The following is a 105,030-nucleotide window of genomic DNA, read 5'->3' on the forward strand; positions in this document are numbered from 1 at the left end:
TTGGTGAGCTTTCCCACCACTGGTTTGTGAAAGTAGCATCTAGGGACACTAAGATCTTGGTATTCCCATCTCTAATAACATGAACAATCTCATTAGGTCTTTCAAACCCAAAAGGGGAGGACTCCCACTCAGATATACCCAAAGTATGGAATATTGTCCCTGGCCCCCCTCCCTGTCTATCCCTTTGCGAGGCTGCCGAGGACTCCCCAAACTCATATGTTGAACCCTTGAACAAACCTGATTTTGTTTAGGCAGTGAGCTGATTGTATGCGCTGCCGAACCTCTCATAGCAATGGGTCTTATTGGGATTATGCCTTCTTGTCTTCTCTCAAGAGCCTCTTGACCCCCCCTAATTTCTGTTCCTCGCAAGGCATTGTAGTGTTCCTTCTAGCGTAGTCACCCCGAGTAGGGCTAATTTGCCTTTCATGGGTAAATTTAGCATAATGGTCGTCCCTCAATCCCAAGCGTCTTCCAGGTGATAGCCCAAGTTTCGGCCTCACCATCTCCTCCTCCACTTCTCCTAGTCCAGAATCATCCTTCGAGAACTCCTCCTCACCCGTATGAAACCCCTCACTATCTTCACTCACATGAGATGATAGGGACTCAACATATGGGTGGTATTCGTCAAAACCCATATTTTCCCCTTGCACTCTCTTGTACAAAGAGGGTTCTTCTCGTATTTCTTGAGGACGAAGATCCAAACCCGTATTGCGAAACCTATACGAGTCTGGCAAACCACGAATGAAGTTTGAATAAAATGGGTATTTAGCTGGTCCATATAGCACCCTTAAGCCATCTGCTTCCACCTCGTTCAGTCTTCTCCTTACTATCCCCCTTGCAACAGTAGCATGGAGAGAGCAACGAGATGTAGCATGCCCTGCGCACCCACAAGATTTACAAAATATATAGATACCTTTGTATCTCAAGTGAACCCATATCACTCTATTTCCTTCCAAGGGTATGAAGCACCCAAGAATCAGAGGAATGGACAAGTCAATTAGCATTAGGGCCCTGAGCTCAGCATGTACAGGGAGCTCATTCCCTTCCTGGTCTATCTCTTCAATATATCCCACGTGCCTTAGAATTTGTCTTGCCCAGCTCGTGGTAAGATAAGCCAAAGGGAGCCCATGAACTCTGACCCAGATGATTGCTAGTGTAAAGCTCATTTGGTCAGGCACAAGATCAACTTGATACCTCCTTATATTAATCACCCTACCATCAAATATTGTTGTGCCAGCCCGAATGAGGCCCTCTAGGTCTTGGCCATTTCTACATTCAAACAAAAAATACGGCCCTGATCTATGGACCCTAATCTCTCCCCTTCTGATCCATCGAGAATTGACAATATGTTGAACGAAATGCACTGAAGGGGGGTGAGGACCAGTGAACAGTCTAATAGCACTTGAGTTGTAGTTGATAGAGGCCTGATCAATACTAAAATCTGCAGGGGTGGGAATGAGGGGCCCCCCTTGCATATTTTGGCCATTATAAGTGTTTCGGGGTTTTCTGATGTCCTGCGGGAGAGTTACAATTCCGAGACTGGAACCGGACGCCTGTACCTGCAAAATAACGGAGACTCCTGTGAGCTCCGCCTCCAACGGTCAAGTTAGTACCTGATTAAGGAGTAATTAATGCGGAAATTAAAGTGATTTGGTCTCTCTAGGTGAGAGTGTTTAATGTAGGTAATCTGCTTTGTTAGCGAGATCAGCCGGTTATTACTGTGTGTAATTAATGTGTTTTTTCCGTAATGTTTCTGTTCTCATTTTTGTAATTCCCCTTAATGAGGATTAAGGGAGGTATTTATAACCTTGGGAAACGTGCCCATCTTAGGTTTAGGTAAACCTAGGGCCGATTGGGCTTCCCTCGGAAGTTGGGCATGGGTGGCCGGTTTCTCCATTAGGCATGGAGTATGCCACATGCCTTGACATAACAGGTCCAAGGTGGACGAATAAGCGCGTGCTACGTGGGAAGCCCTGACTGTTCCAACTGGGGGACACTTGGCAGGACCTGATTGGTCCACGTGGCGCATTCCGATTGGTGGGAGCAAAATCCCCTAATCATTTGCCCCTCACAGGTGGCACGTGATTGGTCACGTGTTACCTGTGACAGGTGTCGCACTGTAACAGGCGACGACCTGCTACAGGTGTCAGTCGGCGAAAGGACGAGAGATTTTCCCGCCCAAATTTTGAATTCTGAAAGTGACCCTTCGCCTTCTCACTTCGCCTATATAAGGGAGAGTTGTCTTGAGTCATTTTCACACTTTGAGAACTTTTTGAGAACATTCGGACCCCTGAACTTGCTCTGACATTTTGGACCTTTTCTGCCTACCGCCTGTTCTGACAAGCCGACTGCACCGGATTTCCAGAACTTCATCAACCGTCACTCGTTCAGGTAACTCAGTTCTCTTACTCTTAATTTTCTTTTTATTTTCTGAAATGGCACCACGGAAGCACACGACACGACCTAGGTTAGTGATCAGCCGGTCACCGGGGACGGCTGAATCTAGGACTAGGAGTGCCGCCTGCCCTTTTCCGGACCCATCTTTGCCCTTTATACAAAGTCCGACTGTATCTGTGTCTATGCAGAGCAGGATGGCCAGAACGAAAAAGACAGCTAGGATCTCAAATTCAGACGGCTCCTCCCACAGGGTGCCGCTTAGTGAAACATCTGACCAGGCGCCAGATGTGGAAGTGAAACAAGGCGGCCTGGATGCCGGCAATTCTGTGGGGGGAGTCATAGTGACCCCTTCCCATTTAACAGTTTACAAATCTGCTCCTTTTCAAAGAGAGGAGGCGGGCCCCTCCGGGAGAGGGGAGGAGTCGTCCTCTTCAGACTCGTCGGAGGACGATTCCGAGTCAAGCTCTTCTGGCCATGCTTCTTTGGGTACAGAAGAGAAAAACAGCCGCCTGCAAGAGGCGAGACTTTCTCACGCAGTTGAGAAGGGGGACAATTGGGCGGAACCATCCGCCTCTTACCGAGAGCTAAATACCCCCTACTACTGCACGGTACCTCGGGGCCGAATCACAGCCATGCAAGAGAAAGTGGAGAGCTTTATTGCAAACCACACCATGGGCCCCGACTTTCTAGTGTTTGTGCCGGATCCAGAAGACACAGTCGTCTGGCCGGCTGGTTCCAGTTATGAAAGCTCCTGCTTTGGCTGCTACGAGGCGGCCATCAAGGCAGGGCTTCGCTTCCCATTACATCCGGCTGTTCAGCGGATTTTGGATGGGTATGAGTTGGGGTTATGGAAGTTAGCCCCAAACTCCTGGGTCAACGTACTCGGCTATGTGGCCGGGTGCGAACTGCACGGGGTGGAGCCGAGCTTCGAGGCTTTCGCCCATATGAACTATCTCAGCCGGACCCCTAAGACAGGCGGTACCGGCTGGTATCAATTGACAAGCCACAGGGGCTACCTCATGACAAGAGGTAAAGCAAACAAGTGGAAGGACTGGCGGAGCACCTTCCTCATCATTGAGAGTTCAGACATTGAGCAGAACAAGTGCTTCAATAGGTGGAACAGGAATCCGCCCCTTCTTGCAGGCGGCCGTAGCATGCCGCCTGTTCCCCCCAAGGCTAAGAAAGAGATCCTTGATAAAGGACTCTTTAAAGTAGAGTCGAGGGTCGACTCTACTTCAGGGGTACGAGAGCAAGTACCCCTGCACTGCGTCCCGAGCTTCAAGTGGCTCTATGACGAGTACTTTTTGGCCGCCTGCGGCCTCAGCAGTCGGTGCTCAAGAGGTAGTCGGCCTGTCGAATACTCTGTTGTTCCATACATTTGTTGTTTATCTTTTATTAACTTTGTTGTTTGTTTTTGCAGCTGACGCCATGAGCAAAATCACCGCCTCAAGGACTGCGGCGGCCATGTTGCGGGCCTCTATTATGCAACAAGCTTCAACCGACTCCCCCAAGAAGGGGGCACCCTTGGTGAGCTCCGAACCTTTCACCCTCTTTTTGGAGTGTTTATGCATATACTGACTTTTTTCTTCTTTTTTTTAGACGGGTGCTCCAAGAGCTTCATCTTCCCAACAGCCGGACCCCAAGGCCCGGAAGACGACTGTTGGGAGCTCTCCTGGTTCTGCCAGGAAACAGGTGGCGGCTGAGAAACAGCCGGCCACTTCTTCTAAAACTCCAACTGGACCGCCTAGAGGTATGAAGTTGTCCTTGTAAATTTTAGACTTGCTCCCTTTGTTTATGCTTGATGCAGCCGGCCCCCAGGAGCCTGACTTGGTAGAGATGGCCAAGTCTATGATCAGGGCAGTTCCTCCAGCTGAAAGGGAGGCGGTCAGGGGTGTCGGCACCCTTGACCTTGACGGGATTGCAGGGGTTCTTGCTGAGGTATACTTAGCATATTTTTGAGTATTTGAATTTCTGGACGCCTGTTTTCTTTTTTGTTTGGAAACTGACGCCTGTTTTTTTGTACTTAGGCCCTGCTCCGAGTTAACGGCCTTCGCAAGCCGCTTGATCGGAAGAACAAAGAGGTAAAGGCTGCAAAAGCTATGGCCGCCTCTGACTGTGATAAGGCAATGTTTCAAATTGCCCAAAATGAAGTACTGACCATTGATATTCTTTATTATCAGGCGCAGGCTACCGCCGCTGTTCGGGCTCAGTTAGAGGCGGCCCAGAAGAAGAATGACGAGCTGGAGGCGACCATCACAAATCTCAAGGCCGAGCTGAAACCTCTTCGCCTGAAAATGTACTCTTACGAAGCCATGGAGAAATCCTTGGTCAGCGTAAAGGAACGCCTGGTGACCCAGGAGAAGAGTCTTACCCAAGAGCTCTCGGAAAAGGCCGAGCAAGAGAAGAAAGAGCTGGTCCGGGAGATGATGGAAGACTCCGCTCAAATCCAGCGCATGACCTGGGGCCGCCTCTTCCCCAGTGCCGACTTTGCCTCTTCGGAAAGAACGTACCGCCAGTGTTCGGATACATATAATCAAGAGATCATGGCGGCTGCTGAAGAAGAGGCGTTGGGGGAAGCGTTGGAGGAGGAGGAGCCGGTAGTGGCGCTTGTGCCGCTTGGGGGTAAGGCATCAAAAAAGGATGCAGCTGAAGCCGAGTCCAGCAAGAAGAGTGCTGACCAGGCGGCAGCTGCTAATACTGAACTGCCCCCTTCTTAAGCTTTATGTATTCTTTCCACGGCCTGCGTGCCGTTTGCTTTGTATTTACCCGGCCAGGGGGCCAGGGCTTTGAATATTTTGCTGGGCTTTAATGACCGGCTTATTTTTAATGAATTTTTGTTTTGCTTCAAATTTGTCTAAGTATTCCATATCTAATATCCAATTGTTCACTAGACCGACTGTTTTACATGGCCGAACGTTGCAGACAGGTACGGAGAGTTAGTACGCAGCCTATGCCCCTGGACGACTGGTTGTCTGTTTCCAGGATAGACGATCAGTCGGCCATTTATCCAATCAGTATTCGAACTATTTTGTCTGGATCCTTTTTAGGCAGGCGGTCCTGTCATTTATAAATTTAACCAAGTAAGAAAGTGGTCTGACCAAGTAAATAGAGTATTACCTAGTCGCCAAGGAACTGAGTAGTAGAGATAACAAGCGGCGGGTACCGGTTGTTTCCCTTTAATGCCAATGTTTGTTGGCTTTTAACTCATAATTTGTTAACCTAGCAAGAGTAGTGGTTGAGAGCCCCTGTTTGTTAAAAACAGGCGGACGACTCATACCCCTTGATTCGCCAATGTTTGTTGGCTATTAACTCAAGAGGTACCCCCTGCATTTATCCCAAGTAATACAGGCGGACATCTGACTCAGATGTCAACTGCTACCACTGGTTTGGTTAGTGATAGAGTTATCCTTGTCTCAAAAACGGCTACGTGGTTGCCCTTGGGGACAGTCGTATAGGTGCCGTGTAATTAGTTTATAGAACAATGTTCCACCCAAAAGGGAGCTGCTCTCTGCGACGAATTTCATCCGGAGGGATGCCGTCGGACGCCTGCTATGATGTTGGGACAGGTCGTATTAGTTTTGTAGATTTGATCAGTTGGCTTGGCGCCTGGTCTGATCATTCGGCCTGTGGCCTTGGTAAGTTCTTGGTGAACGTAGGTGCTAAGTAAAAGGAGGGTAGCCGCCTGTTAGGCACAGGGTCGGCCAGGCCCTAATCTTTTTAGCTAAGTATTAGGGGGGTGGCTATGTGTTTGGAACCAGTCAGCCATCTTCTTATGGAGAGTAGCCGACTATATGCCCAGACGACATGCCCCTATTGTGAGTGAAAAACTCAATGGAGAGTAGCCGACTGTAAAGGTACAAACGGCATGCCCCTCTGAAGATAGAGTGAAAAACTCAATGGAGAGTAGCCGACTGTAAAGGTACAGACGGCATGCCCCTCTGAAGATAGAGTGAAAAACTCAAGGGAGAGTAGCCGACTGTAAAGGTACAGACGGCATGCCCCTCGTAGTACAAAATTGAATAGTAATTGCAAACTTTTATTAAGTAGCTCTTGACTATTTACATCATTCAAAAGAAATATTTCTTAAGATTATCTACATTCCAAGTTCGAGGCAACGGTTGTCCGTCTGGTGTTTCCAGACGGTAGGTACCGTCCCTGACTTCCTCATAGATTCGGTAGGGTCCTTCCCAGTTGGGAGTTAGTTTGCCAGACTCATTAGCCCTACCAACTGCTTCCATTTTTCTAAGTACAAAGTCCCCTACTTTGAGTGGACGCCTGTGTACTTTTTTGTTGTATGATCTAGTCATTCTCAGGCGATAGATCTCATGGCGCAAGACAGCATTGCCCCTCTTTTCAGGAAGTGATTCTAATGCCAGGCGCATGGCTTCCCAGTTTGCCTCTTCGTCATATAGCATTACTCGAAGAGTCGGCTCGTAGTGTTCTATTGGAAGAACAGCTTCCGCACCGTAAGTTAGGAGGAATGGAGTTTCTCCAGTTGCCCCTTTTTCAGTCGTCCTAATGGCCCAGAGAACATGTGGTAGTTCATCCGCCCATAGGCCGCCTGCTCGTTCAATCTTTTTCTTGAGACCGTCTGAGATGATTTTATTAAAGGCTTCTACCTGGCCGTTTGCTTGTGGACGGCCGACAGATGCAAAGTAGTGTGCAATTCCTTGGTCTCCCAACCAGCTTTTGAGAACAGGCGTCTCAAATTGGGGACCATTATCAAAAACCATAGACATGGGAACACCGAACCGAGTGATGACGTTTTTCCAAATGAATGAAATTACATCTTTCGTCTTGATTCCCTTTACAGCCTCCGCCTCTACCCATTTAGTGAAGTAGTCCACGGCAACAAGTATATACCTTCTGCCGCCTGTAGCAGGCGTATATGGACCCAGAATGTCCATGCCCCACTTAGCAAACGGTAGTGGGCTGTGAATGGTAGTGAGGTCAGTAGCCGGACGGTGAATTAGTTTGCCAAACCTTTGGCACTTGTCACATTTTTTCACCATCTCCATTGCATCTGCTTCCAAAGTAGGCCAAAAGTAGCCCTGCCGCCTTGCCCGTTGAGCAAGCGTCCTTCCACCTATATGTGAAGCACAGTAACCAGAGTGGAGATCGTCTAGTATCTCTCGTCCCTTTTCAGGAGTAACACACTTTAAGAAGGGTTGTAGGTACCCCCTTTTGTGAAGTTCTCCCTTTATAATTTCAAAATTGGTGGCTCGTCTTTTCAGTGCTGCCGCCTGTTGAGGATCATCCGGCAGTGTACCGTTTGTCAGATATGCCCTGATTGAATCCATCCAGGTTGAGCTTCTGTCTAGGACTCCAATAGGGTTTTCCTCGATGCTTCTCTTCTCCATTACTTCCCAAAAAACAGTTCGAGGAGTATCGGAGGAGGCGGATGATGCTAATTTTGACAGTGCATCCGCCTGGTTGTTTTCTGATCTCGGCACTTGGATCAGATGGAAATCCTCAAGGGAGCCGACTGCTTGTCGGACCGCCTGTAAATACTTGATCATGGCCGGATGAGTTGCTTCGTATTCGCCATTGTACTGACTCACTATCAATTGTGAATCTGAACAGGCGTCTATTTTTCTTGCCCCTGCCGCCTTGCACATGCGGATCCCGGCTAGTAAAGCTTCATATTCTGCCTCATTGTTTGAAGCCTGAAAACTGAAGCGTAGAGCATACTCGTACCTGTCGCCCTCTGGAGACTGACATATGACGCCTGCTCCACAACCATTTGAAGTAGAGCTTCCGTCCACATATACCTTCCATACTTGGTCTGGAACTTGAGAGTCAGGAGGACGAGTCATCTCTACAATAAAATCAGCAAAGGCTTGCCCCTTCACTGCTTTTCTAGGCTCGAATGTAACTTCGAGGCTCTGTATTTCTATGGCCCATTTGATCATGCGGCCTGAAGACTCCATGATGGTAAGTGGCCGCTTGATAGGTTGGTCTGTATACACGACGACTGCATGTGCCAAAAAGTAGGGCTTCAATTTTTTAACAGCCATGAAGAGTGCAAGACCAAATTTCTCCACTAGGGGATACCTTAACTCGGCATTTTTCAGTACGTGACTGACAAAGTAGACCGGGAGCTGACAGCCGTCCCTTTCAGCAAGGAGAACAGCGCTTAACGCATGACCAGAGACGGCCAGGTACATGTAGAGAACCTCTTTGGGCAAAGGGCTGACCAGCCTCGGCAAGGAATGCAAGTGAACTTTTAATTTCTGGAAGGCGGCCTCAGCATCCGGCCCCCATTCAAACCTTGCCTTTTTCTTAATTGCCTGGAAAAAGTATAGGCATTTGTCGCCTGATCAGCTTAGAAATCTTCCCAAGGCCGCCAGACAACCTGTTAACTTCTGAACCTCTCGGATGGTACGAGGCGACTGCATGTCAATGACCGCCTGCACCTTCTCAGGGTTCGCCTCTATTCCTCTCTGATTGATAAGGAATCCGAGAAATTTCCCAGACTCAACTCCAAATACACATTTCTTGGGATTGAGCATGACATGGTGCCGCCTGAGTGTGGCGAAAGTTTCTCGGAGGTCCGACAGATGATCTTTCTGAAGTTTAGTCTTGACAATCATATCATCAATGTATGCCTCGACGTTTCTCCCAATCTGATCAAAGAACACAGTGTTTATCATTCGTTGGAAGGTAGTCGGGGCATTCTTAAGACCAAACGGCATGACCGTGTAACAGTATAACCCCTAATCAGTGACGAAAGCCGTCTTCTCCTGATCTTTCTTCCATAAAGGAATTTGATGGAAACCAGAATAGGCGTCCATAAAACTCATCAAGGCATGGCCGGCTGTTGAGTCGACCAGGTTATCAATTTTAAGCAGAGGGTAACTGTCTTTGGGGCACGCCTTGTTTAAGTCTGTGTAGTCTACACACATTCGCCAGGTGCCATTCGGCTTTTTAACAAGCACCACATTTGCAACCCAGTCTGGGAAGTAACATTGCCGAATGAACCCTGCATCAAGTAATTTTTTAACTTCGGCGGCTGCCGCCTGACTTCTTTCTTCGCCATGGTTCCGCTTCTTTTGCCGTACCGGCTTCTTTTTCGGATCCACGGCCAGTTTATGTACCGCCAGATCAGGACTAATGCCTGGCATTTCATGGACTTCGAATGCAAAGATGTCCTTGTATTCTTTCAATAGTTTGTGAAAGTTGTCACCAAGGTTTCTCAGAGCAGTCGTCCCAACTTTGACTGTTCGGTCAGGACGTGAGTCGTCTAAGATAAGGTCCGCATGCTCACCAGCCGGCTGAGGGCGGAACTCATCCGACCGCTCCTCTGCCAATGATTGCTATTTTCTTTCTTTTCTTGCGGCCCTTGTCTGGGATGCCTTTCTCTTTTTGCCGCCTGCTTCTTGAACAGGCGCACTCTCCTTGTCAAGGTCTGTTTTTTCACCGCTTGACCCAGTAGCCATAACAGTGGGCTTGACATCCGAGAGATAGCACTCTCGGGCCATCCTCTGATCTCCACTTAGGGAGCCGACTGTTCCATTATCCCTCTCAAACTTGAGCAACATAAGAGATGGGATTATAACAGCCTTGGAATTATTCAGGGTAGGTCGACCCAGAATCATGTTGTAGGCCGAGAGTTCCTCTACTACCAGGAACCGGACTACCATGTGTCGTCCTTCCCCTTTTTCGCCCAGGCGGATGGGTAAATCTACTCGTCCCAGTGGGTGGACGACTCCTCCTCCAAACCCTACTAAAGGGTGGGAGGCCGGATGTATGCAATCAGTCTGATATTTTAGTTTCGACAGACATTTGCTACTGATGAGATCTGAGGAGCTTCCGGTATCTATGAGGATTCGGCCAACTCTCTAGTTGGCCACTTTACATTCAATAACGAGAGGGTCGTCATGCGGCCCCCTTACCCCTCCTAGATCTTCTTCAGTGATGACAATCTCAGGAAATGAATATTTGGACGACCGTTCTTGGTGAACGGAATTTATATCTAACCGCCTGATATTGTCTTTGTTGCCCCTAATAGTGGGGCCGCCTCCTGAGAAGCCGCCTGCAATGGTGTAGACGACTGCATCATCTGTATCAGAGCTGTCGGCCTGCTGTTTCTTTTTGGCCGACTGCTTTTTTGAGGAAGTGTTCCCCGTAGATTTCTTGACATAAGTGTCAAGATCACCTTGCTCAGCCAGGCGGTCCAGATACCGCATGAGACTGATGCAGTCATTGGTGTGATGACCAACATCATCATGATAAGCACAGAATTTATCTTGGTTCCGGTTGTTTGCAGAACCCTTCATGGGGACCGGCTTCTCAATTGAGATCCGTCCCTTGATTTCTTTTAGGATAAACTGGTTATCCTTGTTAAACGCATACTTTGGGGAGTATGGTTTGAATTCTTTTTTCTTTTTCTGGGCCGGCTGTTTAGAGGAATCAGCCGCCCAGACCTCTTTTCTTTTCTCATCTTTGTTTGACGACTGTTTCTGTCGTCCTTCTCTTTTGTCGAACCTTTTCTCGTCCGACTGTTTTATCGTACAAAGATCAGTCGCCTGTATATAGGCTTCTGCTTCAATCAAGGCCTCTTGAAGAGTCGCCACCCTTTTTCGAACCAAATCAAATTTGAAGGTAGACCCGTCTTTGAGACCTCTGAAAAAGTCAGTATAAGCTACCTCATCCGGTAACCCTTGAATCTGTATTCTCATCAGGTTAAACCGCCTAATGTAAGAACGAAGCCCCTCCTTCTCGCCTTGCTGAATTGTTCCCAAATCAAGGGTCGTTTTCTTCGCAGGGATGTTCATGGCGAAGTTGGAGGCAAATAAGTAAGCAAGCGTCCTGAAGCTATTTACACAACCAGTCGGCAGGTTGCCGAACCATTGCTGTGCGATTCCTTTGAGAGTCGCTGGGAAACACTTGCACCAAGTGGGATCATCCAACCCTTGAAGGTACATCAGGTTGGTGAATGCCATCAGATGGTCTTCTGGGTTAGTAGTGCCGTCATAGGCGCCTACTAGTACATTTTTCACTTTGGCCGGCTGAGCGGCTTCAGTAATTTCCTTAGAGAAGGCCGACGGCTGTTCACCAAGTCTAAGCAACCGTAGCTGCCAGTCCATAGGTTGGACGTTTTTTGCTGCAGGTCCACCAAACGGAGGTGGCTGCAAAAAATGTTGTTGTTGCGGCACAAATGGTAAGTTTGGTACCGCCTGGTCGCTATGAAAGCCGGACTGACGGGAGGTGCCGCCTGACTGACTCTCATGATACGACTGAGTATGCCTCATCGAGGCATTTCGCAAACTGTCTTGAAAGTTTGAAGTAGAGGCCGACTCTGACAATCGGTCACTCTTCTTCTGCTCTAGCAGTAGCCGAGCATCTGTGAATGTTTGCTTCGACCCGTCCGCCTGAATATGACGAACAGGTTTCCTATTTCCTGTAGGATAACGGAATTTTGTGAAATCAAGGGCAGGTGGCTCCCGCTTCCTAGATTTAGGATGAGGAGTCGCCTCTCGCCCTTGAACTGGCTTCCTCTTCAGTGAAGTGGAGGGTTTCTTGGCCGACTGCTCCTTGACTGGAGCAGACGACTTCTTGTTGATCAACTCTTGAATCTCTCCCTTGAAGTCCCTCATGAAGGTCATGAGTTCGTTCCTTGTGATGGGAGCAGACCCATCAGTCGGTTGTTGCCGAACAGGCGGTGCGCCTGCTGGCTCGCTTCCTGTTTGAAGATGCTCCCGTTCCCTCCTTTCGGTATGACGGGTACGTCGGGCCCTTAGGGTCCCGTCTGAAGCTGTATGAGCTTCAACTTCGAATTCACTTTCGGTATCATGGTCCGACTGAACTTGAGGGTCGTCTAGGGGACGCCTCTCTTCAGGAGTCGGTACAGACTTGGATGCCATCTCAGAAGTACTCTCCCCACACACGGCGCCAAATGTTTCGGGGTTTTCTGATGTCCTGCGGGAGAGTTACAATTCCGAGACTGGAACCGGACGCCTGTACCTGCAAAATAACGGAGACTCCTGTGAGCTCCGCCTCCAACGGTCAAGTTAGTACCTGATTAAGGAGTAATTAATGCGGAAATTAAAGTGATTTGGTCTCTCTAGGTGAGAGTGTTTAATGTAGGTAATCTGCTTTGTTAGCGAGATCAGCCGGTTATTACTGTGTGTAATTAATGTGTTTTTTCCGTAATGTTTCTGTTCTCTTTTTTGTAATTCCCCTTAATGAGGATTAAGGGAGGTATTTATAACCTTGGGAAACGTGCCCATCCTAGGTTTAGGTAAACCTAGGGCCGATTGGGCTTCCCTCGGAAGTTGGGCCTGGGTGGCCGGTTTCTCCATTAGGCATGGAGTATGCCACATGCCTTGACATAACAGGTCCAAGGTGGACGAATAAGCGCGTGCCACGTGGGAAGCCCTGACTGTTCCAATTGGGGGACACTTGGCAGGACCTGATTGGTCCACGTGGCGCATTCCGATTGGTGGGAGCAAAATCCCCTAATCAATAAGCATTATGATATTCCCTATTATTGCTCATGATTTCAGATCAGAGAAAAATAGAATAAGACAGGGACTTTGTGACGAAAAAAGACAAGACTAACAACCTTTGAAAGAAGAGAAAAAGACAAGAGGGAGGATGAAGAGACGTTAAGACAGAGTTGGAATTAATACTGAAGTTGCAATCCAGAATTGAACTCTTGGCATTTATAGCCAAACTCAAGTTCTTGGAAAGTGAAACAATACACGCATGGGGAGCATGAATTGGATATGCAAACCCTAGACAAAACTAGCAATACTCACTTTAGTGAGAAAAGCTCTCAAAATCTTGAGAGAGAAAAAACGATTTCAACTTTTTTTTGTACTTGCTTTTTTAAACGGAGGTATCAAAAGTTATAATTTTTAACTTTGATAGGTAGCAAAATAAAATAAAATTTTAGATGGGTACCAAAAGTCAATAGAGGCCACTTTCATGGTACCAAAAGTCAAAATATCCAAATTTTTACCAAGGCCCTAAATCTCGAGTTGAATTGAATTTTTTTATTACTAATTAAGTAATTATCTATTATATTCATTCTTCAAATATACCGAAATTATTTAAATAAACTTTACTTATTTTTAAACTTAATTTATTTTTACTGAAATAAAAGTATTTTTACTTAATATTATTTATTTTAAGGTGAAGAAAGAAAGCCTAAGTGTTTGAAATGAGATCGCCCCAGTTTCTCATTTTGAGGAACAAAGTTCATTTATCAAAGGGTTAAAATTATAATATTACAAGAAAAAGTTGCAGTTTTGCCCCTACTTCAAGTAGGTTATACCGATAAACAGTGAAAAAATATATCTATTAACAACTTTGTCATTTGATAAACATACTTTACTTATCAATAAGAGAACCTTGAATTTTTAGTTTGAAATAATTGACTAATTATGTTATTAGGAAGATAAAAAGGTTATCCATTTCATTAGTCTACAATCTAATATATATATATATATATATATATATATATATATATATATATATATATATATATATATATATATATATATATATATATATAAAGGGGAATTTTTTTTTTCCCGAGTTTTTAGAGCGCCATGTAATATTTTAATTTTTAAAAATTATTAGAGCACCACTTAGGATTAATATTTTTAAAACGCCACAATCAGATTATGCCACGTTTTATTAAAGCGCTATGTAGGATTATAACAAAAAAAAAGCGCCGCGTAGGATTAATAATTTTAAAATGCTACAATAATTTATACCACGCAAGATTAATTTTAGAGCGTCACATAGGAAAATGTTATATTTTAGCCAATGAAAAAAAGAATTGCAATTTATTTTAGATCAAAAATTTTATATTAATTATTGTTTCAAAAAAAATTATATTAACATAAAAATAAAATCAACACGTTTTTTGTGTGACTGGTCATATCGTGTGGCGGCTGAGACACACCCAAACACTGACCGAGTAACCCCTGACTGTACGAGTAACCCCTGATCGATTGAGTAACCCTTGACCAACCAAGTAATTCCGACCACTCAGTGTGACCAGCCACATATGAATTTTTGTGAAATAAAATATTATCTTTTTATATTACGAATTTTATCTAAATATGAGAAACAAAGTTAATAATTCGTTTTATAATAAAAAAATTAAGTAGTAAGCAAGCGAATATCACAAAGTTTATTTTCATTTAGTAAAATAATTTATTTGAAAAATACAAAAATCCGTGCATCTCACGGGCTTCATCAAGTAATTTCTAATTTTGTTGGTTAAATGACTAAAATACCCTTATTATTTTGTAAATGAACATATTTTCGTTCAAATCCTCCTCGAGAATATTATGAATAAAAACTTAGGGAGAGTGATTACGCCCATTAAACTCAGATTAATAGTTGTATTAAACCTTTCGAAAAATTAAATGCCTCATTATAAAAATAATAATCGATCATATCAGTAGTATATCATATGAAAATGAGATGATGAGTTTTCATGTTTAGGGTGTTATTAAGTATTAATCACTTTATCCCTATTAGTTGATGTTATTTCCTTATAGAGTCATCCTTACCAGAGGCGGACCATCCAGGGGGGCCATTAGCTAGGGGCCTAGCCTCTGGTACAAGTCCAATAATAAATTATAAGTGTAGACCAGCCCATCAAAATAAATAATCCGTATGATACTAGCTAGCTGTCCAAACTTAGACATGGTAAAGCCCAACTTTACCACACCTCCCTTAACCTCATTCTTATAATTCGAATGTACCTTTGACTTTTGACATCCAACTAACAGCTTGTTTGGATACAATTTTAGGAAGGAAGGGAAGGGAAGGGAATGGAAGGGGTAAGGAGGGGAGGGAAAGAGGGGGAAGGGAGGGAGGAAGAAGTTCAGCTCCCTTGTTTAGATAAAGGAGGACAGAAAGGGGTGGGAGGGAAAACAACCGCCAGCAACATCATATCATGCTCCTTCATTACATTCAACAACCAAATTTCAATTCACAATCAAACCAAAAACCCTTGATTTTATTCTTCTTCTTAATCATCTTCCTTGATTAGCGCATGATTCCTTCATCTAGAATATGGGAGTGGGGCATTATTATTAATAGAACAAGTAAATTACAATAAGTCTAACTCAGCCAAAGCAAGTACACCTTGCAGAAAATCACACAAAAATAATTGTTCAACCCCATTCCAGGCAACAACCTAGCAATTAAATGAGCAAGCACATTAGCATTCCTTTCATGTGAAAGCAGGGAAAGGAAGAAAGAGAATCCCTAATTAAAGCAATATCCTCTATAATCAAATTGAAAGGTGATCTCCCATGCTTATCCTGCTGCAACGCATTAACAACAGCAAGAGCATCAAATTCAAGCTCAACCTTGTTGTAACCCAAATTTCTTGCCAACAGGACTCCCATTCTTGCAGCTAGAGCTTCAGCACACTTCACACTCCCACCACTAGCAACTCTATTAACCATAACAGTAATCAACTTCCCCTGACCATCTCGTAGAGCAACGCCTAAACCCACCCACTCCTCTGAGATCATCGCAGCATCTGAGTTTACTCGTACAACGTCATCAAAAGGCGGAGTCCACCTACTGCGCGAGCTAGCACCCTTCACAACCATGTTGTAGCAGGCAGAAGTAGTGTACTTCTTGAAATCTTCCACCAATCGCAAATAACCCATCGTACCAACAATATCACAACTACATAGGTTGTTGAAAACAACCTAATTTCAATACGACCAGGCTGCCCACGCAATTGTAGCAAAAGAAATTAATTCATCATTTCTTACCTTAGATGCAATCCACAAGAATAAATCTTTAAAATATGAACTAGGAGCATCCTGGAGCAACAAATAAAAGGAGGACATATCCCAAATTCGCTTCACATTCTGGTAGAAGAAAATGGCTTGACAGATTGTCTCGCTATGGCTTTGGCAGAGAGGGCACAAATCCACCTCACTCACATGTTTATCCTTCAATCGACCTAATGTAACCAGAGCACCCGAAGTAATTATTTCAGCTTATGCGGACCACCAAGATTCCAAATCATTCTCTAAAAATCTTCACTAATACCATACAGCAACTCTCACCCTCTAATGTGACCCAATCTTCCTAGCCAGTAGGCAGATTTTGTAGTAAAAATCCCGTCTTCAGCTGGCCACCAGAACCTCTCATCAACAGGGTAGCGCACACTTAAGGGAATGCTTACAGCCTTCAAAACATCATTTGGAGCAAGGTGAAGCTGCAACGCCTCCAAATTCCACTCAACCTTTTCTGGATCAATTAATGCCGACACCTTCAAATCAACTGGGCTCTCAACATTTGGCATAGGAACAATCGTAGAGTTACGCCCCGGCAACCATGCCTCATCCCACACTCTTAGGGGTGTGCATAAACTAACCCGAACCTGAAACCCGACCTGTATTGGACCTGTTTGGACCGGACTTGATCCGGACAGGTAAATTCAGGTCCGGTCCTGGTCCGTGGAAATGAGTGATTCCGGGTTTCAGTTCCGGTCCGGGTTAAAACCGGATTATTCAGGTTCGGACCTATAACCCAGATTTATTAATATTTTCTTAAAATTTTAGTCTTAAATAACACTAAAAACCTTATCTATCCCACATTTCCACATAGCCGCCTACCTTTCTAATTCTCTCACCTTCAAACTCTTCCTTCTCACCTTCACTTTTGGTCTCTTTCTACAATCCATGTAATTTGAGTTCTGGGAGCAGGGGGAAACCGTCCAACCACGGCAACTTTCTTTCATGTTCGGGCTCCAATTTGAAGGGGCTCCACCACCGTTACTCTAGCCACGAACAGATCGATCTAGCCGCTCCACCACCATCACTCTAGCTAAGCCCGGTCACCTATACGATCGTGGGGTTCTTGATTTGTTCACTCAGATACTTTTCTTTTGTGCCATGAGTTAAGCTAGGCATAGGATTATTTTGGATTCTAATTGTTGAATTTTGTAGCGTATATTTTTAGATTTTATTTTTGTAAATTACATGGAAAATTTTCTATTGTAATGTTTAATTACTACAGTACTCTTATTTGCGTGTTCATCAATTTCCTTCTTTCCTTTTTAGATGTATTATTAGTTTTCATGAACCGTAAAAGCTAAAACATATAACAAATTTTTTTTTTTTAAATCTTGAAAAAGGTTATCCGGTCTAAAACCGGAACCGGATCTGATAAATCAGGTCGAGACCGGAACCGGACCTGTTGATTCACGTTCGGTCCCCGGTCCTCCAAAAACTACGATTCTGGTTCCGAATCCGGTCCATTCCGGTTCAGGTCCGGTCTGGACTGGTTTTGGACCGGTGTACAGCCCTACACACGCTTATACTCTCTCCGCTCCCTCCCCACTCTAAACCTTCAAGCAGCAATACTTTTGCCCCCCAAATACTCCGCCAGACGTAGCTCGAATCAAAGCCCCTCCTAGCATCCACAAAATTGACATTCTTGGAATATCTTGCCTTTAGAACTTTGTAAACAAGGGAGGTGGGATTACACAAGAGTCTCCACCCTTGCTTAGCAAGTAAAGCTTGGTTGAAAACTTTTAATTCTCGAAAGCCCATTCCCCCGTGAGATTTAGGCAAGCATAATTTTTCCCAACTAATCCAGTGCATTTTCCTATTCACACCATTTGCCCCCCCCCCCCCCAAAACCGAGCAAGCAATGAGTGAATATCCTCCAACAAACCATCTGGAATTCTAAAGAAGCCCATCATATAAGTCGAGATCGTTTGAGCTACCGCTTTAATTAAAACTTCTCTACCGGCTTGAGAGCATCTTCCCCTTCCATCCTAACATTTTCTTCCAAATTCTCTCCTTTAGGCTACTAAAAATACTCCTCTTCGATCTTCTAATAATTGTCGGTAGCCCTAAATATTTTTCATGTTTCTCCACCTCTCTAACACCAAGAACCGCTACAATATCCCTCCTCCAATTGTGCTCCACATTTTTGCTAAACGACACTTCCAATTTTTCAAAATTAATTTTTTGACTGGACGCTCCCTCATAAATGCTAATAATATTAGCAATTTTAGATCATTCTTGGAGAGTGGCTCTAGAAAATAAAATTCTATCATCCACACTAAAGAGATGGGAAACCCTTGGAGCACACCAGCAAACCTGAGCACCATGGATCAAGTTCTCACTAGCTGCTTTCCGGTGAAGACTTGAGAAAGCCTCCGCACATAGTAGAAAGAGATAAGGTGAGATCGGGTCCCCTTTTCAGAGACCCCTAGAAGGAATCACCTCTCCATCCATAAAAGCCATTCCACTTAAAAGTATACCTCACAGTAAACAAACAAAACATAACTCTCCACACCCAATCATTACAAAATCCAAGCTTACACATTACCCCTTCCAGAAACGACCACTCAACACGATCATACGCCTTGCTCATATCCAACTTCATCACATTGTCCCCTTTTTTCCTTCACCCTTTCTTTTCATCGCATGGAAAATTTCAAACGCCACAATAGCATTGTCCGTTATCAACCACCTCGGAACAAAGACACTTTGATGATCAAAAATAATATTCGGAAGAATTTTTTTGAGCCGGTTAGCCAACATTTTCTAAATCAACTTATAGATGACATTACAAAGGCTAATAGGTCGAAACTTGCTCATTTTCTGGGGCTCTTGACATTAGGAGATAAGCACGATACAAGTTTTATTAATGTCAGAAATATCAATGTTATCATGCCACCATTTCAAAACATACGTAACAACATCAGGTCCCACAATACTCCAACATTTCTGATAAAAGAGGGCATGCATACCATCAACTCCCGGCGCCTTATTAGGGTGCATCTAAGACAAGGCCGAAAAAATTTCCTCCTTTGTCGGTTCACAAACAAGAGCTTGGTTCATCTCTTCCATCACCAGGGGTTCCATACTTGCAAGAGCCTCCTCAAAATTTGAAGGCAAAGAGCTAGTAAAAATTGTAGAAAAATAATTGATATAATATCTCCAATTTCATCCTCGTCCTCATGCACATTACCAAGTTCATCTTCTAATTTTGTAATCCGATTTCAGCTCCTTCTCATGCTCGCCTTATGATGGAAATAAGAAGTGTTCTTATCCCCATCTTTAAGCTCATTAACTCTAGCTCTAGCATGCCAAATCCTTCACAATATCTTTGCATTTGCTCAACACAGTCGCATTCGGAACTCTTTCCTGCCATTCTTTTAATTCACTTTCCTTCAAATTAATTTTATTCTTAATGACCCCAAACTCATTCTCTGCCCATTTAGTCAACTGGGAAGCATAACAAGCAATTTGACCCCACTGCCAAATTAGAGCTACCCACCCACGCCTCCTTCACCTTCGCTTGGCACTCCGATTTAGCTAGCCACATTGCCTCAAAATAAAACCACTTCCCTCTTCTTTTCTTTCTCCTATTAGCCACCTCACCAACTTTGAACAATATGGGATCATGGTCTGACAGATAGATGGGCATATTTTGAACATAATTTCGCGGGAACACAATACTCCGAATTTTTGAAAAAGTACTTTCTTAATTACTTTAATAATTTCTTCAATTATTTGAATTTGGAGCCAAGATATAAGTATTTAATTATTTGAACAATTAATTTCGGACTTCTAAATGATTAATATTTAAGTATCTTTTATTAAACGTTCCATATTATGTATTATGTTGTACGTATTATTGTAACACCCTACAAATTCTTTTCCTTTAAAATACTTGTTTTGCCCTTTTTTTTAAAATACGAAATAGGAAAATCTAAAACATTACCGCCACCGTGAAAATGATTAAGGCAAACATCAAAGACACACAGCGGAAGACTTTCTTTAAAATCATTCAAAACAAGTCAACTTAAATGTCAAACCAAACGAAAGTAAAATCAAACAAAGTCAACCTACAACTTGGAACCATTGTAGGCCCTTAAAACCAAGCAACACTAAAAACCTTTACGTTAGTCTCATGAGCATAATAAAATAAATAATATTCAAAGCAAATAAAACACATCATATTCCTATGAAAACTAAGCATGATTCGCTCTTCACTCATGCCCATCATGAAATGCTTCATCACCTGAAAACCTTCTCTCTACTTGTCCCCACTACTCGACATTAGAAATGGGTCGTCGTAGGGCCAAGATAACGACAAGGCCAAACAAACATACAACACACAATCAGCAATGCTGAGTACATAAGCGTAACTAAAACACACTATCATGCTTTCATCCTATCATCACACAACTTACCTTGTTGCACCTGTAAACAAGCATACAAGACATTCAACACTTAACTAGACAAATACCAATGTTCATTTAATTTGATTACGCATCAAACAGGTTTCCCCCTAACCTGCCCCAATAAAGGGGTACTAACATGGGAGCTAACTGTGCCAGTATAAAAGAACCACTCTAAGTGGCGGAATTCCTGCGCATAATATAAAGGAATATACAACGTCCTGCACTCTCAGTAGAAGTTATGGTCAAATATAAAGCCGCATAACTCCCCCATATGTTCATACTCAAGGTATATACTTTCCAAGAGTTTTGGTGCGTAATCTCTTTCACTTTACGTTACTTTACATATTTAGAGACTTGGTGATGACTCTTAAACCATAATACAATCAAACATTACAATTCATTCAAGCAATCAAACATACCAATTTAATTATTGAATAATTAGTGACCACATAAATTAAATGTTGAATCCTTTTTGAACTACCTCGGTGTTAAATAACACCTTAAGCGCATAAAGCACCACAAATCCTATCCCTCGGTGTATAGAACACCTTAAGTGCACTTAAGCACCAAAAATATAATTTAATCCTCGTGTACATAGACACTTAAAAAGCCCCTTCCTCATGCTTATAGCATCAATAAAAATTATATGAACCATAATAAAATTTCATTTTCATATTCCAAACCAAATTAAACATTTAGTTTAATTAAACATGCTCTCTATCATGCCAACAATAAAAGTGTGGTTCATAATCAACATACCAACATAATTAATTCCAATCACCAATTCATCATAAATAATTCATACATCACAAATCATTTACCAACATCAACCCAATCAACAAATTTCAACCAACACCTATCATGATACTACTTGGAATTAATTAAACAAAGCCTAGCATGCTTCTACATATTCAAATAATTACCACGTACGCGACGTACCTTGAATATGATCTCAAAATCGCCACGACTAAATAAAATCACTCACTTGAAAAACCTCCTACAAACCAAAATTATCAAGAGGCATTAATACCTATTCCACACAAATTTCCAGCAATATATACACTCTTTAAATCACTCATAAACCCTCTAAAACAAGCTAAAATTTAATTTAAAACCCTTACTTTTATTTCCAATTAATGGGTAATTAAAAATCCTTTCAAGAAACATAATTATAGCTTATATATAAAAATTTTAGCTTTATTAAATCATCTAAGATTGCTGTAATTGTGTTTTAAAACACTTATTTCAATAATTTAAATCACCCGTAAACAATTTCCATCAATATATATAAACTTAAAAATCTAGGGTTTATAATTTGGGGCTTTTTAATTCAAAACCAAATCTGAAAATTTTTATACAAAATACTTATTATCAAACATCATAAAAATCATCAAAAAACCCAAAAACAATAATTAGATCAAGGCCAGATTAGGATTAAAACCAAAAAGAAAGATTTTTTTTTTGTTCGACCACCAACAGCCACGACACACGGGTAGGCTACTGCCGCGCCCGCCGGTGTCGTCGCCGCTGCTGGCATGCTCGCTGGTGGTTGCGGTGACCGGCTGATGGTGGCTATGGTGGTGGCCGGCCGGTGGTGGTGTGTGTAGGTGGTGATGTAACAAAATAAAAATAAAGGGGAAGGGGAAAAATTAAGGGGAAAAGAAAATAAGAGGAGAGAGAGAAAATGAGTTTTCCTTTGGGTATTCTCTACCTTGGGCAAAGTTTGCTCATATGATGAGTATTTATACCCTCTCTCAATAACCCTCCTACTTAAAATTCCTTTACTACCCTTAATGATCCTTTTCCTATTCAAACTAGTATTTTGACTTTCCTTAAATACCAATGACTTTAAAAATTACCTTTATATAATATAATATGCCCCAAAGTTTCCAAATCATGAAATAAAATATTTTCAAGATTGTTAAATAATTAAAATAAACTTTGAATTAAAATAATTCTTTTTAAATTAATGAAACGCCATAAATAATACATTTCGAATTATTTAAATACTTTAAGAAATACTTATTTAAGTTACAATACGTATAAAAATACGGGGTATTACAATTATTTTCCGGATTCTTATTCAACAATTTTAATTATTTCAAGATAACACCTAACATATTTTATCTTGTGACTTACAACCGATTTTGGTTTTGAAATTATCAAATATATATTGTGTTTTACCAAGATAAACACGATTTAATAATTATTTCTTTTTTTTTCAAAAAAAAAATGGATATTGTTCTTGAAAACCTTGGTTGACATTTTAAAGGAGTAAACAACCAGACTTTTGATAGTTTGATTTTATAAAAAACTAGAAATGATATATCTAATGATTTTCGTAATTATTTTCTCATGCCTTTCACACTAAGATTCTATCTTTTAACCTTAAACTTAGACTTCCCAAATGTTATATTTACACCCCTTCATCATTCACAAAACCATACAAAAATAATTTTTTTTCCCCCTAATCACACGGTTTTCCTTACTCCCTCTTTTCCCCTCATTCTCTCTTTTACTTGTGAAACAACCAAGCCAAATCACCACTACCTAGCTGTTGTCACCATTACCGCCACCAACCGCGACCCTAACTATTGCTGCAGCCTATCACTTAGTGCTACTACCACCTACTGCTTACTACCTACTGCCCTCATATGTTGTTGCTACTACAAGGTGCACAACACCTTCCTCTCTACTTTCATCCTTGCGGCAAGATCAAAGAGAGAAAAAACACACACACACACTCCCCTTCATATTCTCCTAATATTGCTATTATGATTATTATTCCCTCCGTCCCTTAATTAGATGCCTACTTCTCTTTATTATGTGAGTAATAAATGCTAGAAATAGGCATATAATAAAGGGATGGAGGGAGTATTATTTTGATACTAATATTATTAATTTGATATTAACATAAAATATTGTTTAAAGAGAAATAAAGTTTTGATATTTTAGTAGTTCATGCACAAGTAGAGTATAGTTTATAGTTTTGGGGTTATTTGTTAACCTTATATTAATTAAGGTTATTTTAAATTGTAGGAGGATACTCTCGATCGTGATCAAGTGTAGTCGTACCTTTGTTTTCCGTGATCAAGGTACGTATAGGTGGCTAGGTCCTTGATATAAGTTTTGAATGCGTGTTTTGGTGAATGTTTATAATTTTTAAATATTGTGTATGGAAGATTTGATTAATGATTTTCTTGATGAGTTAAAAATATAATGTTACGACTTAAAGGTTTGAATTTTTTTTTTAAGTGTTAATTAATTTAATAAAAGTTTTTTATTGATCACTTGATTTCAAGTTGTTGAATTAAACAATTAATTTAAAATTTGTAGCTCATTATGGGCATGAGTATTTAATATTTATTGTCCCTTTATCCGGGACTGGTTAAGTAAGACCATGAACTTTGTATGATTTGGTCTTTCCTCGAGTATAGTTTAACTTGCTTGGGGGGGTGTGCACACTTAGGTGAGGAAAATCGGTTTAAGAAATAAGTCGAATTTTTGAAAAGTGTTGAATTTTGAGAAAGTCATATTTTGGCATGTTTAAATTTAAGAAATTATTTGGAAAGCATGTTTGCCTAATAAAAGTATTTACATGCCTTGCACTTATATATACTTAGCATTTTTGCTAATCCGTTTTCCTTTTTGTTTTGGTTCGCTCTGTTTATCATTATTGGTAAGCAGTTTTGATTTCAGGTGGAGTTGATCGTGCGCATACTTGAGTCGGGATTGGGATCACCTAGTTAGGAAATTACTCATTCATGAGTCAAACATGTTTTTATTTGGAGTATTACAAACTATATATTATGGTTATTATAATATTAATGAAGTCAACTATTTTCCGCTGCCATTTTTAGTAGTTAAGTATGGCAGTAATACGCCTAAGTCTATCTCTATGGTATATTATACGTATAAATATAGTATTTACGAGGGAGATTTGGGGGTGTTACAACACCTATCTCCAAGCATCACAAATTAAAACTCTATCAAGCCTCTCCATAACATCCGTACTCGGTCCAACCCCCTATGCCAAGTAAAGGTGCTCCCCTTATACCCTACATCCTCTAGAGAACAATCTTCCAAAGCATTCCTAAATAAATCCATCTCTCTATCACTCCTCAAAGCTCCCCCACACTTTTCCTCATTACATAAAATCTCATTGAAATCTCAAAAAAAAAAACGTCACAGGAACACTAATAGCTTCCTTCAAAGACATCATACGATCAAAAGTCATATATTTTCTTTCCCTCTCTGGCCACCCATAAACACCCACAGCCGCCCAAATAGGAGTATTATGAGCATTAAGGATCTCTACATCAATATGGTGCAGCGAAAACGACACTACATGAGCATTAACATCCCTCCACCAAAGACCAAGACCACCCAAACTACCATTACTACTAAGACATAACCCCTCTTCGAAACTGCACCTATTACAAAACCTCTAATCTATGAGCATCAATCATAGTTTCCATCACAAAAATCAACGACGGACGCTCTCTCCAACACCATGATCGGAGAGCACGAACTTTCCGAGAGCCGCCCAACCCTCAGCAGTTCCAACTTAAGGTTTCATTGTTTTTCGCGGGGTTGGTGTACTCCAACCTCTGCTACTTCATTATCAAAGTCAACCTTGCTCTTCTTTACAACCTCTACATTCCTCAATCGTGACTCATTCTCCTCATCCCCAGATAACTTCCTCTTCCCACCTAGCACAATTCCTAACTTATCCCTTTCCATGTGCATCCCATCATTCCCATGGAGCAGCTTAACCTTCTCGAGCTTCCTTTTTTCCTTCTCTGCCGAAAATAAAAGGACTCCATGTTGATCAGTAGCAATATAAGGAACACAAGCAAAAATCCAATCACCATTATCACATCAATCTCCCCCGTATTACCCAATTGAGACTCCGGACCCATAGCTTTCTCACCCTCCTTATTCACTACCAGCCCACACGCATCACTATCAGGGGTAGCAATGGATGTATTTTTTTAGTTGCGCTGCAACCTCCAACTCCTTCCCACTAATATCCTGCTCCTTAAATCTTGACTTCCTCACCACAAAAAGTTGTCTCACACACTTACCATCACCAACATTATCATTTTTATCCTTTGAATTCGAACTCTTCCAGGGAGAAGAAACTCGCAAAGAGTCATCAAATTTGCGATAAGATGCAACATCAGAGCCATGATCATCGCAATCCTTTTCCCCATGCCCCAATTTACCACATACATAGCAAAAGACAGGGAGTTTCTCATATTTCACAGTCACAAAAGATTTCTCACCACCTCTCATTTTCAAGCTCACTTTGTCTTTCAAGGGCAAACAAACATTAATGTTAACTCAGATACGAAGAGATTTATTAAACCCCCCACATCTTCCTGATCAAAAGCAATGAAGGATCCTAATTTATCCCCAATAGCCCTCACATTATTCATATTATTTCTACCCATGAATGGAAGGTCATAAACCCTAACCCAAAAAGGAATAAAAAAGAGCGGTATATCAGAAGGTTTGCAATTACCTTGTACATTGTTCAAAATCAAAGCATGTTTAAAATGCCATGGTTCCTCCATAACACACCATTTGTCACACCAATGGTGAAATTGAAAAAAGAACACGTTCTTATCAATGCAACTTGCCTCCATTCCGTACTTAGGATTCCAAATTCGCTTCATAGTAGTCATCAAAGCATTAGCATTAACATGTCGTTCAGTCCAGATTCGACCAACGACCCCTAACTCCACCTTGTCTTCCTCATTTTCTTCCCCGTCAACACTCCACTCCACCTCTTACTCTACAGCCTCATTTGAATTCCCACGATCATTATTGTTGCTAATCTCATTGCTTGAGCCTTCCATCCTCACAGCCTCGGAAAATCAAGAACAAACCTTCAGAAATGGAAAACCCTAGGAACACTAGAAGAAACCCTCCCAAGAGACTCGCCCGAGAAGGAAAATTTTGATTTTGGAAATTGGTTACTTAAAGGTTTAAGTAATCTTCATCTCCAGTTCAATCATGGTGAATTATGCAGTTCGTAAATTCTAGCAAAATTTCGACTATGGAACAAAAATTGAATGTGATCCGGAATTGATCCTTGACCAAGACCTTGTGCAACCTAATGAGTCTAATGGTTCAAAGAGTCCAAATACACGGTCTAAGGTCAAACAAAATCAAGTTCCTCTTGTCCATGGGCTGCTCCTACGAGGGTCCAAAGTGTTCAATGTTCCATGCATGGGTTTCAACATAGCTCCATCATTGTACAAGTCATGCGTAACTTGGATGCATGAGTAAGCAAGGTAGTTATTTTTGCCTTGGATTCTTGTCCGTATGAGCTTAACATAGAGCAGGAATATTCTCTTATTCCTAATCAGTCCACAAGCAATATTTGAAGACAAAAGACAAGGCATTGAAGCTAAGGGAGGTTACACGCATATTATGATGGTTCTTAATGGGAGAGTTACTCTCTTGTTGGGTGTTATTTTTAAGTGTAATTGCTTAGTAATTTGCCTTGTATTCCTTAGTTAAATAGCTGTTTTATTTTCAGTTTATAGTAGTAAATAGCTTAGCATTAAATTGCTGTAATAAAATGTCAACGGTTACAAGGGAGAAGTTGGGCGCAGCTACCGCGAGTTCCTCAAGGAACTGGTTAAGGAATTCATGAAGGAACAACAACAGTTATTAGTCTTCAATGTGTGACGGTTTGCATGGAACTGTTACAATGAGGGGCTGCTCATTGTGGAGACTTTTGAGTTTCCTTTTGTTGGTGACTTTTAAGTTCCTTTTTAATTACTTTAGTTAAGTAGATAATTAATGTAACTAGTTACTTCCTTAGCCTATAAAAGGAATTCTTATCTAGCTTATAATAGAGCAGACTTTGATGAATGAAAACTTTTACTTTTGAAATTTACTTTGAGTATTTTTCTTACTTTAAACTTGTGGACTCAAGTTTAGCTTGAACTCGTGGATTCGAGTTTGTGAGTTTAATCCGGAGTGTTCGGGATTAGCTTGTTTATGGCTAGTAGAGTGAGTGTTCAACTCTAACCATACTTATCCTTGATTAGTATTGCGAGTGTTCCTTGCTAATCAACCCCCGAGTTCCTCGTTGTCAGGAACTTCGTTCTTCCTTACCCAGTTCCCACAGAAACACCTAGCCTAAACACATAACCCATCACCCAAACACCTTAACCCATATCCGTTTCCGCATCAGAATGGGAATCAAGAGCCTAGTGAAAGAGGCGGAGAAAGAGTTTGCTCGAAAATTGGAAGCCATTGATTACGACAACAATAACAATGGTGAATTGGTGTAGAAAATTGAAATTAGGGTTAGGAAATTAGGGGAAATATGTGTAGAATTCCAGGTTTTCCACTTTCCCCCAATTTTAGGAGAGAAAATTTGGGGTTTTTTTTTAATAAAAAAGGGTAAAGTTGTCTTTTTATAAAAATTCAGTTTGTATAATTTATTTTCCATTTAATTCTATTTTGTATAATGTATTTTCCTTCCAAATCTTTTCAAATTTGGAATGATTTTATTTTTAGGCAATTATTGAAATATTCCCCCCCCCCCCCAAAATCCTTTCCTTCCATTTCCTTCCCCTCCATAATTTACTACCCAAACAAAGGATATTGCATCCCTCCCTTTTCCTTCTTTTCCTTTCCCCCCAAATACCTTTATCCAAACGATGTGTAAAATTCCTACAAAATTCACAGAGACCTACTAGATAAACTAGGTTCCCTTTTTTATTACTTGTATTTTTCCCCCAAGTTTTTATAAGCCTTACTTAGTAAGAACTTAGGAAGCTTTTATGGACTACGGAGTACGAGTAGCAATTTTTGCAAATCACTACTTTTTTTTTTTTTTTTGGGGGGGGGGGGGGTTGGTGTTGCAGCTAGTGGCTCACACGGTTGATGTACTACTTTCACTATCCCATAATAATTGACACGACCAAAAATATCACACATGTCAGTTCAATCGTTTAACCTTAAATATTGGCAAATAGTTTTAACATGTTACATGTTGATACATTAAACATTAAATTAATATCTATTTAAATACATATATCAAGATAAAATTTTGTTTTTAATACGATGCTAAGAACTATGGTTAGAGCTTGTATGTGAATAGTGCAAAAAATCTAATATGTCAATTATTTTGGGATAGATGAAGTATTTGATTTTTTATTAAATCGAAGCATAGTCAGGTAATAGTAATTTATTTCCTATTAAAATATTGAAACTCATATTATAAATTCGTTTTTCTTACTTATACATTTAGTTATGATCGGCCCCCAAAAGAAATTTTTTGAAGATCCGCCACTGATCCTTACTTAGTTGACACACTTCTATTTTTTTCTCTTAAAAGGATTGGTCTCATTAAATTTTTATATTTCCTGTCACTTGTTATGGGTTTTGTTTTTTTCCCAACTTCTACAAAACAAATTAAATTTTACTCCACACTCTCACCAACAAAAGTAATGGTCACACTTCACTAACTACAATTAAAAAGTACCCAAGTATCAACTTATACAAATAAAAGACGAAGTATTGAAGCCAACTAAATGTCTAAAACTCTGTGGCGGTCAAGCCGTGTCAATTAAATAAGGACGGAGGAAGTGAGTCATCCCTAGGAATGTCACACAACCTAGTGCTCAAGGGACAATAACCCAGGTTCATTAGCAAGTCCATTTTCAGTAATTAGGAAAAAATATATATATAAGTTTTATTGTAACAACAATACACAACTTTTTCAACAATTCCAATATCATTGGCTAACTTTTAACTTCCTCCATTAATACATATAACAACATATATTAGGAGGTGGTGAGGTTATATTACTTCAACTATGGAGGTGCTTTAACATCATATTTGCAAAAGAGAACACATTGCTAAGCAAGGAATTTGCATTTGACAAGAAAATCAATTTTATTGGAAAAAAAATAAAGCAAACTTAAGGCAATATCTTAGAGTAATCCATATATTTTCAGTAATACCATTAAGAAATATTTTTAAAAGCAATCACTAGTAGAAATTTTGAAATAGGCACCCCCCCTTTAGCACCGGTTCTTGAAAACCGATGCCAAAGGAAATGGGCGGGATTGGAAAATTTAGAATTGGCACCGGTTCCAACCAAAACTGGTGCCAACTAATCTAATTAGCACCGGTTCAAACCGATGCCAACCAAAACAAATAAAAAAAAATAAAAAAAAATCGAAGAAAGCAATAGAGTTGGCACCGGTTTGAACCGGTGCCATTAAAAAAAAAACCAGGCTTCTCGTATTTCTTCTTCTTTTCTTTCCCCCTGATTTTTCTACTTGTTTTTTCCCTCGTTCTCACCTTCTCTTCCAGGCCACCACCTCCGAATTCCCACCTTTTCCATTGAAGCCGTTTTTGAGCTCTCTCTCACTCCATTGAAGCAGTTGCATGCACCTCCTTCTCTGACCATATCTCTCCTCCATTGAACTCGTGCTCTCTATTCTCCATTGAAGCGCATTCTGAGTTTTCTCACCTCCATTGAAGCAGCTTCGAGGTAAGATTTGGGCCATTGTGGTCTTCTTAATCTACCGAATTTCTTCGCAACCTAGGGTTTGTCGTTGATTTGGTTTTCAATTTTGTAATTTTAGGGTTCTGGTTTTTCCTTTTTTTTCGTTTTTAAAAAAACATTGCTAACCCTAACCCTTAATTCCAAGGTGTGTTTTGGGGATGAAACTATAGTATTCCATAGAAGTTCATTATAACATCACATCTCGTTCAAAAAAAGTTTGTTATTTGGTTGTTATTTTGATTCCCTGTATTAGTTGTTGCTTGAGTTTGTTAGGCTTAATTGCCGTATTAAATAGTGCTAATGGGATAGGGGGAGAGTATCCAGAATTTGTTGTTGAAGTGAGTTGTGGAGAGAACCTTCCTCTCGAAAGAAGGCCCCTGTATTGTGATTACTCTGGTTGCAATACACTTATCCCTTAGCTGCTATCTTCAATTTCTTTGTTTTTGCTTGCATACCCTGTTTTCATATCCAAATCCTAGCATATTGCATGCTGTATGCTTGTTTTGATGCCCTTTAACGTTAAAGTGTTGAATAATCCTGCTGCTTTTGAGTGAAAAGGTTGTAGGGTGTAATGGATTGGATTTTTTGGGTTTCTAATTCTGATTTAATAATGCAAGTAAATAAAGATTACAGCTCGAATTTTGATCGATAACAGCTGAAAGGTTACAAAAGGATAGGTTAATAGCTTTATCCTATCACTCTCAAAATAGTGGCCTAGGCCATGACTCTCTAAGGTTTCCCTTCAACAATCCTCTCATGAGGGATTGAGGATGATGTAATGATTCAAACTCGGATGCTGATTTGTTGGGGTGGGGGTTTTAGATGACTGAAAAACTTAATATTATTGATGAATTTAGGCCTTTAAATAGGTTACAACTATGTGAGAAAAACGTATAAAACAAAGCTAAGAAATTGCATAAAACTTCAAGGAAAACAACCCTTGCTAGCAGAACATGCTTATCAGATTTTCCAGCTGTACCACTTGACAAAAATTGACTTAAAACCCTGTAAATTATTTTTAGTCAATTTTTCTGATATTTTTCCTTAACACTAGATATCCTATTCTAACTACTGCAACTAGAATCGCCTCAAAATTCGTATCCAATTGGTGCAGTTTATTCTTGCAATCTGACCCACCCTTGAACTCAAAAACTGAATTTTACATATATCCTTGTATATGAAGCCCCTGGAATTTACGGCTTATCTTTTGTTGTCTGGTATAATTTTATAGAACTCTTAAAAAGTGAACCTTATAGGGACCTAAGCAATATAATCTACTTCTAAGCTACACAATCTTACTAACTTCACTTATATATCTCATATGCAGCTGCATTTTTTTATGTATGTAGTTTCCTGTGGTCTAAAATTTTGTTCTCTGATTTGGTAAAACATATTGATCTGTAGCAATCTAGCATAGTTTTGTTCTTAGTATCCCTGCTAATGATTTTTGATATGTGAGTTGTAATATTACACCCTAATAAGCGTAGGCGGTTTGTTTAAGTTGTTTGAAAATAATGTGAAGATAAAGTATGAATTTTGATCTAAAATAAGGCTAGTCATAATGGCCTACAGCATAATACAAGTATTAAAGCAAGACAGCAAGGGGTAGGAAGCTTTGATTCTCGCTCATTGATCATCACTCACTAAAGAGCTTTATTTTGAAATTATAGCACTCTTCTAGCAAACACAAGCCTAGATAACACAAGCCTCATTCTAGCTTATTACAAACTCTTTCCCTTGTCAAATTATTGCCTACAAGCTCATCAACAACTCTCTTCCTTACCCTAACCCTTTCCTTTTTGCCTTTTTCGCCTAGTGGACCAACCTTAACAGTGGCTGAAAGTACAGGACGAGCAATAGTCGATGGGCAAGACCCAAGTGCCAACTGAGTGTACCCGTTTTCCAGGGCAACCTGCACAACAGCCATCAGATAGCCATCAAAGTGGAAAGTTCAACTAGAGCAATGTACTTTCTGTACATATACACTTTCTCATCAGATATCTGTCAAACCTGTTTCTGAAGGGATATTGGATTGTAGACACCTGTGGATCATTAAAGCTGTCATCAACTAAGCTCTAGCTCCATTTTTACATATTCACTGTCCTAATGCTGTTGGAACATGTATAATTTCTTTAGAAGGGTTTGCACCTGTTGATTTATTATTCACTGTCCTAATATTTAGGTTTGCACCTTTTGACCTGTCTTAAGAAGGGTTTGCACCTGTCCTAATGCTCCATTTTTTCTTTTTTTTTTTTTTTTTTGTCTTTGTTTCCTTTCACTTTCGATTTTGCTTCCCGCTTCTTTCATGTTAATTATTAGTGTAATGATCAAATTTAGGATGCATCAAAAACCATCTCTAATAGAACCTCTTAACAGATTATGTTTATGAAATTTTGTCTACCGTTTACCCAATTGTAGATAGTAGATATAGTCTCATAAGAGGAATCGCAGTGATGTTGTATTATGATATTATATGCATATATGGCTTTCTGTTGAGGTTGAGCATATGATATTAGGATCACTGTTCTAATGCTTTAGGTGATTCTAGTTGCTATGTTAATCATGCAGAAAAGTATACGCAACTTTTTGCTAAGCATTTTTAAGTTTGTGTTATGTTGTTATTGATTGACTGTTGTCTTATTTATGCGCCCTCTGCCATTGCTTGAGGCTCTTGGGAGAATAAGTTAAGTGGCCTAATATTGTAATGTCAGGTTCTTGCTGAAAAAGCTTATCTTGTGGGTGTGGAGCAAAAAGGTATTAAAGTGGATTCTTTTGGAATAGAAGAATCTCTGAAAGAATTGGCTCAACTAGCTGACACAGCAGGTCTTCAGGTTGTTGGCTCTACTTATCAAAAGTGAGTATGTCGTGGGTTTTTCTATTGCATAATGTGGTTACGCTATAAGTTGCAATGTGCATATACTTAAGACAGTACAATTAGCTAATTGGAGATTTATATTATCTGTGCATGCCCTAAATCTTCCAGTTAACATGTTATATATCTCTGTCACTCTGTGTGTGACTGTGAAAGTTGGGGAAGGGTTGGAGAATTGAATGGGGGAGTGTCGCTTAAAACGATAATGTAACTCTTTTAATTAGAGCTTAAGGGGTTTCAGTGAGTTGATTTTGTATCTGTTGTAATTCTTTGTAAGTGAAAAGCACTTGTAACTTAAGGCATGTTATGTGTCATCTGGGAACATGGCCTCCAAAGCAGCTACAATTCAATTAAAAGCTTTAGTACCTCCGTTTTAACTTGTTAAGATAGAGATTGTTAAACAAAACTCAGATTACTTTACCAAGTGTGTATTGACTTATGAGTTTTTGTCATATAGTTTACATATGTCTTCTATCAAATACATTTCTCCTTTATTTTTGCTTTGTGAGAACTGCTGGTCTACATGGTAAATAACTTCAACACCTGCTGTATGAATTAGGCTTGCTGCTCCAAATCCAAGAACATATATTGGCTCAGGCAAGGTTTCTGAGATCAAGAGTGCAATTCATGCATTTGATGTTGAAACAGTGATATTTGATGATGACCTCTCACCAGGGTTAGAATGAAACACTTTTTTTATTCAGAAACTGACAGTTGGTGTACATGCATTGTCTAGCTATCAACATTTCACTAGTAGAAAAATTGAAATAGGCACCCCCCCCCCCCTTTAGCACCGGTTCGTATCTGGTTATGAATCTAAATGTTGTATGATATACACATTGAGACTCATAAGTAAAGTTCATTGAAAAAAACATATTATTTAGTTACATGAATATACAAAAAAATATGGGAGACCATGTATGAACTCTATATCCTTTGAAAATGGGGTTGAGCAGAGTATCCACCAGTCTGAGATGGCATAGAAGATTGAAATTGCTTATAGCCTGGCAACAAGGAACATTATGTGATATAACAATTGGCATTGCTAATTTTAACTATTGATTGAATTAGCTCTGTGGGGTAAGTTGTTTGTGTTAGTTCAGAATTTCTCTTGATATTAAACATATGTCTTGCCTGCATCAATCATTTATTTCAGGTCCAGGCGGTTCTGGCAGCGAGTCACTAGTAAATAACCGCTTACAGTCTTGGGATTGCTCCAGCCCTTCGTGTATAGCACACACTCTTTTTGGAATGGATATATTTGAACAAATGAATTGCTATAGTTGTCATTTGGAGTCCAGGCATATGAAGTACACTTCTTTTTTTCATCACATTAATGCCAGTGCCCTGCGAACAATGAAGGTATGACTTTTAGAGCGATATATTAGACACTATCAATCATCTTCTCGTCTTATGCTTCATAAGTTCAATAGGGCTTTAACAAATTTTATCTGTCCCTAGGCATATCTTTGGCTTACTACTTGATTCCCTGTTATTTTCAGATAATCTTTTTTTAATTCACCTTCATTAAACAATGTCTTGACTTTTGAGGTTAATATACATGGCTTGATATTAATTAAACGTCTGACTTTGAAATAGGTCTTTCTGTTAAAATGGAAGTCCGCATAGTCTACTTTGATATCATGAGACCAGCAGAACAGCAGTAGCAGTGCAGAACCAGGACAACAGTACCAGTGCAGACAGAAGACACACAGCAGCCAGAAACCTTATATCATGACACTTCAAATTTTTTTTTGGACGAAAATTGTAATATTTTAGCCTTTTTTTAATGAAATAATGTAACTTTATATATATGTTAATGTTTCTATATCAATTTAAGTGAAAAAAATGCAATTTTTTTTTTTATTTTTTTATTTTTTTGGGGTATTTTTGGCACCGGTTTTGACCAGAACCGGTGCCAAAAGTTTTTTAAAATTTTTTTTGACACTTTTGGCACCGGTTCAAAGCAAGAACCGGTGCCAATAGTATTGAAAAAAAAAACGCGCCATATTAGTTGGCACCGGTTAACCGGTGCCAAATGCTTTAGTTGGCACCGGTTTTGAACCGGTGCCAAATTTTCATGGATTTGGCATCCCTCAAATACCCAACGGTTCAAAACCGGTGCCAAAGGGGGGGGGGTTTGAACCGGTGCCTTTTTATCTTTTTTCGTCTAGTGAATTCATTCATTAATTTTTCAATAAGAAATGTCATTTTACTATTTATGATACACATTATCCTGCTAGACATTTCTATAAACGTTATTGATGGAGTTGTTGATAAGGTTTTCATTAAAATTACAACATAAGCATTTCAACATCACATCTTGATCTTGCCACACAAAAACAAACAAGCAATAATCTATTCTTGTGTAGTTTAATGTAATTCTTAAAATGAAATTGTAACACCCTAGGTGAATATAAGCGTACTAGTACATATTGTCATCATTTGCAGACCAAAATGCATAAGGATTTGCTTTGGTGCAGGACAAAAGTCTTGCTCAAAAGGCCTCTACTAGGCTTGATGTATGCCTATGGCTCTCCTACATCCAAGAAGATCAAGGGGGAAAGATTCTGGTATTGTAGTTAACCATCAATCACACCAACATAGAACATCATTAATCATAGAAAAGAATAAAAAATTCCTCCTTAAGTCCTTATAATAGTTGTAGTAGACCTCTAATTAATGACTCACACAAATATGGTCTTATATGATGGTAAAACGTTCATACTCAAATGTTTCTCATCTTCTAAATCGACAATACGAGCTATTAAGGAAACAAATAAACGACAAGTTTAGTAAGGCCATGAGGGCATCAGCAATAGAAGGTTTTTTTTTATGGGTTTGTAGCAACTTTTTAGAGGTTTGTCAACAAACCTTTTATTGACAAACAAAGGTTCATGGGAAGATGTTTGTTTTACAAACCGGTTTGTAATGGCTTGCTGATGCTTTACAAGCTGCCAAGTGTCAAGTGTATTAGTTAAGCCCACTTGTTGAGTTCTCTTTATTTTTTGTTTTGATGAATTTAATGAATTTTATAGATCGTGGGTCCCATGCATAAATCTTTGAAAAGATTTATCTATTGTTGATAATAGGTTTGTTGGGTAAGGGGTTTGTATGATGATGATGTGGCAAGTGAACAAACCCCTTAGAGGTTTGCTCCATTGCTATTGCCCTGACAATGCAAACCAAATTTGTACTTGTTTATTTATTTTCCTTAATTCTATGTCATTTACTCATCTATATGTGATAAACTATTAAAAATAAGTGCAAGGCAATTTATCCATGGTTCAAATTTTCTCCCTCTATTTCATATTAAAACACTTGAATCGGAAATGCTTGTCAATATGTAACTTCGACAATTAATATATTTTATTTTTTATTAGTATATGTCATAAAATGTTCATATTATGAAAGTATACATTGAGCATTTGAGCTAATCCAACAATATTTCGCATGATAACATTTGCTTGCTACAATATGCATTAAAAAAAAAATCAAGTCAAATCCAAAAATAAGTAGTATAAAATACTTTATGAAATACTTCTTCTGTTCCCCTAATATTGCAACAATTACCTTTAAGAAAGTTTCACAAATGTTGCAACATTTTCATATATGCACATGTTATCTCTTTATCTCTCTCCTCATCACTTGAGTCCCTATCTTTATTTCTCTCCTTATCTTAAATGTTGTATCTTCCCCCATGTTACAATATTAGGGGAACAAAGGAAGTAAGTGTTTTTTAAAGTTAGAATTATGGATAAAGATATGAATTTGAGATAAACAAAAACAAAGCAAATCCAACAACAGGTTGTCTACAAAGTTTGTGGTGTACATTATTCTACAAAATAATATCCAAGAACAAAATCTTACAATCTTAGATGGCAGAAAAACAGCCTCTCTTATCACACAAAAAATCAGCATGAAAATCCTTACATTAAGATGATAGCCAATAGGAAGATGGTGATGTGTAAATTTCCTCATCCACATCATAAGCCACAAACCTCAATAGTATATATAATACAATCAGTTTATAGTAACCACCAACTCATAAAAACACAACACTAGCAAAGTAGAATAACAGATAAACTAACTATGGCTACCTCAACTATCCAACAATCTGCATTTGCTGGGCAGACCATCTTGAAGCAACAAAATGAGCTTGCTCGCAAGGTCGGTGGCAACGGAGGCCGGTTTTCTATGCGTCGTACCGTCAAGAGCGCCCCACAAAGCATATGGTAAGTAACTCTTAATCTTTCTTCCGAGCTACTCAGATTCAATAAATAAGCGACACACTTATTTAGAAACGGAGGGAATACTCTGTAAGATTTAAGAGAAAGCTAGTCATACTAAACTAGTCATGTTAACTTTCTCATTCAAAAGTAGAAATTAATTTTTCTATAATGTTTAAGGTTTTAATTGAATAGATGAACCAATACTAGCAATCACATATGTAATATCAAGTTATCAACTATAATCAAGACTTTAGATGACAATATAACTAAAATACAGTTTGCAACTAATTCTCTTATATTTTCTATTAATACTTGTCACTGATAAAGAGAGAAAAAAAATTAATGAGCTACATAATTTATTGAAACAGAACTATGTGATTGTTGTAAGCTTAATAACATCTGGAAATAAAATGCAGGTACGGTCCTGACCGTCCCAAGTATTTGGGCCCCTTTTCAGAGCAGACTCCATCATACTTAACTGGTGAATTCCCTGGTGACTACGGCTGGGACACTGCTGGACTCTCAGCAGACCCCGAAACCTTCGCCAGGAACCGTGAGCTCGAGGTGATCCACTCTAGGTGGGCTATGCTTGGTGCCCTGGGCTGTGTATTCCCTGAAATCCTGTCCAAGAACGGTGTCAAATTTGGTGAAGCCGTGTGGTTTAAGGCTGGATCCCAAATCTTCCAGGAAGGTGGACTCGACTACTTAGGAAACCCGAACTTGATCCATGCCCAAAGCATCCTCGCTATCTGGGCCAGCCAAGTTGTCCTCATGGGTTTGATCGAAGGCTACCGTGTTGGTGGTGGACCATTGGGTGAAGGGCTCGACAAGGTTTACCCAGGTGGAGCTTTTGACCCACTTGGTCTGGCAGACGATCCAGAGGCCTTTGCTGAGCTGAAGGTAAAGGAGCTCAAGAACGGGAGATTGGCTATGTTCTCCATGTTCGGGTTCTTCGTACAGGCTATTGTTACTGGAAAGGGTCCCATTGAGAACCTCTCTGACCACCTTGCTGACCCTGTCGCTAACAATGCTTGGGCTTTTGCCACCAACTTCGTTCCTGGAAAGTGAAAACTGATAGGATGTAGTAACTTAATGAGAAATAGTGTGAACAAATGTATGCTTTGCAGTGATGGGCAGTGAACTTTGAGCTATGAAGTTGATGCAACTTTGTATTTACTGAAGCCCTGAAATGTAAGGTGTAATTTACTAGATCATGAGTTATCAAAATTATTAACTACTTCGTAAGTGTGTGCATTTAATTTTTGTCAACAGACGAACAATAAAGCTTAAGTTTTCCAATAGCATAACATTTCGGCTGCATATAATAAGATTATGAAAACACAGCAACAAAGCCAACAATATCAATCACCAGTGTCTATAGGGTTTGGGAAATCCATATAATCATAGCCTCATCTTTGGACACGTACACAGGCACCGAGGCACGATACTAAAGACCAGAAACTTCTACAGTTTTCTTTAATCTTGCAAACATCTTTCATATGGTTAGCACAAAAATCTTCTAGTATAAAATTGCTTCAGCAGGACAATAGTATAAACTTTGTAGTCTACCAATTAAACCGCTTTCAGCATAATCCAATTAATGTTGACATGTATCTCAGTAGTATTAAGATTAGCTCATTCCCATTGAGAGTGAAAACTGTCTCCATTAAGCATAGACAGGTTTCAGTAATAGGCTTAGCTTCCAGTTGTAATCAGATATTCAGGATATAGACCCGGGGCAACGTACAATCTTAGCCTACTGTTCCATCACGTCAGACTATTGGAGTAACATAAGGAAATTCATAGTAACCATAATTCAAGATCCCATATAACAGAAACAGGTGGATCGTCATAGATTAAACCATGTAAGAGTCACAAAATCAGGCAAACCTGCAATGTCTATGTTATGACTTGTCAGCAAAAACTTTCAAATAGTAGAAGCAATAAAATATAATAGTCACTGCATCACCTTAAAGTTCTAAGTGGGACTAAAAATGCAAATAGACCTAAATAAATATGGCAATTATCAGCCTCTATGACGTTAGTCAAGTTACTGAAGGCCCCATAAATTTTCGATAAAAATTTGGTCCAAAGCAACGTAGGAGCTTACACAAAGTATTACATACTTTTGACAAATAAGACAAATTATTGAATATTGGCTACAGAATTCTTGACAGACTCAGCAATTATGCATCGACTTGGCAGCGCAACAGAGTAAAGGATCCCTAAGATAAGTGGAAATCCAAGTACATTCTTAGCTAAAATTGTAAAGAAAGGTCCTCTAAATATCTTAGATAAATCTGAAATTTTTTCTAAGGATATAAATGCCATAGTCCATAGATAAAATCTAAACTAATTGGAGAATTGGATATATCTGACATACTTCCAAAATTAGCTACTGAATTCAGTATTTATTTTGAGCTATAAACTTGAAGTTAGAAATTTTGAGTTACTGTCCTAGTTTGTCAAGTTCCTAAACTAAATGGATGAAATAGCAAACATGGAAAATATTCTATATAAAGATAATTCTTACCTGGTGCTGTTCTGAGCTGATTCTATACTCCGTGCTTCACAGTTCAGACATAATATGTGAGTACCATAGATAGTATCGGCTAAAGCTCCATTGGTTGTGCTCTGGAAGACACTCTGTTACCAAAATTGTCCAACTATTGCAGGGTACATGCTCTCCCAATGATCAAGAGTATAAATAAGAATATTTGCAACACATCAGGCATGTCTGTAAAGCTATAAATCTCAAGAATAAAATGATGAAATTATATCGTCATGACATCATCAATAAACCCTTCCCCTGACTCTGAAAATTATGTGAAGATGTCTGACTTCTAGACAAAATCTTGTTCCAACATGCTCAGACAAAACAATAAACACCAAATTTTTTGACATGAAAGTATAAAACAGCATTTGTATGCAGGGCATTGAAGTGTCATATTTAAAAAAATCTTTGAATACTTTAATAAACAAAATAGTAGTTGACACAAGAAAGAAGACACTGATACAGTGTTTCAGACAGTCAGAATACAAGTAGATGTCTCATTGGTACACGAAAATATTACAAAGATGAATTGTTTATACCAGTAACAGAAATTTTAAAAATACACTATGCTAAATTCCTCCTACATCTTTCTTATGAAGCTGAACAATTACATTTGCGACTCTCTTTATTAGAGATGGCACAACAGCTATAATATACCAGCCAAATGATAAAAGCAAAAGAAGACCTTATTGCGTTACATGAAGAATATGTTTATGACTACGAGACAATTTTCTGTTAGAATTCCGGGGATAACGTTCTCAGCACAACACCAAAACCTAATTTCTTAAGTTCAATGTAACAAGAAAAACCCAACAAAAGTATAAAACCTCTGGCCTCATTAAACCTCTACACGAGCAAGGGACATAATGAGATCAGCTACTTGTGTATGCCGACAACACAGCACAAACCAAACATTGTGTGAAGACTACTCGCAAATCAAGTAGTCAACATTAGTAAGCTTTGTAAGATAGATTGCCAATCTCCGGAATCTCTTGCGCCAAGAAACCATCGCATCAAGTAAGCAGTGAAGTCCAACTAAAAAGTAATTTTCCACCAAAGCACACATATAGCACTTTGGATACATTCTGGAGGAGCTACAGATCAAAAGGTCGCTTGACTAAATCCAGAATTTCAAAATTGTTAGCATAACAATGCAATGATGAAAGATATCAAGGTTTTATACCCAATAAATGTTGAAAAAATTTAGTGACATAGGGTATGAATGGGCACCTATTCATCAACTGTAGGAAGCCTCACTCAGTCGAAAATTCTTTCCCCAGTTGAAAAAATCACGAACACCACTGAACTTAAAATACACAGAAAACCAGGAATAACAAATACCAATCTCCAGCTTTCTGGGCTAGAGATATCATAATCAGCACCTTTAGCTGCTTCAAGAAGCTGGCCTGTAAGCTCAACACCAACAATACCAGCTAGTGTACCTGCTGTGTTAGAAACTCCCATAACAATTCCAGCATATCTTGGAGCTATATCCATGTGATTCACGGCAAACCCAGCTCTTCCAAGAGCCAAGAAGCCGAGTGCCACAGAAGAACAGAACACAGCCCCGCCAGCAGTTCTAAATACGGGCAGTGCCATCAGTGCCAGAGAAGCCACGATAAATCCTAGGGTATTCAAGAACTTCCTAGTCTTAGTTATAGACATAAGCTTCCTGGTGATAAGATGATCAGCCACCACCCCGCCAATATTTGAGAATAAAAACATGTTGAGGTACGGCATCATTTTAGAAGAACCCATATCTTGGAGACTAAGCTGTAGGCCTTGCTCAAAATATGTTGGTAGCCAATTCATAAGTACATACAAGGCATAATGAAAAGTAAAGTTGTTGACCACAATAGCCCAGACTGGTAAGCTGACAAAAATTCTCTTCCAAGGTATGTTTAAATTTTTAGCTGAGCTACCTCCATTCTCCACTTTAAACTTATGATTACCTTTAACAGGTAATAAATTTTCCCCAAAACCAGCAGCAGCAGCTTTGGGATGCTCAGATCGAGGAGGGTCAGATGCATATTTAAACCACAACACAGACCAAATGGCTCCTAGTGCTGCTTCAGCTACAAAGACAGATTGAGGACCCTTAAACTTCACCAGGCTTGGAAGCAGAAGCATTCCTGCAGCAGCACCTAGGTACATCCCAGATGTGGTAAGAGAAACAGATCTAGATCTTTCATGAGGAGGAACCCACTGTGCCAAAACCGTGTGAATCGAGGGAAAGATAAATCCTTGAGCTACACCAACAAGAAGGCGTGCAACAACCAACATGAAAACCCGGTTGGGATCCAGCGGGACTAAAGCACAGGTCAGTGACCATAACACAAATGAAAGCAGCAGCACACGTCTGCCACCAATTTTCTGGGCTGCCCACCCTCCTGGCACTTGTGATAAGGCATAACCATAGTAGAAAGTGGAAAGTATTGTGCCTTTACTTGATTGATTAACACCAGCAGCATCAGCAGCAATTGTATAAGCAATTGAGAAGCCCACCCGCTCAATGTAGCAGACAGACGTACATATGAATGTCAAAAGCACAATCAAATACCGCTTTGGAAACTTATTTTCTTGCATAATTCACACAACTATGAAAAATCTAAAATTACTTGCCAAGTCTTGTTACCTTCCAAACCAAACTTGCAACTACTACCCAGACTTATTGTGATTGAAATAACTCACGCTTACATTCGACGTATCCAGATCTCTCTCAACGATAATAACCAGTGACCCCCACATCCAAAGAAAGCCTATGCATTTTACAGCCTGGAACCAAAAATACAATGATCAATACTCTTGAATGGTTTTCACCTTCTTTTTAACCATAACAAAAACAAACACCTACATTTGATCAATCAGCCACAACACTATATACAAGTATAAAAGCATCTAACAGAACACTAAAAACAATTATCAGTTCAAAGAAGTAATTGTAATGATGTCACAATCAACTCACATTACACCAGACACTCAACTTAAAATGTTACTCAGACAGCTAAATAGATGAGATACAAAGAATGAAAACACAAGCTAACCATAATCACAAGATATAAAAAGTATCTAACGGCATTTCTTATTTTGGGAATATAAATTAAATACCTTGCCCCAAAAGAGCTTAACAATCATTAAAAAAAAAAAAATAAATAAAAAAAAAAAAGTTACAGGTTTCCATTTCAAGAAATTGCATTAGCAAGTAACAACCAATAATTAAATCAAACAATTAATACAATTCCATCCAACAGTTAAATCAATCACAATCAAGAAAATGTCAATTAATCAAGAAATCCTAGAGACACATTACAAGCCGTTATCAACACTCAGAAAGAAATATCAAAATACAGAAATCCAGAATAAAAATCATCAAATTTCAGAAAACCCAGAAGAAGAAAAAATTCATCAAAATTCACAAAACCCAGAACGAATACAAGCAAATTACCTAAAAAAAGTTCAACCCATTTGCTTCTTATGCACCAAATATCAACCCATTGTGAAGTTAACTTACCCCATGAAAGAATTACATTGAAGTGATGAAACCCCAAAATGACAATGTGAGATGGATCAAAATGGGACTAAGAAACACAAAAGTGATAAGATGGTAAAAGAATTAGATGAGAGAGAAAAAATTACAAAACAAAAGGGGTTAAGAGTCAACGAATTTGACAAGGTCGTCTTTCTGAGGAGGGTGAAAGTGCTTAAGAAGAAAAGGGGATTGGATCTTCAGTGTCTGAAAACTGAAAAACGTCAATCACAAAGCGGTTTTGCGGATTTTTTTTTTTTTTTTTTTTTTTTTGGTTGGGAGTTGCATAGCGTTTTCTATGTTAAAATTCTTAATAGTTCTATTTATCTGATTACAGTGATGCGTTCTATTTATCTGATTATTATTTATTGGAATTTAGGTGTGTTTTATTCACTTGATTTTCACTTACCTGAACTTATTTAAATTTATCTGAACTTATCTGAAATTATTAGACCTTATCAAAACTTATTTTAATTGTAATTTATACGCTAATCATTATTTGAACTTATTTTTCCAGAAGTGAACTTATCTGAACTTATTACACCTGAAATAAGTGAAAATAGGGTAAATAGAACAGACCCTTAGGCCCAGTTCTTTCACCTTATTTTTACAAAACTAGAATTAGTTTTATGAAATTATTTTTGTTAAACTGAAATGATTGTTACTGATTAAAAATTATTATTACTGACAACTTTTTTGGTGAAGATAACGAGCCTTATTAGACCTTATTAAAAATTATTTTAGTTGTTGCTAAACTTGGATAACCTGCATTAAAACTTATTTTTCTTGAATTTATCTTATATGAACTTAACTGAATTTGTTAGATCTAAAAGAAATGAATAAAGGTGATTACTACAGAGCATACTCTTAAACATATTTTGTTTGTAATTGTCTAACTTTTAATATTTTGGTGTAAAATTGCTAATATCATTAACCGCTAACATTACTAGTGTAGTAGTGTTTGTGATTTTACTTATCAATATTGCAAAATTATGTCATTTAATTAGAAGTTTGTCATTTAATAAATAACAATTGTTTATAAACTTATACTCTCCTCCATTTTCAAATATATATTACGGAGTACTATTTTGAAATAATTGACATGAAATACACAATGTATTCTTCTTTTGAGGAAACGTAAGATATGCATTTTATTATAAATCAGAATCTGTTAAAATTACAAGATTTTGCGGGCTCAAACCCATACAGACAAACTCTGAACAACCACGAGTATCCCATTTTGTCACAAGGTGGATTACCATGTTACCTATCCTCGGAACATGTGAAGAAATAAAAGCATAATAAACTATGATAATATGTTGATATCATCATAAAATTAATAACCCAATTGGCAATTGATGATCGACCTCTGGTGCCATTGTTGATTGCCTCACACACTGAAGAAGAGTCACCTTCCAACCATATTCGCGTCACACCTAGTCGCCTAGCCACTGAAAGCCCAAAACGTGCCGCAACTGCCTCAGCATACTCCACCTCCCATACACTCTCAACCCGTCTAACCGCCGCCCATACAAGCTCCCGCTGGTGGTTTCTCGAAAATGCTCCCAATCCCATATATGAACTAGTTAGATGAATGTCGACATTCACTTCATCTTGACTCACAAACTTCTACCACCCTCAAATGGCTAATTTGTATTTTCTAGTACAATGGTTAAATAAACTGGAGGTACAACCCTCTCTCAAAAACGAAAAATAGGGGGGTTTGGGAATTAATTTTTTAAATATAAATATAAATGTCACCATCCTAATTGGTTATGGGAATGATGTAGATGAGATTTGATCTCAAGTCTTGGGTAACACCCCAAAACTTTAACCAACTAATTTAGTTGACATTTACGTACTTAACAATATCGTAAAACTCTATTAGTTAACAATCAGTTATGAACACACCCACATTAGTAACTCTTACATTATTTCTCTTACTTTACTTTGACAATCCAAAAAAAAAAAATAGATGAGGTGGCATGTCAAAAAAAGGGTTGTCATAGTAGAATACGATCCGTGCTGAAGTGCCCGAATATATATATATATATATATATATATATATATATATATATATATATATATATATATATATATATATATATATATATATATATATGTATATGTATATGTACGTATATGTATATGTACGTATATATATATACATATATATATATATATATATATATAAATAAATCAATAAAAAAAAACTGAATATGGTTTTTTGACTAGTTCAAGACATACTGTCGCGTTGCGTTCGACACGAACACGCCTGTTCGTGAAGTGTCTGTGTATCCTAGTTTGTAACTAAGCAACCTCAAACAAACAAACACCTTAAGTAAAAAAAACTGTAGCGAATAAATACAAGTTAATTCGTATAGCTTATAATTGTCAACGAAAAGGTTTAGCCATTAATGTCACTGATTATCAATATTGAATTTAATAATAAAGTGGATAATTTTAAGATATACGGAAGTACTTGTGTATTGATACCAATTTATTAAGATTTCATATGATTCTACTTTTTTTTTTTTTTTTTTTTTTTTTTTTTTTTTTTTCCATTAGCTATAAATTACCATTACACCTTATATGTTACAATTAGTTTGACTTTCTAATTGTCTTCCAAAAAAAAAAAAAAAACGTTACTTTTTAATTGGAGGAAGTATTTTGATTATACGGAGTATTTGTCTTACACTTACTCCCTATGACTAAGGATAAAGGATAGTAGTTTGAGATGGTAATTAATTTGCAGATAATAGTTTGTGAAATTGTGATACTCCGTAGTAATTAATTTGCAGACAACAATTAGAGATGGACATGGCCAGGTTGGCATGAGGCCGATAAGCATGGCACGGAAATGGCTCGACTAGCCTAACACGATACGAGAGGAACACCGGTGGATCATGGGCCGTGCATGGACTTCTATGAACTCATCATAAGTCCACTAAGACTTCTTTCCACTACCATGCATCACCACTGGAAAAGGATATGAAGCCAACAAAAACAGCTTACAGCTATCACATATTCACAATCATGTAATGATCTCTTAACATTCGCTTCTTTTTCATTACCGTCCCGGAAATTTTATATACAAAATTTACAAGCTGTCACAATATGAAACAAGTGTCCTAAAAACTTGGTGTTATGCTAATCAGGTGCACGGCTCTCAGAATGCAGCAATTTCACAATCGTAGGCTACTGCATAGAGACCTTATGCCCAGGAATAATGAAGTTAAAAGTTAGAAGTCCAAGTTTGTACTGGAACCATGACAATTGCCAGTTTTCACTGCTAGACCAGCATGGGGCCACCGAGGTTCGAGGTCGAGCAAGCTGTTTGTTGGACACCACTGGTAATGGAATCTGTGGCATTTTCCCCATATGCTAGGGACCTGAGTAAAACCAGCATATTGGCAGGTTCACTTTGGGAACACCAGACTTCAATGAATATCAGCCTCGTCAGGGTTTCAGCTTACCAATGGCCATTGCCTCACATAATAGGAAGCAAAACGCGGCACAACTGGTTGGGATGGAGAGTTGATTTCCCATCAGAGCTTGATGTTGAGCAGGATAGAAAACATCAATTTCCTGCCGAAGTGTATGCATTGTAAGTTGTAATTAAGTCCAAGACTGATGAGTACTTCTCTATGAGCAAGTAAGGAGACAGCAAACTATTCCACAACTTTTGAGAAAGTTTGTCCTGCAGTTTATAGTAATGCTTATAATGATCCACCAGCATAGCATAATCATCTGCTCCAGTATATCCAACTGCATAATGAGCATCTATTTGATTGTTCATCGAGATAATCTCTTTGGTCAAAAAGCAAAATATGAACTATAGCTTAACTTTACAAAATAGGGTTAGAATCAAAAGTTCCAAGTTCTCAACGGATGCACGAAAAGCTAGCCAAATCAACACAAGTTTATAGTTCATCATTGACCAACTTTACACCAGAAAGCATGTATAACCATGTTTATTATTTTATTTTAGCGACCAAATCATTGCACTCAGCATGCTTAGCAGCTACCTTGTAGTATATCAGGGTTGAAGAATGAAATAGAGGCACTTTTTACAAGGGCAAGACCAATTTTTTTTCATCAAGCCAAGGAAGTTAACAAGAGCCACGTCAATGTGAACCAGAAGAATTGAAGAGTCAATACCAACAATTTTCAGGTTTGATGACATAGGGATAAAACAAAATTGGGGGAGAAAGGGAAAAATAGGATATGCATTGAGGAATTAGACGAATTACCTTCACTCTGATTTCTCTTGCAACTCTTCTTCTTTGGTTTCCTTGTTTTGATCATTCTCAAAGGGTAATACTGTCACTGGAGCCGCAGGCACAGTTTGCCAGCGATCTTTCAGAAGTTTTCTGAACCTTAATACCATTTCCTTCCGGAATTCAAGTTCACGAGTGAACAGATCAAATATAAAGAAGGAAAGAATGTATTTAAAAGGAACGATAAACAGGATCGTTGCAGACGATAACAAAACTAGTGCGACTTCATTGGTAATCTGGAAGGAAGGCATCAATGAACATTTATATAAAGATGGATGCTAAGCAATATCCAAAAGAAGCAATCGTGTCTACACAAAATAAATAAATAAATAAATAACTATCACATAGTAAACAAATCTATACAAAGGAATAATAAGCCTTCTCTCACTGAGCCCCTACGAAAAGAATCTTCTTTAATCCTTAATCTATTCATGATGAATCTATCGGCATAATATTCATGAAACCTCTGATTCACTCCCTAAGTTTAGCGATATTGAATTGTTGCAAAATTAATAAATTTTTTACTAGAAAAAGATCTCTTAGTGGCAGAGACAAGGATATGTGCCGTTGTACATAAAACTTAAAAGAGTCCCCTTCAGGTGGGAGGTTTGTACACTAAGCTACTGCTGTTATCTTTAAGCTCTCTGGTGCCACTAGAAATGCAAACAAGTACTGTGTTTCCTAAAAAAAGAGCGCAAGCAGCAGGTTATCAACAAATATGAAGTGAATAAGGGAGGGAGAATGGCAAGTACAGAAAGTTCACGACCACAAATATCACTCCCCAACCTCTTAGCTAAAAATACAAAGTTGAGCAGAGATAACAGGAAAAAAAAATAATAATAACCCAAACACAGATTTTGCAAAATATGCCATGTCCAATAGTCAATTAATGTGAATTGATATGAATACAAAGTTTAATGATTTGACCTTCATAATTATGTCATACTGAAAGATATAACCTTCATAATTATATTTCGTACTGAAAGATATAGCTAAAAAAAATGGAGAAAAACAAACCACAGACACATTTACTGAAAGTGCACTAAGCCATTTTGATTAGCATCAGATCTAATTTAAAAAGGTACATAGAGTTCAAATACATATTACATACCTGAGGCTGACCAGAAAGGAGAATAGTACGTATTTTTAGAAGTGTGACATTAACATTTTGAAGAAAGTTCTCCATATCACGCATGGCCTTCTTAAGCGCTATGATCTGCTGAACAGTGTTAGAATGTGGCTGGTCACGAATTGTAACATTCCCAAAGGATCTTCCAAGTCGACCTTGCTCCCTTAAGGCCTTCAATGACAGCATAATCCCAGCTGCTACCATCAATGTTGTAGGAAAAACATATGCTAGCAGATTTCTGACAAGGATTTTGTGGGAGAATTCAATAGACAAAATCTAGAACTGTAATACAACCATTGTAACCATTTATCAGTAATAAAAAAAAAAATTATATATTATACCTGAATATGATAGCATATGCCAGTCCAAGAACCGAGATTGTCAAGAATGGATTATCCCAGTGTCTTAGCTTTTCAAAATTTCTAGCCATAATAGTTAGAGGGAGAACAAGTTCCTGAAAACATATTGAACAACATTACTCTTCTCCGCATAAATAAGATCCTTTTTTTCTTCTACTGTAACAAATGTTGAGTGAAATATAGTAAAAGATGGTTCAGTAAAATATGAGATGAAATATAAGCAACTATTTAGCACATAAGAAAGTAGACTGACCTTAAAAAGGTCAATGTTACTTGGTATCCCTTCCAGGGTAGCAGCATCAATGGTGGCCTGCGTTTTTTCAATAACTTTACTTTTTTCCCTGCATATTCTCGCTGCCCTTTCTGTCAAGGAAGCACCTCCCACAATAATATTTTTGCTCAACACAACTCCCTGCTTAAGAGGTGCATTTCTCCAAAAGGAAATTGAATTATTAGAAGCCCAGGTTGGAGATTTCATCCACTGGCTCAAATACACACTTCCATCTACATCATATACATGGTCTTCATAAGCCTCATCCGGGGACCTAGACTTCTTACTATAGCTTCTTACCTTCCTAAATTTTGAAACCAGTGGTCCACCCCAATAGTTAAGAGCAAGAGTTTGGCAAACAACATCGCCATATGGAGCATACTGCAAATATGAGAACTGAAGAAGTTTCAAAGGCTCATCCAATAGCTTCCTGATAGACTGAAGAGATTGAAGTCTAGAGATACTTTTAACAGCCTCTATTTTAGCTCTTTCATTTCCCTTATCAGCACCATAAACATGAGAAACTGAATCCTGTTCTTGGGGTCCATATTCACGCACAAACTTGTGAAAAGCAATAACTTCATTTATAGATGCATGCCAAACATCTCGCCTCATTTCACCTCCAAGATCAATAAACTCCAACACCCACGGTTTATATCTAATTTCAGGAAGAAAAATAGAGCGCACATAATAAACAAAGCAGTTTTGTATCATTATGTGTAATGTGAACTAATAATAAACAAGTATGGCTAAGCTATAACACTGTGACACAAAAACAATGCAATGCCTCACTATCATACCTTATGTAAAAGATCCAGGATCACTATGCTAATAGGAATTTGAGCAATTGTACAAAAGCTTAATTATTTAAAAAGATATTCATCAAACACATCTTGTAAAGAGCTCATTGAATCATTGATAGGATGTACTCTAAAGTTATGATACCTACATATGACAAAAATGTCCTTATTGGTAAGGGTTCTGCTATCCCAAAAAAAGCTACTTTCCTTCTCTTTCATTTGTTTCCGCTCTTTCCCCTCCAATTTCCTCCATAATTTATCAGCCCCACTTTATTCATCAGGGAGAGAGAGAGAGGGGGGGGGGGATGAGGTCTAAAAGCAAAAGAGAAAGAAGGCAAAAAGGGACATAAATGAAATAATACGAGTAGCATTTTTATTTTTATTTTGCCTTTTGAGATGGTATTTATGAATAAAAATATAGGTGTAGGGACAAAGAGTTATTGGAGAAAAGTGCAAGAAATGATATTAATACAATTGGCATATATAAGACCTGGTTGTACACAAACATATCTCTTGTATCTTTACATACAAATGACCATGGCTCACTGTAACACTGGCTAGATTCTCAATGAGGTCTATAAACCCTCACATCCATTATCGCTTAAATTTGATTCTGGGGTTACACTGTGGTGTTCCTTAAGTCAGACTGGCAATATGAAAATAAAGATAACCAGTTCACACTTCACAGCTAAAATGAAGCAGATCATACTCAAAGTTCAAATAAAAACTAATATAGAAATAATGCAAAGCTACAGGGTAAAAGAAACATTGAGACACTTACTTCTTTTCACCAGAAGAAATAGAGACAGCTGAGTCAAAGAGCACCGATCCAAATAAACCAACTTTAGTCTGCTTCACCTCAGCCCCGTGTCCAGTAATATCCAATCTCTCAACTTTTTTGTTCTTAAAAAAGTCAATTGGCTGCCAAACAAATGCAAGCAGCTAATATTAATTTTGAATTTTCAAACAATACTGTTATATAGAGAAAGGTCTGGGAAACTTTTGTAAAAGGAAACTGATTTTTAATGAAACATAGACTAAGTTACTAATTTATCATAGATAAAAGCATGAAAAAAAAAGACTAAGGTACTGAAACTCATAAGAAAGGCTATAACTGTAACTTTCTTCCGCATTTAATAAACAGTGATTTAATACATTTTCCCTTGCCCCTTATAATTAGTTCTATAAGACTAGCTCTTCAGGTGAACTAGCTAAAAATAAGCCCCATTGCCTTAATTGGTGAAAGAGATGAACTAGTAAAGGGCTTCATTGACAATAAATTCTAATTTTCTTCATAAACTCACACCTTTCAGTAAACATTGTCATATGTTTTCTGTATAACATGTCCCAAACTTAGTACTTCTCAATCAAAGTAATGAATTTTTTAAAAAACCAATGTTCCCTTAAATATATTCTTATAGATATATTGCAACAGTTCTATAGAAGGAATACCAAATGGTTTTAAGACTTTTAAGGGTGAACTCTAAATTGTGCCAGGTTATGACATCGCTAAAAGTATTGCATATAGTTCCTACAGAAAACATAGTTACTCAAGTTAAATTACCTCAAAATAGAGGGCTCTTTCTGTCAAAGTCAGTTTTCCTGGCCATGCCATGTTATCTTCCCATTTCAGAATTGGCTGCTTCCTGCTAAAACCCACACACAAGACTTGTTCGGATGGAGTGTGGGGAAATTGAGGCTTATAGGAAGTCCTGTCTTTGTGTACTCTACAGCAAAAATAAGCACACACATACTTACTACGAACCATCAGATAACATCAGACTACATGAGATCAAATAGTGAAACTTTATACGAAGTAAGATTTAAAATAATCGAATTTGCATCATATTAGACAGAAGCCAATCATGAGACAAATCTCCAGTGACATGACAAATCATGAAAAGCCAAAATGAAAAGTAGGGACACTAAAGAAATAGAACTAATAATCAGGAATAAGCCTCAGTCCCACAAGACAGAGTATTGAAAATATTGATTAATTACCACAAAGGGAGTTTAGTTGTAAACCATGTAACTAATGATTGGCTGGTAAGGGAAATAGAGACAATGTCATTCATATCATGAAAGGGATACATGTACATGATAAAGAAACCAAAATAAAGACCACATTCTCCTATATCTCTTCCTTTTAGAGCAACAATGTCATTCATATCATAAAAGGGGTTATTAATTTCCTTTTTGGAGTGATGAATTCAGGATGAGAAACAGACTCTTATGATGTATAAAAGTTAATCTCTTTCCTCAAAACGTCCCGTCAGAACAACAACCACATTCAAGAGTTCAAATCAAAGTGCAAAAAAAAAAAAAAAAAAAAAAACGCTCACTTAAACAGCCCATTAATGTATGAGGACCAAACGCTGAAAGAAATTCCTCCTTTATCACCCGAAAGAGCCTTGTAGATATTATGCACAGTTGCTCGATCAGCGACGCCGGAGATAGCGGGTGCAATGCGAACAAAGGCTTCTTCTCTGACAAGCCTTGTCTACACAAGAAACAAGTCTTCCTTTAGCCAACCGTCCAATCTATAGATACACATTTGATTAGGGAAAAAAATACATGAAGATTATTATGAAAGCAACTGAACATGCAAAAACAAGCCATAAAGCGGCCAATCATGCTCTGGACTATATCAACAGGTCAATTCTCATGCGGTAGACAAACCAATGGATAAGTGTGAAAATCTACATACAAAACAAGTTCTAGGGCATTCGGAGATGAGAGAGGGAAAGAGATTTAAGTTTAGTGAGTGTTTGTTGTTTATTAAGTAATGAATTAGAGTTAATCTCATCATTCAGTGTGTAATGGATACCTTTTGCACTAATTCACGTTAATTTACTGAATGTATGGAATGAAGAAAAAAAAAAACTAATTTTATATCCTTGCAAATATTTACGCACTCATCACATGCATATAGGACTAGTACCCTAGAAGCAAGTAGCATAACAGTAGAAGAAGCAGAAACATGAAAGAGTAGGTAGACTAGGAGTAAATCAAAAATGAAACCTGTAAAGATGCTGCTTCAGAACCATCAGGATATGAATCATTTTCTAGTCTTTGAGGTTCTTCCCAAGCAAGCATAGTAATGAATATCAGCCTCCGGAAGGCAAGCTCCTGATCAAACCAATAATCAAATGCAAACTCACATTATATTCTCTTTTTTTTTTCTTTTCTTTTCTTTTTTTTTTAATTGTAGTTTAGAAATAAATAATATAATTCCAAGCAATTAGCAATTCATCCAAGGTTAAATACCCATTGAAACAACCCAAAAATCTCAATAATGTTAGATTGCCACATCTTCACAAAAGTGTATCTACTAGATTTTTAAGGACTTGAACTAATATATTGACAAAACAAGTCAACAACTTATTAATCAACAAAGATTTTGAAAGATCAGATAAGCTTAATAACAGATGGAATTGTTTTATGTCATCAAGTAATCAACAGAAGGATTGGCAAAAAATTACAGAGTTATATCAAATCCTTCAAATCACAGGGTAGGGGATGGGTGTCCCTGCTTTACACCAGCATTGTAGGCCAAGATATATCTGAGACAAAGAGACCACATGTCTCTGCTGATTAGACTGGAATATTTAGCTCAGTACAATGATCAGCTAACATATTAGATAAATACAAATCTCCCTTCACAAATGTGTGGATTTAACACTCCAGAACTTATGTGAATCACACATGCCAATTCACACACCTCATCAGGCAATAACACAGTCCCACACTCATGGAAATTCCCATTCCCAGATTACCCTCTAACAAAAGTCAGTAAGCTCAACTGCCACCCAAAGTTATAACCTGACATCAGCTAATATGTCCTCAGACTGCTGCAGCTTGTCCTCTGATGGCTGCTGTAGCCTGTAGCCATATTACTTACAGCATATAGTTCATTCAATCTTGGCGATCTTCAATGATTAATACGTTACTGCAGATGGAAATTCAACAGCTCTGACTTCAAATCCTCCTTAAAAAGGCTGCAACTTTAAATCTCCTACGATGAGTGCAGTAGCCAGATTCAACAAACAGTTCATTCGGTGTTGGCTCCATAGCAGAGGTTACACTTGAGAAAGGATTTTTGACAGTTAATATGTTACTGCATAGGTGTATATAAGTATTTAACAGCACCAACCCTATATTTTAAGCTGCAAGAGTGCAAGGAAGATGAAACCTCAAGGTTTACATGTCCTTACAAATTGTGGCCTTAGTGTCACGGTCCAGGAGTTAGATTCTAGCACTTGGCTACTTAACACATCACCAACCCTATGTTTTAAGCTGTAGGTAGGCATAATCCAAGAAAAGATAAACTGAATTTTACTGATTCACTAGTTATTTGTAAAAAAAAATTACAGCTAGAAGAGTGAGGACAAGATGTCCCCACAACGAAATAGGGTATCTAAGTTACACATTAGCCATTTGTTTTGTATCTCTCTTATTGTATAATTTGTGGGATAGACCTGCCACCTTAGCCCATAGAGACGCCAACAAAGTACCCTATCCCACAATAAGCATGATTTGCAGCAGCACCGCAAAAAATGCAACCAGTTTTCTCCAGCCAAATAATCCACATAAATTGCCAACACTACATTTCCTCAAAGCAGTTTCTTATCCTTCCCTATTTCCAACCCCAGATACCAAATCTGTAGCCATTCTTGAAAAATAGAAGGTTAAACTAAAGTCTCCTTCTACAACAAAAAGAGCCTTCTCTAAACATAGCTTGCTCACTCACAATGAATAAAAATAACGTAAGCAAGACTCAGTGCTAGCTCCGCGAAGCAAGCATGTGTGATAAGTCAGGTAGAATAGCCAGCCTCAGTCTCCTCTTTTATAGCATTTCATTCACGTTGATCCTACTCACAATGAGCATCCAATACGAAATCACTCAAGTGGATATGAAGCTTTCAGATGCAAACGCAGGGTACTTAGGGAGACAAGTCAAGCAATTAGAAAGGATTTGTGAGAAAACATTCCCATGGATATCCAAGAAACATTCACAAGAGTCACAACTGCACAAGAGTTATTTATTGAATGATGTCAACTTCTGTTGAAACAATTGAAGAAGCTGCCTTCTCATGGCCCCAGATGCTATTGTGAATAGGCCTTACAGATGATACTTGTTTCGGGGTTTTTTGATGTGTCCTGCGGGAGAGTTACAATTCCAAGAATGCCCTTCGACGCCTGTGCCTGCAAAATCACGAAGACTCCTGGGGGTAGGAGCTCCGCCTCCGACGATCAAGTTAGTAAAGATACGGGAGGTAGAATGCACGTAATGTAGAAGTTACTTCTCGCGTAATGGGAGAATTCTGCAATTAATATTGCTCGGGGTAAGTGTTTTTCTTTCTGAGGAGTATTCAATGTGAACAACAAATGTTCCAGCCTCCCATTAATGAGGGTCCTTCCACTATTTATAGTGGGGAAGGGATGGTTTCCCTTTTAGGGTTTAGAGGACACGTGTCAGCAGAGGATTGGAGCCCTGCTGACCAACGGCTGGATGCCACGTGTCACTAGGCCATTGGGCCACGTGTTTAGGGTATTTTTACCCCAAACATTTGCCCCTCGCTGGTGCTGACGTGGCAGGGTGCCACGTGGCGCCGGTGAAAGGTTTTTTTTTTTTTTTTTTTTTTTTTTTTTTTTTTACAACTCTTCAGATTCTTTTTGAAGGATGGAAAAGCAGAAGGCGAAGAGTCACGACTTTTCACCTTCTGGGACAAATTCTATAAATAGGAGAAGATGTCCCCCGAGCTCTCATTTACAAACTTTGCCAAATTTCTGAAAATTTGAGAGCAGCCGGCAATTTGAGAGTTGAGAGCATTCGGAGTTGAGATTCGTTGAGAGCAACCGGTCTACAGACCGTCTGGGTCGTTGCAAGCTAGCCAAAGGTTTTCGAGAGGGTAATCAGAGAAACCCAGCCGGATTTTGAACCGCCTGCGTCTTCGCAAGCATCCCAAAGAATTTCCAGATTTTCTTCTAGGTACCGTCTCTATTCTTTCTAGCTTTTTCATGTATTTCCGTTTGAGTCTTTTACTCGCAAATAAGTAGATGGACCCCTTATACCCATACCCGGAACCTAGCTGTGAACTCAGCCGGTTTATTAGTACGGCTGAGTCTAGAACTGGGTCTGCCGCCTCTGTTCTTTGGGACAACCCTTTTTCAACACCCATATCGACCGACTCTGTGTCTGTGCAGGACACAATGGCCAGAATCCGGTCTACTGCCAGAGATCCCAACTACAGAAGTGGGAGCTCAGGTGAGCAGCCGCCTGAGGTCCCAGCTTCAGGCGGTGAAGTAGAGCAAGGAGAGGTAGAGCAGAGAGGCTCACCCGGGGGCGCTCCTAGCACCCCGGGTGATAGCATTTTAAACGAAGAGACTGCTCCCCTCCAGGAGACCAGAGAGCAGGTAGGCTCTGATAAGGAGGTCTCCAACTCCCCAGCCGGCTCTGATGCCGGTCACGTTCAAAGTAGCAGTAGCAGCTACTTAAAGGATAGCGAGGAGGCGGAGAGACCTTCTTGGGATAATAGGAACGATCCTCTCATGATCGCCGTCTCCTCTAAGGACCGCGAGCTCATGCGGGCTGCGCTGCCAGATTTTATCAAACGGCGGCCGCTGGGGGGTGACTATACAATAAAAATCCCGGCTGCTCTGGGAACAATATGGTGGGAGGATGGACAACCGAACGCGAACGCTTGGTTCGGGTGCTACGAGGCGGCCTTCGTGGCCGGAGTCCGCTTCCCTCTCCACGACACAATAAAAGCCATACTTAGGGGGTATGGCCTAGGTCTCTGGCAATTAACCCCCAACTCATGGGTAAATATTTTAGGGTATATCGCCGCCTGCGAGATGCAGGGCCTCAACCCCGGCTGGGAGGCGTTTGCCCACATGCATTACTTGAGTAGGAGCCCAGGCGGCTGGAGAGCCTGGTATACCTTGACCACCCAGCCCAAATACCTTATGACCTTGGACAAGCCATCCAAATGGTCGGACTGGAAGCACCGGTTCTACTTGGTTAAGGCCCCAACTACGGCAGAGAACAGAGAATTCCGGATCTACAACCGGAAACCAGAACTCTTGGGGACCAAGTGCTGCCTGCCCCCTGTCCCGGAGGATGATAGAGAGACCATCCTTGACTCCGGGTTTTTTGAGTTAGTTCCTGACACCCTCTCATCCGGAGAGATAGTAAGGGTACCTAGAAACTGGGTGCCCAAACATGAATTTTTTAGGGACGAATGCTTCTTGTCCGCTTGTGGTCTAAGCAGCATGTTTAAAAAACGTATGTATTCGGAACTCAGCCGGTTTCTTTCGAACCGGATGCTTTTATTTCCTTGCTTATTTATTATTCTAACCGTGTGCCTTCCTCTGCAGAAGAAGCCAAGAAAATGCTGCCCACCGAGAAGACACCGGCTAGGTCGGCTGCCGACATCCGGAAAGCCAATCTCGAGAAAAAACTTGCTGCCTAGGCGGCGAGGAAGGTATAACCATCTGATCCTTCTCGTTTATTTCAATCCTTTTATCCCATAACTTATATTTTTCTCGTTTACAGGACGGGAAGCAGATGCCCCGGTCCCTTCAAAAACAGGTCAGGCCTCCGCCGACCCAACAAGAGTCTACATCCAAGGTGCAGAAGACAGCCGACCGGCAAACTACCGGCGGCAAATCAATAAAGGTCCCAGGCGGGCCTGGATCTGCGGATGTGCTTTCTGCCATCCCATTGAGGACCGCAACCGGTCCCTCTGAAGGCCGTTCGGGCCGCCAAGGTAACTTCGACCTTACACTGCTTGACCTGCCCATGCGGGTCAAGTCTTATTCACAGTCTCGATCGCACCCGGGGGATTCTCCAATCAGCCGGCAATCTATAGGCAGAGCATATGCGAGTTTCTCACCGTGTGCAGATAATTCTCCCCGCTGGCCGGACGGGGCACAATATGCCCGGGCCATGCTGAAAGCCGTCCCCAGGGACGAGAAGGAGGCGATCCCTGGGATCAACTCCTTTAATGCCGACCGGGTGCTGGTCGACCTGGCCGACGTATGCTCCAACAACCATGCGGTAATTTTCTCGACGTGCATTTTTAAATATGCAGTATTAACCGGCTGTATTTTTGCAGGCTATGCTGCGCGTAGAGGGGCTCAAACGAGCTTATACCCGCAAGTCTGAAGAGGTAAGGAGAAGCAAACGGGCTGTTGATGACGCCCATAATGTTGCTGACTACTCTTTGTACATGCATGGCTTAGAATCTAAATCTATACGCATGGAACAGGCGGAGAAGACCAAGGCCCTCCAACAGCAGATTGATCAGCTGAAAAACCAAGTTGACCAACTGCAGGCGTCCCTGGATGATGCCAATAAAAAGTTGGAGGAACAGAAAGAGCCCCTCCAACGGCTGAGCAAGGCGGAGACTGAAAATGGCCGCCTTGCCAAAGAGAATGAGCGCCTGCGCAAAGAGGCGGCTGCTGCCAATGAGAACTTCAAGGCCACCTTGGAGTCGGAGCAGGAGAGGCTCATTGAAGAGAATGAGCATGACTGTGCAAACCGGATGCAACGGGCGTTTTCCCTCATCCACCCGGAGGCGGACTTCACCGTCTGGGAACTCGCCTTCAAATATTCTGATCTTGCCATTCTGGCCGAGGAGGCGAATGAGCCGGGGCCCGGACCCTATGACGCTTGGGTTAGGGAGGAGATTGCGCGACGGCAGGCGGAGGCTGCTGAAGAGGAAGAAGTTGTTCCTGAAGCCGACGCAGCCGCTCACCCTGATCCAACCCAGAACCAACCGGAAGAGGACCGGTTCACTGTTCGCCTAGAGTAGCAACTACTTCCCGGCCTGCGTGCCTTGCATTATCTTGTAATAGCACCTGATGAGATGGGCTAAGCTGTAATAATTTTTATTTTGAATATTAACATTTTCACCGGCTGAGCCGACTTTTGAATGCTTTTTATGTTTCTGCACTTCAATACTAGAATTCTTGTTATTTTTTTATACATATTTCTGCGAGGATAACCAAAAGAACCCCGCCGGTAACACTACCGCTTGGGTCTTTGCAAACAGCAAAGAAATTTGCAAAGGTTGCCAAGAGGACCCCACCGGTAACACTGCCGTCTGGGTCTTCGCAAACTAGGCGAAGAAATTTGCAAGGGTTGCCAAGAAGACCCCACCGGTAACACTGCCGTCTGGGTCTTCGCAAACTAGGCGAAGAAATTTACTAGGGTTGCCAAGAAGACCCCACCGGGAACACTGCCGTCTGGGTCTTCGCAAACTAGGCGAAGAAATTTACTAGGGTTGCCAAGAAGACCCACCGGTAACACTGCCGTCTGGGTCTTCGCAAACTAGGCGAAGAAATTTACTAGGGTTGCCAAGAAGACCCCACCGGGAACACTGCCGTCTGGGTCTTCGCAAACTAGGCGAAGAAATTTACTAGGGTTGCCAAGAAGACCCCACCGGTAACACTGCCGTCTGGGTCTTCGCAAACTAGGCGAAGAAATTTACTAGGGTTGCCAAGAAGACCCCACCGGTAACACTGCCGTCTGGGTCTTCGCAAACTAGGCGAAGAAATTTCGACCCAAAACCAAACCGGATGGCGTCTGGGTAATTTCCCCTGGATAGCGGTCTGGGTCTTTGCAAGCCAGGCGACTATCCATATGATATAGCTCGAATATACACTAAGTGCCAACATTAGATTCGGGAGCCAGTCGGTTTATACTGAATTACCGGTCGGGACTTCGCAAAAGAATCACGCCAGATTAGGATGTCCATTCACCGGTTAGGCTTTTGCAAGCATACCCCTGAATGAATTATGGCCTAGACCAAATGTTTTTAGGCCTGCTCTTAGAGAGTCAGGCGGCGGTATTGAGTACCGGCTGTCCTTCCAAAAAGTGAGCCGGCTGCAAGTTTGGGGTTGCTAGCCTGCCCTTTTTTGGTGCGAAGGATCGTCAGGCGGATTTGTCCGCCTGTGTGATCGCTTAGAACAATTTACCACCCAAATGGGAGATGTTCTCTTCGATGAATTCACCCGTATGGGTGTCACCGGATGAAAAAATTAGTTACTGGTGCCGCTTGTGGTAGGCACAAGACATGGCGGCTGTATACAAAATTGAATGTAATTCTCATTAATCATTTGAAAATTTTCAAAAGATGTACAATACTTAGAAGTAGTATTTTTTGAGGTTATCTACATTCCAAGTTCTAGGCAACTTTCTTCCGTCTGGAGTTTCCAGGCGGTAAGTGTCGTCTCGTACTTCTTCAAAGATCCGGTAGGGTCCCTCCCAATTTGGGGTTAATTTGCCTTGTTCATTGGCCCTACCGGTTGCCTCCATTTTGCGAAGCACAAAATCTCCTTCTTTCAAAGGTCTTTTACGAACCCGCTTGTTGTAGGCTCTAGTCATACGCAGACGGTAGATCTCATGACGCAAGGCAGCATTCCCCCTTCGCTCTGGAAGAGCGTCTAATGCCAACCGCATGGCTTCCCAGTTAGCCTCCTCATCATATAACATAATGCGTAGAGTAGGCTCATAATGTTCAATGGGAAGAACTGCTTCAGTGCCGTATGTCATGAGAAATGGGGTCTCACCGGTTGCCCCCTTTTCGGTTGTCCGGATAGCCCAAAGGACATGAGGTAATTCCTCTGCCCATAGTCCACCGGCTCTTTCTACTTTCTTCTTTATCCCGTCTGAGATCAACTTGTTAAAAGCCTCAACTTGACCGTTTGCCTGAGGACGGCCAACGGATGCAAAACAATGGGAAATTCCTTGGTCTCCCAACCAGGTCTTCAGGACAGGCGTTTCGAACTGCGGTCCGTTGTCGAAAACCATGGACATTGGAACCCCGAACCGGGTGATGACGTTTCTCCAGATGAAAGAAATCACGTCTTTCGTTTTAATCCCTTTTACCGCCTCTGCCTCAACCCATTTGGTGAAGTAGTCTACTGCTACAAGAATGTAGCGGCGGCCGCCTGATGCAGGCGTATAAGGTCCCAAAATGTCCATGCCCCATTTAGCAAACGGAACCGGACTATGGATTGCCGTGAGTTCTGTTGCCGGTTGATGTATCAACTTAGCGAATTTTTGGCACTTGTCGCATCTCTTTACTAGATCCATGGCATCCGCTTCAAGAGTGGGCCAGAAGTACCCTTGCCGTCTGGTTCTTCTGGCCAGGGACCTGCCGCCAATATGCGAGGCACAAAACCCCGCGTGCAGATCTTCCAAAACTTCTCTCCCCCTATCCGGGGTTACACATTTCAAAAACGGCTGCAGGTATCCCTTCCGGAGGAGTTCCCCTTGATGCATAACAAAACTTGAAGCACGCTTCTTGAGCGCTGATGCTTCTGAAGGGTCATCCGGCAAGGTACCATCCGTCAAAAAGGACCGGATGGGATCCATCCAGGTAGCAGTTCTGTCCAAGACTCCAATGGGATCATTCTGAATACTTCGTTTTTCAATGACTTCCCAAAAGACCGTCCTAGGAGCATCACCGCAGGCTGATGATGCCAACTTTGAGAGGGCATCCGCCTGATTGTTTTCAGACCGGGGCACCTGTCGCAGATGAAATTCATCGAAGGACCCAGCCTCCTCTTTGACCGCCTGCAAATATTTGATCATAGCCGGATGGGTGGCTTCGTAGTCACCAAGGTATTGGCTAACGATCAGCTGTGAATCTGAGCAGGCGTCGACCTTTCTTGCACCGGCTGCCTTACACATGCGCAATCCGGCTAGCAGGCTTCATACTCTGCCTCATTGTTGGAGGCTTGGAACTTAAACCGTAGTGCATATTCAAACTTATCCCCTTCCGGGGAATGACAGATAACACCTGCACCACAGCCGTTCACCGTAGAGCTGCCGTCTACAAATAACTTCCAGACCTGATCAGGGTTTTCCGGGTGCACCGGCCTAGTCATCTCGACAATAAAGTCGGCAAACGCCTGACCTTTCACTGCCCGCCTGGGTTCAAAAGTTATCTCAAGGCCTTGTATTTCAACAGCCCACTTGATCATTCTACCGGATGACTCTATAGCAGTCATCGTACGCTTGAGCGGCTGATCTGTGTATACCACAACCGGATGTGCCAAAAAATAAGGCTTCAACCGCTTGACTGCTACGAATAAGGCCAACCCAAATTTTTCGATCATGGGGTACCGGAGCTCAGCATTTTTAAAGACATGGCTGATGAAGTACACCGGCAGCTGAATGCCGTCTCTCTCAGCGAGGAGAACGGCACTAAGGGCGTGATCAGAGACGGCTAGGTACATGTACAGAACCTCCCGGGGTAGGGGGCTCACTAGCCTTGGCAAAGAATGCAAGTGCTGCTTAAGCCTCTGGAATGCCGCCTCTGCTTCTTCACCCCATTCAAACCTTGACCTCTTCCTGATTGCCTGGAAGAAATAGAGGCACTTGTCACCTGACCGGCTGAGGAACCTCCCCAATGCCGCCAGACAACCGGTCAACTTCTGGACCTCTTTTACAGTGCGGGGAGACTTCATGTCAATTACCGCCTGTATTTTTTCCGGATTAGCTTCGATGCCTCTTTGGTCAATCAAGAATCCGAGAAACTTCCCAGACTCAACACCAAATACGCATTTCTTTGGGTTAAGCATGACCCGGTGCCGCCTTAGTGTGGTGAAGGTTTCTCGCAGGTCTGCTAGGTGATCCGTCTGTAGCTTGGATTTGACTATCATGTCATCGATATACGCCTCTACATTCCTGCCAATCTGGTTGATAAAAACGGTGTTTATCATGCGCTGGAATGTAGCCGGTGCATTCTTCAACCCAAACGGCATCACCGTATAGCAGAATAACCCCTGATCAGTGACAAAAGCCGTCTTCTCCTGATCTTTCTTCCAGAGAGGTATTTGATGGAAGCCGGAATAAGCATCCATAAAGCTCATTAACGCATGGCCGGCTGTTGAGTCGACTAGGCTGTCAATCTTTGGAAGCGGGTAGCTATCTTTTGGGCATGCTTTGTTCAGATCTGTGTAATCCACACACATCCGCCAAGTACCGTTCGGCTTCTTTACTAGAACGACATTTGCCACCCAATCCGGGTAGTAGCATTGCCTAATGAACCCAGCATCCAACAGCTTTTTGACCTCAGCCGCTGCCGCTTGAGATCTTTCTCCACCATGATCCCTCTTTTTCTGCCTAACCGGCTGCTTTTTGGGATCTACGGCTAGCTTGTGGACAGCAAGATCCGGGCTGACGCCTGGCATCTCTTCCACTTCAAAGGCAAAGATGTCTTTGAATTCCTTCAGCAGCTGGAGCAAGCCTTCTCCCAACCGTTCGAAGGCTACCGTCCCGACCTTGACTGTTCTTTCAGGACGGCTGTCATCTAGGATGACATCAAGGCAGTCACCAGCCTGAGGTCGTTGGTCATCTGACCTTTCCCCGGCTAGTGATTGCTATTTCTCCTTTTTGACGGGTGCCAGTTGGTCCGCCTTTCTTTTCATACCGGCTGCCCTTGGAGCCGGGACTGCTGGGTCGCAGTTATCAATATCTATGGGCTCGCCCTGGCCGGCTGCACCCATAGTTGTCTTGACGTCAGAGAGATAGCACTCTCTTGCCGTCTTCTGGTCCCCGCTTAGGGCACCGACTGTACCATCATCCTTTTGAAATTTGACCAACATGAGGACGGGATGATGACAGCCTTAGATGCGTTGAGGGTAGGACGGCCAAATATCATGTTGTAGGCGGACAGCTCCTCCACAACTAAAAACTTGACTATCATGTGGCGTCCTTGCCCCTTTTCACCCAGCCGGATCGGAAGATCTATGCTTCCGACCGGATGCACTACTCCACCCCTAAAAACCGACTAGTGGGTGAGGAGCCTGGTGCATGTTACCGGATGTGTACTTGAGCTTGGTCAAGCACTGATAACTGATTAGGTCAGACGAGCTCCCGGTGTCTATTAGGATTCGGCCAACCTTCTGGTTGGCAACCTTGCATTCGATGACGATGGGGTCATCATGAGGTCGCCTGACCTTGCCCCGGTCCTTTTCAGAAATAAGGACCTCAGGAAAGATGTCTTTCGACGCCTGGCCCTCATCCACTGAGTTGACCAGCTTCCTGATGTTGTCTTTGGTGCCCCGGATGGTAGGACCCCCTCCGGCAAAACCGCCTGCTATTGTGAAGATGGTCTCTTCATCCGTCTCGGAGTTTGCTGGGCCGGTTTTTGCCGCCTGCCCTTTCTTGGCCTGGGTATTACCCTTAGCCTTGGGTAGGTAGGATTTTAGGGCCCCCTCATGTGCCAGACGGTCCAATAGCCGCCTGAGGCTATAGCAGCCATCGGTGTCGTGGCCGACATCCTCGTGGTATTGGCAATACTTGCTCTTGTCCCGTTTATTCACGGGGCTTTTCATTTCAGCCGGTTTGTCGAGAGACATCCGGTCTTTGATTTCCAGGAGGATGGTGGAGCAATCTTTTGCGAACTCGTATTTGGGAGCATACGATTCTGACTTCCGCCTGATCTTCTGGGCCGGCTGTCCTGATCGGTCAGCTGCCCAGACCCTTTTCTCTTTTCTTCCTTTCTTGCCGGCTGATGTTGTTGCCGGCTCTCTTTTTTGTCAGACTTTTTATAATCTGACGGCTGCTTGACAGCACAAAGCTCCGTCGCCTGTATATAGGCTTCAGCTTCAATTAACGCCTCTTGGAGGGTAGCAACCCTCTTCCGGACGAGGTCAAACTTAAAGGTCGACCCATCCTTCAGACCTCGAAAGAAGTCTGTATAGGCCACTTCGTCTGATAGTCCTGGAATCTGAATTCTCATCAGATTGAACCGTCTGACGTATGACCGGAGGCCCTCCCGGTCGCCCTGCTGTATTGCCCCTAGGTCGAGGCTAGTCTTTTTGGCAGGAATATTCATTGAGAAATTTGACGTAAACAAGTACGCCAAAGTTCGAAAGCTGTTGATGCAACCGGCTGGTAGGTTACCAAACCACCGCTGGGCTATGCCCTTGAGGGTAGCCGGGAAGCATCGACACCAGACGGCATCATCTAACCCCTGGAGGTACATGAGGTTAGAGTAGGCCATTAGATGGTCTTCTGGGTTGGTGGTGCCGTCATAGGCCCCCACCAAAACATTCTTGATCTTAGGCGGCTGTGCCGCCTGGGTTATCTCTGGTGAGAACGCCGTTGGCTGTTCCCCCAAATTTAGCAGGCGCAGCTGCCAGTCCATGGGTTGGAACGGCTGCTGCGCTTGCCCACCGAAAAGACCCGGTGACATAAAAGGGGATCCACCCAACCCATTCGGTGTGCCGAATAGGCCAGGCTGGATCACTTTGGGTCCAGACCGGGCAGAAGCTTCGCCCATCTGGCTCCCAAGGTTCGTTCCCGTACGCCTGTGTGAGACGTCATGGAAACTATCCGGGAAGGTCGACGTTGAGGCCGACGCAGACGCCTGACCTCGCTTCTCTTGGAGAAATGTGCGGGCGTCTGAGAATGTTTTCTTGGAGCCATCCGGCTGTACATGCCGGATGGCCTTTCGCAGCTCCCCTTGAGGAAAACGGAGTCTGCTTGGATCAAACCTTAAGCCCTCCCCCTCCTTTGGCTTGGGATGAGGGTAGGAACTCGTTCTTTGACCGCCTTCTTTCCAGAAGGCTTCTTGGCCGGCTGACCCTTCTTTGGAGTAGCTGACCGGATGAGGCTCTTGATCTCACCCTTGAAACTATTCATGAAAGACATGAGTTCGTTTCTTGTAACGGGGGCTGAGCCCTCCACTGTTTGGGCAATTCCAGCCGGTTGCCCGGCTGGGTGGCTGGGAGCAGCTTGGCTGATTTCCCGTTCTCTTCTATCTTTAGCACGAGGGTGCTTCGTTCTGAAAGACCCATCCGGGGCCACATATGTTTCAATTTCGTCTCCACTTTCATGGTCCGTCTGGACCTCAGGCTCGACCACAGGCCGTTTGCCCTGATTCGGTGACACAGTATCAGAAGTCATCTTAGAAGTACTCTCCCCACAGACGGCGCCAAATGTTTCGGGGTTTTTTGATGTGTCCTGCGGGAGAGTTACAATTCCAAGAATGCCCTTCGACGCCTGTGCCTGCAAAATCACGAAGACTCCTGGGGGTAGGAGCTCCGCCTCCGACGATCAAGTTAGTAAAGATACGGGAGGTAGAATGCACGTAATGTAGAAGTTACTTCTCGCGTAATGGGAGAATTCTGCAATTAATATTGCTCGGGGTAAGTGTTTTTTCTTTCTGAGGAGTATTCAATGTGAACAACAAATGTTCCAGCCTCCCATTAATGAGGGTCCTTCCACTATTTATAGTGGGGAAGGGATGGTTTCCCTTTTAGGGTTTAGAGGACAACGTGTCAGCAGAGGATTGGAGCCCTGCTGACCAACGGCTGGATGCACGTGTCACTAGGCCATTGGACCACGTGTTTAGGGTATTTTTACCCCAAACAATACTTATGTTTAGTTTTGTAGTTGCTGCTGGAATGTAAGATTGAACTTATTCAGAAGCATATTGACAGTTTTAGTCACAAGTTATCCAGCCACCACAAAAATAATGAGTGACCGGAAAACAACAATTACTTAAGCTATACAATATTTCCCAATATGACACTTTTAAGTAATGTCAGGAAGCAGATATATCTACACCTTAACTTGGTTTCTCACACCATGAAAAAAACATAGAAATGCACAAACAACAAGGATCAGAGTTTGGAAACTTGTTTAAGACTTCTAAGAAGCTTCCAAGTCTGATTTACAGATTTACTAGAAACATCTCCAATTGAGGTTTGCGAATTGAGCGCATTAGGTGTGCGGGTCATCGATTTCAAAAAAGGAAATACTCATAAAAACATCAGAACAGTGCCATACATGTGGACAAGATTGCACTTCCTCAATGGGAAACCAAGACAAAGTAGGAATCTTAAACTATAATAATTTGCATTAGAACAATGCAAGGCTACACCAACTTCAACATTAAAAGCGATTAAACCCCACCCCCTACAGTGATCAGCATTTTGATCTATCAACAGACTTGGAATTTCTCCAAACCAGCAAGCACACATAGCCATCGACTACAATTGCATAAGCTAACATTAGCATTAGCAAAACCACAATGCCCTCAAAGGTGGGGCGACGGAGGAATGAAGCTGTTTCCGTTAGGCCTAGATATGAAGCACATCAACCATCTATTCTTCAATCTTTGCAATAGATAAGTAGAGAAAATGAATTTACAAGCCAAATTGCATGGGACCATTACAATTTACAATCCAAAGCCAGAGAACACAGCTGTCCAAACAAAATCATTGAGCTTCCGAGCAATTTGTGAAAGTTCAATCAAACTTGATACTGCTATGAAAAAACCTACAGCGGTTATAGAAGGATTATACATATATAAACCAGCAGAATCACTACATGAATCAGATCCTTAAATATGATCTAGAAAACACAAAGATAAATGACCTCATCTAACTTGCAAAAGGAGCTGCTCTAAAATATAATTTCAAGAAAATTTGTTTCGATATTCGAAGATAGAGACAGGGCATTTAAAGGATGTCCCCTGCCAATTATCACCAAAAAAAATATCACATGGTACAAAACCAAGCTTCCCTCCTCTGCCTACAGTATGCAACCAAAACCAATATCACTCTCAACTGTGAATCTGCAATCCTCTCTTCAACATGAGCATCAAAATACTATTCTCCAAATTCTCACCAGTCAACAACTCCAACAAGTAGCAACAAAGATATAAGGGGAAAAAAAAGCATTCATAAGACAAGTCCAATGGAGGTGCTCGAAACCTTAATCAAAGGGAAGTGTAAACAATGGGAATTAAAAGGAGAGATGAGAGAGAAGCTAAGACTCAACATGTATAAACAAGGGATACTCCTCAAGACCTTTCTAGCCAATAAAATTTCTGATAAGGGTGCCAAGAAAATAAAACTCATGTCAAGAGTTGGAAGTAATTAGAAGCATCATCTACAGTTGACATATGATACAAAACTCATGAGGAAAACCAAGGTATCCTCCCAGGATCCCAAAAGCTTATTGAGTAATCAGAAATCATGGATTTAAATAAAAAAATTTGACAATATGCGCAACATCAAACAAGAGCAGAGAGAGAGACAGAGAGAGATGAAAACCTAGCCCCACTAACCTGAAGGCAAGGATGAATATCAGAATTATCCCTCGACAAAAACCTAAAGCAGCAATACTCGACCAAATTACGGGCATCCTTGTGCACAGATTTGGGCACAAGAGCTTCAAATAACTTTTGCATTTTCTTCCCAGTCAATCCATTCATCCTGCGTGATGCATGTCCATGCTTAGCCAATAAATTAAAAAAAATTACCAATAGGAGATGTCTTAAAGGCTTAAAGCTAACTTAAGAAAATCCTTTATGTACACTTCTTAGGATTAGGACCGCAAGAAATTCAAATTATCTTTTACTTCACATTATAAATTCCCTGTATTATCTTTGATGTATCTAATACAATTTAAGGGATTGTAACCATGTGAAGGAACTAAATGAAATCTACGTTGTGCATTGGTGATAGTAAGAATAAAAAAAATATCCCTAGAGATAAACTTAATTAACAGCTTAACCTGACTCAAACCAGCTCAATATAGGCTCAAACTCAACTCAAAACCTTGATGAACTTAATTGAACTCTAATCAGCTTGAGTACTTGATCAAGAAACTTGCAAGCTTTTTTTTATTTCTTGTTGCTAATTAATATTTTGGAAAATTAAGGAAACTTTTAATATAAATTATACTTCCTCCGTTCCAAATTGGATGACATGTATTCCTTTATGGAATTTTCTTTTTAGATGGCACGTTTCTATTCTGGGTAAGTTTTTTATGGTAAATTGTCTTTCTCTCCTCTCTCCTCCTTGACCCCCCTTTCTATTCTTTGTTACAGCCACCACCATGGCTCATTTTCTCTCTCCCCCATCAGCCACCACCACCATATTCTCAGTCCTCCCTTGCTGCCGACTTTCCCCCCTCATCGCCAAGATTAGACTATTTCCTACCCGTCATATTTGAAGAAGCAATTTCCTGTGGATGTGGAGAAAGAGATGAAAGGTGGGGCAAGATTTGAATCAAGGAGCTGAGACTTACGAAAAGCAACTTTTTTTCCCCAAACACAAAATCAAAGCAAGTCTCTATCATCACCACCAACATCGATGTCTCTTTTGCTGCTTCCATCCACAATGAAAAAGAAAATTCATCAAAGATTTTAGCATCAAACATAAAAAATAAACCCACGTCTATTTTTTTGAAATTAGAGGAGAAATTTTTGATATTTACTGCTAGTATTCGTCTAGAAAATGTATACCCACATCAATTTTTGAAAGTTAAGGTGGGATTTGATTTGTAGGGAGGAAGATGATGGGGTTTTGGGTTTAAATGCGGAGTGAATTGGTGTTGGGTTGCTAAGACAAAGATGAGTGAGAATCGAAGGAGAGATGATGGTATTGGGGGGAGCAACTTGACTGAGGTGATGAAAGGGGGAGAGAAAAAGGTGGGTTTGCCGCTTAGAGGTGGCTAAGTAGTTGAAGGTGGCAGTGATAGTGATGGTGGGGTTTAGGTCAACTAAAATGGTTGGCCTCATTTGGTAAGGGTGTTTATGTCTTTTGTCATTCTATCTCCCTTCTTAATATCTGTGCCAAATAGCATGTCATCTATTTTGGAACAGAGGAAGTATGTATCTCCTACTTACATTCTTTATTAAAATAATAATTATAAATAGTAGAATAATAAAAAATAGAGTTATACACTTATGCTTCCTCCGTTCTTTAATTATTACAACATGTAGGGGAGTAAGAAATATAAGGAACCCATATAAAAAGGAGAGAGATAGAAAAGAGTAAATAGAGAGACCCATAAGATGAAGAGAGAGAGAGAGAGAGAGAGAAATCATATGCAAATAACTAAAACTTCCATAAATTGCAACATTAACCGATAAGAAAGAGGGAAAGAAAGTATATTTTCTTAGGGAGTTGAGACAAAAGTAGCAAGATCCAAGGGGTTTAGATGATAAGAGAAAGTTGAATTAGCAAGGGATGACAGTGCTCTTCTGTCCTCAAGTTAACAAAGCTGGCAGCATGCTTAATGGTTTTACAGGTTGAACACTATGCCACTACGACTAAAGTGCAGGGAACCCAAGGGCCTATGGATATTTTGTTCCCAGACTAAAGAATAATTTGTAAATTGTACCCAACCACAGGTACCCATAAGGCCAAAAAGTATACCCTAAAATGCTTAGTTCTACATTATTCCTTCATCGGCACGTTATGCACATCTTACTGTATAGGATTAGCATAAAATTGACTCCATCGAGTATAGTATTCTTTCTCTCCCCAATAATGTTCCCATTTTCCCTTCACACATAAATTTAGGAGACCCTTGGTCCCTAGGTTGTGGGGCACTGTTAATTTAAGATGAATAAAAACAAAGTATGAAATTTGTTTATTAGTACTGGTTAGGTGAAATAAAGTGGGGGTTATATATTAAGTAGGTCCCAAGGGGAAAATAGGTAGTTTATTTGGGACAAGCATATAGAGAGAATTGGAAATTTATGTGGAAGCAGAGTGAATAAGATGCAAAGAGTACAAGGTTGAGAGTGTTTTACCGACTGAATTGTTCAATTGAAACAACAGCAGCTAAAGAAAGATTTCCATCAAGCATTTCACTCTGAAGAGTCATTTCTCCCACGAGTATACTTTCACCATCATAATGATCAACATCATTGTTGTCATCAAGCTTTCCAGATTTAACATACAGAGAAGTCGCTTCATTTAGGAAGTTCTGGGTTCTTGATAGCAATGTATTCAAACTTTTCTTCACAGTATCTAGAAAGGTCAGAATTAAACATCAGCCACAGCTCAATAACCCTAGATCATTCCACCAAACCATATAATTTATTCAATTTCAATGAATGAAGTGCCTCTTCTATTTTGCAGAAAAGAGACCAATTAGTATAGAGGAATAAAGTTTTCCTTCTCCCATACCATGATAAGTTTTCATTTTTTAAAGACGTCCAAAATGCTGGACAAGTATTCCAGAATAATGTCCAAGGAGTTCAGGATTGGGAAAACAATATTAGGAGGGAAAAAGGATACAACAAGATAGGTACGCTCCCTTATTATGGCTGCATTCTACATTAGACAAGCTTTAAGAGACAAAGGGAGTATAAAGGACCGAGGAACACAAGCATGCCAAATGCAACAATGAGGAACATGGTTACAAAGCCCCACATGGACCCATCCAAGTGACTAAGCGAGCAAACTGGGTAAAGAAGAAAAACCATATTTATAAAGGAGGAAAAATAATATACTATATCTAATTTTTGAAAATCATTAGCTATTTATCCTCATACTTATCAGACACAAAACTTTAAATATGACCAAAGAGAAAACCTTCATACGACAATTATCTATATCCCTATAACCAAATTCAGCGATGCTGCTCAAAACTGGAAGTCCAATATCACCAGCTTACCACAAAAATGATAAGCACTCAGATAAAACACACAAACAAGAGTCTCCTTTTCCCTTCATCTTTGATAACATCCACACATTACATAATCATTGGACAAAATAGCTCTATAAGTCTTCATGTTTGTAGAGCATTAATATTAAAGTAGCCACGGGTTTCATTCAGATAAAAAGATATATTCAACTTCAAAACTTTAGACTTCCATAACAAATAGAAGATTGGAGATGGTCAGCGGCCTTCTATAATGATTATAACAAAATTAAGAAATATAAGCAAGATAAGGGTCCGAGACCCACACCCCTTGATACTTTATCCACGCAAGCGCGCACACACACACACACACAAGAGCTCATTTGGTGTGTTATTCACCTCCTCCAAAAGAGGAAGAGAGAAGCAAAAGTGTTCCTATCTCTTACCAAATACTCCAAATGTGGGGCACTTATTGCCATGAGGAGAAATCTTTGGCTTTTCAAAAGTAATGCCGTAATGGACTTAATTACTTCCTCCACATCTTTTTTTATTGTGAGGTAGTAGAAGTTTATAGCATATTGGATCAAGGGTCAATAGGAAATTGCCTCTCTATCATTAAAGCGAAAAAGATTATGCCAAACCGTCTAACATATTGAAGTGAAAGCTTCAACACTGTATAAAAAATTGAATCCTAAAAGATAAAAAGGAATTTTCTTTCTGCTATGATAATTCCTAAACTAAACTATGTTAAGAAGCCTATATAGAGACATTAATGCTCGAGCTAATGTTAATTTGATCAACAATAGCAAATTCTGTAAGAAATTCCAAAATCTTCATACTCTCTCTTCATTCCACACTGATTGCCCCATTCAATTTTTCCCTAAGAAAAAGTAATTCATATTTGTAATCCCGTACATTCCAACATTCAAATCATTCTTCACAATTTCATGTTCATGCAGCTCCAATTCTTCTTGCTCAAATTTTGCCCATTTTTACACATTTTCGGAAGTAATCAAAATTAATCAGCATCAATCATTCTCTTCAAGTGCATCATATTAATCTACTATGCTACCAAACCACATAAACACACACAAATTGCCATTCTATCAATAAAAGAATGATCAAACAAGCAATTCCGAACCCAAAATGATAAAACTAACAACTACTCAATCACAATTCAGAGCAAATCTAAGACCCAGTTCATATTTTCTAATAAAAAACAGAAAAAACAAAATAAATTGAGATTAAAGTTCATATAATTACCGGGGTCGAAATCACTAAGCTTCCACTTGGGATCCCTCCATTGAATCGGGAATTTAAAGGGTAATTTACGGTCTGTAGAATCATTTGCAGATGATCTGATCTTACAACAGTAAAATCCATGGTGGGTTGGCTTTAATGGCGGAGGTTGCACTGGAATTGCAAGTACTGTGTATTGTTTGAGTGATAATTTCAGTAACATTTTCTGTAAAATTGTTTCAGAATTTCAAGGAATTTGAAATGATGATGAAGGTTGAAGTGAAAGACTAAGAATTTGAATTGATTTGTGCATTAATTTTGGAGGAGAAAATTTGAATGTGAATAGGGTGTGTGAAGATTGGCAAGATCAATAGGAATTGTCTTTGTTTTTGGATTTTTTTGAAGCACTGGAAGTGTCGAACGGGACTGTTTCAAAGACGTCATCCACTAATTCGTAGTCTCCCGTCTTCACCCCGTGTCATAATCACCAATTCGGACCCGCTCATAATGCGAGTAATATGCGTGCGTGGCGGCCAGTGTTATCATGATCATGGACGCATTTGACTCTCGATAAAAATCTTATTTTTTCCACACTTTTTCGAAAAGGCGAACGATTTTGAAAGTTTAACTTCCTTAGTATAAACTTAATTCTACAAAAAAAATTGTAAAAAGTATGTCGGGTTTTCCTACAATGACCTAAATTGTGTTAATTAAAGTGATTTCACTAAAAGATGCAACGCAGAGAATGATCGGAGTTTAAATAATGTTTTCGACAATAATGGGATATACATATGTCACCATTGCATCGGTGAGTTATTTAGGCCTTGTCCATTTCACCTTATTTTTGCTGAAATTATTTTTACTGAACTAAAATTATTTTTACTGATTTTCTGTTATATTTCTTTTTTAATTTAAAGTTACTGAGTTTTACAGAACTAAAATTATATATACTGAACTGAAATTATATTTACTGAAATGAACTTAATTTTACTGAATTGAATTTATTTTTACTGAACTATAATTATTTTTACTAAACTGAAATTAATTTTACTGAAAATTCTTTTTTTTAAAGTGAAGTGAACAGGCTTTAATCTTTCATATGTAGTACACCTACAATCTCCATTGATCCACATATTCATGTGAACGAGGAAGAGAATGTCAAGGTGATACATTAAATGTTGTGTACTTGAGGATGGATAATAGATGGCAATGGCACTCCTAGCTTTGCAACATGCATTTTGGCTTGCGTCTAGTGAAGAACGATCAATATTGAAGTGTCACATTAAGGGTAACACATGTATTGTTTGTCACTTGCCAATCATTATAAATCGCTACATTGACATATCATTGTATTCAATATATGTTAAGTGGTGGCAACGGACACAAACTCGTTCTATCTACTAGAGAGTGAGAGAGATGGTTGTCATGTTTCATGACGTGTGGTATATCCTCCAGATCCCCAATAAGGGCCCATGGGGCAGTGTGCAAAGTGATATGATATCGATTTAACATGAGTTTTCTGCGAGATGCTTGCAAGCTGGGGTGAGCAAAATTTTCAAGTGTTCATAAATTATTATCAAAATCCGCAATACAACCAAGAACTAATGCAAACTATACAAACAACTAATACAATCATCTAGTTAAAACATCTAAGGCAGCAAGTTAGTTAAAACCGCTAATACAATCAACTCTTAACAACCAACTATCCACTAGTTACCAACCAAAGTCATAATATTAAATGGAGTACATTTTGTCAAAAAAAAAATAAAAAATAAAATAAAAATGGAGTACTTCGTTTATGTTTGTCAAAAAATTTGACCGATTTATGAAAAGTGTAAGGCCTCATTCACTCCATCTTATTTTTGCTGAAATGAAATTATTTTTACTGAACTGAAATTTTTTTTACTGGACTGAAATTATTTTTACTGATTTTCTGTTATATTCTTCTTTAAGTTTACTGATTTTTACTAAACTCAAATTAATTTTGCTGAACTGAACTTATTTTTACTGAACTAAAATTAATTTTATCGGCTATAATTATTTTTATTAAATATTATCTTTTTAAGGTGAAGTGAACAGAGCCTAACGCTAAACCGGATGTCATTCCCGAATGCCTCGCCGTTAATTCGAAAAAATCGTGTTAGAAAAATTGATCAAACCCCTCTACTGCTTCAACATTGTTCGCGGCACTCTCTCATCTCTTCTCTCCCCAGAGTCACTCAACAACAGTCAAGATCTCAAAATTCCCCCCATTTCATAACAAAACTCACTTCAATTTCAGCTCAAAACTCAACTTTTCCCCAAAAGTTCATCAACAATTTCCAGATTCTGCACATTTTGCAGCAAATCAATCTTCATCTTCAATCAATCAATCAATCAAATTGATAAGATAAACAATCATCAATGGGAACAGCGACATTAGCACCAGGATTATCCAGAAAGCTGAAGAAGGTTCTAGAATCTCGAATCGATTCTCCGGAACTTCTCACTTCTCTCTCCACTCTCTCCACATTCTACTCCGACAACTCTCCTCAGGCGCGCCGTAACCTCAGATCTACCATTGAGAAGCGCGCTCTTTCTATCAATCATGACTTTCTCAGCGCTTCCGACGCCGCGCAACAGGTTCTTTCTTTGTCGATTGCTCTTGGTTTGGAATGATAATGTTGTTTGTATAAGATTTAAGTGATTAATTGTTGGTTTTTGATTGATTGTTTAGGCATTGGATCAAGTTGAAGAGGAGGTTAATGCACTTGCAGAATGTTGTGATAGGTAATTATAGCATATATTATTCAAATTTGGCGTGCAAAATGGTATGGTTTTCGATGATGTTATGGGGTCGAACACGGGTTTTATTGGATGTTGATGGTTAACAAGTTGTTTTTGTTGAATTAGAATTGTTATGACTATTGGAAATAGTGCACGTTGATTCATATCATTAGAATGCAAGAATTCTCATTAGAATTGTTATGACTATTGGAAATGACAATAAAGTCGTAGGAAAGTTTTTTGATTCAGTATATGAGAAGGAGTATCTCTCTGTTCCTTTAAGTAGTATATTCTGCAAACATTGTCTTAGAAAGTGCCTTATATAGCTGTATGATGGATTCTTATGTTTTTGTATGATGTTTGACATGAAGGAGTTCACGTATTCAACCTTGCTGTCATTAGCAATGTGACAAGGTTTCCCTAAACCCGTGATTGTAATTGGAAAAGTTTCAAAATCTGTGCTGCTCCCTCCATCCTCATCAAAGTCCCATTTCACTCAAAACCTTGTTAGTGAATACATTTCCCGTTTCATCTATGTCAATTTCATTATTTACTTTTTTTTATCAACCAATCCCCATTATCCTAATTTTTTCTATTCACTTTTAATGTACCAAACTCTACTATCTTGTCGTTTATATTCACCTTTAATCAACCAAATCCCACCATCTTACTTTATTCAACTTACTACAATTGTGCAAAAGGCAAATAAGACTTTTATGAGGATGGAAATTTACGGTGACACATAAAATAGAAGCCAATGCAAGGGTGGAAGGTTGAAATAGCTATCATACACCACTTGGCGGGGAAAATTTTTAGCTGGTGAAGCAAAGCCAGTTTCAAAAGTTGGGGGTGGGGAGAGGATAGCATTAAAACACAATCTTACTAAGAGATATAAGATGGGTGTCATATCAATTTATAATTGTAAGACTAAGATGAGATTGTAATACATAGATCAATTGAACACTTAGAATAACGAATCTAAATTGTAAGAGAAGAATAGGTAAACGTTAAAAATCTTGGGGTGAGGCTAATATTAATCTAAGCTGGTGAATTTTATAGGCACTACAACCGTATTATAGATTTTTTAATAAAATCTTAAAACAAATTAAATTTCTATCACTAAGGAAATGATATACATTTTTGGCTTTATCTAAAACCTTACTCCTTAAGACACAAGTAAAACCATGCAATTAAGGATGTTTCAAAAGATAGAATACAAGAAGACAGGATTGTTTTGTATGAGGTGGTTGGCTAGAATTTGACTGATGTGGAACCTACGAAGCTCTTGGCTCTAGTTTTGATGTAGTTAATGTCAAATTGGTAGCCCGTTTAAATTAACTTTTTAAGTCTAGGCATTTAGGCAGAGATAGTGATCTCTATTATCCTACTGTTTTTTTTAATAGTGTGTGTTTGAGTTCATTCTTGATGCTTGCTCATGTCTTGTTTCTAGTCCCCATCTACTCCCTCTCCTTGTCTTGGCTGATTTTATATTACATCTGTTGTTCACTTGTTCTCTTTATCTTCTGGTGAAGATTTGTCAAGCATACTAAAGAAACTAGTAGGGGTGGGCAAGTAGTGGTTGAATGTAAGTATAAAGTTGAAAGTTGACAAAGAGAAAAATTAGTCAGTTATGTGTAGGATTTTAAATTTAAAGCACGCACCGCATGCATATAGATCAAGTAAGCCTTCATTTTATCTTGCACTTTGGTGTATTCCTCTTAAAATGCATTCTAATCATATTTGTATTTCTTGTGTACTAAATATCTAAAATCTTAAGTACTGTTCTGTGTATTGGCAGGATTGCAAAGGCTTTAAACAGCTGTAGTGCTACCACCGGGGATATCATAAGTACCACAGAAAGGCTAAAACAAGACCTTGATGTTACTACTCAGAGACAAGAGATTGTTTCGTGCTTTCTTCGTGACTACCAACTATCTAATGAGGAGGTTTGAGTTCTCTTCTTCTACACCCTGTATGTATTAGTTGGTTAGAGAAATAGCTGACAATTGCTTGCATTTCAGATAAATGCACTTAAAGAAGAGGAGTTGAATGAAAATTTCTTCAAGGCTCTTTCTCATGTTCAAGAAATTCATGCCAACTGCAAAATATTGCTCAGGACACACCATCAGGTAACTGCCATCTTTTTAGTCTCACACCATTCCGTCCTATTCATCGTTGAGCTGAAAAGCTCTTGCTGCAGATATGGTTTAGTATCCTGATATTGCTTAATGGTCTTTTGAGGAAAATTTTAGCTCTTAATAAAAATGTTCAGATTCAGATTGGCCACTACAAGTTGGAATAAATTTATATTTCGATGGTACTTGAATTGGCAGAATAAAACCATTATTCAGGAAATTATAATGAAAGTTCCAAAAATAATTTCACTGAAATATCCTAATCCCTTTTTAGTAGTTGAGTTCTTTTTTCTAAGGCTTTAAGACCTGTTGGTTGATGTAGTTCCATGGAATTCATTTAATTACAAATATCTCTCATTGGATATTTTGCTGGATACTGGTGGCTCAACTTTTTCCCCGTCCAGTGAAATTTCTTTTTATGAAACAGAGGGGTTATGAGCATACTGCCGAAAGTACAAGAACAGAGGACAAGTTGCCCTTTTACAGTTGAGAATAGATTACATTTTAGCACTGGGTTGCTGAATTTCCCCCATTGAGTAACTACAAAGACCCTGCTGACATATCTTTCTTTTGTTATGCATTTAAGGGGATTAACACATCTTATATATTGATATAGAGGGAATAATGAATAAATGTCATCAAAAAGTTCAAGATAGATAGCATAAATTTAATTTTGAAATGTGTAGAACATATAATATTGAACAACAATTGGACGTGAGCTGGAATTGTGAACCACATTAATATGAGGTAATTTTATATATGCAAACTGTATTGTTAAAAGAAGTTTAATGATAGATTTTATGTATGCTTAACAATGAGGCCAATTATGTGATTCCTTTTTCTCAGGATGGGTGTAGTGTTTCGTTTGAAACTTTACCATAAATAAAAGGAAGAATCAAAAGATTCATCTGTGTACATAAACTATTACAGACTGTAATGTGTCTCATCCAGAGTTTTATTGCAGCGTGCAGGGCTGGAATTGATGGATATGATGGCTATGTACCAGGAGGGAGCCTATGAACGTCTCTGCAGGTTATTTTCTTCTTTTATGACATATAACTATGCAATTCACTTGAAATTGTGCTGTTATGCTAAAGCTGATTGATTTTTGGTCAGATTTGAGGGAACAGTAAAAGGGATCATACACTATTAATTATAAAGGGGGTTGGGGGTAAGGATTCACCAATTATGCTTAGAATCTGTTTAAACAATGAAAATTTAACCCTTGAATGTTTAAGTAGATAAGCTTTTGATACTCTAATTCAGTATGAACTCCCCAAATTTAGCTGGGTTAAACCATTGGTGCTCACCCAGAACAACTATCCCTCTATGATATATAAATCAAATATGGAGAATAAATATGCTTTAGTATGTTTGTTGAAAAATACAAATATGGAGAGAATACATTATGATACTTCTCAAAAAACATAGTATTTAGTGTTAAATGGGCACATATCGAGTACTTAGTATTTATGCTGCTGATGTAAATAGGGAAAAGAAAGGAAAGGAAAGTTTTTATTTGGATTATCAAGCTACATAATCTCAAAGGAAGGTGTTTTTGTTTTCTTTTTTTGCCCATCTATGTGATACTAGAAAGGCTAGAATGTCAAGTGCATAATACTTGTTTGTTACCTGAACTCTTAATTTGTATAATTTTCAATCTATCAGGAGAACCATACCTGTGGGTATTTTACCATCTTATGCTCTTCTTTTGAGTAGTTTGCTTATCTCTACTATACAAACCAACTCTAGAGGAATTTGATTTCTTCCTAATAAGCCTTAATTGTCCTTTTACTTGCCCTTTTATATTCAATATTAATACACTATGAGTTGCTGTATATGGTTTTTGATTTGTGAAGACACATCTCTTGCATTAAGATCTTCTATATTATATTTGCTTGAATTTTTTATATACCATTGATTGATTTTGATTATAATCTCTCTCTCTCTCTTTCTCTCTCTCTTTTTACCTAAAGTTGTGCTAGTGTAACTTAGTACATATGCTTATACACCTCTCTTTTCCAGGTGGGTTCAGGCTGAGTGTAGGAGATTGGGAGACACTGATAATCCTGAAGTTAGTGAACTTTTAAGAACAGCAGTCCGATGTCTCAATGAAAGGCCTGTTCTTTTCAAATACTGTGCTGAAGAGGTAATTTGGTCATGGCATGAGCTACAGTTTTAATATACTTCGTTATTTTAGTTGACACGTTTTGACTTTTGGCACTATTCACAAACTATACTTTGACTCTTTTTGTGATTTATAGCTATGATAAAACATAGTCATGTGAGATCTTGTTTGAATTGTCTCAGTGTAAATTTTATTAATATCCACTTTTTATAATTTTCCAATGTTGATAATTAGAGATATTAATTATTAAAATTGTGCTTTGAAAAACGTGATATTAGAAACATGCCAACTAAAAAAGTGGAGGAGGTATAAACAAAAATTATTGTTTTGACATTTGCTGTCTTCTCATACATATGCTATATTCTAGGTAGCAAATATGAGGCACAATGCCTTATTCCGAAGGTTTATTAGTGCTCTTACTCGGGGAGGACCTGGTGGGTTGCCCAGACCTATTGAAGTGCATGCCCATGATCCTTTGCGGTATGTTGGTGATATGCTAGCATGGCTACATCAGGTTTGACACCCTCGTCTTTTGGTATTTACTCTATTTAGTGTTTTTTTGCATTTCTGGCTAGCTTTTATCATTGCTAAAGACATTTTTAGTGGTTTTACCCTAAAGTGTGTTCCTTTATATCCCTTCAAAGGCATTAGCTTCTGAAAGAGAACTTGTGCATGCTTTGCTTGATCCGGATGCTGATGTAGATGCTGGGCCAACTGCACGTCAGCTCTCCAAGAATTCCGAAGGTGAAAGTGGAAAGATTGAATCTGATTTAACCTTTGTCCTTGATCGGATATTTGAAGGAGTTTGCAGGCCATTTAAAGTTAGAGTTGAACAAGTATTACAGTCTCAACCTAGTCTTATAGTATCATATAAACTTATTAACCAGCTGGAGTTTTATACATACACGGTGAGCTAGTGAGAACTCTTTTTAAAAGCCGTTCTTTTCTCTCATTAATGATATATATTTTTGTACTAATTTTATGTTGCCGCCCTCACAGATATCGGATTTGATAGGGAGTGAAACAGCCCTTTGCCAAACACTCTGGACTTTGAAGGAAGCTGCTCAGAAAACATTTTTTGATATTCTTAAGAGTCGAGGAGAGAAGCTACTTCGATACCCTCCACTTGTAGCTGTGGATCTTTCACCACCACCTGCTGTAAGAGAAGGAGTTTCTGTTTTACTGGAAATAATTGAGACATATGATAGCATGATGATTCCGTCTTCAAAGAAGCCAGCATTTGATCCTGTGATATCTGCTTTATTAGATCCTATTATTCAGGTGACAGACTTAGTTGCTAACTTTTCACTTTTGAGAAAATATTTAACGTAATGCACTAATGCTAAATTAATATGTTTCATCTCCATTTGATGTAGCTATCCTTTTTATATAATTGTAAATTGTAATGCTTGTTAACTTTGATACTATTTCAGTTTATGACTGTTGGAGCTGCACAATGACTAGTTAATTGTATTGCCACACTTTTTAAACTTATTTGGACATGGAAATGCTCTGCAATGGGTCTATTTCAGGAGGCTAAATGCTACTGGAAAAAACAAAAAAAATTCTTCTGCTCCTTTCCCTTATTACCATTTCACGGTTTCAAATAAGTTTTGCAATTGTTATTTTGACTTTGATTAGAGGAAATATATTGAAATCTGAAATCTCTTCTTCCCATTTACATATGCTCTCTCTACCCTATCTCAATGATTTTTCCTCTGTTATGGTTCTTTACTGCTCTTATTAGTGCTAATGGATGGGAAGATCTTATTATTATATATTTTTTTTTTTTTTTTTTTTTGGGAAAGCTTGGTGTTTTCATTAAATCTGGAAGGATCAGGAGAGATCTTGATGGACTGTTGCTCTTTGGTGATGACTTGTGGAGTTCTAGGGTTTTTCTGTACTTGAAACGTTTTCTCTGGTAGAAGCCATTATTCTTCAATATAATCAGCTCTAGCATCATTCAGGCTACACCTTCAGAAACATCTGAAGTCAAGGGCTGACTATCTCTTCATGTTACTCTGATCAGATTATTTTCTTAAAATTATCTCATGCCATCATCAGTAAATGAGATATTAATGTAAAGTTATCCAAAACTTTACCTAAAGTCTAGTTAGGGTAACAGAGCAGAAAAGGTTTTTTTCTATAAAAAAAATAAAATAAAAAAGTAAATAAATAAATAAATAAATAAATCCAGAGCAGAAAAGGTTTAGCTGTCAAAATCCAGGAGTTATCCCTACCTAGAATTATTGAGATTTGTTGTCTATAATAGCTTCCTAGTGGGTTTATATACCATTATTCAGGCCATTAAGTTCTGATGTCCCCTACATGCGAACTTAGTAGTTACAGTAATTAGTAGGGAAAGTCAATGTACATCTAATGTTAATAGGATATAAACAAGGCAGCCTGAGAGAAGCTTATTTGTCTTGCAGTTTGTGTACTTTTTTGTGTTCAGTTTCATAGCTTGTTCTTTGTTTGGTTCAATAATATCCTAGCGAGTTTTCTAGGCCATTTAGATCGAAGCTTCTCGAGCATAAGCTTTTATCTATTCAGTTTACCAACATCATGAGGTTGATGTGGGATCTGGTGAAGGACCTCTTGCTTATTATGACCCTGAATGACGACATTACTGAAACAGATATAAGATGCGCTATCAAAATCATAGTGGGGGTAGCAATAGAATGCAACTCGCCAATTTTTTGTCCTTTTGCATGTCCACATGGAGAAATTTAACTCAAAACATGAGTGCCTATCAGGTTTGAGAAACTAATTAGTGTTCCTGTTTATTGTAGATGTGTGAGCAAGCAGCAGAGGCACACAAATCCAAAGGAGGTGCTCACTCATCAAGGAGGAGCAGAATAAGCTCAGACTCCAATCAGCTTAACAAATCATCAGTTGATGCAATACTGAGTAATAACAGTACCCTTTCAGCCACTCAGGTATAGAATTGCTTATGTCTTGATCTTTCATTTTCTCAATATCCTATTTTAGTACCTATTTGCAGAGATTTATGCCCTGCTTATCCTTTTTCTGTATCTTCCTGGGACTTGAGCTCGTTTGACTTTTCTGGGTAATTGGAATAGAAAAGAAGGGGAATTATTATCTTCTTGTTTGAAGATATCAAGTTTCACTGAAATGGATAGGAACACAGTTACAATAACAATAAGGACACAAGAAAATGCAATATCAAAAATTATATAACTTTAATTAAATTGATATTTTTATTTATTATTAAAAGCACATATATTTCCTATTAATTTCCATATTACTAAAAATAGTAATAAACCAAGAATTTAATTCATAGTAAATAATAATGAAGGATCTCCTCAAGTATTCAAGTGTCAAATGTCCTAAGATGTCTTATAAATGCCTTTAAAATTATAATAAACAGACACGCCTTTTGGAGTGTTCGAGACATGTCCGGTTCAATGATATGTTGCCTATGTGAAGTACCCATGCAACCTTGGTACTTGAAGTTGAAAGTATTTCTCTCTTTGGCATGTAAAATTGTGTAGTACTTGTATATAGTATTTGGAAAGAAATGAAGATTTCTTAATATATTAACTTTCTTTTCTTCCAAATTTACTGATTTTGGGCAGAAATAACATGTGAGTTTAATAAAGGAGTATATCTTGTCACCTCTGTTCTTTTCCTGTCAATTCCATTTTAAATACTATAACCAATTGTAATCTTACATGATAATCATTGTTCCAGGTATGCAACATTTGTCATAGGCAATATTGCAATTAGTCTTTTTTATTTTAAAACTAAAGTTGAGACAAATATGGCTATGAAACTGATTTGCTACACTTGGAGAATGCACCATGTGGTGATGATGTTAAGACCCTGCTAAGTGCTAACTGTAAGGTTTAAACTCCCATGCTGATTGCTGAGTGGTGCTCAGATGTTCTAGTGAATCTGAGAACATTGATTGTTTGCTTCCATTTACAGTTTTGGATGATGATTCAGCAAGTCTTAGGGAGGTTGATAATGTATGCTTGTGGAAATAGAGCTCAAGAAACTTCAAAACATATTCTTCTTCCTTTTTCTTTCTTTTTTTTTTTTTTTTTCAAATATACACCATTATCATCTCCTCAATGGCTGCCACCCTAGCAGGTTGTGGGCAGGGGACACAGAGGTCTTCTCAGCATTACCCCTGCTACAGCAGAGAGGTTGCTTCTAATTGAACCTTTATCTAATATATATAAAATGACTGACCATACTTCACATGATTAAGAAGGCTAGACAATTAAATGGATCATATAAACCGGAGTCCATTTCAATTTCAAAGCCAACAGTTAGTGAATATCTTTGACTCTGTTGGATGGACTGGTCCAAAATATGTGAGTGATATAAAAACCTCCCACGTTGTGCTTTACAAAGCAACACTTTATGATACAACTGACGGTAAAATGTTTGTCAACTTAGTTTCATCTCCTTTTCTTGGTTAATTGCATTACACTGAATTGTCCCTCATTGAACAGGCTTGATTTTTGTGATTTTCATAATTTGTCCTTTGTGTATGAATGCTAGTGCAAGTGTTCCAGACGTTAGAGCTGTCCTGAAAGGCTGGGAGCAATGAAGTCTGACTGCTTACAGTTCAACATTATTTTGTGTTCATGTTGTTTTGTTCATGTACTTGCAGAGTACCGAGACACCTTCTAAGATTTTCCTCATCAACTGCTTATGCACCATCCAACAGCCACTAATTGGGCTTGAAGCTGCAGCCAAATATGCTAAGAGCATCGGTGATATGATAGAAAATCACATGCGTATTCTGGTCAATAAAGAAGTTGAGACCATTCTAAGAAGATGTAATCTATTGAATAAGATGGCCAACTTTAGGAAAACATTCAATGAGGATAGTGAAGAAGCTACCGCTGGTCCATTGGCAGAAATGGAGGAAACTTCTCCAGCTTCATTATCAGAAAGTCTCAACATATTCTTTGGTCTCATTCTAGGTACTGAAAATTCTCTACCAGAATTTGAGCAACTGCAGGTGCCAAAACTACGGTCGGAAGCTTGTATCCAATTGGCAAAGTCACTCGCTGACGCGTACGAGCTTGTGCACAATGCAATAATGGATCCCAAGAATTCATACCCTGATCCAAAATCACTAGCTAGACATCCCCCAAACCAGATTAGGACCATTTTGGGTATTTAATTTGCTTTGGCTTTATGCAATTATATTAGATAAAGCGGTGATCTGTAACTCAGAGAATAATTTGAACAATGGTGAGTAGTGGTTGAATGCAAGAATGGTTTGGTTGATAGCTCGATATGGTGATTGATTTTGTAAAGATGCATTTTCGTTGTGGTGGTTTTCGCATAATTCATTTATATTGGAGTGTATGATTTTCATGAGATCGGTTGGACATATGAAGTATTCTATTAGTTAGGGACCAGCCTAGTGCTGCTGTGCGTGTGATAAACTTGTCATCACCTTGTTAAAGCTTCCAACAATTCCTGCAAATCAGCCGCAGACTCGATCTTGCATTGTGCCACAATCTCGCCTAGTTGCCACACTTTCTGCCTTGCATTATTTTCTTGTACCCAGCTACCTAAAATTTATATGAAGAAATTCAATGTTGATCTTCTGATGAGATACTCAGAGTAATTTACAAGTTCACCATTACACCAATATGATAAGTTTGGCATTGATGATTTAGCCTAAGTAGATCATAAATCGTTACACTAAAGAATTTTAGGTGGTTGAGTTGTATTTGTTAAAATTTTATGTAGGAAATTTCGACTTTTGCTACCACTAAAAAGCATCGCTTTGATTTTTGCTGTCTATTTAAAATTTTACAAAGTATTTTATTTTATTACCACCAAAAACACAAAAAAAATAGATTTTGCTACCACTTAACAGTTTCCGTTAGTGGTCAACCTTTAAATTTTTTTCTTGATTTGCGTGCCGAAAAATGTTACGGTAATGTTTAGAATTGACAAAAAAAATAACATAAAAGTTTCGTTTTACAAAAAAATAGTGACCTTGCCGTTATCCTACCGTTAACGGTCACCGTTAGTGGGGCCCACTTTACACTTTTTAACTTTTTTCTCGATTTGCGTGCTGAAATATATCCCGTTAAAAGTTTTAGGGGTTATCTTGTCGGATCCAAATTGAGCTCGAATTTGACAAAAAAATAAAAAACGTAAAAGCCCCGTTGTGTTTATTCTAATTTTAACTGTGGAAATCCGAATTCACAAAACGGGGCTTTTTTTTTTTTTTTTTTTTTTTTTGTAAAATTCGAGCTCAATTTTCCCTCTTAAAAAAACCAAAATAATTCTTAAAACCTTTCACGAGATTTTTTTCAGCACGCAAATCGAGAAAAATTAAAAAGTGTAAAGTAGGCCCCACTAACGGTGACCATTAACGGTAGGCCCTATCTTCTTAACGAAAAAATACAAGTTTCTGACATTTTCGTAAATAAATCAACAATTTTTTCATTAATGTGAGCTCCACAATTGATGGTGATTGGATGAATTTGTTGATATTTACAAAATTGTCATGTGATAAACAAAATGGGATCAACTAAGACAAGCTCCTTTTTAACCCAAAGCATTATCTTTTGCTAATGTGTCTATTTAATTTGGTCAGATATTGGGGTTGAGTACCCCAATGGTGAAAAAAAGATAAAAAAAATTAAAGTACTCAAAGGATGAAAAAGTAAAAAGTTAGTGCTAAGGATCTTGCTAACGAGTATCCCGGGGCGTTGAATAAGGAATAATTATATTGGTCAAAATAGTATTAAGTTAGGAATGCATGACAAAATCACGGGTCATCCGGTGTAATTAATGTTAGTTTTATTCTAATATATCCACTTTTAATTCTCTTATCTAACGCCCGGGCGCTCATTAGCTTTTGCTTGGGGCTAATTGTGTAGTTAACTAAAAAAATTTAATAAAACAATCACTACTACAATTCCCTATTTCAAAATTATAAGTAAACCGTGATCTATTTAATTGAAGCGCGTACTCTGAATTCTCCATTGAAACAGCTTGTGAATTTTTTCTCCTTTATTGAAGATTTGAAGCAGCTTCTGAGGTATGATGTTTTAATTTTTATCCATTTTAATTCATCGAATATTAATCTCACAATCTAGGGCTTATCATTAATTTTATGGTCAGTGTAGTCAATTTAGGGTTGTTGAGCTTTTGGTCGTAGTAACTGAAGTTATGAAAGATTGAAATGATCGATTTGTTGCTACAAATTTGGCATGTGCAATTTTTGTTGATATTCTTAAGCTAGAAGCGTTTATGTGTTTTTTTTGGAGCCTAATTTGATAATTGAATCAAACATTTCTGAATTTGGTTGTAATTTTTTTTATTGATGTAATTTGGTGATGATTGTAGTGTTTCAGTTCCTCTGTTTCTATGTGTATATTGAATTGTTGTAGCAACAGAAATTAAGGAGTATACAAGAAATGAGGTCAAGCAATGTGGGTAGAATATAGAAAACTATATGATATTAAAATGTGAATAGAACTTGGGTAAACAGATTAATCATATACTTCTATATAGTTTGTGTACATAGTTAGAATACATTTAAGAGGTTTTAGATCAAACTAAACATACTTTATGTATTCCACTTGTTTCATTATCTGGCATGTTTTCTATTTTATTTACCCCACTCAACTAAGTTTATTTCTTACACTCTTCTAAACTATTGTATCTACCATAATTGTACTAGAAAAGCAGAGGGAGTACTTTACTCTATGTAAAGAGTGTTTACAATGAACTATGCATTGCATTAATATCAACCCTTATACTAGATTAGTAGTATATAATCTTACATCAAAGTGAGGCATAGTCCGAGTCCCATTTTGGTTTGAACCTGGTCAGTAGTTGTTTAGGTCCGATTGACTTAGTTTCAAGTTGACATAAATCTTTTAAACATAATGCAGGCTTTTTGGATAGGAAAATTAAAGTAGCTCAATGTTGGTCATGTGATTTGTGTCCTCCTAATATAGCTTGACACCCATAAGGCGCAAGTTTGATTCTATTTCCCATTCTGTGGTTTATCTTTGTGTGTGTGGGGTGTTATCTCTTTTACACCTGCGTACATTATTCATTTTCCTTTACCTAATCCATGTATGATGGCTACCTATTGTGAACCTGTTCATCTATTCCTATACTCCTGTGGGGTGTGTTATATGAATTCATGTTTATAAATTTCAACAATATTTAATTCAAATCAAAACAGATACAAAAATAAGGAATTCTCAAATTAGATACAATATATATACGTACTTGTAACAATACAACATTTATCCAAATTGAACTACACATTATTTCATGCTTCAATAGTTCAATGTATCTCAAAGAAGAAATCTAGAAATATCCCAATGTCTCTGTCTACTAGAGTACCCAAAGAAATATGAGTCATTGTTATACAATTAAATTAAAATTAATTGCGACATAGTAGTATGAACTTTGATCGGATTCTTTTAATGTTTTTCCTTATTTGATTTTTCTTAATAGGGAGTACAAGCGTAACCTGAATTAGATGTTATATAGAATTTGTGTTTTGGACTAAGGTACATAAAATTTTTCGTTAATATATCTCCGTACTACATTGCCTCTGAAATTAGACTTTTAGAATTTATGTTTAGCATAATAGAAAGTTAATATAAGCAATATTTTTTCTAAACTGTCAAAATTGGCCGTTACTGATATTTAATGTGAAATTTGAAAATGGATCTATTTTCCTGGCTGCCCCTTTTGCCCTGGCTCAAAAGACAGGCCTGAAACTAGCTTGTTGGACCTCGACAATTAACCTTTAAACTAGTTTGATCGATGCAATGAGTTCCGACTCGGTAATGGTTGATCAAAATAAGGCTTAAGATTATATGGATATATTTGCTTCTCACAGTCACATGTGAATAATCTACTTAGGTTATAGGATTTTAGTTTGAAGTTGTCTAGTTTGATTAGATTTGAATCCCTACCACTCTACTTATTTGATATGTAGTAATTTTTTTAGGCTAATAATTGCATTAGTTTAGTTTTAATTTTTACGCATTGCATGATAGCCATGATTAAAAGGAATCTAATGCTTATCACATAATCTAGTCGAGAACTTAAAACTAATCAGACAATCTTGATAGCGTGATTTTTATTATGATTGAAATTTGAGCTACTTAAGCCCCATTCTCTGGAGAATGGTCCTTTCTTACACTGCATAACAATGCCAAATATTTTGGGCACAAAGATTTTTATTTGGTAAACCCCAGCCAGAAAGTCGTTGTATTAATGACATAAAATTTAGGGTTTCTATGTAGTAACCCTATACTGTTGACTTTTCAAGCTGTGCCCCTTCTTTTAGGAAGTTACTCATTGTAACCCTCTAGTAGAGTTAGTAATTATATGGTGATATTGCCGTACAATTAGTAACCATATGGTGACATTGCTATTATGTAGCCATTAATGGGGCTAGTTTTTAATTTTTATTTTCTCGATTTACGTGCTAAAAATGTTCTGATATAGGTTTTGGGTGTTATTTTTGCCTTATAAGGTCCAAATTGAGCTCGGATTTGGCAAAAAATAATGTAAATGCGTCGTTTTATGTAAAAAAACATGATGACACACAAATCGAGACATTTAAGTTATTTTTTGTCAAATCTGAGCTCAATTTGGTTCTTATAAGCCTAAAATGACCCCAAAACCTTTAACAAAACATTTTAAGCACGTAAATCAAGATTTTTTTATAAAAAAAAAAATCTAACCCCGTTAACGGCTACATGGCGGCAATCATATGGCTACTTATTGTGGTAGAGGGTTACAATGTGTAACTTCCCAAAAGAGGGGGCACGACTTGGAAAAGTCAATTGTATAGGTTTACTACGTAGAAAAACCCTAAAATTTAAGTATAAAATCAAGGATTTATGAGCTGTAGCTGCAACCTTGCAGGTGAACTCATTATTGAAGACTTTTGTAAAAATGAAAATGAGACGCAGTTTATGTTTATATTGTACGAAGTATATACGTATATAGCAATGGGATATGAGATGTTTCTTATCTTAGTTTTTCAATTGTTTGTGCTTTGTCTACAGGTGCTTCTTAATTTTTACTAGTTCACAACAATCAACTCCATAACTATAATGAATGAACATGCGCTGCTTCAACAAACAATTTTCTCTCTCCAGTCAGCCTCTGCATCCTCTTCCTCTCCCACCTCAAGGGTACATATGTGCTACCTTTATTCTCCAACTTTGATTAGAATAGATTTAAATTATATTTTTTTAATTTCTTGCTAGGCAATGCCGTAATTAATAGAAATTTGATGTGTCTGTGGAACTTTTTATAGGGAAACTCACTTGTGGTATGTCAATCCTGATGAAATAAAGAGCATATCACTCTTGAAGCAGTATCTGGATATCCTTTCCCCTTCTGAGAAAAAAAGTGTTCTTAGCTTCCGGGAAGACGAGGTCAGGAAGAAAGCCCTCTTAGCTCGTGCTCTGGTTCGCACTACCATTGCTAGATGTCAGTATTCATCTCTATTTGTTTTGGATTTTTTTTTATTGTTTTGTGTAAATTTAATTGGTGGATTTTTGAAGGGTTTTTGAGCTTCCGATGATTGGGAGACCTTTTAGCTTGCAATGCCTTTTAGAAATATTTTGTTTATCATTCTATTTTTTGTTAGGTTAATTGGGCATCTTTAAGCAACCATATTTCATCAATTGTTTTCAGAAAATAGGGTACTGAGTTTTTTTTTTTTTTTTTTTTTTTTTTTATGTTCGGCAGCAAACTGATAAATGTACAAACTTTCATGCCTGATTAATATACACTTAATGCTTCATTGGGATATTGAGTTGTGTTGATGTGCTACATGTGTGTGTCTCTTTCGACTTCTGGAACTAGAGTAGCTGATTGACTCTTTAATTTGAGCACAGTTATGTAGCCTTCTAGAGCGCATTGCTTTCATTTGATGCTATTGTAGCATATGAAACTATGGATACCATGATAAGCTCCATATTGTTTAACCACAATAAAAAAAAAGGTTCTAGGCTTGTACTCTTGACCTTTTAACTTAGGACTCTTAACACTGCAAGCGGTGGATTCTACAATTCTTATGTCACCCGTTTGTTTATAATAAAAATGTCATCCTTAAATAATGAGTTACTGATTTTCTGATTGCATTTCATGGTAGATCAGACAAATTCTTTTGTTGACTCGAGATCTTTGAAGTTTAAGAAAAACTCCTATGGAAAACCCGAGGTCATTGTCGTCTTCCCTTATTTAACTATTGATTTCATTACTCTAGTTCGTCATATGTCTATCATCTCTTATCATGGTTGCTCTACATTATGTAGGTTGATTGGCAAGATGTACCTGATATGAGTTGGTGACCATTGCATTTTAATTTGTCACACACCTCATCCTTGATTGCCTGTGGAATTACAACCTATTCTCCTGTGAGATATACTTTTTCTGCCTTTTAGCTTATGAAAACTGCTTACTTGATGTGGACTTTTGATTTGATCTCTATGCCATGTAGATTGGAATTGATGTTGAAGATAAGAATAGAACAACAAATAATGATGTCATATCATTTGCTCGTTGCTTCTTCTCTCCCTGTGAAGTTGATCACTTGGCCAATATTTCAGAACTGGAATTACAATACCAGGAATTTATAAAATTATGGACACTCAAGGTAATGACTAATACGGTTTAAATAATAAGAGTTCATGCACAAGTGTGACATGTGTGGGAAAAACTGTTCATTTTATTGAAAATGTCATGCAACAAGAAATACAGTTTAATAATTGTAAAACTATTTTACTTTTCCTCAATTTTACTTTTTAGGATTGTGAAGTATTTAAGGGTTCCTAAAAAGTGTTTGATACCTATATTGCTTAGAACAAGGAAACCCATCCATTTCTTGTCATTAACCAAGGCATGTGAAGGTTGAATTGGTAAATGTCTGCAATGTTAAGGGGAAGAATGAAAAAGCATTAAATAATCTACACTCACTCTATTGATGAAGACAGGACTGACAGGCCATAAGCCTTAAATTTCATGAATTGGCCCTTTCTATTCAGTATATTTTTTTGGCTTTGAAATTGTAGTTGACAGTTAACATATCTGATGCTCAGATCTCACCTTTCATGTGTAATTAAAACTTTCAGGAAGCTTATGTAAAAGCATTAGGAAGGGGCTTTTCGGCTACTCCATTTAAGACCTTCAGGATTCACTTCAAAGCTTCTTCAAAAAATATGTCTTAATATTTCAGAAACTGCTGCTCTTAAGGTATTTCTTTGGATGTTCTCTGTCCTTTTTGATGAAGTTGATTCAAATAGATCTTGTAGCTATATTATTATATGACTGGAAAATGAAAGTTTGTGGCTTACTAAGATTTCAAGAATTGATGGGGTGCTTATCTGTTTAGAACGAATCTGAATTAGAATGGTCCAGTAATTTTAGTCCAGACTCAGATTGCTGGATTGTCTGGTTCCTTAAATTTATTTATCTTTTGCCAAAATCCTACTGCTATAGTGCCTTTTGAATGTACCTCCTATGTTCTCAATCAATCACAACATATCTTTTTTACAGACTCCAATGCAAACTTTGTCCAATGTTATCTTCAATTCTTAATAACATACATGTAAAAAGCTTATAATAAAATCTCACATGATTTCAAATTATCATCTGTATAATTATGTGATCAAATTTTTTTAGTTATTTTGATCACCAAATGATCTTATAAAAAAGCAGACAATTGGATAGAAGAAAAGTAGGTCGACAAATAAGGGGTGGTAAACTATATATTACTTGGCATTCTAAATTCCAGAAAGTACCTAGCTAGGAAAAGAAAGTTATACACTTGTAAATGTATTAAACCAATGTCCGGGAAACTTAAGCTAAAAGTAAACCCTTTAAATTTGACTAGGGCTTCATTGTCCAAGAGGGGATGAGAGGAGATACAGATAGTCACTGTGGAAATTGGTAAACTAACCAAGTCAATAGACTTGACCAATAATATAAGTCAATAGAAACTTGTTCCATTAGTTCTGGGTTTCCCTGCTTTGCTCTGCAGCACATCGTTTTCGTAGTTTGCTAAACGTTAGAGCCGAGGACTGGAGCAGAATTCATGTGTTCCGGGTTGGTCTAGATTAGTTGGTCTGATTTTCAAGTGCAGGCTGGATATTCAGCTGCCCCTTCTGACAATTTGTGATTCTGATTTTCTACCTTTTCATTTTATTTTTTACGAAAAACCTTCAATTGGGAGACTAATATCTTGGAATGCAGTAGTATATTAATATGTTGTTAGGCTTGTTTTGAGAAGCTTTAACCTTCAATTGAGAGACTATTATCTTGGAATGCAGTAGTATATTAATATGTTGTTAGGACATGTTTTGCAATGTCCTTTTCTAACTTGATTTTGGCTTTTATCGGGATCTGGATAGAGATTAGATGCCTTTTTCATTATTTGTGTGCTACAAAAAAAATGCTACCAATTCTATAATGTTAACAATATATAGCTGTTTTTTTAAAACTAAAATTGTATGAGTGTTTGCATCTTACCTATCTGTGTTTCTTTCTCTAAAAATTCTAACATGTTTGGTCACTTCCACCTCATGGTGATGCCAGGAATCTGATATTGCTGTTGAATCATCTCAATTTCAAACTGGGGAATGGCAGTTGGCCCTTCTTGACTTGGATGATACTCATTATGCTGCTATTTGCACACAAAATGATAAATTCAGTAAAGGTAAGGTATTGTTTTATCAAATTACCGGTTTCAAAACATGGATATGGGATATCACTTGTTAATTTGATCCATTTGTGCAGAAAACCAATCACCTATGGCTTTGAGAGTGTGGAAAACGATTCCTTTTTTGGAAGATATGTGCATTTCTGGGACTTGTTCTGTTATCACAGTTGGTGGGCTTGTCAAGCAGCTCTGATTGTTCAATTAGCATATATTTCTGAGGATAAGTGCAAATATGATCAAATTAGTTACATGACAAAACGGTGAACACAAGAAGAGAGCTAAATCGAGAATCAAGAAAGGGATTGTTGATAGTACAATTAACTGTGGATCTGATCATTGGACAGAAGCTAAAACCAACTTATAAATTTCTGGGTGTTCAAGAGGCTCTTACTTTGTACTTCGTATTATTTTTTTCATTTTATTTGTATAACCCTCCAACATTATGCAGAAAATTTATCTAGGTATTACAATTTTTTTTCATTATTAATCAACAATTCACATTGTGGCAGTTGGGATATTGTGTTTCGTTTGAGTCGAAACGAGTATAAAATTGCCCCATTTGTTCAAATTTTAATGGAGAGGCCAATTCAATTTTCTCTCTGTTTAATGTGTGTTGGTATTTATTTATTTAGTTTTTAAGATAAGAAAAAAACATTAGGATGTTCTCCTCACGAGGGGTACTCCTAATGTATCAGAAGAAAGAATTGAAAATAAACTAGAGTTATTACAAACATCAATATTCATACTATCAGGAACTAAGTGCCCCACATTAACGATCCAATCTGTTACACGATTTGCTTCCCGATAGATGTGTTGGATACTCCAATTGTGAAACTGAGTAAGGAGAGATAGAGTGTCTTTGATAAGATACTCAATCTACCAAGGGACCGCCCATATGTCTTTTATTGCGTTAATAAGTAGAAGATTATCCCCTTCAATTTGAATGTTTTGGATGCCACATTGAAGAGCTAGTTGAACTCCTTTATGGAGAGTTACAACTTCTGCAATGAAAGCTCTGGTGCTCCCATGGTTGAAAGTAGAAGCCTTAAGAAGAGTGTCGTTATCTCTAATGATGATTCCTGCTGCTACTGAGTTGTTATGCGAAGTATAAAGATTGTTAAAAGTGTTAATAGCTTAGCCGGTAAAGCCTTGGGGGTACTGCACAAGCAAGCATAATAGAACACAAAACCAAATCCTTGGAGCTTTTCATTGTTCTTGTACAGCGGACCAATTGGATTGTGTAGCAATTGCCAATCAGTTCTTCTTCGTCACTGCTCATGTTGTTGCTTCTATTCTCCATATACTCCACCTTTGAAGAGATTCAATAGTGTAAGTTTTGAATTGAATTATTACTTTCAACAGAAACATTAAGCTTATGGCGTCAACGATTATATGAAACAGAGTTACATACAGGTTGAGTACATGTGTAATGCATGTAATCTGAATCAGCATACATGAAGTCATTTCTGTGACGTGGCGAAATAGATTCACAAACTAAATCAATCAAATAGATTAACTGGGCACTGCATTTTATCTTAACACCAACGAAGTATACTATTGATATCAACACAACATTGTTGGTAATAATGTAGGATTATTTTGGTATCCTGGTAATACGATCTAAGCACAATTTGATACCAACGAAGTGAACGAACATTATTAGAGTCATTAATGACTTAAGTTATTAGAGGCAGAGAATTTCCCGTTTTACGTATATAATAACTAAAAAGTAAAATATCCCAGCGCGTTTTGTGTGCGGCTGGCCACACCATGCGGCCTTCTGCAAAAGAACAAAGTAACCCATATAACACTAACCGAGTAACCCCTATAACTCTGACTAAGTAACCCCTGCAACACTAATGAAGTAACCCCTGTAATATTGACCGAGTAACCCCTATTAAACTAACGAAATAACCCCCATAATGGTTGGCCACGTGGTGTGGCCACACAAATATGAAAGTTTATGAAATTATTCAATAAGCTTATTTATATAAATTACGAGCTTTTTTTTAGTCGAAAAATTATGTTAATAAGTTGTTTACCAAACACTCAAAATTGCATTTTTTTTTTTTTTCTCTTTCTTGAAAGATGGTTTTAATAATCTAAAAGCTCTTTAAAAAGCTTTACCAAACAAAACTCTCAGGTTTCAAAACTAGCTCCATCTTATCTTTTGGATGGATCATGTCGGGTCAATTTTGCCGGTGCAGTTCATCCTATGAACAAGAAAAAAAAAAAAGAAATTACCATTCCTTAGCAATTCAGCTAGCATCAATTCATCAAGTCAATTTTGTCAGATTACTACCTGACACAATTACAAAAAGAAAGTTTTGGAGGGACACCATTCCATATCTCCAATATGGCCTTATCTTCTTCAGTATCTCTCCCCAAATCTTTGCCTGCAAATAAATCAATCAGAAAACTCCCAATTCATCAACCATCTTCAAACATTCAATTTCCAATCTTTCAAAACCTCTCAAACAATCCTCTCATTGATCAATGCAGCAGCAGAAGAAGTAGCAGCAGTACTAAAACTAAAGTTTCCTTCTTTCCTGCCTTCTTTACCAAAGGTAAAAATGCTGAAGCTCTAAAAATGGAGCTTCTTGAGGCCATTAAACCCCTTGATAGAGGAGCTGATGCCACCCCTGAAGATCAACAGAGTATTGATCAGGTTGGAATTTCCTCAATTCCCCCCCCCCCTTTTTTTTTGGATTTTTAATCACAAAGTTGGGGTTTATGATGATTTTGTACTTTGGGTGTTTTAGTGATGCTGCTAAATTTATCAGTATAGTACTATAGTTAAATCCCTAACTCTCTCCAGTGTAGATGGAATTTGATTCAAGGTCTTGGGAAGACTTAAACGAACTAAGCTAGTTGACATCTTTCGTGTTGTCCATATACCCATGAGTAATATATTTGAATATGTTTGACATTATGAAATGTTTTTATTGAGGGTTTAAGACCCAACAAAAGAAAAGTGGAATAAGACTTACCTTAAATTATGTGGTACAAATATATATACCTTCTTGTTGTTGTGCTCACTGCTCAGTAAACTAATAGTTCATAGGAGTCAATTTTGGTGAGAAAAAGTAGACTATATTGTCTCAGGTTTATTGATTGCATGTTTGACTCCTCAAAATGCTATATTGTACAGTATTATAGTTTGTATTTGTACACTAAAGAGTCTGGTTCAAGATAACTGCCAAAAATAGTTCTTTTCTGTAATTTGGTCTAATTTTGGTTTTTACTTGTGGTGTTCATAAGCTTACTCGCAAGCTTGAAGCGGTGAATCCAACGAAAGAGCCACTGAAGTCTGATTTACTGAATGGGAAATGGGAGCTCATTTACACTACCTCGCAAGGAATCTTACAAACTAAGGTTGTGTTATAATATATTGAACTTCAAATGCTGAACTACATATTACTACCAATGTAATGACGGTTTATCATCTTTCCACATTAGTTGCTTGTTTTATCGTCTGCCCTTTTTTTTTATTCAGAAGGAATGTTGCTCTAATTATCATATCAGATATTGTAGTAATAAAAATGTAGCCATATACACTTGTGCTTTCAAGGATTGTTCTAGTTTGCATTATACTCTTTCTTTTTTCTGACGTTTGATTTTTATGTTCAAAAGTTTAAATCTTAGGGGATACTATCTTTATACCAGTTTTCTGAGCAATTCTCGGGCATGTGTTTTCATGTACTCCTGCATATGGAGGAAATAGTGGAGACAGAGCAGCAGGCTGCATGAAATAGCATATTTAGTTCATATGCTTGTTATTTGTTGAACACTGAAGTTTGAATTTCAGAAATAGAACAGCAGTTCAAACTTTCCAGTTTAATAATTACAGAAAACATGAGAGACTTTACTTAGTGACGGCATTGCCTATGCTACCTAGGAGTATAGGATTATCAGTTGCAATTTAAGACAAAAACCATATTCTATGAGTTGATCAAGCCAGTTTCCATGCACTGAACATGAAATCAAGTAGTAAATACATAATTTATGAAGAAAACTAGTAAATTTTAAAAAGCTGAGCATATTATTGTAAGTTGACTTGGGTTTTTTTTATAGTTCATAGTCCTCAAATTGAACTAGATGTTCTCGCTTATAATCATGACTTAGGCTTCTTCTATTCCTGAACGAAGTTCTGTAATCTGCTCACCTTTTTTATTTTGACAGAGACCTAAATTCTTAAGATCAAAAGTGAACTATCAAGCAATAAATGCAGATACACTTCGGGCCCAGAATATGGAAAGTTGGCCATTTTTTAACCAGGTAACACTGATTGCCTTTGTTTTTATCTCGCTCAAAGAAGTTATACATACTGATTAAATGATTGTATAGTCCGTATTATTTTGTTTGAACTTTTCCTGCTATCCTTCTACTTATTACAATTCACAGGTGATTAAGGATTGTTGAGCTAGGCTATTTCTTTTTGGAAATATCCGAGAAAGGTTCCAATACATCACATTTTTTAGGTTTAAAAAGCTGCTTTCTTAAGTTGAGAAACTGTCCTATATTGTTAAAACTGTCCTTTTTAAGTATGGTGAGGAGCTGTTAGGTTTGTATTAGTTTTTTCTCACTTTAATCATACCTCAGTGTATACATAAATATTAGACTCTTATGTACTTGTAGCATTTAAGATAATTTTTTCTAACCACTTATAATCTCATATGTAATTTGGACTGCAGTGCCAAGATGCTAATGTATCCCGAAACATTCATTTCTTGCTTACTGGTCCAAAAACTCATTAGCCTTCAATCTTAGTTACTGAGTGACTCACATTAAATGTTGTTTGGTGTCAACAAATTTACAGTATGTTGTAGTATCTTCTATTCCTGCACGACAGATAATATACTTTAATCATCGATGGTTTTAATTTTTCTTACTAATGTGCTCATATGGATGTTTTCCAGGTCACAGCAGATCTCACTCCGGTCAATTCAAGAAAAGTAGCTGTGAAATTTGATTATTTCAAAATAGGAGGGCTGGTAATAACTCCAATATTATTCATAATATATCTAGTTGGTTTTTTTTTAAAGCTTTTACGGAGGAACAAGCAAATAAAATTTGTGAGTATATTAATCAAGGACACATATATTGTATTTCTACTTCCTATAATTTACTGCAAAAGGGGGATTGAATAAGCACTTGCCTAGTTCTCTTTGAACATATTGTTTTTCCTTTACAATGTTCTTTTTGCATAATCAATGATACCTTTTAGACACCCATGATCAAAGAGACAAGATCAATTATAAAAATATAATATAATGGCCAGTGTTATGATTGATATAACTTGCATCTTATCTGAGTGCTTTTCTTTTCCTTCTCGGAGATGCCTAGTTTGAATTAGTGCAATGACTGTATCTCTGCCTTGCAAAGATTTCTTTATTCTTACTGCTTTTGATTTGGTTACGATTAAAAACCCATATTTACGTCGTCACTATCACCTCATTGCTAAAACCTAAAGCCCTATGATAGGAAGTCAGCCAAATTTCTTACGAAATACCTAGTGCATGAATTGTGAAAATTTTCAGTCAGTCACTAGAATAAGAGGCAGCTCCAACATGAGTTCTTTTTTATGCTATATCTTGATTTCTAGTTAAGTATGATTAATAGTCTTCCTATGCAGATACCTGTGAAGGCACCAGATTCTGCGCGTGGATCATTGGAAATCACTTACTTAGATGAAGAGTTACGGTATGCAGCTTAAAAATAACATCTGTTTTGTATTGAACATGATCTATATTACGCGAGGTGGATTTCTGTGAGAACTATCTTTAGGGTGCTTAACATGTGAATCAATATTAACTCTCTGTTGAGAACACGTGTCTCCTGATTGACATAAGAAACTGAAAGTAAGTGAGACTTTAGATTCATAAAACAATGATCCAAAGCTCTAAACTATCAGCTTGGATGATAAGTATTTTCTCTTGCATAATACTCCCCATTAACCCCAAATATGTATCTGCTGGGCGAAAATGCACCCAACTACACTGTTCAAGATTCTAGTTCCTACAAAAGCAATTGCTACTAGTATATTTATTGCCTTCCTAATGTCTTCTACCATACTTCTTTATATAGAATCCTGATACTACTGTGACTTACCTATACCGCCATGCAGCTCATTTTGAGTCTTACCTAATTCCTATTATCTCATTTTTAATAGTGTTATCATTTAATAACGGGATGGTTCTTACTATTTTTTTTATCACTTTGCATTTTACACAGTCCTTTTTAATTCTCCTAAATATACATGTCTTGTGAATAGTGAACTAGGACAGTAAATGCAACACGTACAAAAGAAATGCAGTGTTACATTGAAAGTGTTGAGTTCTTACTTCTGTCACTGCTGTTCTTAATACTATGCTTCCATTAGTGTTTTGGGAATAGTTTCTAGTATTGACAAGTAATAGCTTATATCAAAACTTGTTGGGCTGACTTTTACTTCTAACTATATTTGCAATTTGCCCTTATGTAATCAATGGTTTGAGCAAGGTTATAAACAACTTGCATTGGTCTGAGATTGCTTTACATTCATGTGTACTAATTCTATCAATTGGTTTGTTGCTGATTAAAGGGTGTTATCATTTTTTTCCAGGGTATCAAGAGGAGACAAAGGAAACTTGTTCGTCTTAAAAATGGTTGATCGATCATACAGAATTCCAAGCTAACGAGTAAATCTGTGAATGTCAACCGGTCTTATGTCTGGTCTTCTTCGGGGCATATTCAAGACTTCAATGCTCTAAGCAGTACATGACTTTTTTCTTCTATTTTTTTTCCTTCGATATACAAATAAAATCAGAGATTAGTCTGAAAATTGTGTACAATATGATTTTTACATTACACTCTTATAGGCTTGTATAATACAAAATGTGAGTGTTGTATACTTGTATACACCGAACCGATGGTGTATTTCTAAAATTGTCTAATTTGAGAATCAGTCACTAATTGATTGTTCAATAGGTCGGTGCTGGCTTTATGTATGCATTTATAATTTGAATGACAAAATATCTTGACTAATTAATGGGAATTGTTATATCTTGGATTTTTTATTGATGTGGTAATTTCTATAAGCTTGTTGTACAATCTTGTCTGGAGATAATTTTCGAGATTTCTGGTTTTAAATGATAAAATCATAGACTCTAGGGATCCAAGGCTTGATCATTATTACTCATAATGCATGTTGGTTTCTCCTTAAGCTTGTGAGAATAAAGGTTGAGTTAATGTGGGTCATTTGGATTGGCAAGAGTGGCATGATGTTTGTATTTGGGAATGAAAATTTGGGAAATAGAGGTTGGGACAAGGAGTGGGAATATATTGTTGGTATATATAAAAAATTAAAAAATAAAAAAATAAAAATAAAAATAAATCCAATGTCTTGTCTGATGTAAATGGTAATATGTAAAAAATGAAAAAATTTCAACCTAACAGTTTCTCCAGGTGTATTTTTGTCGGCTCTTAATGTTTTATTTTTGTCAGCAGTACAAAATAAGCTCCTAATTCACTACTACAAGTTCCATCGTCGCAAAACTAACATGTCAGATAAAAATAATAAGCTTAGCTCATAATTGTCAAGAATTTAATTTATTTATTACTGTGCTCTAAAACTCTCATTAAATAACAATCTTTACAAATTTTATTCTATAATATTTTTTTACATGCAATAGTGAAGGTAGAATATTTTTTATAAATGGTTTCAATCAATAAAACATATACCTAGTTATATTCATATAAATCATTAAAAAAAACATATAAATACACGTTCGTTATTGTTTTAAATTTTTTACAAAAATACATTTTTATAATGACGTACAAAACCAAAATATTTAATTACGAAACAATAATTTAATTTGTTACTAAATTAATTAAAATTTTCTTTATGAAAGTAGTGTATAGGTTTTGAAAGTTAAAGTAGGTAATAAGATATGTCATGTTACATAAACAAACTATATTAAAATTATTCATTAATTAACAAATTACGTAAAATTACATGTATATTATATTGACACATAATTATATTTATTAATTTTTTAAAGGTTTATAACAATATTATTAACAAAAATCATTGTAATTGTTTTAGGATTACTTACTAGCACTATTATGGGAAGTTACAGTGCTATAAAAAGAGTTTTTAGAATTATAAAATGCATTTATTTTCAAATTATAAATATAAACCACCATTGACTAGTATAATACATGCGAAGAATTATTAAATTTATTCACATATGCATTTGGAAAAGTTTATCGTGTTATATAATCAAACCTAAATGGGCTGGCCAACATTACTCCTCCACTAACTATGCCAGACTTGATAAAGACATTAAAAAAGCATGATCATAAGTGTTACTATAGGCATCGTTGTTTTAATTGGTTACTAATCCCCTCATTTTTAGCTATCTTTGTTTTCTTTTTGACAATTATGTAAGGTCCAATTAACCTCTATTTTTGTTATATATTACTATATTAGATTGAGTTGTTAACATATTTTTTGTTAACACAAAGGAGTGTCATTACGTGACATGAGTAGGTTAACCATATTTGATGATAGTTATTACCATGATAAGTTTTTCTTAGAACTGTTAAGCATGTTGTATAAGGAACTGAGAATATTTTTTTTTATCCATTTTTATTTGTCTCCTTTTCACTTTGACTAAAGTAGCTTTGATTGTTATGGTATGAAGTGTGAATAATTCTAGAATGGGGCTTCATGTTATTTTAGATATGAAGGTTCATGGACTTACTTTGAGAGGTCTGACGTTAAAGCATGCTTCAAGTTTTGCAACAACAAAGCCTGTAGTAATGGACTTATTCATTAATAAATATATAGTACGAAATTACTAGTTATAAGTTTACAAACATTTCCTCACAAAAATTTCTCCTTCTACCTATTCATTAATGGAATTATCCCCACTCCTAATACTTGCCCCCCTTTGAAAATAGAAGGGTTTGTGGTGTTTTGCTAACAGAATAATTAATTTTAGAGGTATTGTATATTTGTATGGTTAATTTAAGTGGGTAATGTTGGTTAGTACAGAGGTAAATTTGCAACTTTGGCCAAAATAAGTTTCCATGTAAAGTGTTTTGCAAGTATTGTGATGTTTTCTATATTTATTGCTTCGTTTTGGAGACAAAATAGATGAAACACTCAACATTTCAAACACATCCTCAATTATTATAGAGTATTGATTATTAAATTGACGATGAGAGGGATTGGAATTATTTTATGGTTGAATTTAAGCAAAGCTTTTGCCATTGATGAAGAGGTGGTGAGAGCTTCTCTATGTTTATTTTATTTTGCGAGAATTGAGTTGAGTTGTCATTGACGTTTTGTTTGGTGTTTCTGTCTCACCAAGTATTGGGTGAAGTTGTGTTGAATTATTGATGATATTTCTTATAAATTTTCCTATTTAAAGGGAGTTTTTTTTTTTGTTTTGTTTTTTTTTTTTTCTTGAGGAGATAAAGTGAAGGTTTTAGTATGAAAAGACGTGTAAAAAAAGTTAATGAAGCTTAATCAATGTAAGGTTCTCCTTTAGTCATGTACTCTAGGGGTGTTTGGTAAATGGGAATTGAGGGTGGGAATGGGACTTTTAATCCCAAAAAAAAAAAAAAAAAAAAAAAAAATCTCTTGTTTGTTAAATGGGATAGGGAATAAAGAAGGGAATGAGATTGGGAATAAATGGGGTAAATGCCCACCAACTTATTACCTAGGGAGGGTGGGTAATAAATGGGTGGCAATGGGAATAAGTGAAAAATGACATTTTTGCCATTAATGAAAAGAATGGAGGAGAAAGATTAGTAAGGGTAATTTTGTATTTTTGTTATTTATTCCCCATCTATTTCCATCCACTACCCAAACAAAGTATTGTCATATTTTTATATATTCCCAACAATCAATTCCTAATCTCATTCCCACATTTTACATATTCACATTTTAATTTGGCTTGATTTCAGCTTTAATTTTTAGTTTGTTTTTGCTGGATCTTTGGGTCAATTTGTTTTGAGCAGGATTAATTTACTTGGTACTTAACAAATAAAATTATGAACATCAACTACATACATAGCATTCAGGGGGTTTCATCATACCATCTTTGTTCTTCCTCTTCTCTACTTTATAGTCACTACCTCTTTGTTTTTCTTTAAGTGCCCATTTTCCCCTTTTTACACCAATTCCTCTCCCTTATACCCTCTAATTCTTCCATATCATCAGTATATTAGTAGGCCAGATCACCAAGAATCACACGGGATATTATCACTGACAAAATTCTTAAGGTGTCTTTTGAGTGCCTATATAAACTCTCCACCAAGATTAATTTCTAAATTTCAGGGAGAGAAAAGAGACGGGCCAATATCAAAACAATAGATTATTAGCAAAGAAAAGGAAACTATATCCTAATGTTGGCTTACTGAAAGATAAGTAGCCACCAATGTTGCATGAAATGATAAATAGGAGGAAAGTGAGATTTAATGTCAGATATTAGGTAAACTTAAGCACAATTTTATATACTAATATATATTACTCCATATGTTAAATGTAATAATTTGTTTTCTAACTTTGTTCAGTATATATATCTCATCTGCCAGGACATAGTAAAAAAGTTTGACACCAGTAAAAAAGTTTGACACCAATACAAATTATGAGGGATTGACAATTGTTTGGCTTGAGTTTGCCTTAGACATCATTTGGGGATTGGAAGAATGGTTGTATACTTAAAGTCTCAAAACATCACCTTAGGGAAAATGATAGAGATATGTTTTGAGTAGGATCATTTGTGTATTTAATCCGAGTTAGTGGCTTGATGTATTCCATATTTCTTCCAAGGAAGTTTCATTTTTGCCTTTGGTATTTCTCACCTTTCAAATGTTGTTTTGAGTAGTTTATGGTATATAGGTACAAGCACTCAACAATAGTACGAGTATTATATAAAACGAAAATGTCCATAAAATTTCCTATTTATCGCTGTGGTATGTGTACAACGAGCAATGCATAGCAAACAAGAATCAACATTACAATCTAGCTATATAAATATATAGCTACAACTAAATACCATGCAAACGGCCATAAAACATAACACCAACTACGAAAACTCTTTTAGAAGATCTAACTGTATCACACGCGTTGGAACCCCTAGTAAAAATAAAAATTAGATCAACAACTAAACATTTTTTTTTTTGACAAGAACAACTAAACATATTACAGTGATGTTTTATACTCCGTAAAAAAAATTGATCACAAGGTTGTGTTTGATAACTAGCTTATTTTAGCAAAATTAGTTTATTTGACCAACATTAACTTATTGACTACTCCTTAAATAAGCTAATTCAAGGTGTTTGGTAGGAAGCTTATTTAAAGAGTTTATTCCACTAAATAAGCTTATTCAATATCTTAAGGTGAAATGACATTTATACCCCATTTAAATTAAAATCCAACCACAACTACAACTACCTACCATCACAATTAGCT

At 38.2% G+C, this 105,030-nt stretch overlaps 5 protein-coding genes, 1 long non-coding RNA gene and 1 pseudogene across 12 annotated transcripts; 5 read left to right on the forward strand and 2 right to left on the reverse strand.

Moving 5' to 3' along the window:
• The first annotated feature begins 29,849 nt into the window (after positions 1-29,849).
• LOC110691839 lies at positions 29,850-33,506 on the forward strand. Its single transcript, XR_002505351.1, has 2 exons — positions 29,850-30,125; positions 32,852-33,506. It is a non-coding gene; the product is annotated as an uncharacterized LOC110691839 (long non-coding RNA).
• Positions 33,507-37,041: 3,535 nt separating this feature from the next.
• Positions 37,042-38,489, forward strand: LOC110691840 (chlorophyll a-b binding protein 5, chloroplastic). The gene is made up of 2 exons (XM_021868795.1): positions 37,042-37,247; positions 37,661-38,489. Exons 1-2 carry the CDS (start codon positions 37,105-37,107, stop codon positions 38,310-38,312), a joined length of 795 nt encoding a protein of 264 aa, XP_021724487.1. The 5' UTR covers positions 37,042-37,104; the 3' UTR covers positions 38,313-38,489.
• Positions 38,490-40,234: 1,745 nt separating this feature from the next.
• LOC110691842 (probable anion transporter 5) lies at positions 40,235-43,772 on the reverse strand. 2 transcript variants are annotated; one of them, XM_021868798.1, is made up of 2 exons: positions 43,310-43,772; positions 40,235-42,573 (listed from the first exon to the last, which is right to left on the reverse strand). In XM_021868798.1, the coding sequence occupies exon 2, from the start codon at positions 42,382-42,384 to the stop codon at positions 41,056-41,058; it is 1,329 nt and encodes a 442-aa protein (XP_021724490.1). In that variant the 5' UTR covers positions 42,385-42,573; positions 43,310-43,772; the 3' UTR covers positions 40,235-41,055. The 2 variants fall into 2 exon arrangements, with proteins under 2 accessions (XP_021724490.1, XP_021724489.1); XM_021868797.1 differs by having other exon boundaries at positions 43,244-43,772.
• Positions 43,773-46,363: 2,591 nt separating this feature from the next.
• On the reverse strand, positions 46,364-73,280 carry LOC110691843. Of its 6 annotated transcripts, none has more exons than XM_021868803.1 (12): positions 72,842-73,280; positions 70,743-70,962; positions 68,265-68,412; positions 53,185-53,292; positions 52,506-52,663; positions 51,728-51,890; positions 50,945-51,084; positions 49,346-50,021; positions 49,075-49,187; positions 48,716-48,971; positions 47,578-47,840; positions 46,364-46,912 (listed from the first exon to the last, which is right to left on the reverse strand). In XM_021868803.1, the coding sequence occupies exons 1-11, from the start codon at positions 73,038-73,040 to the stop codon at positions 47,580-47,582; spliced, it is 2,442 nt and encodes an 813-aa protein (XP_021724495.1). In that variant the 5' UTR covers positions 73,041-73,280; the 3' UTR covers positions 46,364-46,912; positions 47,578-47,579. The 6 variants fall into 6 exon arrangements, with proteins under 6 accessions (XP_021724495.1, XP_021724494.1, XP_021724492.1 ...); XM_021868802.1 differs by having other exon boundaries at positions 46,364-47,024; XM_021868800.1 differs by having other exon boundaries at positions 46,364-47,107.
• Positions 73,281-74,922: 1,642 nt separating this feature from the next.
• Positions 74,923-85,210, forward strand: LOC110691844 (conserved oligomeric Golgi complex subunit 6-like). Its single transcript, XM_021868806.1, has 11 exons — positions 74,923-75,439; positions 75,534-75,586; positions 77,382-77,529; positions 77,605-77,712; positions 78,683-78,750; positions 79,744-79,867; positions 80,214-80,360; positions 80,491-80,754; positions 80,846-81,127; positions 82,639-82,785; positions 84,492-85,210. The coding sequence occupies exons 1-11, from the start codon at positions 75,221-75,223 to the stop codon at positions 85,008-85,010; spliced, it is 2,079 nt and encodes a 692-aa protein (XP_021724498.1). The 5' UTR covers positions 74,923-75,220; the 3' UTR covers positions 85,011-85,210.
• A 1,553-nt stretch (positions 85,211-86,763) lies between these two features.
• Positions 86,764-94,156, forward strand: LOC110691845 (annotated as a pseudogene).
• A 1,532-nt stretch (positions 94,157-95,688) lies between these two features.
• LOC110691848 (probable plastid-lipid-associated protein 4, chloroplastic) lies at positions 95,689-100,607 on the forward strand. The gene is made up of 6 exons (XM_021868811.1): positions 95,689-96,231; positions 96,825-96,938; positions 97,746-97,841; positions 98,483-98,557; positions 99,199-99,266; positions 100,168-100,607. Exons 1-6 carry the CDS (start codon positions 95,920-95,922, stop codon positions 100,238-100,240), a joined length of 738 nt encoding a protein of 245 aa, XP_021724503.1. The 5' UTR covers positions 95,689-95,919; the 3' UTR covers positions 100,241-100,607.
• The last annotated feature ends 4,423 nt before the right edge of the window (positions 100,608-105,030 follow it).

Source organism: Chenopodium quinoa, unplaced genomic scaffold (genome assembly GCF_001683475.1).
Source record: "Chenopodium quinoa cultivar QQ74 unplaced genomic scaffold, ASM168347v1, whole genome shotgun sequence".
NCBI lineage: Eukaryota > Viridiplantae > Streptophyta > Magnoliopsida > Caryophyllales > Amaranthaceae > Chenopodium > Chenopodium quinoa.

Bases quoted from the DNA above. Each gene is read 5' to 3' on its own strand.
- LOC110691840 (XM_021868795.1), top strand. From the start codon at position 37,105: ATGGCTACCTCAACTATCCAACAATCTGCATTTGCTGGGCAGACCATC. The intron at 37,248-37,660 runs GTAAGTAACTCT...AATAAAATGCAG, and splicing joins AGCGCCCCACAAAGCATATG to GTACGGTCCTGACCGTCCCA.
- LOC110691842 (XM_021868798.1), bottom strand. From the start codon at position 42,384: ATGCAAGAAAATAAGTTTCCAAAGCGGTATTTGATTGTGCTTTTGACA.
- LOC110691843 (XM_021868803.1), bottom strand. From the start codon at position 73,040: ATGTTACTGAAATTATCACTCAAACAATACACAGTACTTGCAATTCCA. The intron at 51,085-51,727 runs GTAATTTAACTT...TTTGTTTGGCAG, and splicing joins AAAGAGCCCTCTATTTTGAG to CCAATTGACTTTTTTAAGAA. The intron at 50,022-50,944 runs GTAAGTGTCTCA...TCCTGAAATTAG, and splicing joins ATTTCTTCTGGTGAAAAGAA to ATATAAACCGTGGGTGTTGG.
- LOC110691844 (XM_021868806.1), top strand. From the start codon at position 75,221: ATGGGAACAGCGACATTAGCACCAGGATTATCCAGAAAGCTGAAGAAG. The intron at 75,440-75,533 runs GTTCTTTCTTTG...TTGATTGTTTAG, and splicing joins CTTCCGACGCCGCGCAACAG to GCATTGGATCAAGTTGAAGA. The intron at 80,361-80,490 runs GTTTGACACCCT...ATCCCTTCAAAG, and splicing joins TGCTAGCATGGCTACATCAG to GCATTAGCTTCTGAAAGAGA.
- LOC110691848 (XM_021868811.1), top strand. From the start codon at position 95,920: ATGGCCTTATCTTCTTCAGTATCTCTCCCCAAATCTTTGCCTGCAAAT. The intron at 96,939-97,745 runs GTTGTGTTATAA...TTATTTTGACAG, and splicing joins AAGGAATCTTACAAACTAAG to AGACCTAAATTCTTAAGATC. The intron at 98,558-99,198 runs GTAATAACTCCA...CTTCCTATGCAG, and splicing joins ATTTCAAAATAGGAGGGCTG to ATACCTGTGAAGGCACCAGA.